This window comes from Odocoileus virginianus, chromosome 31 (genome assembly GCF_023699985.2).
Source record: "Odocoileus virginianus isolate 20LAN1187 ecotype Illinois chromosome 31, Ovbor_1.2, whole genome shotgun sequence".
Taxonomy (NCBI): Eukaryota; Metazoa; Chordata; class Mammalia; order Artiodactyla; family Cervidae; genus Odocoileus; species Odocoileus virginianus.
Window position 1 is genome coordinate 27,850,520 of NC_069704.1, and position 144,179 is coordinate 27,994,698.

Here is a 144,179-nt window from a genome sequence, read left to right on the forward strand (position 1 = left end):
CTTTAAATTCGCAGCCGCGCGGGAACTACAGCCCAACAGCCACAGGCGGGTGGGGTGGGCAGACGCTAGTCCCCGCCGGCCAACGACCGCCCCTAGCCCGCCCCCTCACCGATACCTCTCCAATCAGCAACCCTCTTGTCGCTTGCCCCTGCCCGTCACCCCCACTGGTCGCCGACCTCGAATACCCGCGCAGAGGGACAACAGGGGCGGGGCTCCCGGAGGGTGTGTCTGGGCGAGTGCCGACGTCGCGCGCTCCCCTGGAGTTTCGAACGCTGTTGGCTCCTTTGGAAGAAAAAAAATACAAGAGCGGCGGCCAATAGCATGGCAGAAAGGACCCGCGCGCAGGTCCGGCTCCGCCCCGGTCTGGCTAGAAAGGAGTCCAGGCCCGGCCATTGGCTCGCGCGTCCTGTCACTCGCCGCTGCGGCCAGCGGGCAGGGGCCTTGCGGTGATTGGTTCCGCCCAGGCGCGAAATGTAACGCGGGAAAAACAGGAGCAGGGACCCCGGCGGCAGGTTGTTATTTTCGGGGGCTCGGCGCCGCGCGTCTAGCTTCCCTGTCATCGCAAAGGCAAGCCGCCCGCTGCTTCCCGCAGCTGCAGCCTGCGTTGGAGAGTACAAACAGCGGAGAGCGGGTTTGACCCAAGGCTTGGGGGTCCAGCCCTGACCGTCTGGTCCGGCCGAGCCGTTCTGTTCCTTCGCTAGCCGCAGCGCAGAAGGGTTCCAGGAAACGTTCGCTTGCCATGAGCCGGCGGGACTGAGAGCCGGCAAGACTGAGAGCCAGCAACTCGGAGCAGCGCCGGCGAGCGGAGCAAGGACCAGACCCGGGCTCGGGGACTGCGGCCCACGGCCGCCGGAGCTGCGGATCCGGGCCAGGCAATGATCCGGGGTGTGGAGGCGCAGATGGCGGACAACGCCCCTCAGCCGCCGCCCGTCATCTTCTGCCAGGACTCCCCGAAGCGGGTGCTGGTGTCGGTCATCAGGACGACCCCGATCAAGCCCACATGCGGCGGCGGAGGGGAGCCAGAGCCGCCGCCTCCGCTCATCCCCACCAGCCCTGGCTTCAGCGACTTCATGGTGTACCCGTGGCGCTGGGGCGAGAACGCGCACAACGTGACGCTCAGCCCCGGAGCCTCCGGGGGCGCAGCCTCGGCTGCCTTGCCTGCCGCCGCCGCCGCCGCCGCCGAGCACCTGGGGCTTCGCGGACGGGGCGCGCCGCCGCCCACCGTCTCGGCCGCCGCCGCCTCGGGAGGTGAAGACGAGGAGGAGGCGAGCAGCCCGGACAGCGGCCACCTCAAGGTAAGTGGCGCGGGCGGGCGGGGCGCGGGGCAGTCGAGGCCCGTTAACGGCGCTGCCCGGCCGGCAGCGCCCGCGGACTCGGCGGGCGGGGCGGGGCCGAGTTAAAAACGCGAGGTCGCTTTGGCTGCGGCGGGGGCGGGCGGTGGCGGGTGACAGGACGCTGACGTCACTGCCGCGCGCCAAAAATCTGCCCCCCCCCCCACTCGGGGGCGGGACTGGACTTCAGTCATGTGACTTCGGCAGGGGATTGGGGAGGCCCAGCGGAACAGACGCCACTGGCCAGCAGGTGCAGTGGGCGGGAGCGCTGCCTGGGGGTCACGGACCGGAATGGTCAGCCGGCTTTGTCAGCCGTTCTGCCTGCCGCTGAGTCCTCTGGCGGGAGAGGGCGGGAAGGGGCCGCAGGCCTTCAACTGTTCCTCTGGGTGCAGGAAGGGAGGGGTTGCACCGTTTCTGCTTCATCACTGCAGACACCACGACCCTGCTAAAGATGCCTTGCAGAGACGGCCGAAGAACAAGAAGGGACTTAGGGGAATCTTACCCAGCGTGTACAACTGGGCTCCCAGTTGTACTAAGTAAGCGTACAACTTTGCTAGATTCTGAGAACAGAGTGGAATCGGACGCTGTTGTCAGCGGCTTCGAATTGCTTGGAGACTCAGTCTGTTTTAGAGCCGGGAAGGATTCAAACCTACAATTTACGGATCAGGCAATTGATACTTAGAGGTATTGATGAAGGGAGCTCCCCAACGTACACAACTAGGTAGCAGAAATGCTGATAGGATAGACGCGTTTTTGTGGCTCCAAGTTCTAAAGCGGGGCTTCCATGGTGGCTCAGTGGTGAAGAATCCGCCTGCTAACGCAGGAGACGCGGGTTCCATCCCTGATGAGGAAGATACCCTGGAGAAGGAAATGGCAATCCACTCCAGTATTGTTGCCTGGGAAATCCCATGAACAGCGGAGCCTGGAGGGTTCAGTCCATGGGGTCACAGTAGAGTCGGACACGAGTTAGATACTAAACAATAACAGAAAAGTATTTGTGTAATGAGTAGTGCTGATATAAGTTTAGCATTCAAGTTCTGTTAGTTAAGTGGCTATATAAGATAGGCAGTTTGTTAAAGATAAATCACCTTGTGGATAAGTACATTTATATTCGCAAATATTGTATCAATTGAAACAAGTTGGTCATCATTTACACACAGTAGCGAAGATATTGAAACTCCTTGTTGAGCCCTGAGGAAATTGGTACACTGTTACTAATTGCATTGTTATTAAAGTACCGTAATTATACAGCTATATGCCTTGACACACTTCAACTCTTAAAGCTACACTTAAGTAAAAATTTGAAAGAAGTAGTAGAAATATTTATATTAGTGCTGAATTTGTGAAGTGAGCAATCACAGTGTGCTGTCTCTAAATAGCCCTTAATAAGATGGCTGGATATTCTAGGTATTTTTCCATATTAACATATTTACATGTTTAGTACTTGAAAAAAATATATAGTAGGTTATATAGTTGAGCAACATAAACACATAAATGCATAATTTACTTGTAGAAGATCTTGCATCTATTATTTTATTCCTGATTATAACTGAATCTAATTTTGGATTATCCAAAGAGGTTAATGTTATCATAGATAAATGAAATTCTGTAGGTATGGGGTTTTTTGTTTGTTTGGTTTGGTTTTTTGGCCCCAAACAGTCTTATTGTCACATAAATCTTTTTTTAAAAGTTCTTAATAATGCATGAGTTTGAGTTTTATTTTTACTTTGTCTATTTATCAGAGGTAAAATATAGTACAAGTTAATGAAAAACACGTAAAAAGCTTTTATACATGTTACTTTTTTCCCTCCTCACAGTTGTGCATACTATAACTGTTTCATAAATTGTTGGCCAAGTTGATCCTTTTATCAATGAAGAATCCAAATACAGTTCCAAAAAATTCATTCATTTAGCGTCTCCATCCTGATGGGGGAAGGTCTGGAATATACTTTCTTTTAGGGAAGTTACCTAGTTTGATTTATGATCAGTACATTCTTTAGTTTTAGTCTAATTCTTCTGTTTTGCTTTTCTAAAGTACTTGTAGTTCTTTTGTTTCCACATGCATGAGTGAATCATAGTGGCTGAATCTGCTCACCTGGGAAGATGGAAGTCCGAGATATAGTTGGTGCCAATGGCATGCTTCCCTCTATCTCCCCACACCCCCCCACACACCCTTCTCTCAGTATTTGGGTAAGAGGCAATAACGGCTGTGGGTTTGAGAGCATTTGTGTTCATTCACTATTTGTTACCACTGCTCAGAAGGGAGGCTTCAGCATCTCAGTCCTTGCTTTTTTGTTGCTGCCCAACATTGTCTCCCCTGCCTGTGGGGAAAATATCCATCTTCTGCCAGCTTATTTTGGCCCCTCATCACAAGATTGTTTAGCACTATTGGGATACAGTTATATATTAACGTGGTCTCTCCCCAGGTTGTAGAATTCTGGCAGGGAAGGGGGCAGGTCTAATTTTCCTCTGCCTAAGGATATTCCAAGCCTCCATACTTGTGCCCTTTACTCAGATTGCATTCATGAAGTTATTTTTCCACTGTGGAACCTGTGTAGTTTGACTTCTCTGCACATCCTCAGATTTACCCTTCAAGACCTGCCAGCTGCCTATCCTGTTTCACCTTTCTATCACAGATCATTTTAAACATCTAGACTGTACTTAGCCTTGTAGTAGCCTGTAGTTTTGATCACCACCATATTTAAACATAACATCATATTAACATGTTTCATCAACACAGTAGCCACCATTTATTATTCATTGCCTTGCAGAGCAAACCACCAGACTTTGTGTTGATTGTTTTGAGTTTTTTAATCAATTTACCTTGTTTATCTGATGAAAAAGGAAGAATTAGAGAAGTCCTCAAAATTAAGTTCATCATATGATAAGTAGCAGCACTGATTGGAACCTTTTAGAGCTCTTACTCTTAATCCCTACATGATACTGCTTCTGTGAGTTGACTTTAGGGTTTTTTGGTTTTTTTCCTTTAATATTAAGATTCAAGTAGGAAATTTCCTGGTAGTCCAGTGGTTAGGACTGTGCTTCCACTGTAGGGGGCATGGGTTTGATCCCTGATCAACTCCTGGTGGGGGAACTAAGATCCTGTATGCTGGGTGGCTTGGCCAAAAAAGGAAAAGGAAAAATGGACTTTTTTGGTGGTCCAGTGGTTAAGAACCCCCCTGCCAATGCAGGAAACATGGGTTCAGTCCCTAGTCCAGGAAGATTCCACATGCAGCAGGGCAACTTAGCCTGGGCACCACAACCACTGAAGCCTGCATGCTCTAGAAGAGCCCGTGCTCTGCAACAAGAGAAACCGGTGTGATAAGAAGCCCACGCACCTTGACTAGAGAGTAGCCCCTTCTTATTGCAACTAGAGAAGCCTGCATGCAGCAACAAACATCCAGTGCACCCCTCCCAAAAAAGAAGATGCAAGTAGACTCATAAAATACACTATTCAAAATGATCTCAATTGAGGTGCTTTATGAGAGTACATGCAATAGATAGATACAAATTAAGACTTGTAAAGTTGTCAAGATAAGTCAAAGTAAGGGACAGTGTTAGGAAGCAGATATGTGAGCCACAGGAAATTTGGATCAAATCTGAATTGGAAAAGGGAAATAAGATCTATTTACATTTTCTCATAAAAATAAGGTATACACCTCTTCCACTGAAAACTATTTTTCTTTTCCTTCCAGATTGTTTGTATACTTTATTTGAATTTTGCTTTGTAAAAAATGTGTCAAGAACTTTTAGTTTTTTTAGTAATTAGGCAAACATCAAGTTTGAATATAACTTTCTAAAGCTTAGGTTAATGTGTACGTTATTCTAAGTGTCTTGAGAAATAACTCAAACTTTATTAAATAACTTTTTAAAGTTATTGATGTTTGAGAATAAAATATTTATCGTAAAGTATTTTAGAAAGTATTTTTAAATCACTACCTTCTGGTGGTATTGGGATTGTTTTAAAAATTAAAATTGCTGAGATATGCAAACATTTTTGACAATATATTTATTTTACTTCTTTCTAATAGCTTATTTTGCAGCAGTGGCCACATAATAGCAATAAGATATGTTAGAGTTTCTAATTCTTTATTTATTATTATTTTTTCAGATTATCAAGCAGTCTTGACAAGATTTGTCTCTTAAACTACAAGTATACTTAGTCATTGATGAGTTAACACTTGGTTATTGTCAAAATGTACATGGAAACATGCTTTTGTTTTAAATTGCTAAGGCTGACATGAAGTGTTTTCTTAGAGTGACATTTTTGTATATATGGTTAAAAGATGCTCTTTTTTCATTTATTTAGGGTATTAGATGATTATTTGCCTTGCTTAATTTTCTTAGCTAAAAAAACACACTTAGTGAAGCTTTACCTGCATGTCACTGAGATGTTGGATTATGATGCATTTTTCAGCCCTATTTCTATTTGGAAAATGAACATGTGGTTTGTAGCTGAGACGAGATCTTAGAGTTACTGGGAAGCAACCAAATAGTTAACTTAAACAAAAAATGTTCCCCCACTGTAAAACATGCTTGTTACTTTTTTTTTAACCAGAAACAGAAAATAATAATGGGTAATCTTAAAATTTTGATATTAAATAGTTTAGTTATTTGATACTAAATCAGTTATTTCAAATTGTAATACAGTGAATAGTATGTTTTATGTATTTAAAAAATAGTCGGGAAATGATCCTTTTTGCTGTGGCAGAGCTGAATCACTAAAGTTTTTAATTAACCTTATTTCATGTTTCATTTCTTTCTTAACAGAACCAATCACCTGTGATTTTTATGGATCATAGATGGTGTGTTTATTTTGCATTTAAAACAATTATTCATGATACCATGAAGTGAAGTGAAGTGAAGGTCCGACTCTTTGAGACCCCGTGGACTAGAGTCCATGGACTTCTCCAGGCCAGAATCATGGAGTGGGTAGCCATTCCCTTCTCCAAGGGATCTTCCCAACCCAGGGATTGAACCCAGGTCTCCCACATTGAAGGCAGATTCTTTACCAGCTGAGCTACCAGGGAAGCCCCATGATACCATAATCAGCAACAAGTTATACGGTTATTGTGGAGAATGGATGAGATCTTTATCCCATCAACAAATATATATTAACAATGTTCCTGAATCAGTTAGCTTAGGCTAAACCATGCTGCAGAATACAACCTCAAAATCTCAATCTCAATCTACGCAAAGCTTGTATGTATGCATACATCCTGTGAGGGTGCTCTTTATCCTGTTCATTCTGGGACCTAGCTGGGACATGTGAGTGTTAAGTTGGAGCAGAAAGAGAGATGGTAGAATCTTGTGATGGCTTGTAAACCTTTTGCTCAGAGGTCACACATGTAATTTCCATTCATGTTGTATCGGTCAAAGCAAAGCCATATGGCCAAGTTGGCCTCCATGGGGCTGACAGGAGGGAGGGGCGTTGAATATTTTAACAATGTTAGTAATTTGCCACAGTGCTTTCTTACATTCTTTTTTCACTTTTGTGGCAAAAAAACAAAAAATTTACCAACTTAACCATTTAAAAATATTAACTATATGAACATTGTCATAATAGAACTCCAGAACTTTTTTATCTTGCGAAACTGAAACTATGCCCATCTAGCTCCCGTTTTCTCCATCTCTGGATCCTGACAACCACCATTCTGCTTCTGTTTTAAGGCTTTTGAAACTCTTTAGATACTTCATATAAGTGGAATCATGTAGTATTTATCTTTTTGTGACTTATTTCACTTGGAATAATGTCCTTAATGTTTATCCATGTTGTAGCATATGACAGAATTGCCTTTTTTAAGGCTGAATAATAAGAAAATGTCACATTTCCTTTGTCCATTCATCTGTCAGTGGACATTTAGGTTGCTTCCATCTCTAAGCTGTTGGAAAAATAGGTTTTATTATCTATGAATATTTAGACATGGTTTATCTTATAAGATACTCATCCATATTGAGATTATGCTTTTCTTTAAAGGTGAACATTGACTGAAGGGAATCTTGCTTATTATCAAGGTTTCAGGTGATGTTTTTAAGCTTTGGGAAGACTTTAGGTTTTTATATGGAAAGCAATAAAAACATCTTCAGTTTGGATGTAGGTGTTATTTTTTATATATAACTTGTATGTGTAAAAATGTAACTTACCTGGGAAGAAAGCTTTTTTTTCTTTTTCCTTCTTCAAGTAAATGCTTATTGTAGATTAGTTTTAGATACCTAGAAATGTTAAGACAGTACAGGGAGTTCCCATCAAGCATGTACCCAGTCTCCTCTATTGCCAATATCTTACATCATTTTGATACATGTTGTGCTTAATACATTTTATTTATTTTGCTACACCAGGTCTCATTTGTGGCATGTGGCATCTAATTCCCCGACTAAGGATCAAATCTGGGCCCCCTGCATTGGGAGTGCAGAATCTCAGTCACTGGACCCCTAGGGAAGTCCCACATTCATTGTAATTAATGAACCAAGTTGATACATTATTAACTAAAGGCCATAGTATGTTCTGAGCTCTTTAGTGTTTTTTTTTTTTAATTGAGCAGACATTTACATAGCATAAAATTGACCATCTTAAATTGTAATCCACTGACATTTAATAATTCACAAGGTTGTGAAACTACCACCTATATCAAGCTTCAAAACATTTTCATCACCCCCAAAGTTGCTTATCAATTATTTAGCCACTCCTTTTTCCCCTTTATAGGCAGTCTCTGGAAAACACCAACTGTTTTCTGTCTGGACATCTTATAACACGGATCATACAATATGTGGCCTCTGTGTCTGACTTCTTTTATTTAGTATACTGTTTTCTGAGGGTCATCCACCTTGTAGCATGTATGACTGTTTCTATGACTGAATAACATTCCATTGTATGTGTATATGTACATATATATATGATATTGTATCACACTGTCAATCTCTTCCACAATGGCTGAACCACTTTACATTCCCACCAGCAGAAATTTCCAGTTTCTCCACATTCATGCCAAAAATCACCTTATTTCCTACTTATGTTCCTGGTTGGTTGGTTGGTTTGTTTGTTTTTAGTATAATCGAGTTGGTGTGAAATAGTATTTCACTATGATTTTTCTAATTAATTTTTTTCTCTTCAGGCTTTACTGAGGTATAATTAACCTCAACTGTGGTTCTGATTTGCATTTCCATGACCTTGCTGGCCATATGTATCAATATAACTGCTTTGGAGAAATGTCTATTCAAGTCCTTTGCCCGTTTTTTATTTGAGTTTTCTTTCTGTTGTGTTGCAAAAGTTCTTTATCTGTTCTAGATACTGAAACCTATCAGATAAATGATTTGCAACTTATTATATCCCATTCTCTAGGTTGTCCTTTCACTTTCTTGATTATATCCCATTCTCTAGGTTGTCCTTTCACTTTCTTGATAATGTCTTTTGACGTGCAAATGTTTTTAAGTCCAGTTTGTGTATTCTTTTGTTGCTTATGCTATTGGTGCCCCATCTAAGAATCCACTGCCAAATCTGAGGTCATGAATATTTATTCCACCCTCCCCCCCCTTTTTAAGAGTTTTAAAGTTTCAGCTGTCACATTTTGGTGTGATGTGTTTTGAGTTAATTTTTAATATATTGTGTGAGGTACAGCTTCATTCTTTTGCAGGAGGAAATCCAGTTATCTAAGAACTGTTTGTTGAAGAGCTGTTCTTTCCCCATTGAGTGTTCTTGGCACCCTTGTTGAAAATCAGTTGGCTATAGAATAAGGGTTTATTTCTTGACTCTCAATTTCATTTCATTGGCCTATGTCTAGACTTACACCAGTACCACACTGTCTTAATTTCCATTGCTTTGCAATAGGTTTTGTAAGTGTGAGTCCTCCTGCTTTGTTCTTCTAAAATATTGTTTCGCCTACTAGGAGCCTCTTGCAGTTCCATGAGTAGGGGATTGCTTTTTCCATTTCTGCAAAGACCTTTGGGATTTTAATACGGATTGCATTGAACTTGTGTATGTGATCTCTTCTTTGACCCATTGGCTATTTAAGAGTGTTTAATTACCACATATTTGTGTGTTGTCCAGTTTTCTTTCTGTTACCGGTTTATAATTTCATTCCATGTGTGTCAGAGAAGATGCTTTTGATGATTTCAGTCTTTTAAAATTTGTTGATACTTGCTTTGGGCCCAACATATGGTCAGTCTTGGGAAATGCTCCATGTGCACCTGAGAAAAACGGGTATTTTTCTGTTTCTGTGTGAAATGTTCTGCATATGTCTGTTAGGTGTGGTTGGTTTATAGTGTTGTTCAAGTCTTCTATATCTTTGTTGACCTGTCTCGTTGTCCTCTCCATTAATTGAAAGTGAAAATCTCCAGCTATTTTTGAACTATCTCATTCTATTTTCAGTTCTGCCAGTTTTTGCTTCATACATCTTTGGAGCTCTGTTGTTAGGTATGCATGTGTTTATAATTGTCCTCTTTTTCATCCTTTCACTTTTAACCTTTTTATGTTTTTGGCTCTAAGGTGAGTTTCTTGTCAATAGCATATAGTTGGTTCATTAAAAAAAAAAAATCCGTTCTGCCAATCTGTGCTTTTTACTTGTAGAATTTAATGTATTTACATTTAAAGTGATTACTTATAAGGAAGAACTACTCCCCTTTTGTTTTCTATATGTCTTATACCTATTGTGTTTATGAATTCCTCCATTGCTGCCTCCTTTTGTGTTTGAGTTTTTGGTAGTTTATCGTTTTCTTTTCTTTCTTGTTTCCTTTTCTGGTATTCTTTTCCTTCCTTTCTTCTTTTTAGTGATTACCCTGGGAATTTTGCTTAACTTCTTAAAAATGTGAAAAAAATCTATTTTGAATTAATATCACTTTAGTGCCAATAGTATACAAAAGTTCTGCTCCCATATATTTCTGTTTCTCTCGATTTTTGTTATTGTTGTCACAATTGCATCTTATATTGTGTTCCCACTAACAAAGATTTATTATTTTTTTAATACACTTGGCATTTGCCTTTTATATAGGACAGAAGAGAGACATTATAAGCCCAAAGTACAATACTTCTAGCTTACGTAGTTACCTGGTGTTGTTTATTTCTTTGTATGACTTTGAGTTATTGTCCAGTGTCCTTTCATTTTTGCCTGAAGAACTAACTCCCTTTAGATTTATTGTAGGGCAGATCTACTAGCAATGAACTCTCAGCGTTTATCTTAGAATGCTTAATGTCTTCATTTTTGAACAATAGTTTTATTGAATATAAGATTATTGTTTGATTTTTTTCCCTTCCAGCACTTTAAACATATCATTCCACTGATTTGTACAGTTTCTCCTGAGAAATCAGCTGTTAATCCTATTTAGAATTTGTAGGCATGATAAAAACTGACAAAAACTGCTTCCAGAGTCTTTGTCTTTTGATTGATTATGTCTCCCTGTGCATCTCTGTTTGTGTTTATTACAGAAGCTGATTGACCTTATTGGGGGTTTAGACTTGTGTCTTATTAACTTTGGGAAGTTTGTAGCCATTATTTCTTTAAATATTCTTTCTGTCCTGTTTTCTCTTGCCTCTGGATCTCTGATGGTGTGTGTGTTGATAAGCTTAATTCTGAGGTATCCCCCTAAATTTGTGTGTTGAGATCCTGACCCCTAAAATGATGGTGTTAGGAGATGGGGCCTTTGGCAGGTGGTTAGGTCATGGGGGTGGAGCCCTCATAAACGGAATTAAAGCTGTTATGAAAGGAGTCCTGGAAAGCTCTCTTGCCCACTTCTGCCATGTGAGGACACAGCAAGAAGTCACTGGCTGTGAACCAGGGAGGAGTCCCTCACCTGACCATGCCTGCACCTTAATCTTGGACTTTACAACCACCAGAACTGTGAGAAATAAATTTCTGTTGTTTATAAGTTACCCAGTGTGTAGTATTTTGTGCTAGCAGCCCAAATGGGCCCATAAGACATTTGATGTCCTACTGGGGCCTTAGTCCTGTTCCTTCTTTGTCTGTTCCTCAGACTGGATTAAAAATAGTTGGCCTATTTTTAAATTTGCCGGTTCTTTCCTCCTGCCAGTTCAAATCTGCCATTAAGACTCTGGAGTGAATTTTTTTTTTTTTTCCTTCATTTTGGTTATTGTGTTTTTTAGTTCTAGAATTTCTATATTTTAAACATAATTTGTTTCTTTATTGACATTCTCTGTTGAAAAAGAGTTCTCCTGGTTTTCTTTTGTTCTTTGTCCATGGTTTCTATTATCTCTTTCAACATATTTAAGACAGTTTATTTAACTTCTTTGTCTAGTAAGCTACGAGGTCCTACGAGGTTTTCCTTGTAGGAAAAATTAACTCTTATGCATGGGTCATACTTTTGTTTCTTTGCATGCTTTGTAATATATTGTTGAAAACTGGGTGTTTTGAATGTTATGAAGTAGTAGCTCTGGAAATCAAATTCTCTCTCCTCAGAGTTTGTTTTAGTTGTGTACTGTGGTTTGTAGTTGTTTGGTGACTTTTCTAAACTATTTTTGTAAACTCTTTGTTTCATTTGTTCTCTGAAGTCTGTTTCCTTAGCTTGAGATCAGCTCATATTTTGAGATTTTCTTGAGTGCTTGGAACCAAATGGGGCAGGGGTGGGGGGGTGAGAAATAAAAACAAAGAGTTAAAAAGTAAAACCCTTCTAACTTTGCAGAATGGTTCTGTGCTATAGCTCTCCTTATATACTTAGCCAGACTGTTTACAGTTCTGTTTTAGCCTTCATTTCTTGCTTGTGCTGAGCCTAAAAATCAGTCAGAGGTGAAAGCTTTGATTCTTTTCAGATCTTTTCTGAGTATGATTCCTGTGCTGGGCAAGTATGTGACTTCCTAAATTCCTTCCTTTAGGATATGTGGGCACTTTTCAATGCCCTAATTTCCCAAAGAAATTCTCTCCCCAGCTTTTCCTCCTAGGCTTTTGGTATGTCTGTGTGCCTTAGTTGAAATCTTTTTCCCCAGGTGGCAGTAAGTTGTTATTGGCCTTACAAGGTTTTTGAGAGATGCCCTCCATGTAGCCACTTTTCTGCCCAGAGAGAGTTCTAAGTTAGTCAGAGCTTCAGGTAGCCCCCAGGCTGGGGAAAACAGACAAACACAATTCTTTCAGAATATGAAGTCTTCTCTGTTCTCTCTTGAACCAGAGACTGGGATCCTACACTGAGAATGAAGACAACTGTCTTCAAAGACCACTGTGAGGAGAGGGTGGGGCACGGAGTTGTCAAATGTGCTATACAACTGTCCACACTTTTACGTTGCCAGTTTCTTGAGTTACTGTTGGCTGAGTTGCTGTAAATTTCTGATTGTTTTCTGGAGTTGTGACAAAGCTGATTTTGACAGTTTTTGCTTGATTTTTCAGTGATTTGTGGGGGTAGGGGGGTGGGACCTTGAAACTACCTACTCTGCCATTTCCCTGATGTCACTGAAGAAAGGGATTCAATGGTTATTCACAGGTACACCTTTGAGATACTGTGGGTTTAGTCCCAGACTCCTGCAGTAAAGCCAATACTGCAATAAAGCAAGTCACACAACTTTTTTGGTTTATTAGTGAATAAAAAGTTATGTTTATACTATAGTCTCTTTAGTGTGCAATAGCATTATGTCTAAAAAAAATGCTTGTTGTTCAGTCGCTAAGTCCTGTCTGACTCTTTGCAACCACATGGACTGCAGCACACCAGGCTTCCCTGTCCTTCAGTATCCCCCAGAGTTTGCTCAGACTCATGTCCATTGAGTCAATGAAAACAATGGCAATCCAACATCTCATCCTTTGTTCCCCACCTTCTCCTGCCTTCAGTCTTTCCCAGCATCAGGGTCTTTTCCAAGGAGTCTGCTCTTTGCAGCAAGGGGCCAAAGTACTGGAGCTTCAGCTCTAGTATCAGTCCTTCCATTGAATATTCAGGGTTGATTTCCTTTAGAATTGACTGGTTTGATTTCCTTGCTGTCCAAAAAACACTTTATGGGGCTTCCCTGGTGGTCCAGTGGTTAAGAATCCACCTGCCAATTCAGGGGACATGGGTTTGATTCGTGGTCCAGGAGGATACCACATGCCATGGGGCAACTAAGCCTGTGTGCCACAACTACTTGAGCCTGTGCTTTAGAGCCCAGGAACTGCGAAAAGAGAAGCTACCACAATGAGAAGCCCACACACTGCAACTAGACAGTAACCCCTGTTTGCCTCAAGTACAGAAAGTAATGAAGACCCAGAGCAGCCAAAAAAAATAAATAAATAATTTAAAAAACCCTTTATTTATAAAAAGTGCTAACTACCATCTGACTATACAGAGTTGCCGCAAATCCTTCAATTTTAAAAAAGGCAGTGTCTGCAAAGTGCTTTTCATTCCAATCCCAAAGAAAGGCAGTGCCAAAGAGTGCTCAAATTACCGCACAATTGCACTCATCTCACATGCTAGTAAAGTAATGCTCAAAATTCTCCAAGCCAGGCCTCAACAGTATGTGAACCGAGAACTTCCAGATGTTCAAGCTGGTTTAGAAAAGGCAGAGGAACCAGAGATCAAATTGCCAACATCCACTGGATCATCGAAAAAGCAAGAGAGTTCCAGAAAAACATCTGTTTCTGCTTTACTGACTATGCCAAAGCCTTTGACTGTGTGGATCACAATAAACTGTGGAAAATTCTGAAAGAGATGGGAGTACCAGACCACCTGACCTGCCTCCTGAAAAATCTGTATGCAGGTCAGGAAGCAACAGTTAGAACTGGACATGGAATAACAGACTGGTTCCAAATAGGAAAAGGAGTCTGTCAAGGCTATATGTTGTCACCATGCTTATTTAACTAATATGCAGAGTACATCATGAGAAATGCTGGGCTGGAAGAAGCACAAGCTGGAATAGAGATTGCTGGGAGAAATATCAATAACCTCAGATATGCCGATGACATCACCCTTATGGCAGAAAGTGAAGAAGAACTAAAGAACCTCTTGATGACAGTGAAAGAGGAGAGTGAAAAAGTTGGCTTAAAGCTCAACATTCAGAAAACTAAAATCATGGCATCTGGTCCCATCACTTCATGGCAAATAGATGGGGAAACAGTGGAAACAGTGGCTGACTTTATTTTTCTGGGCTTCAAAATCACTGCAGATGGTGATTGCAGCCATGAAATGAAAAGACGCTTACTCCTTGGAAGGAAAGTTATGATCAACCTAGACAGTGTATTGAAAAGCAGAGACATTACTTTGTCAACAAAGGTCTGTCTAGTCAAAGCTATCGTTTTTCCAGTAGTCATGTATGGATATGAGAGTTGGATTATAAAGAAAGCTAAGCGCCAAAGAATTGATTCTTTTGAACTGTGGTGTTGGAAAAGACTCTTGAGAGTCCCTTGGACTGCAAGGAGATCCAACCAGTCCATCCTAAAGGAGATCAGTCCTGGGTGTTCATTGGAGGGACTGATGTTGAAACTGAAACTCCAATACTTTGGCCACCTCATGCAAAGAAGTGACTCATTTGAAAAGACCCTGATGCTGGGAAGGACTGAGGGCAGGAGGCAAATGGGACGACAGAGGATGACATGGTTGGATGGCATCACAACACAATGGACATGGGTTTGGCTGGACTCCGGGAATTGGTGATGGACAGGGCGGCCTGGCATGCTGGGGTTCATGGGGTCGTAAAGAGTCGGACACGACTGAGCGACTGTACTGAACTGAATTGAAGCATGATAAACAAAAATATGCCTGAGTTATGATACTATTTTTTAATGAGTGGAGTCAAAGAAATTATATTAATGTTTTACAAATTGTTAACAGGATGGAATCCGACGTGGTAGACCTAGAGCAGATACTGTACGGGATTTAATAAATGAAGGAGAGCATTCGTCCAGCAGAATCCGTTGTAACATCTGTAATAGGGTGTTTCCACGGGAGAAATCACTCCAGGCTCACAAAAGGACTCATACAGGTAAGTTGAGCAAATTTTAGAGATACTTAACTGAAAGCTGATTTGATGTTTAGGCCTATAAATTAATTTTTTAGTTGCCTCACATTTCCTTATTGTAAAATTTTAAAAGCGGGCACTGTGTAGTCAGCTTCTCTTTTGGTGGGGAGGGATAGTTTTCTGAACATTGATACCATGTGATTTCTAAAGTTATCATGGTAATTAGTGTAGCTGTCACAGGAATATTATTACTAAATTTGGTTCTATCCTGTCTATCCAAATTTTACTTGATATGCCTTTTAAGTTGTCTGTTTGACTGTTAAAACTGATTTGTAAGTCAAATCCTAAATCACTAATAGTCAGATTTTTAATAGAATGTCTAGAGTCCTCTGTTTTAGATGTATTGAGTTAAATAAAGTATATAGTTAATTTTACTTGTTTTGTATTACTTTGTGAATGTGGTCATTAGAAGCGGTTCTTTCTCATTCTGTTTCTCTTGGTCAGTACTGATCTAGAATTTGTGTTTTTCACCTGTAGTCCCCTGTTTGTTCCGCTATGTGTATGGTTATCACCTGTTTCTTTTTTCTTTTAGTTTTTGAAAAGATATAGTTCAATGACATGCTCGAATATAGGTGTTCTTAGCTAAATCCCTGAAAACGGGTAAAGTTTTAATTTTGAATCATTATAAACTAAGGTGGCCAAGATGTTTTGAATTCAGGTACCACTCAGTAAAACTATTATTTTATGCATATCTGATTCTGAGAATTTTTTTCAATCAACTTAGCCTGAAATATGGAAAAGGAAATGGCAACCCACTCCAGTATTTTTGCCTGGAGAATCCCAGGGATGGAGGAGCCTGGTGGGCTGCCGTCCGTGGGGTCGCATGCATGTATTGGAGAAGGAAATGGCAACCCACTCCAGTATTCTTGCCTGGAGAATCCCAGGGAGGCGGAGCCTGGTGGGCCGCCATCTATGGCGTCGCACAGAGTCGGACACGACTGAAGCAACTTAGCAGCAGCAGCAACCTGAAAAGTGAAAGTGAAGTCGCTCAGCTGTGTCCGACTCTGCCACCCCATGGACTGTATATATAGCCCACCAGCAGCCTGAAATAACCCCAAATAAGTGGTTCATAGCTGTAGAGTACATGTTGCCAATGTGGAATCAGTTGCCAAGATTGAAGATCACGTGGCATAATAAAAAGGTGCTTGAGTCCAGTACTGATCTACCACTGATTCATTATGTGTCACACAATACTTCTACACCTATTACACTGTGTCCCGGGGACCTGAGCCCAAGATCCCCATGCTATAGTTAAGTTCTAATAGTATATGCTTTTAGAGGGTAGAAAAACTTTTCTCTTACTCTGGTCTGTGTTTATTAACTTCTGTCCAACTGTTAACATTCATTTAGTATATTTCTAAATAAAAAATTTAGGGAAGATTCATTACTGTTCTTTGAGTCATATTGGAAGAACCAATGTATAATTGTTGACCAAAGAATGTTTATTCAGGAAATAAGTTTAATTATGATTGAACAACAACCTTTTTGAGCACTTTCTTTAGCCTAACACTATGCTGTGTACAGAAATTTGAAATGGAGTGCAAGGTGCTGTTCATCTTTGTATAAGGAGAGTTCATGATGCATAAACAATCTAGGATACTAAGTTAGTGGAGGGATATGTCACTTAATTATTCGGAGGTGGGGGCAGTGGGGGTAGAAGAAGTTTCACTGGGAGCCTACAGGATTGGGAAGATCTGAATGGGCAGGAAAGATAGGGATTCCAAGAAGATAGGGAATTGCCTTGTGGCTGGAGTGAACCTCCAGGAGGAAGTCAAGATAAACCCTGCTCCTGAACCCAGTAGCTATAGTGCAGGTATTAGAGGGCCATTTAAAAGTCAGCAGATCGTTTTTACTTGTTCAAGGAGAAGAGTAGGGTTTGGGATGGTTTTAGAGGGTAGTTGGATGGAAAAAGCAAGTATTTTCTGCCATCTACTCCAAAAGTGCTATACGGAGTCAGAGACTAGAGACCTGCCAGGGTTTCTTCTAGGTGGAGGGGCTGCTGCCAGTCTGACCAGAGGAGGGTGACGGTGGAGACATTTTAAATAATCAGCAAGAGCCAGTGATTCAGACTGCGGGGGGGGGGGGGGGGGGGGCGGTTTGCGGAATATGGCATAAGCTGAAGATGATAACTGCAAAGATTGTGAACTGGGGTACCGAAAAGCTCAAGGGCTAAAGAAAACATTGTGCTTCCAAGTGATTCGCTGCTTCATATTATCGAAATGTGCCCTTAGCACTTCCATTTGCAGCTCTGTAGAGGCTATGGCATGTTTTATTGTTGTTTGCATTCATGACTTATGTAAAGGTTGATTCTCTCTCCCTGCCCCTTCCCCCTCCCCACCTTATTGTCTCATAAATATAATGACATCTGTTTACTTAGGTGAGAGACCTTATCTGTGTGACTACCCAGACTGTGGAAAAGCCTTTGTTCAAAGTGGACAGCTCAAAACCCATCAGCGTCTTCACACCGGAGAAAAACCTTTTGTTTGTTCAGAAAACGGTATGGTGTTAGAAGTTAAGTTTATGGAATAACCAGTTGTGAGTTAAAGGTTAAAATATCTTTTGCTTGAATTTTTAGGAAGTAAAGTTTTTGATAGAGATTTTATCAAACCTCTCAAGTTAAACTTATGTCCTTGCTAATATGTAATCCATGCTCAGTTGCTGGGAAATGATTGATTTTTAAGTAAAGTATTCTTTTTAGGTGAAAATCTTTATAAAGGGCAATTTAAAATGTATAACCAATTGTAGGCAGTAGAAAACTCTATTCAAGTAAATATAACCTTTAGCGTAGGCTTTTACTTTGGTGTTAAACTTTTTCACTGTTAAACTGAAAGAAGCACATTATTGTCTAAATTTTCAGGAGGGGCAGGGGTGGGGTAGATTTTACCAGCTCAACATTGCTACTGTTGGTAATTTCTTAACACTTTTCTTAAGTGTTTATTTATTGTTTTACCAGTTTCTTAATCTGTTTTTCTTATGTACATTTTTACACAGTTATATTTGAAATTCAGTACAGTTTTGTTCTGTTGCTCCGTGGTTTCCTTGATTAATATCAGTTGTTACAAATGTAGCACATATACTTAACGATTGCCTCAATGTTAGATATTGAATATTTAATTTGTTTTTAAAATTTGCTTGTTATCAACAAACATGAGAGGCCTGTTTTCCTATTCAAAGCTTTATTTACCTTTTGGGATTTTTTTTATGACAAATGCCAAGAACGAAATTCCTGGGTCAGAGATTTTGAATATTTTTATGACTTGTGCTAATAAATTACTTTCCATTGGGGTTTGATGCATTTACATTGCAATGACCAGGAGGTGAAAGAACCATCTTCACCTTCCTCTCAGTGGCATTGATAATACCAGTTTAAGGTTATTTTTTTTTTTTTCTCAAGTTATAGAATGATAAATCTCATCATCTTATTTTTTTTCGGATACCAGTGAAACTGAACGTTTTCCATGTCTGCTAGATATCCAGATTCTGATGAAGTGTTTCCTTCTGTGTTTTGAAGGCTGCCTAAGCAGATTCACCCATGCAAACCGCCACTGTCCGAAGCACCCTTACGCCAGGCTGAAGCGAGAGGAGCCCACAGATGCTCTCAGTAAGCCCCAGGCTGTGGACAACCAGGCTGCTGCTGAGTGGTTGGCAAAGTAAGGCTCTCCCTGGAGTCTAGAGCAGAATACTGCCCAGTGTGCGGGTTGAAGCTGGGGACTTACACAGTTCTGTCAGTTTAAGTTGCTTTTATACACGTTTTTTAAAAATAACTTGAAATGGCACTTTATTTCTTTAAAACACAGAATTGTTAGGAGTTTTATTTGGATCTGTGTGTGATGGAAGACTATTGTATGATATTAATCTGAGTGCTCAGACCACAATTTATTTAAAAGCAACGGTTTACCCCATTTGAAAAGAATGTTTTTTATGTATTGTATTTCATTTGTCATTAGTACAATCCATCTTCATTTTCTTTATATTGAATTTAGCAATGTGTTGATTATTAGAGAGACAGAGACTAGAGGTTCTTCTAAAGTAAAATTTCCAAAAGCATCCAGTTTAATTTTTTTAATGTCAACAAAGTGGCCAGTATAAAAACATTCCTGTAAGGATGTTTTGATTTAAGGAGTCGTCACACACCAGCAGCAGCTGATTGTGCCATTCCCTAGCTTCACTAGCCTCCTCTGCGCTGAGGATAAGCTCTAGAATCCCTAACCATGTTCTGTGGTTCTGCCTCCCTCTAGCAACACAACTATCTCCAGCCACCTGGGTTCCTTGTCTCTCTACAGCACTGTTACCGTAGTTTCTAGCCCTTTGTGCTCACTTCTCTCTTCACTCTGCTTATTCTTCATTTCTTACTCAGATTAAACATCACTTCAGGAAGTTCTTCCCTAACCTACGCAGTAACCCCCAAAACAAATAAGGTTAAATCCACTTAACAGATGATTTTATAACACGTTGTATTTTCTATCTCAAAACCTCCATCACACCTTTCTCTGTCCGATGACTGTCTTCCCTGCCGGATCATGAGCTCCACAACGGCAGGGTTGGGTCTGTCTCAGGTATTGCACCGTTTTCTTCCTCCCTCTTCCTCCTTGCTGGCTTCCACTGCCCCACTGAGTCTAATTTTGCCCAAGCCAGAAACTAACTAGTCATCTTTATCTTATTTTTCTCCCATCTACTCAGTGATCAACCTATGGATTCTACTTCCTTAACAATTCTCAGATTCAGCCACTTAAGTCTTCTCAATCGATATTTCATGCTGCTGCCAGAGGAGTGTTTCTAAAATGCTAATATGGTTCTCAGTATGAAGTCTAAACCCTTTACTATAGCATTCAAAGCCCTTACCTAGTCCTTGCTAACCTTGCTCACTTGTATTTTGCTGTTTTCCTTTTCTAGTTGTCCTTGAAGTCATACTGAACTGTTTGCATTTCTCTTTTTATATTTCTGAGTATTTCCACAAGTTTTCTAGTTTGAGTAGTCCAGGTTTCCTGAAATCTGGTAGTTGTAATTTTTTTTTTGTATGTAATTTTAGAAACAGCTTTATTGAGGCATAATTGTCATACAATAAATTGTACACATTTAAAGTACATAATTTGATGCATTTTGACGTATGTAGATACCTGTGAAACCATCACCAAAATCAAGATAGTGAGCATACCCATCACTTCCACAAGTCTCCTCATGTAAGCCTGCATCTCCCTGCCACTGCCAGCCCCCAAAAACATTTATCTGCTTTCTCTCTGTACAGTTCTCATTTTCTAGAGTTTTATACAAATGGAATTGCCCATTATGTACTTGGTTGGCTTCTTTCAACCATCATAATTATTTTGAGAGTCATGGTGTTGTTGAGTGTATCAGTTCATTCCTTTTTATAGCTGTCCAGTAATCTGTTGTATGGCCGTAACTCTAATTACTTATTCATTCACCTCTTGATAGGCCTTTATGTTGGTTTTGGCTATTACAAATAAAGCTGCTATGAACATGAATGGACATTTTTGTAGGTAATGGTACTGTCATTTCAATATGCCTTTCTTTGGTTTTCAGGAAAGGTGGAACATTTGCATTTTCTCTTGTGCATTATCAGTTGACCATGCAATAGAATAATGATGGTGCTCTTAAATTCTTGAATAAGCTCTATGTGTTACCCTTAATAATCCATTTGTGCTATTTTTTGGTGGGTTTAAACTTTCTCATAATTAGCTCTATCAGAAGCCGTCATCCCTCTGTGGATAAGATAAATAGGCTTCTAATGATTATTCTATTTCTATATTTTACTCTAGTCCATTTCACATGTGATCTTGAAATCAGTTTAATGATGAAAACACATGACTCCAGAGCTGAGTCTGAGCTGCTGTTTGTTGATTGTGGCATTCTAAGCAAGTCCTTCAGCTTCCTGAACTTGAGTTTTTCCACATGTTATGGAGACATGTGGAGAAGGAAATGGCAACCCACCAGTGTTCTTGCCTGAAGAATCCCAGGGACAGAGGAGCCTGGTGGGCTGCCGTCTGTGGGGTCGCACAGAGTCCGACACGACTGAAGCGACTTAGCAGCAGCAGCAGCATGGAAACATGTAACGTATTCACTTTGTAACTTTATAAACTGAAACACACAAAATAATAACTGTAGTAAAGACCCCCCACTCCCCCTTTTTTTTTTTTTTTAGAAAAGTGAACATTGGAGAATGTTACTATACGTGTAAGTAATGCGATGCATTTCATACAGGTACTGGGAAACACGGGAGCAGCGCACTCCCACCTTGAAAGGCAAGCTGGTTCAGAAGGCTGACCAGGAGCAGCAGGACCCGCTGGAGTACCTCCAGTCTGACGAGGAGGACGATGAGAAGAGCGGTGCGCAGCGGCGGCTCCAGGAGCAGCGGGAGCGCCTGCACGGAGCCCTCGCCCTCATCGAGCTCGCCAACCTGACGGGAGCCCCGCTCCGCCAGTAGCCGGACACTGACTCTTCCACTGTACAAAAGTACTGCCCAGCGTACTTAAAAAGTAGATCCTTGGGCATAAGCTAAGCACCTTATTTGCTTATCATAGGCTGCTATTCTGTAGAAATGTATGAAGAATGTCGTTGCCCCAGAATATGGGGTGAGAGAGAATTGCACTTTTTTTATATGGTCATAGATTTGTTGTAAAGTTTAAAATATTTTGTAAATATGGGACTTCTAGTACAGGGTAGAAAACTACGTATTGTGGGAGGCTAGATTTTGCAAGTTTAATGCATTCATTGGAAGCAGTTCTCACAGAAAGCACTTTCTGAATAAGACACTTGTATGGGGAAAAAAAAGCATGGTACATGTAGCCAAAGAAGGTTTAAATAGATTATTTATAAGATCATTTTTAACAATGTATATTAGTATGTTTAACAATACTGTAAACACTGAAGCAAGCAGAAAGCATAAGTTGTGAGTAAGGTATATATTTTAAAATTGCAAAACAGTGTGCCTAATAAGACTAGCGATGGAAAACTGACTTCCAGAAGACTTTCTAACTTTGGGACTTTGTAAGAAAACAGATATTTGAAAATCTTGGTAAGATGAACAGTAGTTAAGAATTTTCAAAACTGGAGTGAAATCAGTCTTATTCTATCTTTCTGAGGTTTTACAACTCACTATGATGTTTAGATTTGAAAGCACTTGTCACCCCTAGCTTGTTAACTTGGGAACTTTTGCACATTTCATGTTTCTCATTTGCTGAAATTGAATGATTAATCTTGCAAAGTCTAGGTAACTTGGTAATCGGTATTTTAAAAATATATTATGGGCCCTGTAATGAGATTTGGCACTTGGATTTTTATTAATAAAAGGGACATCTACAGGGTTGTTTTGTAGTGAACCGTTTTAGATCTTTTGTTAGCAAACACTAAATTTAAATGTACTGCTTGTTTAGAATTATTAGCAAATGGAAGCCTCCTATTTATATTTTCAGTGCATAAAGCCACCTTCTTGCTTTACTTCAGAATAACATGCCAAGCTATTTTGTGTTCACTAAATTTAGCTATCAGTTAAACACTGCAGAAAATATTAGCTACTCAAATAAGTAGGCTTCCGGAATAGTTTTAACTGCAAGTGTGTTAACTTGTGTGGTGGTTTTAAATAATTTTTTCCAAAATAGATGAAGTTTTTAAACACCACTTTATGTACTGAAGCATGAATAGAAAAATGAAGAGCTGAGTAGTTCACCTCCTTTATGTAGGCATAAACTTCCATCATTTTAGCTTGTTTTAAGCAGAAACTAAATAACATGCATAGCATGGTAATTTTATAGATTGCTTAATTGGAGTAAATGTCACAATAAGGGAAATAAGGGCTCGTCAGTGCCTTTCTTTCTTTTTTTTTGTATTGAATTAGTAGCCTACAGATGTAGTTTAAACATCTAAAATGTAGGCTTCTGTATCTCAAAATCCCAACATGTTGCAGTACACAGATAGTTTAAAATATGTAGCCATGGGGAAGGGGATGTATGTAAATGTCTTGAAATGAGGCAAAAGTATGAAAGATAATAGTAACAAATAATGTGTATGATGAGGACATACTTTAAAAATGTAATTCCTCTGTACAGTAAATTACAAATCTTGAGGGATTTTTTTTAATAAGAGAATTTATATTTGTAATGGTCTAAGAAATTTTTTTTGTAATCTGGTATATAGAATTTTAACTTGGAGCACTTATGAGCACAGTAAGAGAGACTATAGCATCTGAATTTTCTTGGTTTAGGTTTCAACATTTTTCTCTAGAATTTTTCCTCTCAAAGATGACTTAAATGAACTCTAAAAAGCTTCATCAGTCTTGGGAAATTTAATGAACTTACCTAAAGAAGGAAATGCAGTAGGAATTTAAGAAATACAAATTCACACATAATAAAATTTAAGGTCTTCAAAAGTAAAGAGTTTTTGTTTCTCCTGTCAGCTTTTGTCAACTATAATAGTTATATTCACAAACATTTTCTATTTGTATAATTGGAAGTTTTAAGAAATTATTACAATTATTTACTATAGAAATATTTAAAATGTTCTTTTCTTGATATAAGCTATATATTTGGACAAAATACATTGGCATCTAAAATTTGAGGTGTGTTAAAAATGTGGTTTACATTCAAATTTTTGAAGTGTTTTATGCTTCATATGGCTAAGTTGTAGTTTGGCAGAGTTAACAGCATAAGAATAAACAGCTCTAATTTTAAAAAGTTGCTTTGAATAAAAACTTTAATTTACAGTTTAAAGTACATGCTCATTCTTAAACCCTGTATAATTTGTTTTCTTTTTAAAAATACGATAACAAAAAAAATAAAAGTAAAAATATGATAACCAAAATATAAAAATTTAAAGATGGAAAGAAATATCATGTAGCCATACATTCTCATTATTATTATTCTCCTTATACATATCATTATTATTTTGGTGCATTTTATATTTCATTCCAGTCTCAGGCATCTTTTTAGCATAGCTGAAACCATTGTGTGAATTCCTTTTTCTTTAAAGTTTTGGCCTTTTAGACTATGGATATTCATTTAACTTCCTCATCTGTTTTCATTATTACAGTATAAAAATACTGATGTAAAAAAGCATCAAACTACTGCCAGCTCTATCCCAGGCTTTATATTAGGGTAATCAGGAACTGGAGTTTTATTTCACTTATATCCAGGATGTGTTGAATCTGAGGTCAACCCTGGAGAATCCAAAGTCTAGTTTACTTTTCTGAGTCAAGCAAATTGCTTTAATTTTTCAATTATTTTTTGGTAGATCTTTAGTTGGTTATTTGCAGTGGCAAGGTTTCAGCCTGTCCAGGCTTTGTGCAAAAGAATTTCACAAGCAACTCTTCAGTGTCAGTTGTGGTTTAAACACAGAAAGGATGAGATTTTTGACAGTGACTTAAGTTCTAGGAAGTATGTACACAGAAGCAAATTCAATGCAAATATGATTAAGACTGTCTTGAAAAGTGACTTTAAAATACTGTCTTGTACTTGTGGTCCAGTGGTTAAGACTCCAGGCTTCCAATGAAAGGGGGGGCAGGTGCTGACCCCTAGTTCAGGAACTAAGATTCCACATGCCTTGTGTGGCCAAAAAAACCCAAAACTGTCTTGTTGCCAAAAGTTAGTTGGAGACTCTTGGACACACTGGAAACTTAGTTGATCTTTTTGAGGAACTTAACCAAAATGACTTCCAATTTCAGATTTTGGATTCAACCTGAGTGAATTTATTTTCTATTTTAAAAGTCATGTGTATTCCTTTTCTGTTTTGGGTAATGTAGACTTCCTTTCTGGCTTTTTTAGTGCTAGTTATTTGTTAAAAGCTGGGGTCGCAAAGAGTTGGACACCACTGAGCAACTAATAACATCACATCATATCTTCAGTTCAGTTCAGTCGCTCAGTCGTGTCTGAATCTTTGCAACCCCATGAACCGCAGCATGCCAGGCCTCCCTGTCCATCACCAACTCCCGGAGTCCACCCAAACCCATGTCCATTGAGTTTGTGATGCCATCCAACCATCTCATCCTCTGTCGTCCCCTTCTCCTCCTGCCCTCAATCTTTCCCAGCATCAGGGTCTTTTCAAATGAGTCAGCTCTTCTCATCAGGTGGCCAAAGTATTGGAGTTTCAGCTTCAACAGCAGTCCTACCAATGAACACCCAGGACTGAAAATACTATTAAAAGAAAAAAAAAGGCAAAACAAACCCTAAGCCTTAACGTTTCTCCCTAAGGCGGCAGTTTAGAGGAAGACAGGGTTTTAAAAAACTCTCCCAAACCCAGGCAAGAGTCAGAGGGTGGTGCCTTTGACGACGAACTTGAGCCGAACCCGCTCTTACGTACGGGCAGCTTTGGGGCGGGGCGCGGGGCGTGTGGGGTTCCCTCCGCGGCCCTTCCTGTTTCGGCCGCGCCTCCTCCCGCGCTGGCTGGGGGCGGGGACTGAACTGGGGCGGCGCGGGCCCGAGGGTGGCCCAGACGGGCGGCCGCGGGACATGACGGCCGGCGGCCAGGCCGAGGGCGCGGGCGCGGACCCCGCTTCCGCGCGGCTGCCTTCCCGGGTGGCCAAGCTACTGTCGGCCCTCTTCTACGGGACCTGCTCCTTCCTCCTCGTGCTGGTCAACAAGGCACTGCTGACCACCTACGGGTGAGGCGGGAGCCTGGGGGCTGGGAGGAGTCCGCGGGGCGCCCGGCTGCTCCGCGGGACTCCGGGACCTTCCCGCTCCGGCGCCGCGCGGAGCGGGTGCTGGCCGGACTCCGGAGGTCCCGAAGCCGGGGAGAGCCGCGGGGCTGCCTGCCCTCGTGCACTTCGGTCGCACTCGGGTCAGCGGGTGGCGGGGAGCGGCGAGCGGGAAGTCTCGCTAACTCCGGAGCAATTTGGGCGGCCAGTGCACTGCGCACGGGCCACGTATTCAGGGTCCGGACTTTCGCACTGTTTGGAAACAAAACCACAGGCCAGCAAGTCAGCGCGGGCGCACCTTACCGCGGCTTACTGCTGCAGGACAGGAAGCGCACCTGTGCTTTCAGGAGCACCAGTGAGCTGAAACTAGCGATCCGAACAAATGTGTCCTTCAAATGCAAGCTATTTCTACAGGTCTAGCTATTCAACCATCAGAAGAGTCCTGAGTAGATGAGTTTATTCGCATTGTTTGATCATTCATTCTCAAATCACCAGCATGTTCATGGGAAAATGGAGAAAACAAAGTTTCATATTCTCTCTTTTTTTTTAATGAGTATGTAGTAAACCAGCAAATTTGTGTTTCCTTGAACCTATTTGTAAAGATAGAAAATCCTGTTTAATTCTGCCTTGGTTGTATAGGCATCGAAAGCGCTGTGAATTTAGACCCAGCTCCACCAGATAATTGCATCTCTGCAAATTATCTCCCAGACCTCGGCATGAGTTATCATAAGTGAGGCCTCCTTGTAAACTATACTGTGCTACAAGAATGTAAAATCAGGATTTTATAAAGAGTCCAAAGGACTACCCTGGTAGCTCAGTAGTAAAGAATCATCCTGCTTGGGCAGGAGACAGAGGTTCCCTCCCTGGGTGGGGAAGATACCCTGGAGAAGGAAATGGCAACCCACTCCAGTCTTGCCTGGGAAATCGGATGGACAGGGGAGCCGGACAGGTTACAGTCCGTGGGGTCATGAAAAGAGTGAACACTACTTAAACAACAACAAAGAAACCTCAGAGTGTCTTCAGCCTCCTTATTTTAAACTAGCAGAAGCTGAAACCTAGGTGAGCTTGGCTGGTTCCACCTCTAACAGATATTTATCAGGCAGCTACTAGGTGCCAATGCCTGGTACCAGGGAAGCAGCTGTGAAAAAAACACAAAGCAGCCTGCAGTGGAGCCCCCTATCATATCAGTGGTAGGGAGGACAGTGAACAGGTGGGCTCATGAATAAGCAAGGTGATTTCAGGTTTGCTGTGAGGGTTCCTGGGGTGGAGTAGTTGGTGAGAGCATTCCACACGGAAGAAAATGGGCTGAAGTGGGCATGAGCTTGGCCTACTGGAGGAATAGAGAGAAGGTGATCTGGCTAGAACTGAATGAGCAAGTGGTAGGAGAGACAGTGTTGGGATCGGTAGGATCGGATCCTTCATTCATTCAATAACATTCAATAAACACCTATCATAAAAAGAGAATGCTGTTAATAGGCGTTTGGGGAGTGGTTGACAGATACATCAGTTGAAGTTTGATGGTAAATCTCTGCTTTCTGCTCTTGACTGAGCAGTGTGCTCATTGACCAGAACAGTCAATGAGTCTAAAAACATGCGTCTTCTTGTTGGAGCAGGGACTGGTAAACACTGGTTAAGTGCTTGGAAGATGAAGGACAGTGTTTGACTGGAAAGAATTATATGAGGCATCTCCTGCTGTAACCTTTCCGTCTTTAAAATTTTGAGTTCCATGATTGAAGGAGGAAATTGTTTTTGTCTCAGCAAGGCAAAGCTCCTTATAACCTTATATGTTTCACATTTCCGTAATGTGATACACAGTTGGAGAGCCCTGTTCAAAAAACATTGTTTAGTCTCTCACCTCAGGATGCTTTCAGAGCATGTTTTGAGGCGAAGAGGGTTGGGGTTGTTAGGTTATAACAATAAGCCATAGAAATCTGATCCAGACATTAACTGTTTGAGGATAGAATGTTGTGTTATTGGGTAGAAGGAAGAACTTTTTGTAGTTACCTAGGTCACAGGATTATGGGGATGTAGCTCAGGGAATATTTTTTTGTCTTCCAATTTGAGTAGATTATGTCTGGTTGGAGTCCCAGACTGATGAGTGGTCTTAATTATATGTTAGTCTTAGGTCATTGACTTGCTAAATTTACCTGGTTGGACGGAGAGAGCTTTGGAAGGACTTGGAGTCAGACCCTGTTGGAGTGAGAAGGAAAAGAATCTGGGGGACAAGATGGGCTTTGATGGTTCAGCGCATGTAGCCCGAAGTCCTGAAGGGTGGAGAGAAAGACCAGGGCTCCTTTAAATGAGCCACAGAAGCTCAGGAGACGCTACAAAGAGGAACTCTAGCGCTGAACCTTCAAAGCCCATCTTGTCCCCTAGATTCTTCTCCCTCTCACTCCAACAGGAAGAAGAACAGTAGTGGTTCTTTGGAGTCACATTCATGAGGCTTGTGCAGGCAGTCTCAGTCGTTTTGTTTTTTTGTTACTATTTTAATACTGTTCTCTGCCATGCATGATTTTACGAATAATGCTTAATACAAAGTGTAAACTTAGTTGTATTTAGTTCAACAGGTATGTGCTTGGTACTTGCTGTTTGTTTATGCAATCCAGGGCTTTGAGATCACTTAACACAGTCATTTTCAAACTTGCTTGGTAATGTGAATCCCTAGGAGAGTTTGTTTTTGGAGCTATTGAATCAGAGGCTCCAGTGGTGGGAACTGGAAGTTTATACTAAAAATCAAAAACAACTCCTAATTTTCTCCTGGTGGCTCAGATGGTAAAGCGTCTGTCTACAATGTGAGAGATCCGGGTTTGATCCCTGGGTCGGGAAGATCCCCTGGAGAAGGAAATGGCAACCCACTCCAGTACTATTGCCTGGAAAGTCCCATGGATGGAGGAGCCTGGTAGGCTACAGTCCATGGGGTCGCAAAGAGTCGGATACGACTGAGTGACTGAACTGAACTGAATTTTCTCATACTCTGATGAAAACTGGCTCTCTCCTAAAGACACTGCTCCATTGGGCTCCTGGGAAGGAGCTGGATCCTGGTCGTGCCCCACCTGTTGCCAGGAGGTGGGGTTGAGGCCTCGTAGCTCCCACTGCTCTGCTCTGCGGAGAGTCCAGGCTTAGCACTCCTTCTATCCTCTCTATGTGCCTCCTAAGCGTCTGTGGCTCCTTTAGTGGAGTCCTGGTCTTTCTGTCCACCCAGACTCTTAAGCCCTCAAGACTTCGTGCTCCATGTGCTGAACCCTCAAAGCCCATCTTGTCCCACATCCGGTGTCACTCCTAGGGCCATGTGCTCAGTGTGACCCTGCCAGCCACTCCAGTCCTGGTACAGGATATTCATGTTTAGTGCTGCAGCCCAGGTATTTCTGCCACCTCCACCCTCCAGGCGTCCCTTCTCTCCTGGTCCAGCCGGTGGGCCCCTCCCTGGAAGCCCCTAAGACTCCTTCCCAGCTCTTGCCTTGGCTGGTACTTATCTCACACAGCCTACCTTTTGCAACTTTCCTTCAGCATTGAACAGCTCTGACTGTCCGGGGAGAAAAATCACTTTGGGTGTGGCTGGGTTGACTTTAATTTGATGATCACAAACCTCAAAACCAGCTCTTCTACCACCCTCTAGTTTCTTCTGGAGCCTTGCTTTCCTTGTCTCAGAAATGTCTCCTTCCTGCTTTCTCTTCTACCCTGAAACCTTCCACACCTCCATCCTCCACTCTCCTCTGGTACTTCATTGAGGGAAATAGAAACTGTCAGATGAGGTCCCCTTTCTGCTGTGATGGAGGGAGGGCTTTATTCCTGTGGAGGGCCCAGCTCCCCATTTCTGGATGTCCCTCCTTCCTGCTCCTTTCATTATCCTCCTCATTGCTGCATCAGCTGCCTCTCTCTGTCAGCTTAAAGCATGTTTAGGTTTCTCAAGCAAAAATAACCCTCCCTTGATCCACGTGGGTGCTCGTTTCTCTGATCCTTTCAGAGTTAGACTTTAAAAGGTTGTGTACACATACTATCTTCACTTCCTTGCATTCACTCCAAAAATAATTCAGTTAAAAAATTGGGTGTTGCTTAAACACACAAATGTACAAAGAAGATGATAATAATAATTGTTCATATTCCCACTATCTAGAATCAATATTTTGAATTTTTTAAAAGAAAAGTCATTCTGTGTGATCATTATAAAGAATTCAAACAAGAGAAAAATATTAGAGTAAAATTTAAAAAATTACTATAGTTGACATTAGGCAATAACTTCAGACATCTTTTAGATAAATGGATGGATTGGAGAAAGACAGGTTGAATTACTTTTTGTATAAAGTATGTTTATAGATATAGCTACTTATTTGCTCATTTCTTTACAAATTATTTTCTTTAATTCAAAAAGGAGTGGGAAATGAGTGAGCACTTTCATTTAATTATTCAATTGTTTGAGGATCACCAAGGTCCCTCTGAGCTTTCCTGGTGGTTCAAATGGTAGAGAATCTGCCTGCAGTGCAGGAGACTTAGGATTGATCCCTGGGTCAGGAAGATCCCCTGGAGAATGGAATAGTTACCCACTCCAGTATTCTTGCCTGGAGAATCCCATGGAGAGAGGAGTCTGGCAGACTATAGTCCATGGGGTCACAAAGAATTCGACATTACTGAGCAATTAACACTTAAGTCCCTCTACCACTTTTTATTATGTAAAGTTTCAAGCACACAGGAAAGTGGAAAGCAGAGTACACTGAACATCTGTACATATACCACTGAAATTAAGTAATTAACATTTTGTTATATTTGAGTGCTGAAGAATTGATGCTATTGAATTGTGGTGCTGGAGGAAACTCTTGAGAGTCCCTTGGACTGCAAGGACATCAAAACAGTCAATCTTAAAGAAAATCAACCCTGAATATTCCCTGGAAGGACTCTTGCTGAAGCTGAAGCTCCAATACTTTGGCCACATGATGCGAAGAGGTGACTCATTGGAAAAGACCCTGATGCTGGGAAGGATAGAAGGCAAAAGGAGAAGAGAGTGGCAGAGGATGAGATGGTTAGAGAGAATCACCGACTCAGTGGACATGAATTTGAACAAACTGTGATACATTTTGGAGGAAGAGAAGCCTGGTGTGCTCCAATCTATGGGGTCGCATGAACCACTGAATGCATCATTCATACATCATGACACTGCACTCTCAGATATTTCAACGTGCATGTGTGTGCATGTTCAGTCGTGTCTGACTCTTTGTGACCCCATGGACTGTAGCCTGCCAGGCTCCTCTGTCCATGGGATCTCACAGGCAAGAATACTGGAGTGGATTGCCATTTCCTCCTCTAGAGTATCTTCCTGACCCAGGGGTGGAAGCCGCATATCCTGTGTCTCCTGCTTTGGCAGGTGGATGTACCACTGCACCACCTGGGATGCCCTATTTCAACATACCTCTCCTGAAATATGGATATTCTCTGACATTAGTATCATTTTTGCTCTTAGCAAACTTAACAGTAATCTCCTAAAATAATCTAATACCAAATCTATAGTCATCCCAATTGTCTTCAAGATGTTTTTATGATTGTTTTAAACATTTGGATCAAGATCCAATTGAACTTCATGCAGTGTATACAGATACGTCTTTTTAGTTTATTTTAATCTAGAAAAGTTCCCCATGCACCTCTTCGCTCTGATTATTGTTGTTGTTTAGTTGCTAAGTGGTGTTCAACTCTTTGTGACCCCAGGGACTACGGCCCACCAGGCTCCTCTGTCCATGGATTTCCCAGGCAAGAGTACTGGACTGGGTTGCCATTTCCTTCTCCACTTCCCCTTGATATTGACTTTGAAATGCCTGACCCAGGTGTGTTGTAAAGTGTCCCCTATTATGGATTGTTTGATTTATTTTTTGAAGTCTCACTTAACTTACTTTCTATTTTTTTAACTGAAAGTTAGATCTAAAGGCTTGATTACATTCAGATTAAACATTTTTCTGGCTTTATACTGATAGTGGACCCTGTAAATTTCAGCTGGCATCATATGAGGGGTTGTAATACCATTAGTCATTCTGGCTGCATTTGAAGGCTTAAGGTGAGGGCTGCAAGTTGCGTGTATGTATGAAATTTCATTTTTACTGAATTGAATGGAGAGAAGAGAAATTAGAGTTGAATGAAAAGAGTGGTTGACTTTCAAATCTATTTCTTCTGTTTCTGACTGTGTGTATGGCTTCTCTGCTATGAAGCATGACATCTCTGTACTTCTTCGTATCTCCCCTCCCCTCCATGTCTTCTTTTACAGTGTAGCATCCTGTTGTGTAAGTATAATCCCACAGTTGTTTGAATCTGGTCTATGTTAAATGAATACAGTAGTCAGCAGCCTTTTATCGCGGTGTCTCCATTCCAGAGCTCAGTATTTTGATTTGACTCCTAAGTGGTGGATTCCATTGCAGGGTCGTGTTTTTATGGAGAGTTCATGACTGCTGTATTGATTGTGTTGAATATTCTTAACAACTTTTTCTGCAACAAATGTGCTTTTAGATCTGGAGAGGTTGCTTATTTTCCTCATGTCAAGGAAACAAATTTGCCTGTTTAATCTTTGAATTATTTTCTCTCTTTGTTGAGAGAAAACAGCACAGAGATGAGCCCCTTCTGGTGGTACCTATCTTCTAAACCTGTTTATCTTTGAGAATGTATCTTTTTCCTGTTCATTCACTGTGATCACCTCCTCTTGGTAGTCCATTTTTCAGCAGCAGTCATTTACTTCTGTATTGTTTCTAAATTACTCATACGGCAGTTATGGTGTCTTCCTCAGCTGGTTTCCTTAGACCCGTGGTTCCCTTTTCATCTCGCTAGTTTCCTTTGTTATCTCAATTTTGAGCTGTTGGTTTTGTTGATATCTTCTTATTAAGGTGTTCCGTAGCTGGACACAGTTAAAAGGGTGCCTTCTCTCCTTGTGTTACATTCTCTTCTAGGCTGAGCTCTTTGTCTTCCTTCCATAAGCCTTTTGTCATTGTTTTACTGTTTGTTTATGTTGTAGTCTTATTATTTTGCTTGATGTTGCAGGTTGTATTCCTAGGCAAGGAGACTCTCAGGTGTGAGGATACTGGGCAGTGCTCTTGGGACCCACTCCTGTGGGAGAGTGAGGAAGCAGGTTAGGAAGGTAGAGAGAGAAGCTAGGCTGTGCTTCGTCCCGACAGAGCCTTATCCCAGGGTCTCTGGAGCTGGAAGGGCTCAACAGAGTTGTCTTGAACTGGGTCGAGGGCCCTTGGCCTTTATACCTCTGCACAGACATGCAGGCTCGGAACACAGGCTGGGCTGTTGGCAAGGCAACTTTCTCCTGCTGAGGATGCTCTTGGGAAACTGGGGGATGAGGGCTTCAGTCCAGAAGCTGATGTCTGGGTGACACATCCGGCATCCATTAGAGTACATTTAATTTTCATGGTGGTGCTGTCCAGTCATTCTGTTTTCTCTGACAAGGTAGGTTTGTTCCTTATTCTCTTCTCACCCTATCTGAGATAGGTGTTTCCCGGTAATATGCAGCTTAGGGGATGAGGTGGTAGTGGTGGTGGTGGTGGTTTTTTGAGTGATAGTCCCTCTTTTTAGTAGCTGGACAGAATGACTGGGAGCCAGTGAAGGGCCGGAGAGTGAGTGAGCCTGGATGTGCTGTCTTGTTAAGTATGGTTTTAGGTAGGGAGTAAGATTCTGTATCCAGTTGCCTGCTGCCATTTGTTAAAAGACCGACTGTCTTTTCCCTACTGCTCTGTATGGTCATCTTTGTCAGGAATCAGGTTTCCATGTAGGTGTGTATCTGTCCTGATCTCTGTTCTCTTTCATTGTCTGGTTAGAATATCATTGTGCAAATACCACACTCTCTCATTTGTTGTGAATTTAAAATCAATCCTGGGAAATTCCCTGGTGGTCCAGTGGTTAGGGCTCCGTGATTCCACTGCAGAGAATGAGTTCAATCCCTGGTCTGGGAACTAGGATTCCAGCATGTTGCAGCCAAAAAAAACGAAAGAGAGAATACTGGCATCCAGCAGAATCAGTCCTCCAACATTTTTTTCTTCATGATTATCTTAGATCATGTTTGCTTTTGCCTTGAAATTCAGTTTTAGGGTCAATACAAAATACCTATTCTTGTTTGTAAAGAAAGATTTGATTTTGTAGATCAGTTTGTGGATAATTGTTCACTACAATGTGGATTCTAATCCATGAACTTTATTTAGGGCTTCTTTCATTTTTTAAATACAGATTTATAGTTTTCTATGTAGAGGTAGTTCTTGGAAATATTTTATTAGATTTGTACCTGGGTATATTATCTTGAAGAAAGGAAACCAGTGTAATGAATCTTTTTGTAGCCATCATCCAGTTTCAACAAGCTTGTGACATATCTCTCCTCTTCTTAATTCCAACATCTCCCCCCAGATTATTATGAATTTCTAAAGGGTAAGAAGGACTATTTTGTTAAAAAAAAAAACCACACAGCAATATCATTTCATGCTTAAAAAGGTAAAAATAATTTTTTATTACCATAAAATACCCAGTTAGTATTATTTGATGTCTTTGGGTGCTATTGCAAGTGAATACCTTTAAAATTATTATGTTCTTTGTGTCTTTATGATATATAGACCTAGAAGTGATTTTTTTCACATGTTCATCTTTTATACAGTAACTTTGCTAAAGTTATTTATTAATTCTAGTCATTTATCCCCCAATTACTTTGGCTTTCTACATATACAACTGTGTTGTTTGTTAATATGACAGTCTGCTTCAAGGAGCAATAGAAGTTTGCCTAGTTTAGCAATGATCAGTTTAAAAAATGGAAAAGAAATGAGCAATGAACAAATTTGATGTTTTCACTAAGACAGAAAAAATAGTCTAAGACCTTTTAATAACCTTTTAATAAGTTTAATAAGCTTTTAATAACATAACCTTTTAATAACCCCTGTCGTTCTGTTATATATTGTTTTCAAAATTTTTTCATCAGTTGCTAAAATTATTTGTTATTCTGTATTCTTTGTAGTTTCCCATCACCAATTGTTCTTGGAGTTGGACAGGTAAGTGAAAAAAGATAAATTAACCTCTTAATTATTTGTTAGTACATATGATGAAATTGTAAGTGCTTTTGTTTAAGACTGTGGTTTACGAATTTGTTCAGTTGGCAGAGGACTGTGGTACTTTGGATGAGACAAGGTGAAGTATTGATACATTTTATTTCATTTTACAATTTAGGAACAGTTGTATTTGTAGGGGAAACTTCCTTAATAGAATTTAATTACTCTAAAGTAAGGGGGCGGCAGACTGGAAGCCTCCAAGGTCTGCTGGGTTACAGATGAGTGTGCACAGTTGAAGTCACTGTGCTTATTTAAGAAAAGGATTGGGGAGATGAGGTGAGGCTCACTAGGAATCAGGGAAATTTTATTTTCACAGCAAACCTCCCAATTTGTAAATGGTGGCAACAGATTCATATTTTTTCATAAACTTGCCTATCGGCCAAACGAAACAGGTTTACAGTTTCCTTCCTAAACTTCGTGATGTTTGTTCTCAAGTGTAAGGGTAAGCTTGGATAAACTTTCAAACTTACCCACACTTGGCTGTTTCTGAAATTTTCCATTAATATTATTTTGTGACTTGCTTACATTTTTTTAATCATATGCTAGTGATTTTTAGTAGACAAATGTTAACAGGTACTGAAGGTTTTTTTTGTTTTTCTTTAGTTTACAAGGAGAAAAAATTATAAAAATTATATCTGTTAACTAAATTTTAAATTGTGAATCTGGAATTTATACAAATAAACATTATTCTAGTTAAATGTTTTGCTAATAAGATACTCTTTGCACATCATTTTAGGGTGAAAAAATAACAAGGAAACAGTGTTTCCTTAAGGTAATAAAAAATATCTCTTTATGGTTCAGTGTGAAAATATGTTTAAAGAAGTACTTTAAAAAATCAATAGTATGTGGTAATACTCCCTATGAAATGCCCAAGGCAAATACATCCAGTGTCTTGTACTCAATTAAGGAAAAAACCTTTCTGATTTGCAGTTTGTAAGGGAAGAAGTCAGTAGACCAAATTTTAAAAACTTGAATTGCAGAATAATTTACATAGTGTTGGTATATTTCTGTTAAGAATTATAAAGTAAGTCATAAATACAAACTACAATTATTATTCAGAGTGGGCTTGAGTTATGTTAATCTATCGTAAGTATCTGTACACTCGGGCTTGAGGTTTAGGACAATAATCATGTTGAAGGAGTCCTTGTGTTTTTGCATCCTAATATGGAGAAAAGTGAATAAGTTCTAAAATTTGCATAGAAAGATGATATTCAAACTTTTTATTTCAAAATAATAATCTGGAGTATTTCTGATATACCTGGTGTAAACCAGCTGAATAGCATTTGAATGAGATATTTTTTGTAATACTGGCTAGGTGGAGAGAAAATGTGTTCTGTGTTATAGAAATTGTGTACTTTACAAAACATGTTTATGTGTGGAGTTTGCCTCCTTTCCCCACCTTGTTTCACCCCAACACTTACTTTGTGGGGGAAGGTGACCATATGCTCAGAACATGGGAGGTACCGTCTAGGATCAATAGGCAGCCTCACTGACTGTGGTCACGCTGGTCTGTTTGGGGCACACCATTGATTCTTCCCTGTTCTTCTTCCTTAAGCCACTTGAGATCACGTGTATATGTGTGAGTCTATTTGATATTATACTTTTTGCCTATAGTTCTAATGCAATCTATGCAGTGACAAAAAAAGTTAATATTTTAAGGAATAATAATTTTTTTGGAACCTAGAAAATAGATTTTTCACATACATATGTTTTTGGTGAATCTTTTCTTCTGATGATGTATTTGTACCTCAAATAGTCTTTCTAGATATTTTGCTGAAGTTTTTCTCTTCCCTTTTCTTTAGATGGCAGTTACCATAATGATACTATACGTGTCCAAGCTAAATAAAATAATTCACTTTCCTGATTTTGACAAGAAAATTCCTACAAAGGTATGTGATGGAAAGTACATGTAATTATGTTGGAAGATGTGAAAATGCTATAAAATTACAAATTGATCTTAGAGTACAGATCCATTTCCATATACCCTGTGCTTCCTGCTGTTCAGAAACTTTTTAATAAAGATTTCATATCATTCAGTGGTCCACTAATGTAACATGATAGTAAAAGTGTGTGCTTAGCAATAGATATTAAATAAATACTATGTGTCTTCTGAAATAGCAAAACTCTCTAACAGAAATTGTCAAGGTTGTTTGGTAAAGGACCAGATGGCAAATAATTAGACTCTGTGGGCCAGACTATCTCTCTTACAGCTATTCAGCTCTGTACTTTGAAAGCAGCTGTAGATGATATGTGATATGTGTATAAATGAATTGATGTAGTTGTGTTCTAATAAAACTTTATTTGCATAAATAGAAGATGAATTAGATTTATCTCTCGGGCGCTCCCAGTTTGTTGATCCCTGCTTTAAATTTTCATTTTTAGTTTGGGTAGCTAAAACCTGTGAGTGGAATAAACAGTAAATACAATTTGATATACATAGCCCCCCCCCCCCACCTCCCCCCATGGTAGAACTACAAACATGAGACCTGCCATTTCTTCCTGGGTATGTGGAATGGAACTAATTTTATTGAACAGTTGCTAGGTGCCAGGCATGAGGCCAGACATTTAATTCCTAGAACAATCCCCTGCGACCGGTGGTATTAAATGGATCATGGTGACATTTTTGGATTTAGGGAGGTTAAATCAGATTGCAGTTCCTTGAAAGTAAAGAGCTCAGATGGTTTGTTCACTCCATGTCTCTAAGGCTTGGAAAAACATTGGCATCTAGCTCTGGATTATTCATCAGGATGACTAAACATGCTTACAGCATCAATAATTAGGGACATCCACACAGAGAAAAACAAACCACTGAAGTGTAGGAAAGGTATTAACCCAGTCATCATAAGAAAAATCAGAATATTGTTGGGCTTGCCTACACTTAGTTTATGATATAGTTTTAATTGCTTTAAACAATTGTGAAATGTCTAGACATAGGAAAAAAAGGCATCATCCATGAATGTGTAATTGAATGAATAATTACCCTTGTAGTCATTACGTAGGTCACGAGATGGGGTCACAGAATCCTTACCTACTATTCTGACTTTTGTCGTAATGATTTTCTTGAGTTCTTTGTAAGTTTTCTAAGTTTGTATGTATGCTTGAATTTAGTTTTGCCTGTTTTTGGAGGTTATATAAAGGGAATTAACCTATACATTTTTTTGTATCTTGCTTTCACTTTATTATGATGGTAAGATTCATCTACATTGTTGTGTGTAGCTGTATTCTTTTATTTTCATTATATAAATATAATTTATCTGTTTTACTGTTTATGGTAATTGGAGTTGTTTCTGGTTTGGGCACTAGAAAAATAAAAAGTACTGTTCTAAATGTACTGAGAGTTGGATCTTGATGCAGATGTATTAGCCAGATAAGGCTCCCATCACAAAATACCATAGACTAGGTGGCTTAAGAAAAAGGAATTTATTTTCTCACACTTCTGGAGGCAGGAAGTCCAAGATAAAAGTGCTGATAGGGTTGGTTTCTGGTAAGAGTTCTCTCCTTGGCATATAGACAGCTGCCTTCTCACTGTGACCTCATGTGGCCTTTATGCTGTGCCTATGCACTCTACTCATCTTATAAGGACACAGGTCCTATTGGATTAGGACCCCACACTTATTAGCTCACTTAACCTTAATTACCTCCTTCCAGGCCCTATCTCTATCTGCAGTCACCTGGGGTCTAGGGCTTCAAGATGTGAGTTTAGAGCAGACACAGTTCAGTCCAAAACAGCACATGTGCATGTAGTTTCTTTGGGAGGCTTGTCATGAAGTGAAATTGCTGACTCCTAGAGTGATGCTTTTGAACTGTGGCGTCGGAGAAGACTCTTGAGAGTCCCTTGGACTGCAAGGAGATCCAACCAGTCCATCTTCAAGATCAGTCCTGGGTGTTCATTGGAAGGACTGATGCTGAAGCTGAAACTCCAATGCTTTGGCCACCTCATGCGAAGAGTTGACTCATTGGAAAAGACCCTGATGCTGGGAGGGATTGGGGGCAGGAGGAGAAGGGGACGACAGAGGATGAGATGGCTGGATGGCATCACCGACTCGATGGGCATGAGTCTGAGTAAACTCCGGGAGTTAGTGATGGACAGGGAGGCCTGGCGTGCTGCGATTCATGGGGTCGCAAAGAGTCGGACACGACTGAGCGACTGAACTGAACTGAACTGAGAGTGAGCATATTGTCACCTTGAAAAGATAATGGCAAACTGTTCTCCCAAGTGGTTGTACCAATTCACACTCCTGACAAAAGTGTATGGAAGTCCCTATTGCTCCTGATTCTTGCCAATGCTGGGTGTGTAATGACATCTTCTTGGCTTTTATTTGCATTTCCCTGGTTATTAAATGAGGTTGAGTGCCTTTTCATTTTTTAGTGCCCATATGAATATTCTCTTCTGTGAAGTACTTGTTAAGACTTGTGCCCATTTTTCTGTTGGGTTTATGTCTTTTTCTTACTGAAATGTGTAGGAGTTAAAAAAAAGTATTAAAAATATATTGATGATAGTCCTCTTGTTAGTTATTGTAACATTACAAATATATTTTCCCCTTCTGTGGCATGTCTTTTTATTTTCTTTATTATGTATTTATCTTGTATCTCTTTATCATGTATTCATTATCATGAAAAAGAATCTTAATTTTATTATTATTATTTTTTCCATTTATTTTTATTAGTTGGAGGCTAATTACTTTACAACATTGCAGTGGTTTTTGTCATACATTGAAATGAATTAGCCATGGATTTACATGTATTCCCCGTCCCGGTCCCCCCTCCCACCTTCCTCTCCACCCGATCCCTCTGGGTCTTCCCAGTGCACCAGGCCCGAGCACTTGTCTCATGCATCCAACCTGGGCTGGTGATCTGTTTCACCCTAGATAATATACATGTTTCAATGCTGTTCTCTTGAAACATCCCACCCTCGCCTTCTCCCACAGAGTCCACAAGTCTGTTCTATACATCTGAGTCTCTTTTTCTGTTTTGCATATAGGGTTATCATTACTATCTTTCTAAATTCCATATATATGTGTTAGTATACTGTAATGGTCTTTATCTTTCTGGCTTACTTTGCTCTGTATAATGGGCTCCAGTTTCATCCATCTCATTAGAACTGAAAGAATCTTAATTTTAAAACAGTTATATTTCATCAGTCTTCCTTAATAATTAATCACTATTTTTCTTACTAAGGAAATTCTTCCCCATCCTGAGATTATAAAGATATTTTTCCAGATAAAAAGTATATTGTTTTTCAGAATTAGGTTTTTAATCTGTTTGGAGTTGATTTTTGTGAATGGTACGAGGTACTGGTCCAATTTCATTTATTTTTTTCCAATTAGGTAGTCAGTTGTCACAGAATCAGCTGAAAAGTTTATCCTTAATGTTGTGCCACTTATATCATGATACTGTTGTTTCTGGGCTCCTGTGCTTTTTCAATTGTCTGTGTTTCTGCACTGTTACCTCACAGTCAAAATTACTATTGCTTTATGCAAAGTCCCTTGAGGCTCAGCTGGTAAAGAATCCACCTGTAATGCGGGAGACCTAGGTTTGATCCCTGGGTTGGGAAGATCCCCTGGAGAAGGGAAAGGCTGCCCATTCCAGTATTCTGGCCTGGAGAATTCCAGGGACTATACAGTCCATGGGGTCACAAAGAGTCGGACACAACTGAGAGACTTTCACTTTCATTATGCAAAGTCTTGCTGTCTGATAGAGCAAGTCTTTATCTCCTGAATTCTTCATTCTTCACATTTGTGGATGAATATTAGAAGCACATTGTCAAGTTTCAGGAAAAATAACCTGTTTGGATTTTAATTGGGATTGCATTGAAGCTCTAAAGCAATTTGGAGTGAATTGACATCTTTAAAGTGTTGAATCTTACAATCTATGTACATGGTGTACATAAAAGTGAAAGTATTGGTCACTCAGTTGTGTCCATCTCTTTGTGACCACACAGATTGAAGCCCGCCAGGCTCCTCTGTCCATGGAATTCTCTAGGCAAGAATACTGAACTGGGTTGCCATTCCGTTCTTTAGGGGATCTTCCTGATCCAGGGATCAAACCTAAGCTTCCTGCATTGCAGGCAGATTCTTTACCATCTGAGCCACCACGAAAGCACATACTCCCCTTTAAATTGCCCTCGGTAAAGTTTTATAATTCTCTCTATATATGTGCGTGTGTTAGTTGCTCAGTCATGTCTGACTCTGCAACCCCATGAACTATAGCCCTCCAGGCTCGTCTGTCCATGGAATTCTCCAGGCAAGAATACTGGAGTAGGCTGCCATAGAGTTCTAATATTTTTTGTTGGAAGTAGATTTTGTTGTTGTTGTTGTTGCATATATCATGTAAACAGGGAAATTTCCTGATGTCCTGTGTTAGGATTCTGCAGTTCCATTGCAGATGGCATAGGTTTGATCCCTGGTCAGGGAACTAAGATCCCACATGCTGCAAGGCATGGGCAACAAAAGATTATTTGGAAAGTTAGAGGTATGTTGACTTAAAATTGTTCACAAACCTTAAATTTCTGAATTGTAGTTTATTCGGCCGAAATTTTTAGGACTTCAAGCCTGAGAGGCAGCATCTCAAGTAATCTTGAGAGAACCACTCTGAGGAATTGAGTCAGGGAGTTAGGACATATAGGAGTTCTGCAACAAATTGAAGATAGTCTGAACTTCAAACAAGTCCTGTTAATTAAAGAAAATCAAATATGTTAACTTAAGGTATATAGCACTTTTCTGTGTACAAGAAGATGCAAAATCTGGGCTTGGAAGTCATTCCTTTGATGTGCATCTCAGCTATCTGGGCCAGTATCCTCTTTTCATATCCTAAATTTCCTTAAGTCTCATGTGGGAGCAACTGCAGTCTGATGGCTCCCATATGTCAGGTTTTCTTTCCTTCCTGAATTCCCTCAGGTCTCACCAGCTCACCATAGACTGTGGCTGATAGGTGGTGGCTACAATAGCTGATGACCTTTGTTTAGTGATCTAGCACGAAATAGTCCATTTCTCAGGTACACATGTTCATCTTTCTTTTGTATATTGTTTTTGTATCTGCAACATTCTTTCATTTCTTTTACTTGCTTTCCTGTACAGCATATGACCTACAATTCAGTGTTAGAAATGTAAATACTGGGAATTTTTGTCTGATCTCAAAGGGAAAGCTTTTAATATTTCACCATTAAGTATGTTGTTTGCTGGAGGTTTATTTGAGATGCCTTTTATCTATGTTCTAGTTACCTTTTGCTGTTAGGACGTAGACCCTACTTCTGGATGGAAAGAGAAAGTGGCTCAGTTGTGTTTGACTCTTCGAGGCTTCATGGACTATACAATCCATGGAATTCTCCAGGCCAGAATACTGGAATGAGTAGCCTTTCAGTTCTCCAGAGGATCTTTCCCACCCAGGGATCGAACCCAAGTCTCCCGCATTGCAGGCGGTTTCTTTAGCAGCTGAGCCACAAGGGAAGCCCACCTCTGGGTGGAAAGGAGTATCAAAGTCACATTTTAAGAGTGTGTGAGAATGGAGATACTGTTACAGCCATTATCTCTGATTATGGATTTGTCTGTTTCTCTTGGGATTTGTTAGGTTTTTTTTGTTTTGTTTCCTGTATTTTGAGACTGTATGATTAGGTGCCTAGGTGTTTGTTTGTTTGTTTGTTTTTTGTCCCGCTGCACAGCATGTGGGAATCTTAGTTCCCTGACCAGGGATCGAACCCGTGCACCCTGCAATGGAAGCACAGAGCTCTAACCAGTGGACTGCCAAGGAATTCCCATAGGTGCCTAACATTTTAAGTTAGTTAAAACTTCCTGGTGCATTAAAGTGTTTACTTGCACTAGGTGGAACTCTTGTTTCACTTCTCTTAGTGTTTTCCTGGAATTCAAAACGGGCATGCCTGACTTACCAGATTATAATGGTGAATGTATTCTCCCTGTCAACAATGTAAGGACTTTCACTCCATTTACCTTTCCTCCCAACTTATATGCTCTTGCCACTAAGTGCTTTAACACTCTAGATCTCATCATACATTTTAATTTTCTTTTGAGAAAATGTCCATTTATATTTATGGCTTCCTTTGTTTTTCTTTCCTTTGTGGATCTCACACTTGCCATTTTCCTCCTGACTGAAACCAGCTCTTTAGAATTTACTGATGGTCTGCTTAAATTCTCTTCATTTTTGTCTGAAAAAGGAAAAAAAAATTCCTTTGTTTTTGAAATATATTCTTGTTTGAATTCTGCTTTGGCAGAGCTTCAAAGATGTAATTCTGCTATCTCTGGCTTCCATTGTTTCTCTCTGGGTTTCTCTTTTCCCTTTGTTTTTGACCTAGGAGTTCCTCACTATCTTCCTAGTCCTTTCATGCCTTTATGAAGGTTTTAAATTATTTTGCCTAGCATTTTTAATTGTTTTCAGCAGCGGTATTAGCACAAATGATTTTGCCCAAGGTTACCAGAAACTAGAAGTCAGTACTGCCTTTATTTTGAATTCTATATGATAGTAGGGGCAACTGATTCTCTTTAATACCTAAGAACCCCTGAAATTGTAATATCACCAGCTGTATGATTGAGTCACTTGAACACTGTTAACCAGAATATTGTTGACCAGAAAAAAACACACAACCTGAAAGTTGAGAATTATGTTTTATTTTGAAGACGAAATGAGGACTTAAGCCCAAGAGGCAGTCTCTCAGCTGAGATCGCTCTGAGAGAGTGCTCCAAAGAGGTAAGGGAGGAGCCAGCATATGTAAAATTTTTTGCAACAAAGATGAGATAGTTGGAACTTCAGAAGATTACTGTTAATTAAAACTGTGTACTCAAGACTATGGATTTTCCAGTTGTCATGTATGATGTGAGACTTGGACGATAAAGAAGGCTGAGTGCCAGAGAATAAATGCTTTCTAATTGTGGTTGTATTAAGGAGTCCAAGCTGACTTTACTTGCTACACGGTAGACCAATAAATCCAAGAGATGAAGCATTGAGACAAAGAAGGGACTTTATTTGGGGAGCCAGCTGACTAAGAAGACAGGCTAGGCCTCAAAATAACCGTCTTTTTGAGGCCTGAATGCCAGGTTCTTTTATGGATCAGAGATGGTGGGGAGGTAAGGAAACAAAGTAAAAAGACCATTTAATTCTTGCAATTATCTCCTAGAGTGGCAAGCCTCAGGCAGGGGGATGTGTTAGTTTCACTTCTTACAACACTTCACAAATCAAATCCCTTATACAGTGGAAGGGACAAATTATACAGTGGAAGTGACAAATAGATTCAAGGGATTAGATCTGATAGACACAGTGCCTGAAGAACTATGGGCAGAGGTTCATGACATTGTACAGGAGGCAGTGATCAAGACCATCCCCAAGAAAAAGAAAAGCAAAAAGGCAAAATGGTTGTCTGAGGAGGCCTTACAAATAGCTGAGAAAAGAAAAGTGAAAGGCAAAGGAAAAAAGGAAAGATATACCCATTTGAATGCAGGGTTCCAAAAAATAGCAAGCAGAGATAAGAAAGCCTGCAAAGATATAGAGGAAAACAATAGAATGGGAAAGACTAGAGATCTCTTCAAGACAATTAGAGATACCAAGGGAACATTTCATGCAAAGATGGACACAATAAAGGACAGAAATGGTAGGGACCTAACAGAAGCAGAAGATATTAAGAAGAGGTGGTAACAGTACACGGAAGAACTGTACAAAAAAGATCTTCATGACCCAGATAACCATGATGGTGTGATCACTCAGCTAGAGACAGACATCCTGGAATGGGAAGTCAAGTGGGCCTTACAAAGCGTCACTGCAAACAAAGATAATGGAGGTGATGGAATTTCAGTTGAGCTATTTCAAATTCTAAAACTTGATGCTGTGAAAGTGCTGCACTCAGTATGTCAGCAAATTTGGAAAACTCAGCAGTGGCCACAGAGACTGGAAAATGTCGGTTTTCATTCCAATCCCAAAGAAAGGCAATGCCAAAGAATGCTCAAACTTCCACACAATTGCACTCATCTCACATGCTAGCAAAGTAATGCTCAAAATTCTCTAAGCCAGGCTTCATCAGTACGTGAACTGTGAACTTCCAGATATTCAAGCTGGATTTAGAAAAGGCAGAGGAACCAGAGATCAAATTGCCAACATCCGTTGGATCATCGAAAAAGCAAGAGAGTTCCAGAGAAACATCTACTTCTGCTTTATTGACTGTGCCAAAGCCTTTGACTGTGTGGATCACAATAAACTGTGGAAAATTCTTAAAGAGGTGGGAATAACAGACCATCTTACCTGCCTCCTGAGAAATCTGTATGCAGGTCAAGAAGCAACAGTTAGAACTGGACATGGTTAGACTGGTTGCAGATCCAGAAACGAGTACGTCAAGACTGTATATTGTCACCGTGCTTATTTAACTAATATGCAGAGTACATCATGTGAAATGCTGGTCTGGATGAAGCACAAGCTGGAATCAAGATTGCTGGGAGAAATATCAACAGCCTAAGATATGCAGATGACACCATCCTTATTGCAGAAAGTGAAGAAGAACTAAAGAGCCTCTTGATGAAAGTGAAACAGGAGAGTGAAAAAGTTGGCTTGAAACTCAACATTCAAAAATTAATGTAACGGCATCCAGTCCTATCACTTCATGGCAAATAGATTGGGAAACAGTGGAAACAGTGACAGACTTAATTTTGGGGGGCTCCAAAAATCACTGCAGATGGTGACTGCAAGCATGAAATTAGAAGATGCTTCCTTCTTGGAAGAACAGGCTACATTGTTTAACCTTGGTAGATATTTGGTTATTCCAGGCCTTTAAGACAAAGTAATGTGGCCAGCATACACAACTTTTTGAAAGCGTCACTAACTATTTGACACGTCAGTGAGATATGAATCTTTGTCTTCGTCCAGAAAAATGCTTATATGCCTAGATAACAGAAGTTTGCACACTTTTCAACGGCTTTCTGAACCTCATTCATGAGCTATATTTATAGAGTTTATAAACTATAAGCACCCATCCTCAACTCACCAACCTGGCTGGGGTCTCCACCAAGAGGGGTGCTTGTTCAGAGCTATGTTTTAGGGAAACAGTCTGCTAATATGGGCAAGGTCAATATTTCTGTTCCTGTCCACCTTCCCCACCACCACCAGCATTATCGATATCACTGCAGACCTATTTTTTGATCACATAGAGAAACTTATATGTGTTCTGGATTCTGGAAAATTCAGTCATTGCAAGGAAAGGAACTCTGAATGATTTGCTTTCTGATGGGGAGTGAATGTCACCATCTTTATTGATGAGGGAAAATGTTTTTGGAGTTCTAACCAAATATTCTTTCTTTTTTTTATTGAAGCTCTTTCCTCTGCCTCTCCTCTACGTTGGAAACCACATAAGTGGATTATCAAGCACAAGTAAATTAAGGTAGAGTGCAAAATAATGGTTGCTTGGCGATTTTTCACTAGTTTGCTTTTAGTGTCACAGAGATAAACTGATTTTTCAAGATATTGCTTGGGCTATATATAGAAGATAATAATATTTCATAATTTAAGGAAGTAAGGTAGTTTTGAGTTTGATAATGCTTTAGAAATGTTAAAAAGCTGATATAGTTTTCTTTATGTCCAAGTCTGAAGATAGAATGTGAGATCTGTAGAAATCAAGATAGAGAATGTGTGAGATTTTCCAGGAAGATTCATTTATACGAATGTGGTTCTGTGTAACTTTTGATTCCATCACAGTTTTATAAAAGCAGGAATACTCAGTCAGTTTTCGTATAGTTCAAGTTTGGTAGAAGGAAAAATTAATGACATTATTTTCAAGTATGTGATACATATTTCTGAAATTTGCATTTGCATTTATTCTATGGTCCTTTGACTACTTTGTTAATAGTCACTATAAAAATGAAAATGGAAGTGTACACTGAACAAGTCATCCTATAAATTGGAAAATGTGGTGTGACATATGTAGCCTAATGAATACACATTCGGGACACGAAACTTATGAAAAAGATGTGAGTAATGAGAAAATCAAGTTTATGAAAGGGTGACAGAAGCGGAATAAAGTCTGTTAGTATAGGAAGAGTAGAAAAGAGGCAGGTAGGAAGTAGACCAGAAGGAGAAAGTACATAGAACACTGAGAAGTGTGAAATGGGGCCTGTTGCCTTTCACTCTTGATTGGAGAGGGCAGGTTGTGGCGGTTGTGAAAAACGAAATGTGCAATCCTGTTTCTGATTATGCCTTTGAGTTGTTTCTTTCTGGGATTAGGTCAGCCAATTTTCCTTAATTATCTCAAATTTGTATTAAAGCTTCCTGTGCTGGTGCTGTCTTGCCATGTAACCTCTTGGCCCGTCTCTGAGCCCACTTGCAGTGTGGGAGTGCCTTCACTTACCCTGATAGCTGCCCCGCTCTTGCACTGGGGGTCTGGGTAGATGAGGGTTTCTTGTTTTTAGTGATCTTAGAAACATCTTTATTAGAAGTGTTCTTCAGTACTTTTCTGCATGCATAGCAGAAAAGGAAGATGAAGGCTTTCCGCAAGTAAGACTGAAGAGAAAGGAAGGAAATTGCTTCTACATAGTGTCATGTGGTATTTCTGTCTCCCGTTTTCAGTAAACTGGTAGTTGATTCTAGAGGCTTAATCAAATTCAGATTCAGTTTTTCAGGCAAGATCAGTTTATTAGTGATGTTGGATTCTTTCTTCTGCATCACTTCATAGGGCACATAATGTTTTATCCCACTTCTAATGATATTTAATTGATCAAAAATTCTGTCTAATGATTTTAAGGGGTCAGTCTGGTTCCTTTATTAGAACGTTCCCCATCCATTTTTTACCTAATGAGTTTAGCACACATTGATGATCATTGTATAGATACATTATTTCATTACAAATTGAAAAATGATGATTTTCTAAAATATATCTCCTCTTCTGCAATTATTATCTAAACTTCCTCAGTGAATACAAATTTTCATTCACCATTTCATACAGGAAAGGCAGGATAAAAGCTTTATTTATAAGCATTCAGAGTAATAAGCCAGTGTTGTGTCACCTTCAGTAGTGAACTGCTGTTTTTTTGTTTTGTTTTTTACCAGCATTATTAACTCACGAATTGTTATTTACAAGTCCCATATGACATACACACTTTGCAAATATTTTCTCTCAGTCTATAGCTTGCCTTTTCATTCTCTTAACACCGGTTCTCAGAGCAGAAGTTTACATTTTAATGACGTTCCACTATCATTTTTTTCTTTCATGGATTATGCCTTTGATATTTTATCTAAAAATTCATTGCCAAACCAAGGTCATCTAGATTTTCTCCTACATTATCTTCCAGAAGTTTTATGTTTTACATTTAGGTATATGGTCCATTTTGAAGTTAAGTTTTGTGATAGATATAAAGCCTGTGTCTAGATTCAGGTTTTTTTTTTTTTTACATGGAGATGTCTGGTTGTTTGAAAGGCTAGTCTTTCTCCCTTGAACTGTGTTTACTGCTTTGTCAGAGATCAGTTGATTCTATTTGTGTGGGTTTATTTCTGGGCTGTCTATTCTGTTCCATTGAGCTGTTTGTTTCATTTACCTAATGTTTTAGTTCATTATACGCATCTTCTTTTGATGCTTAAATTGTATTATCTGAGGTCAGTGGGAGCTCTTTGAGTTGGCTCCTGTGTTCTAGGGCTCCAATAGGCTTTGATTACTTCCTTGCTTCCTGGCACATGATGTCTAGGTTTATCAGACTTTTTCTGCCATTTCTCCAAGGGTCCCCTGGTTATTTTTGTTTTGAGAGTGAGGCCATAGTATGGATGCTGGATATATATCCTGATGAATAACATACAGGGTATGAGAAAAAGAAAGACCAAGATGCCTTCCATGGTTTTGGGCTCGATTAAGTGCTATCAACTGGGTCCATCCCTGGGAGTGGGATTGCTGAGTCATATGTGTTTAACATTTTCAGGAACTGCCAAACTGTTTTCCAAAGTGGCTGTACCATTTTACTTTCCCACCAGCAATGTATGCGGGTTACAGTTTCTCTACATTCTTTGCCAAATTTGTTATTGTCTGTCTTTTTGATTATAGCTGTTGCAGTGGTTGTGAAGTGGTATCTCACTGTGGTTTTGATATTCGTTTCCCTGTTGATTAATGATACTGACCATCTTTTCATGTGCTTATCAGCCATTTATATGGCTTCTTTGGAGGAATGTCTATTCAAGTCCTTTGCCTATTTTTAATAGGGTTATTTATCTTTTTATTATTGAGTTTTAAGTCTTTATATATTCTAGATACAGGTGCTTTATTATATACGTGATTACAAAATTTTCTCATATTCTGTGGGTTGTCTTTTTACTGTCTTGATGGTGTACTTCGAAGCACAGAAGTTTTAAGTTTTTAAAAATTTAGTTAATAATTAAAGTTAAATATACCTAATATAAACATTTTAGCCATTTTTAAGTGGACAGTTTAGTACATATATTCACAATCTTGAGCAACCATCACCACTACCTATTTCCAGAAAGTTTTCATCATCCCCAACAGAAATTCTATACCATTAAACAATAATGCCCCATCCCCCCTCCCCCCCAGTCCTGGTAAACTCTGTTTTACTTACTGTCTCTATGAATTTGCTTGTTGTAGATATTTCATACAAATGGAATCATACAATATTTGTCCTTTTATTATGTCCAGTTTATTTCAGTTAGTGTAATGTTTTTAACTTTCATCCATGTTGTAGCATGTATCAAAATTTCATTCCTTAGTAAGGTTGTCTAAGATTCTACTTAGACAACCTTTGGATCTATCATATGTTATCTATTTATAAACATTTACATTTTGGTAAAGTCTGATATATCTATTTTTTGTTATTGTTGCTATGCTTTTGGCATTGTGTCTAAGAAAACTTTGACTGATCTGGGGTCATAAAGATATAATCCTATTCTTTCATCTAAGAGTTTTATAGTTTTCCTATATTTAGGTCTTTGATATATTTTGAGATAATTTTTTATATATAGAATGAGGTAGGGGTCCGAAATCATTCTTTTGCATATGAATGTTGAGTTGTTCAGCGTTATTTATTGAAAGACCGTTATTTCCCCATTGTATGGTCTTAATACTCTTATTAAAAATTAATTTAACATTTCTAATGAATTAGAAAGATTTATTTCTTGATTCTCAATCTTAATGCTTTGATTAAATGTTTATCTTTAAACCAGTACTAGATAATACTGAAAATTGTAGCTTTGTAGTAGGTTTTGAAATTAGGCCCACCAACTTTGTTCTTCTTTTTCAAGATTGTTTTGGTTTGTTGGTTTTCTTGCATTTCCACACTGATTTTAGAATTAGTCCATTGCTGGAGGAAACGGTGGTTGAAATTTTGATAGGGATTTTGCTGAGTCTATAGATTTATTTGAGAAGTATTTCCATTTTAACAACATTAAGTCTCTGATCCATAGCATGGAGTGTCTTTCCCTTTAATCTTCTTTCATCTTTTAACAATATTTTGTAGTTTGTAGTGTGTTCCAGTTCTTACACTGCTTTTGTTAATTTACTTCTAAGAATTTTGTTCTTTTTGATGCTATCATAAATGGAATTGCTAATTTCCTTTTTGGATTGCTTGTTTCCTTTTTGGGTTGCTCATTGCTAGTGTATAGAAGTGCAGTTGATTTTTGTATATTCTTTTTGTTTCATGCATACTTATTTCATTTGTTCTAATAATTTTATGGTGGACTTCTTAGGATTTTCTAGATATATATCATCTGAAAATAGAGACAACTTTCTTTTTTTCTGAACTATATGCTTTTTTTTTTTTTTTTTTTTACTATTTGCCCTATCTAGAAATTCAAGCGCAATATGAAATAGATGTAGCGATGAGAGCAAACATCCTAGTCTTATCCCTGATCTTAGGGGAAGAACATTCAGCTTTTTACTATTAAGTATCCATATCTGCTTTTATTTTATTATTATTATTTTTTCTTTTTTGGCCACAAGGTACAGCTTATGGGATAGTTCCCCTACTAGGGCTCGAACCCATGTCTTTGGCACTGAGAGTGCAGAGTCCTAACCACTGGACCACCAGGGAATTTCCCTTGCTGCTTTTTAAAAGGCATCATCTAAAAATATATTTTTTGAATTTAATTGAAAATAATGACTTTTTTTAAATCTTGCTTTGAAAAAGGCCATTCAAACCAGTCTCATAAAACATCTTTAAGTGTGGATATAAAGTTCCTGAAAATTCTTTCTGCACTGCTCTCTGGTTGTCGTGGGAAACCCCTCCACAGGGCTGGTCAGGAGGAGCTGCCCCCTCTCCCTTAAGGTTCTGACTTTCCTTCTTTAGGTCCCATCTTCTGAGAGTCACACTAGAAACTGATGGAGGTGGGTTTTTCCAGCCCTGGCATTCTGTGGCTGTGCATTGAGCTATGTCCTGGAATCTCTGGGTTTTGAGTGAAAGGTTCATAAGTATTTTTAAAGGCAGTGAATGTGGCCTTTTACATAAAGTTTTTAGGGAAAATTACCTGTGATTTTATCCTCTTGCATACTATTTTAAATAATAACTTTTAGTCTCTTTCTGTACATAGGATGTATCTTATTACAGTTGTAGACTCTACATAGTTTCGTTACCTCCTTGATTTATTTAACGTTTGTTTTCTAAGAATGGTAAAGTTTTATATTATAGAATTAGTGCATAATGTTCCCTCAAGTGGATTTAACCAGAATTTATTTGATCATTGCCTTGTCTGATATTTAGATTGTTTCTGATATTGTCTTCAAAGACACGACTGCAGTGAACATCTTTGTGCACATGAATTTTTCCTTTTCTTTGAGTTATTATCTTAGGGTAAATTTCCTAACAAGAAGTAATTAGATCTGAGGTTAGGACCAATTAATGACTGTCCATACCTAGTCCTAACTTGTTTTGTCAAAGGGTATATTGGCTCACATTGTATAATCTTTTAACACAATCTTTGTAATTTCAACACTTTGTAATAGTTGGATAGTATGATGTTTTGAATTGCTAATAAGTAAAAGTGGCATGAAATTATTAAATTTCCATTTCTTTTTATTATTTTATATGACTTAGTAACATATGTGATAATTAAAGTTAACTCCTTTAATTTAGAAAATTAATGGGCTTAATTAAAAATGTGAAACATTAAAAAAATACTTGTTGTCTGATGTTATTATACTTGATTCTTTTCTGACAGCTTGCCGATGTTCACTGTGCTCAGGAAATTTACCATTCCACTTACTTTACTGCTGGAAACCATCATACTCGGGTGATTTTTGTTTTTCCTCTCTTCCTTTGGTGTCCTCTCCCCACACGCCCACATTATTTTTACCTAGCAAATTCTCAACATCTAGTCATCTTTACAAATAGTTGGTTTGAAGTACTTGTTGTAATAACTTAAGGGTCAATGGTTTATTCATTTAAAAGCAGACTCCTATTTCCATGGTTTCTTAACATGTTATGAGTGGTTTTTTTTTAAGTTATAATTTTACAATTAGGCAAGTAGTATGCGTGTGTAGTAGAAAATTCTAAAAAAACAATCACTGCCAAACAGACGTAAATCTGTTTTCTGAGCTGAATGGAATATACACTGATTTTGGAATGGCAAGGAATAGTTGTCCACATGTATAGTGCGTGTACTATACTATATAGTATGTGTCCACATGTATAGTATGTGTGCAGGGGATCAGGGAAATTCATTCTGATGCAGTAATTATGATGTAACATCAGAATAAATTAATTCTTATAATGTTGATTTAAAAATTTCATGTAAAGATGTTCAGGTTGACTCTGAAATGGTGATTCTTGATTTTGCTGTGGAGATTACTTAACAATGAAATTAGGATGTTGGTCCAGTGTTCTAAGTTTTACTATTGAATTTTATCTTAATCTTTGGATGCATGATAAAAGTACAAACCAGCTAGACCTACCAGCAGGAGCTCTTCTGCTTTTTTTTTAATTGAAGGATAATTGCTTTATAGAATTTTGCTGTTTTCTGTCAAACCTCAACATGCATCAGCCATAGGTATACATATATCCCCTCCCGTTTGAACCTCCCTTCCATCTCCCTCCCCATCCCACCCTCTAGATTGATACAGAGCCCCTGTTTGAGTTTCCTGAGCCAGACAGTACATTCCTGTTGGCTATCTATTTTACATATGGTAATGTAAGTCTCCATGTTACTCTTTCCATACATCTCATCCTCTCCTCCCCTCTCCCCATGTCCTTAAATCTGTTCTGTATGTTTCTCCACTGCTGCCCTGTGAATAAATTCTTCAGTACCATTTTTCTAGATTCCGTATATATGCATTAGAATACAATATTTTCTTTCTCTTTCTGACTTACTTCACCTCTTATACATTTTTGTCCCTCCATCTCTCTAGTGAGAACAGAGAAATACATTTGTAATTAGATTAAGACAAATACTTAAGAAATAGAGTAAATTTGGTTTGATTTGCTAATCCATTTAATGTGCTTTTAGTGCTCTTTTGACATAAAACATTGTTCATTAGATTTTATGATAGCTATAAAACTGTTAACAATGTCTATTCTCAGTTTATTTAAAAGTATAATTTATATTTTTCCTCTCCTCCTCCTTTTCTTTATCTATCTACCTATCTATCCATCCACTATTTATTTATTACAGGAAACAATATTCCTTGAACATCATTGTCAGTGTCTTTGCCATCATTCTTGGTGCTTTCATAGCAGCTGGGTAAGACTTTGGACTATTTCTGCTCAATAACTCCTTTGTGTCTTTGACAACAGGCCTGGCCCTGTCCTCATTTTTCATTTTCCATCTGGTTGCAGTTGAATTGAACAGCTAAGAGACAAATCTGTTGATGTTAGTGAAACCTCCATATATTACTGTGAAAGTCAAACTGAGTTCCAAGTTGGCCAGAACATTTCCGAGAAATATGTATAGAGAGCATTACAAGATATTAATACAGCTTTTCTTCATAAAAGGAATGAACTGTGTACTTTTATTACTGAATGTTTGTCTTCAATATAAAAATTTTACCAAGAGTTTTGAGAAGTTCTTAGGCTAAGAATATAACAGATTTATAAAGCCCTTATATGCTGATTTGTTTTATCATCTGGTAATGCCTTAGCGGTCAATATTTCCAAGGGTGGAATACTCTCATTAAATGTATTTGTATGTTTGGGACATGAGCCAATACCAGTGTATGACTGCTATCTTATTCATTAATAAGCCTGACCAGGAATAAGGACTTCAAGTTTGCATCTGAAAGCAGGCACTCAGACTCCTTTTATAGCACAGTGTTTAAAGTGTGTGTGCAGTTACTTTTCTTGGGTTGGAAACTTAACCCTGCTGTCTGTCAGCTCTTTCTTAACCTCTCTGTGCCTGTTTCCTCATTTATGATACATTTAGCCATTTGTATCTGAGGCTTTTGCATCGGTGGATTTAACCAGGTGTGGATCAAAAATATATTTTTTTAATTCCAGAAAATCCCCAAAAGCAAAACTTGAATTTGCTGTGTACTGGCAACTATTTACATGGTATTTACATTGTCTAAGTATTATAAGTAATCTAGAGGTGATTTAAAGTATATGGGAAGGTGTACATAGATTAGGGCTTCCCCAGTGGCTCAAATCGTAAAAGAATTCACCTGCAATGCAGGGGACCCAGGTTTGATCCCTGGGTCAGGAAGATCCCCTGGAGAAGGGAATGGCTACCCACTCTAGTATTCTTGCCTGGAGAATTCCATGGACGGAGGAGCCTGGTGGGCTACATCCATGGGGTCAAGAGTCAGACACGACTGAGTGACTAACAACAACAACAACAACAACAACAACATAGGTTACATACAAACTTTGCACATCGATTTATATAAGGGACCTGAGCATGCACAGATTTGGGTATCTGCATATGGAGGGGGTAGAGGTGTGGGGTCCTGGAACCAATCCCCTGTGGATATGGAGGTACAACAGTAATAGAAGAGAAAAACCTACATGAAGTGAAGGGAAGAAAGAAAAGGTTGGAGGAATTTCAGCTAAACTAGTTTCATTAACTCATTTAGAAACAAGAGTTCTAGATCATCAATTGCAAATTAATGGTGTGGGCTACAGAGCCAGGATGTCTGGAACCTTATTCTAGTCTCCTCACTTACCAGCTGGATAACTAAGAACAAGCTAGTCAGCCTCCCTGTGTCTCAGTTATTTTGACTGTTAAGTGCAGATTAGAATAGCATCCACCTACCTATACGGTCACTTGTGAGAATTAAATGAGATAATAGTGAGCCAGGATTCACTCTAATTTATGGCTGAGTTCAACAGAAACATTTGAAGCATTTACTGTATGCCAAGCATCATTCTATGTGCTAGAGAATCCAGCAGTTAATAAAACAGACAAGAATTCTTGCCTTCGTGGAGTTTCCATCCTAGTAGATGGTGACAGATATTAGCAATAATAATGATGCTTATTATTGTTATATTGCAAATAGAAGGGGAAAAAGTGGAAACAGTGGCATACTTTCTTTTCTTGGGCTCCAAAATCACTGTGGTTGGTTACTGCAGCAATGAAATTAAAAGACACTTTCTCCTTGGAAGAAAAGCTATGACAAACCTAATGGTGTATTAAAAAGCAGAGACATCATGTTGCCAGCAAAGGTCCATATAGTCAAAGCTGATTTTTCTAGTAGTCATGTAGCGATGTGAGAGTTGGACCATAAAGAAAGCTGAGTGCTAAAGAATTGATGCTTTCGAACTGTGGTCCTGGGGAACACTCTTGCGAGTCCCTTAGACTGCATGGACATCAAACCAGTCAATCCTAAAAGAAATCAACCCTGAATATTTATTGGAAAGACTAATGCTGAAGCTGAAGCTCCAATACTTTGGCCACATGATGCAAAGAGATGACTCATTGGAAAATACCCTGATGCTAGGAAAAATTGAAGGCAAAAGGAGAAAGGGATGGCAGAGGATGAGATAGTTAGATAGCATCACCAACTCAATGGACATGAATTTGAACAAATGCCAGGAGATAGTGAAGGACAAGGAAGCCTTGTGTGCTGTAGCCCATGCAGTTGCAAAGAGTCAGACATGACTTAGCAACTGAACAACAAATTATTGCTATAAATGTGTTTAGTCCCTTACCTAGGCCAGGGTTTATTATTTGAATTTTTATCTGTAATTCCCTCTTCTCCAATTCTAGCTATGTCTGAGCTCAGTTCCCTTGAAAGCTGGCCTATTTGGTTTCAGTGCTGGTACAGATCTTAAGCAGCCACACTTAGAGCCCAAGTTTTGGTCATGAAGACTTTTGTTCAAACTATTTTGTTACATAAAATAGATACATAAAGTAGCTAAAAAGGGGATTGTTCTATTGAAAGTGCCTTCCTCCTACAGGGCTCTGAGGTCTCCACTGGCCTCCTCTCTTTTCTAGGTTTCGAGAAGACCACTGACTTAAAAGTCATTGAAGACTTTTACAAAAATTAGTTTATAAAAATGTAAGTCTTTGATGAGGGATATCAGTTCAGGTACTCTATGTGTGAAGGCACATTTCCAGAAGCAGTTGGTATGAATTCAGCTCATATTTAACATATGTGATAACTCTAATGAGCTGAAGGGGTAAATAGTGCTTCCTGAAACATCGGGCTTCTACCCAAGAGCCAGCTTGGAGTAGTAATTCTCCACTTTTTCTTCCTCAGCACCCACAGAATGGATAAACTTCCTATGGGTGATGAGTGCAGTCTTAGCTGCAGGCCAGCTGTAACCCCACCATTCTTTGCTGTCACTCAAGTTAATTCATCAAATGCAAGTACAGATGAGCCAGTTTGGGCTGCTATAACAAATAGTCCCCACATCTTGATTGTTTAACATACCAAATATACTCCCCCCCACTCCACGTACATACCAACATCAGTTAATGCCATGGGGGTGCTCTGCCCATTATAGCTATTCAGGGATCCAGGCTGATGGAGCCTCTGCCTCAAAGCGGGTTTCCTTTCTCATTAAGAAAGGAAGAAGGCATGTGGGGAATTGTACACTGGATCTCCAAAGTTTTCCCCAGAAGTGACATGTATTACCAAAGCAAGTCACGTGGCCAACAACAGTTGAAACAGAATGTCTGTGAACAGCCCTAAATGACATCCCAAGGGTTAACCATGAATCCGCCCCCATTTATAACACAAGTAAATTCTTCTCAAACTTCTGTGCTTTCACAACTGGTCTAAACAGATGCTGTTGGGAATTCTTGGTCCCCCACAAGTAGGAGATGTGAAAACTCTCAAGAATTCCCCTAAGGCTCTCTGAGGAAGTGAGTAAAAGACTTCCTTTCCATTCCTCTGGAATCCCATTTTTTGCCCATTCAACTCTTTGCCATCCTAAGGATAGCAGATTCTTTTTTTTTTTTTTTTGTTATACAAAATCCTTATTTTATTTACACTGTTTTACATTTTCCAGACAATTCTAGTTTAGACTCTCAGGAGCTTCGATAGAATCTTGTAACATATACCAGTCCCCTGTAGTAATAAGCCCCTCTTCTGTTCAGGTTCTTCTTTACACTGAGCTGAATGGGGTAGGCAGATTTGGAAAACTCTCCTTTGAGAGATTCTATTTTTGTGATTGAACCACAGAATTCCGATTTACAATGATTTAAAATTATAATGTCACAAATATGTTTGTAGGTAAGTAATACCAGTGGAAGCTTCAGGCAAAGTCTGGTTCAATTTGCATTCCAATCTTGATGCAGTTTTCGCATATTTCCCTCTTTTTGGTTAGAAATATTCTGATACTGAAGGGGATGAGGATATGCCGCTCCAAAATGTGCCACTTTGACGTAAATGTTATTTTGAGTTGAAGGCAATTGAGAATCAACAAGTGTGGGAAGAGTTCTCCACCCTCCCCTTTAAGTCTGCCTAAAAGAAGACCATAAATTTCCCTTTGTGAAGGTGTCCCTGGTCCTCGGTCGGAAGAGGAAAGCAGTTCTTATCACCAGACACAGAGAGTCAGCACCAAGATGAGTCAGCATAAGCAGACTTTATTAAAATAACCCTTATCTTCCATAAGTTTCCTTTGTATATTTCCCAGTGCCTTTTCCACAATTGATTTATTCCTTGAGGCCCACACCCTCTGCTATGTTTATGTGGTATATAAGCTCCATAGTCTAACCACCTCTTTGAGTTTCATTTCTTTTCTGTGAACTCCCGTGCATGTAAAATATTTAATACAATTTGTATTTTTTTCTCCTGTTATGCTGTCTATTGTCAGTTAAGTTTGCAGGCCCCCAGATACTGACCCAAAGATGGTAGAGGAAACCTCCTTGACAATATATAATTCATAAGTATATTATTCATACTTATGAATTATGACGTGGGTGTGGTACTGTTTGCAAGGTCAGGTGCAGGTGATGAATCATCTCTGGGCTTAGCTGTTGTTTATTCTCCTGCCTTTGCCCTATTCCCCTCAAACATGTTTATACTAGTGTTGTTTATTTACAATGGAAATTGAAGAGATGGCTTCAAAGAATGGGGAGAAAGAGGCCTTAGAGGAGTAGCAGAGAAGGAAATGGACCCTGCCTTGCCTTTTTGATAGACAGGATAGGGAGGGTACTGGTGGTAAAGTGACTGGGGGCCAGATGGACGTGTCAGTCCCTCATTTGACCTCTTTGGCCTGTCCCTGCCCGGCTGTCCCCAGAGGGCTGTACTCTGGGGATGGCCCTGCGTACTACAATAAGAAAAGCCACAGGTGGGTTGAACAAATCACTCCCCTTAGAAAAACAAGGCTCATGCTGATTTATTAGCAAAACAAGGGCTTCCTAGTCAAAGAAAGATGGTTAATGTCCGTCTGGTTTTAAGCTGTTCTGATTAAGTTGAAGCCTCCTGGTGGCCTGATTTTGTTCTTGTCTGGAGGCAGGGGAGAAGAATTAGCCATTCACCGCCACACAGGGGGGAAGTATGTCAGAGAAAAGGCAGTCTTACTAGCACTACAAATGGATTTGATCAGGGAAAGACAAAACGGAAGGCCTCTGAGGTCAAGCTGTGAGTTTCTGATAACCATATTCCTTTGTATTCTCCCTCCCAGTTCTGACCTTGCTTTTAACTTGGAAGGCTATATTTTTGTTTTCCTGAATGATATCTTCACAGCAGCGAATGGCGTTTATACCAAACAGAAAATGGACCCAAAGGTACCAGATTTTCACTCCTTTGGCTTTTTGGCTTTGTCATCTGACCCCTGAAATAACATGAAAAAATAAACTTGTAAAGCGAGCATGTAATTTAATTTACATGTTATGATCTACAGATTACTGATTTCTTTTTAATTATACTGTGCATAGGTTCTTGTTATTCCTTGTCATGCAAAATTTTGGGTGAAAATTAGGTAGGAATGGAAAAACAGGCACTATTTTGGGTGCAAAGAAAGAATGCTACATAGAAAGGGGATCTTTTTGAAAGGCAAAGTAAAACTAGAAGTTTTTTACCATCACCATTAGTGATCAAGTAAAGTCAGGAATATTCTGAAAGCAGCTCTAATTTGAGAGTCTGGAGATGTGGGTTACAGATACAAGTATTGCTGGGAAAAGTGAAAATGAAGGTCACTCAGTGGTGTCCGACTCTTTATGACCCTATGGACTATAGTCCACTGGGCTCTTCTGCTCATGGAGTTCTCCAGTCAAGAATACTGGAGTGGGCTGCCCTTCCCTTCTCCAGGGGCTCTTCCTGGCCCAGGAATCGAACCCGTGTCGCCTGCATTGTAGGCAGATTCTTTACCATCTGAGCCACCAGGCTGATGGGTTAATGTGACTGCACTTCTCCAAACCTCAGTTTCCTCTTCTGTGGAGCTAGATGACTGGAATGGATAAATGATCAGGCCCTTCCATGAGGGGCGGGCGGGCAGATGGGCTTTCCTCCCGTGTGGCTGCCCCTGGGTTGGAGCTCCAAACCCTTACCCCCATCCCAGCTGTGCCGGAAGCTCTGGAGGATGGGCCAGGCATATGTTCCTTTGTTCCAAGTTCTTTGTGTTGAGTGAGGATGTTTGCTGTGATGGACAGGCTTATTCCTATGAGCTGTTTTTTATCTGCACTGTATTTTTCTGTATTCTCATTTGTTTTTTAATGGCGGTTTTACAAAACTGGGTTTGTTGCCTTTTGAGAATCACAGTATGTCACCCTGTATGGAAAGTGGTGGATGTAGTCTCTTTAATGAAAATTTAATTTATGCACAATTGGAAACAAGATACCTGGTGTTTTAACCCTGCTGTTCCTTAATAGAAGGAGCAGATGTTTTTAAGAAGTTTTGTTTATATTAACATTTTTAATGCTATTGACTTTGTTCCAGACTTCCTGTTTTGAATAGCATGCTTTAAAAAAAAAAAAAACAATTAGCATGTTAAAGATTAGTGGAACCTCGGAGTCCATCCAGCTCCATCCATTTTATATCTCATTTTTTGGGTAAAACAAAAATTAAAAAAAAAATAATCACAGTATTCTTGAAATGAAGCATTTTATTTTACACCAGAAATTTGCTGAAAATATTCAAATACAGAACTGGTCAGAATGTGTATTCTAACTCTGCATAAGTACATGGTTGTATAAATAGCTCCAGGCAAATAAATGGCTCCAGGAAATCTGATGCTTTATATTTCTAAAATTGAGTGGAGTTTTCTTGGCTTTTGCAGGAGTTAGGGAAATATGGAGTGCTTTTCTACAATGCCTGCTTCATGATTATCCCAACTCTTATCATTAGTGTCTCCACTGGAGACCTTCGACAGGTAAGCTGATGACAGTCATTCATTTTTACTTAGCAGTCGTCACAATTTTAATATTTAACCTGTAGTACTCATTAAAATAAAAAGTATATAAAGGAAAGAAGTGTCTGAAGGTAACTAGGATTTCCAAAAGCAAGATGTTTGATATCCTCAGTAATACCTTTGGCACTTTGCTTTCTTTTGCATTTGTCTTTATTTATTTTTTTTTCCATTTATTTTTATTAGTTGGAGGCTAATTACTTTACAACATTGCAGTGGTTTTTGTCATACATTGAAATGAATTAGCCATGGATTTACATGTATTCCCCATCCCGGTCCCCCCTCCCACCTCCCTCTCCACCCCATCCCTCTGGGTCTTCCCAGTGCACCAGGCCCGAGCACTTGTCTCATGCATCCAACCTGGGCTTGTGATCTGTTTCACCCTAGATATACATGTTTCGATGCTGTTCTCTTGAAACATCCCACCCTCGCCTTCTCTCACAGAGTCCACAAGTCTGTTCCCCGGGTCAGTATCAGGATGTAGTCAAAAAAGCTCTGGCCTTGAAGCTTTTAGCAAGACAACAATAACTAAAATCTGGAGTTTGAATCTCCCTTTCCCCTTTGTTGGTATGAGGACCCTGGGAAAGTTAATTAACATTGAAGGGGATTTTGATAGTTTAAAAAATGGATTTACTTATTTATTACCTTTATTATGGACATTTGGAAACATACACACAAAGTAAAGAATGATTTGATGAGCTCGCATGTATCCATCACACAACTTCAGCATATTTTGGCATTTCACCATTCTTATTTCATCTGTTCTCATCTGCTCTCACTCCCCCTTCTTCCCCTGGAGTATTTTAAAGCTAATCCCAGACTTCATGGCATCTGCCTCTAAATATTCCAGGATCTGGAATTTTGAGAAGGTCTTGTTCTTTTGGTATTTGCCCTGTTCACTTATCTGCTGCATACCTGTCAGAGACAGGTAAATTAGCAGAAGGATATGAGGTTCAGCTGGGGCATGGGGGTATCTCTTAGGAAGGGTGAATGTTCACCCCATAACGTCTTCAATGGCCACCTTGAAATGTGCTGGCTCAGAAAGCTGCCAGACAGACCACTTGAAGTTCACGTGAGCAACAAGGTGTGTTGGGCAAAACCCTTGTCCCGTGTGGCCTTCTGGCCTCTCCCACAGGTGCCCACCCCACCCCCCGCAGCAGTAGCCAGGCATTAACCCTCATTAATCCTGTTGTTGCTAGGCTGGGGTGGTATTGACAGCCCCCCACCCCTGCCACCACAGCAGACGCTGACCTGCCATATGATAGCATTTCTGTATTTAGCAGCGTGGTTATCTGGTGCACACTGGTTGAGCATCAGTGCCCCTTGTTGCCCGCTGGGGGTTTGAATGACTTCAGAAGTCACTCCTGGGGACTCTGGGGTGAATATCAGGGCTTCTTGTTCCTTCTCAGAACTATACTTTCTCCCTTTTCTAATTCCTCTCTCAGAACAAGGGAATAGTGGACTGGCTTAGTAGCAATGTCCCCAGGGGTAAACATCCATTTCCATGTGTTTATATTGAAAACTACCAAGAAACACCAGTTTTAATATAGAAGTCTCAGTTTGTGAACCTGGGCCTCACTGTTAATTCAGAATATTGGAAGTTAAAACAAGCACCCCAAGTGTCTTTATTAATAATGAACAAGGGCAGAGTATGTAAAAACACAGTACTTTCAATTAAACCAATTTTGTGTCAGCAGCCTTACATAAACAAGGTGAAATTATGAGCCCTCTATGAAGTAGTCCTATTGGCTTGCCTCATTTCATTATTATAAAAATGAGTTTTTCTTTTGAGTCTCTGGAATTTCTCTCTTCTGAGATTCTGATGCTTTATAGCTTTTCAGATATATATTTATTTCTAGAATTTAAATCTAGAAACTTTTAGAACACTTGATTGAAACTAAAAGCTTATTTCGCCATAGAAACAATGTTATGAATGGTATAGTGACCAGAAACTGAATTTTAGGTACCTTTTGAAAATAGACTACATGTATTATGTTAATAATTTATAACAGTATTTCCATAGGAATATGTATTTCTACATTCAATTTATTGACTTACAAACTTATAGCATGGTGCTTTCAGAAGTTGCCACCTGCTGTAATTATTATTATGCAGAATTATTATACTTTCTCATGTAATAATAAAAATAGCTAATAACTACCGAGGAATCATTCTATCAGACATTGTTTGAAACAGTGTACATGAACTATCTCATTACATTCCCACAGTAGCCTGAGGAGAAGGTATTATTAATTATCCCCATTTTATATACAAGGAATCTAGGGCACACTATTTAAATAACTTTCCAAGGAAAGTAGGTGATAGATCCAAGAGGCTCTCTTGCTCTAGAAACACACCCTCTGCTGTAATCTCCATTTTTAAATTTGTATATTGAAAGTGTTTGTTTCTTTCCTTCATATATGAAAAAGCATGACCTATCACTGTAGCTTAGAAAGCATAAGAGACCTTAGATTTTCTTCAGCTTACTGAGTTCTAGTGTTCTAGGAGAAGATTGTTTTCCTATTCTGACTTCCCATGCTGGAGTATCTCGGTATTTACCCTATCTAGCCTCTTCCATTTGATCAGTCTCTTAAGATTTCAAACAGAAGTTTCTATAGCTACCTTAGAGCCCAAGCAATGATAATTATTCTCTGAAATTCCAGATGGATCAGAGCTAAATATATAGATTTATTTAAACATCTAAGAAAAATTATTATCAGAAAAAAATTTTTTTTCTGTAAGAGAAGGCCTCTATAAGATGACAAAAATACAAAATTCATTAAGTTAAAAATTTGACTCACTTAAACTTGTTACATGGTAAGAGATGCCAAAAGAGATGAGATACTGTAATCAGTAATTTTAAAAAACTCTGTAGGAAAACTAGTAAGATTTTCATTTCTTTCACTTGATTGTTCTGCCCTGTGTTCACTGAATCATCATGAATTTCTTCTAGTTGGTCACTTTTAACCATAGCTGAACCCATTTTAGACTGTGAACAAAATATAACAAAGTAGTGAACTTATGTAATTAGGTGTGTTAGTCTGCAATATAAAATTGCATTTTATTACCAAGTTTGGTTTGATTGTATTGAAAGTTGATCAATAAATTTGAGTGAAAGGTTAACTTCTCTTGTTAATGGAGTACTTTGATGAGTCATTTTTCCCAGTTGACTGGAAGGGTCAGAGATTCTGTTGAGACTCATGTGTGTGACTCACTGTATTCCTGGACCTTGGACTTCCACAGTCAGCAGATCTGGTAATAGCACCTTGATTCTGTTTGTGATTAACAAAGTCAGTAATGCCAGCTCCTCTTGTTAACAAATTAGGCACCTGGAAAATAATGTGCAAACTTTCTTTAGTTAATCAAATCACTGCAATAAGTTCAAAGTACATTTAATGTATTGCAGTTGATGAATAGAAATAAATAATAGAACTTTTTTCTGATTTAAGAAAATAATGAAAAATGAAAAAGATTCATACTCCAGCATACTTTCATAGAAATAGTAAGTTTAAAGCAGGAAGTACTTTATTGTTACTCATTTTAAATTATTTTCTGTTTTTAAATAAGTGTCATTCTATTTGATTTTTTAAAATGCCACCAGCATAGCTTCATCATTATTAAAGGAACAGAATAAAACTAAAATCTATCAGAATTGAAGTTGGCAATGAATCCAAATATTTTTTATGAAAATTACCATATAGCACTCAATGGCTTATGTGGTATCAAGAACATACAGTTTTTATTTACTGTTTTCATAAATACTCCCAGTTCTTTGAGTAGATAAGCATTTCCTATCTTTGGTTTGAAGTTTGGGGCATATGGTTTTCTCTTATTCCCAATTTTATTTAACTTTTCAGACACAGTGTTTTCCATAAGTTTCTGTTTTGTTTTGATCTTTTGACAATCTTGACATAACATGTCCTGGATGTTTTCTGATCCTTTGATTGGCTTGGGTCTTGCCAGTAAGACAGATTTATATTTATTATATTTTTTATTTCAAAAGTAAGTGTTAAAAAGAAGTTTTATTATGAAAACTGTCAAACCTATTCAGAAGGAAAGAGAATAGTATGCAGATCCCATGTACCCATCAACCAGGTTTGGTGGTTATCAACATTTAATGTGTATTTTTTTCATAAGGAAGGTGGGCAAAGTATTACTCATGAAACAGTGACAGTAAAGTGTGACGAGGTTGTACTAGTCAGAGAAGAGAATTCCACTTTAATTGGTTTAAAAATTTGAACTGCAAGCTTAAAGAGGATTTAGTGTTAAATCTATAAAGTTACTAAAACTTGGCTTGTAATAAAGTATTGCTAAATAGAAAGTGAATAGAAGTCATATTTAATCTTGTTATTCAGCACATTCTTACATATAGTGTTGAGTCACTGTAAAATCATTTTTGGATTCAGCCAAGGGAAAAATCATGAATACAATACTTCTTTTTATGGTTACCTATCTTTTCAAAAGGGTTAATTTTATTTTCTCACCTAGGGACTAAGAGAAGAAGCTGAGCATTAAACTTCTCTACCAGCTCCTTTACCCCAGTTACTTGATTGGTTTGTAAATAGGAAACAATAGTTTATTTGTTCTTGATACTTTTAAGCATTTATAAATTCTTTTTTTTTTTTCTTTGCTGCTTTTAGTTTCCTTACCAGGGATGGAACTTGGGCCCCGGCAGTGAGAGTGTTGAGTCCTGGCTACTGGGCCATCAGGGAATTTCCCTTCCACCCTTTCCCTTTTGTGCAAATTCTTGAAAATAGTTTGTGAACTTAAAAGTTTTCTTAGTCTTGCCAACATTATTAATTTTATAATAAACTTTCTTTTAAGATTATTAAAAAGTGAACACAACCTTGATTTTATGACTAGAAATTAGTAAAAATTTAAAAGTAACCACAGCAATAATAGCTGTAATTTTGTTCTTGCCACCTGCCAGGTTCTAAACTGTTTCATTAAATCCTCACATTGACCTTTGAGGCAGTTTTTAAAATAATAATTCCCATTTTGTGAAATGAGCCTCAGGTTCAGAGAAGAAAAGTAATTTGCCCCATGTCTCACAGCTGATATTACCCAGGAGTTTTGAAACTGTATTTTTCTGTTTGTGAAAGTGGAATTTGTACTAGAGTGTGCAAATTGATAAAACCAGTATTATTACTCTAACCATTAGTTTTCTTTGCTTTTTTTTTTTAACAATAGGCTACTGAGTTCAATCAATGGAAGAATGTTCTGTTTATCATACAGTTTCTTCTTTCCTGTTTTTTGGGGTAAGAAGCCATAGATAAGAAGAAGCTTTGGTCTGTGGTATCTCTTGATAAGTCAAATCAAAATATATATTCTCTCTGCTTTGTCAAAATCCCTTAGCCTGTGCTTCTCCAGCTTTTTCTGAGACATAGCCCTTTAGCTGCCCTGGAGAAGGAAATGGCAACCCACTCCAGTACTCCTGCCTGGAAAATCCCATGGATTAGGGAGCCTGGCAGACTACAGTCCATGGGATCACAAAGAGTTGGACATGATGGAGCAATTTCACAAAGCCCTGTAGCAGATGAGTGGATCGGGACCTATGACCTCCAAAATATGATGTTGCCTATTGATTTCTGAAAGTTAGTTTGAAATAAAGTCAGTTCCCCTATCACGTTCAAATGTGTTTTTTGCCTTTGTCCCAATATCCCGAGTTTCCCAAGATTCTCACCTCACATAATATATGTGGAAATAACCGTTTTCTGTAGTGCTGTACCTGTTATATTCAGGGTGTTTTCTGAGGAGATTTGCTAAAGCCACTGTCCAATAATTTTAGGCTTTTGTTCTTAAAATTTTCCTCAGGTGTATCATTCTGTTGAGGGGCCTTGCAGTTTGTGTCTTTTTATATGTTCCCCAAACTTGAAAATTCCCTTTCATTAATAGATAATACATAATTTAAAAGCTGCAAAAGGATGCACAGGGGAACATAAGCTACCCTCCATTCTTCCCTGCCTTGTGGCGCTCACTGAAGTTTTCCTCTTTAGAAGTTTTGAAGAGACTTCCTCTCCACTGCTTGAAGTCTTTTAAGTATCCTTCCTGGGCTGGGCTCCATGTACACGCAAGCACCTGTGTCTTACCCCATGAGAAAGGGTCTTTGAATGACTGTCTTGGAATTACTTGTCCAAAGATTATTCCTGTGAAGAAAGATGAATTTCCCCTTATTATTATTTTTTTTTGATTACTAGTACTACAATTTTCATTGTTGTGTAGATGGACTGAGACAACTCATGATCTCTTTGATTAACACTCTTCAATTCTTAAACTTGATCTTACTTGCAATAATGTAGTCTCTTACAGTAAAAGTGTTTATGTATATTTTCCAGCTCAGTAATTCCTTCTTTAGCTGTGTCTGATTTAAAGTTTAACCTATTTCTTGGAGTTTTAAAAAAATTTATAGTTTATTGAGGTATAGTTGATGTGCAATAATATATAATGGCAACCCACTCCTGTGTTCTTGCCAAGAGAATCCCATGGACAGAGGAGCCTGGTGGGCTATATAGTTCATGAGGTCGCAAAAAGTCAGACATGACTTAGTGACTAAACAACAGCAATTATATATGTTTCAGGTATACAGCATAGTGATTCACAGTTTTTAAAGGTTATAGTCCTCCATTTATAGATATTATGAAGTATTGGATATATTCCCTGTGTTGTACTATATATCCTTATAGATTATTTTATACATAGCAGCTTATACGTCTTAATCCCCTATTCCTTTCTCGCTCCTCCCCACTGGAGTTTTTGATTTTAACAATTTTATTTGTAAAAGTTCCACAGTTTTTAAAAAATTTAATCTGTTCATTCATGACATTCTTTTGCTGGTTATCTTTGTGGCTGTATCTTTTATTTCTTTAAATATTACACACATAGCTATTCTGTATGATTCCAATATCTGCAGTTATTGAGAATCTAAATATATAGGTTGTTGACTCAATATGTGTTTGTGAATGTAATTATGATTTGTTTTCTTGGGTATTTGGTGACCTGTGATTTGTAAGCATATGATTCAATCTTAATCGTTAAGATTCATCTTAATTAATCACAGTTTTGTGGACCAAAATTAGGAATTTGAGAAACTTTCCTGAATGGACAGATTGTTTTTAGTCTTGTTGGTAGCCAGGGGTGCTCCTGACTTGGACCACCCAGGCCTTTTTGAGGGTCTGGGCTAGTGGGCTAGTGTCTCTTCTCATCTGAGGTTTGGCCCAGGGCTCAGGCCCAGATGTTGGCCTCTGCCCTGATGTACTCTGATCCTGTACCCAGCTTCTCCTGTTTTCAAAGGAGGGATTTTGGGCAACCTCTTGTGCCTCTTTCAAAACCAGTATTCTCTCAAATAATGTGTTCTTTCCAGGCATTGGTTGTTTGGCAGTGGTGAGTACTGAATGCTCTCAGTACTTAGGCAGCCATTGTTGAATGCCTAACCATAGTAAGATATTTATATCCTAGTTGCTGACTGAGAACAAATAATTTTGGAAGAAAATCTACTAGCCTGTGTTTGTGAGTTACTCTTTGTCAATTACCTTCCCCCCATTCCAAATAGTAAAAAATTGAGCTCATATCACATAGACTCTGACTGGTACCTTTCCTTCCCTAAGCCTATGTTCACCTATATGTAAACAGTAGAGTCAAGTTTTCGTTTTGTCTTATGTCATTAGAAACTTGAGATACGGCTTTTTTTTTTTTCTCTTGCGCTTTACTGTGTAGCCATTACATTCAGAAAATCAAGAAACAAACCCTTTGATGTCAGCTATCTGCAGTGAGTGGTGGGGTAGGCAGTGCCTGGATGTGAGTTGGCAACTTCTGGGCTTCTTTGTCAGAATCTTGACCCCATCTGTCTACAGCTCTATACATTTTTTTCCAGTTAATAGTGTGCTTCCTAAAAAACAAAGACTCTCTTGATAAATATTCTTAATTATTATTTTATCAGTAGTCATTTTGCAAGTAAAATCTCATAAAGCCATAGTAATTAAAAATAATCAGTAAGTGATAAAAACAATATTTCAGATTCTACAACTTTAAAGATGAAAATTAGGTAAGTCTCAGTTTTTTGGAGAAGGAAATGGTGACCCACTGCAATATTCTTGCCTGGGAAATCCAATGGACAGGGGAGCCTGGCAGGCTACAGTCCATGGGTTGAAAAAGAGTCAGACATGATTTGGTGACTAAGCAACAGTTTTTAAAGGGGGTCTTTTGAGGACATCAATCTAACAGTTTGATCCCTCTCCTCTGGAATCAGATGGCCTGGATTTGAATCCTGGCTTTGCCGCTTTTTAGTTCTGAGTCCGTGGACTAGTTATTTACTCTCTTTGAACCTCAATTTCCTTATCTTTAAAACAGGAACAATGAGGTTACATAGCTGATTTATAAAGTTCTGTGAATTGTGGATTGTTCAAACTCATGTCCATTGACTTGGTGCTGCCATCCATCCATCTCATCCTCTGTTGGCTCCTTCTCTTCCTGCCCTCATCTTTCCCAGCACCAGGTTCTTTTCCAGTGAGTCAGCTCTTCACATCAGGTGGTCAAAGTATTGGAGCTTCAGCTTCAGCATTAGTCCATCCAGTGAATATTCAAGATTGATTTCCTTTAGGATTGACTGGTTTGATCTCCTTGTAGTCCAGGGGACTCTCAAGAGTCTTCTCCAGCACCACAATTTGAAAGCATCAATTCTTTGGTGCTCAGCCTTCTTTATGGTCCAACTGTCATATCCATACATGACTACTTGAAAAACCATAGCTTTGACTATACGGATCTTTGTTGGCAAAATAATGTCTCTGCCTTTTAATATGCTGTCTAAGTTTGTCATAGCTTTTCTTCCAAGGAGCAAGCATCTTTTAATTTCATGGCTGCAGTCACCTGCAGTGATTTTGGAGCCCAAGAAAATAAAGGGCTGTTTATTTATCTGTCACTGTTTTCAATGTTTCCCCATCTATTTGCCATGAAGTGATGGGACCAGATGCCATGACCTTAGTTTTTTGAATGTTGAGTTTTACGCCAGCTTTTCCACCCTTCTCTTTCACTTTCATCAGGAGTCTCCTTAGTTCCTCTTTGCTTTCTGCCCTAAAGGTGGTGTCATCTGTATATCTGAGGTTATTGATGTTTCTACCAGCAATTCTGATTCTAGCTTGTGCTTCATCCAGCCTGGCATTTCATAGAAGTTTAATAAGCAGGATCACAATATACAGCTTTGATGTACTCCTTTCCCAATTTGGAAACAATCTATTATTCCATGTCTGGTTCTAACTGTTGCTTCTTGACCTGCCTACAGGTTTCTCAGGAGCCAGGTAAGGTGATCTGGTATTCTCATCTCTTTAAGAATTTTCCACGGTTTGTTGTAATTCACATAATCAAAGGCTTTAGCATAGAAAATGAAGCAGAAGTAGATGTTTTTCTGGAATTCTCTTTCTTTTTCTATGATCCAGTGGATGTTGGCAATTTGATCTCTGGTTCCTCTGCCTTTTCTAAATCCAGCTTGAGCATTTAATAGTTCTTGGTTCACATACTGTTGAAGCCTACCTTGAAGGATTTTTAACATTACTTTGCTAGCATGTGAGATTAGTGCAGTTGTGTGGTAGTTTGAACATTCTTTGGCAGTACCTTTCTTTGGGATTGGAGTGAAAACTGATGTTTTCCAGTTGTATGACTACTACCGAGTTTTCCAATTTGCTGGCATATTGACTGCAGCATTTTAACAGCATCATCTTTTAGAATTGTAAATAACTCAGCTGGAATTCCATAACCTTCATTGGCTTTGTTCATAGTAATGCTTCCTAAGGCCCAGTTGACTTCACACTCCAGGATGTTGGATCTAGGTGAGTAACCACACCATCATGGTTATGCAGGTGATTAGGACCTTTTTGTATAGTTCTTCTGTGTATTCTTGCCACCTCTTCTTAATCTCTTCTGCTTCTCTTAGGTCCATACCAGTTCTGTCCTGTATTTTGCACATCTTTGCATCAATCCCTATTTTCTTGAGAAGATCTCTAGTCTTTTCCATTCTATTTTTTCCCTCTATTTCTTTGCATTGTTCACTTATGAAGGCTTTCTCCTTGCTATTCTTTAGAATTCTGTATTCAGCTGGTTATATCTCTCTGTTTCTCCTTTCCCTTTCACTTTTCTTCTTTTCCTGGCTATTTGTAAGATCTCTTCAGACAGCCAATTTGCTTTATTGCATTTCTTTTTCTTGGGGATGGTTTTGGTCACTGCCTCCTATACAATATTATGAACCTCTGTCCATAGTTCTTCAGGTACTCCATCAGATCTAATCAAACCACTAGGCAGTTCAGGTATGACCTAAATCAAATCACTTATGATTCAGTTCAGTTCAGTTGCTCAGTCGTGTCCGACTCTTTGCAACCCATGAACCGCAGCACACCAGGCCTCCCTGTCCATCATCAACTCCCGGAGTCCACCCAAACCCATGTCCATTGAGTTGATGATACCATCCAACCATCTCATCCTCTGTTGTCCCCTTCTCCTCCTGCCCTCAATCTTTCCTAGTATCAGGGTCTTTTCAAATGAGTCAGTTGCTCACATCAGGTGGCCAAAGTGTTGAAGTTTCAGCTTCAGCATCAGTCCTTCCAATGAACACCCAGGACTGATCTCCTTTAGGATGGACTGGTTGGATCTCCTTGCAGTCCAAGGGACTCTCAAGAGTCTTCTCCAACACCACACTTCAAAAGCATCAATACTTCAGTGCTCAGCCTTCTTTATAGTCCAACTGTCACATCCATACATGACCACTGGAAAAACCATAGCCTTGACTAGATGGACCTTTGTTGACAAAATAATGTCTGCTTTTTAATATGTTGTCTAGGTTGGTCATAACTTTCCTTCCAAGGAGTAAGTGTCTTTTAATTTCATGGCTGCAATCGCCATCTACAGTGATTTTGGAGCCCAAAAAAATAAAATCTGACACTTCTTCCACTGTTTCCCCATCTACTTCCCATGAAGTGATGGAACCGGATGCCATGATCTTAGTTTTCTGAATGTTGAGCTTTAAGCCAACTTTTTCACTCTACTCTTTCACTTTCATCAAGAGACTCTTTAGTTCTTCACTTTCTACCATAAGGGTGGTGTCATCTGCATATCTGAGGTTATTGATATTTCTCCTGGCAATCTTGATTCCAGCTTGTGCTTCCTCCAGCCCAGCGTTTCTCATGATGTACTCTTCATATAAGTTAAATAAGCAGGGTGACAATATACAGCCTTGATGTACTCCTGTACCTATTTGGAACCAGTCTAGTGTTCCATGTCCAGTTCTAACTGTTGCTTCCTGACCTGCATACGGATTTCTCAAGAGGCAGGTCAGGTGGTCTGGTATTCCCATATCTTTCAGAATTTTCCACAGTTTATTGTGATCCACACAGTCAAAGGCTTTGGCATAGTCAATAAAGCAGAAATAGATGTTTTTCTAGAACTCTCTTTTTTGATGATCCAGCTGATGTTGGCAATTTGATCTCTGGTTCCTCTGCCTTTTTATTAGTTCTTCTATTATGTCTACTTCATCTTCAATCATCAAGTTTTAAGTCTGAAACTGCTTTAAAAGAAAACTTCTTTTTTGTCATGGTGCATTTTTCAGAATGCTGCTTTCTTATAGTTTCTCACTCTCATCAGGACACTATGATCAGATCATTTGCTTCTTGGCAGTAATACAAACCATTGTAAGCATCTGAGCACATCCTTGGTTTTCAGAGCAGCTGGGACTGGGCTCAGACTGTCCCTTTGCTTTGGTTCAAGCTCAAGGAGCCACAGGATTAATGTGTGTGCGTTCCAACCCTTGACTCCAGAGAACTCTGTCAGTTTCTTTCTTATTTTCACTGCTTTCAAGTTTGTGTTTCCAACTTGCTTTTTCTGACCACCAAACCTCTATCCAGAGTTGAAAATGTAATTTAAAAACTCTAACACTTTGAAAATGTACATTAAGAAGCCAACAGAATGGTGAAAGGGGCAGATTTTTCTTTTGAGCTATGGTTAAGGATTCAGTTTTAAGGAATGCTATTTGTAATCAAGAATTTGTAAATAAAGCTTATGATGAAGTGAAATTGCATCAGGCAGGTAAACCGGATTGTGGCAGCCATGATAATTTAACACAGGCAAAGGTAAAATAAGACTGAAATTTAAGTAGACAAACTAGATTTTAAAAAGCTAGCTCTGCTGGTCTTTTTAATCTTGCCCAGAAGTGACAGGTTCTGGTTCGTTCACACCAGCAGCTGGCACCAGCCCCGAGGCCCTGGAGGCAATTATTTTACTCTGTTTCTGCCCCAGTAGCAGCCTCTTTGATGGGCTTCCCTGGTGACTGAGTCAGTAAAGGCCTAAATGTCCCTGTATCCGCCTGCAACACAGGAGACACAGGTTTGATCCCTGGATTGGGAAGATCCCCTGGAGGAGGGCATGGCAACCCACTCCAGTATTCTTGCCTGGAGAATCCCATGGACAGAAGAGCCTGGCAGGCTACAGTCTACAGGCTTGCAAAGAGCCGGAAACCACTGAAGCGACCGAGCATGCACACAGCAGCCTCTTTGATCTCACTGAAGCAGTAATATGTTCCTTAATAGAAATACAAGTGTATCTGTTTTCCCTGCTCACAGTATAAAAAATGTTCTATTCTTTGAAACTTCACCAATACTGCCAAGATATAGGGTCCAAGACAAGACGATTCTACTGATTGCTTGGGCACTGGAATGACAGAACCTTCAAAGAGTTTAGATACCCCATCATTGCCCAATAAACCACATCCTAGTGTGAACTCAATGCTCCAGGAAAATGGACCATATTTATCCCATGACTTTGGCTTCCCTGGCATACCACTGAGGTCTGGGGTAAGAGTGAGTTCTTACTAGAGTTGGGCAAGATGAGAGTACTTGAAGTTCTTTGAAATCTGGAATGAGAGAGTGATGTGCTTTGGTATCATTGTGATTGGTGGAAGGAGTGTGGAAGCGGCCTTTTATTACTTGAACATTCGTGTTGGATTTCTATATATGCTTGTACATGGAATAGTAATCAACAACAAGATGTAAACAAGGCCATTTAGGTTCTGCTTGTGACTTCCAGGAGTGTGCCATCCAACTTTGGGTTAATCAGTTATTTTTTGTGTTATTTTTTCAGAAACAGGAAGAAACCTTTGAGCAGGGGTTCTGGTCCAGGGGTTTCCACATGAGTACCTCCATCCCTCGGGGCCCTATAAACACCAGCTGGTATCTGTTGTCTGAATAAATGTATCTTGTATATGTGCCATCATTTTTCAGATGTACACAGATGATCAGTCTTATTTTAAAAGTATGGAATGGCAGAAAGCTACTGAGAATTCAGCAGTGCTTTTAAATATCTTTTAATTTTATTAATTCATAGATGCTAAAATCAAAACTATCATGTGAAAATTGATATTTTTGATGTTAAAAGTGGTTTCCTTTGCACTTAGTTAATGGAGGGTCTTTTAGTTCAGAATCTTGGTCTTGGCCAAAGGACTGTATAGGTCCTTTGCATATAGAAAACTACTATATTTCTTAGAAAATTTTAATATACTCCTTTGGGCCTAGTCATTTTATATAATAGTTACTCTCTCTGCCAACATCTGTTGATCATAGAAAAAGCAAGAGAATTCTAGAAAAACATCTGCTTCATTGACTATCCTAAAGCCTTTCACTATGTTGATCACAACAAACTGGAAAACTCTTAAAGAGATGGGAATACCAGACCACCTTATCTGTCTCCTGAGAAACCTGTATGCAGGTCAAGAAGGAACAGTTATAATTGGACATGGAACAACAGAATGGTTCCAAATTGGGAAAGGGGTACATCAAGGTTGAAAATTGTACTTCTATGCAGAGTACATCATGTGAAATGCTGGGCTGCATGAATCAGAAGTGGGAATCAAGATTGCCAGGAGAAAGATCAAAAACCTCAGATATGTAGATGATACTACTCCAATGGCAGAAAGCGAAGAACTAAAGAGCCTCTTGATGAAGGTGAAAGAGGAGAGTGAAAAGCTGGCTTAAAACTCAACATTCAAAAAACTAAGATCATGGTATCTGGTCCCATCACTTCATGGCAAATAGATGGGGGAAACAATGGAAACAGAGACAGACTTTCTTTCCTTGGGCTCCAAAATCACTGTGGATGGTGACTGCAGGCATGAAAGAAAAGCTATGCTCCTTGGAGGAAAAGCTATGACAAACCTAGACAGTGTATTAGAAAGCAGAGACATCAGTTTGGTGACAAAGGTCTGCCTAGTCAAAGCTATGGTTTTTCCAGTAGTCACATATGGACGTGAGAGTTGGACCATAAAGAAGGCTGAGCGCCGAAGAACTGATGCTTTTGAACTGTGATGCTGGAGAACTCTTCAGAGTCCCTTGAAATGCAAGGAGATCAAACTAGTCAATCCTAGAGGAAATAAACCCTGAATGTTCACTGGAAGGATTGATGCTGAAGCTGAAGCCCCATTACTTTGGCCACCAGATATGAAGCTAGAAAAAGACCCTGACGCTGGGAAAGATTGAGGGCAGGAGGAGAAGGGGGCGACAGAGGATGAGATGGTTGGATGGCATCACCAACTCAATGGACATGAGTTTGAGTAAACTTCGGGAGATAGTGAAAGACAGGGAAGCCTGGTGTGCTGCAGTCCTTGGGATCACAAGGAGTCGGGCAGGACTTAGCGACTGAACAACAACAACAAAAGAAATGCAGCCTGTCTGTCTGCAGAAAGTGGCTGTTCCTGTGTCAGACGCCATCTGGCACTTAGGAGAACTGCTGCGAATTCGGATTCCCCCAGGAGGCTGGAGACAGGGACTCCTCCCCTTACCCAGCCCAGCTGGTGGGTGAGTGTCCCAGTGGCCCACATTCACGGTAGATGGATATTGGCCAAGGTGGTTTCACTGAAATTTGGAATGAAGAAAACACTGCACGTTTGGAATCCTGGATTAGAAAATTTTAAGCAAACCTGGAACATAAAGAACATCCATGATTGTCTTGGGTATAACGCTGCGCTCCAGTTTAGGAAGCCTTCAGGAAGCTTTTCTGTGTCCTGGAAACTGGGTTGGGCCCCTCCCAGGAGTTGCGATTTCTGTTATTTTATTAGACTCTTAGCTCCTCCAGGGCAGATGCTGTGGCTTATATGCTCTTACTACCCAGGCCCAGAAAAGCAGGCACAAACAACATCAGGTTGATTTTTTAAATCTTTTTATTATGCATGCTTTGGATTATTTATAGCTGCCTGGGACTATAAATTAATGTTGAATTTATTAAAACTAAAAAAACCTTGGATTTTCTTAAGCCAATTTATAAATACTCTTGCTTTATTTATAAAATTAGTAATTTTTTTATTAATATAAGAATACTTAAAAAAAAGAATACTTTATTATTTGGTTAATGGTTTAAGTCAAGTTTAAGTGATTGAAATCTCCTAAACAACTTACTGTAAATCAGTCTCATAACTTAGTGAATTAAAAAAAAATTAAACATCTTTTTTTTTAATTAAACATCTTAAATGTGATTTACAAATGTAATTTACCTGATTTTTTTCTAGCAATTCCAAGGTGTTATGAGACCCTAGAGAAGCTGATGGGCCAGGTTGTTTTATAAACCTAGAAACTCTTTGAAATCTAGTAAACCAAACTTGGCAATGTGGTAAATCACCTTCTCTTAAACATCAGAATACTGTATATAGACTTAGATTTTCGTATTCTTTTCAAGTGAAAATTGACAATTTAACATAGATTTCAGATTTCAGATACAGACAACAAAAGTCAAGATGTTAGATTCTCTCACTTGTCAAATTGTTGTAATTACCTTAATAACAAAGACATACATTATTCTGAAGATTACAAACTTTATTTGTAATTGAGTTTATTCCTTAACAGTATAAAAACTTGATGTATATTATCTCTAATATTTTTTCTCTGTCATCCTTGGTAATGAACATATTCAGGCTAAAAACAGTTATTGTGTTGCATATTAGTGATCTAGATTCTGTTGTTAACAATCAGAAATTTGGACCTGGACCTGAAACATTGCCCCAGAGGGAGTCTCCCTGATGCCTGGGGCCTGAGCCCTTTCTTAGAGTACAGTTCCCAAGCTAGGATTTAGCTTTAAAATCCAACACATCTTATGTCCTCTGTATCTTTCCAGTTTCATTCTCAACCAGTTTTGATGGTAACCTCTTTCAACATTTAATCGTCTGATTCCAGTGGATGAAATTTTGCACCCTACTTAGGTTATACCTAATTTTCTTTACTACTTGAATGAAATGAATGTATTTCTTTACTTTTGATTGGATTCTTCTTTCTTTTCTGTGTATATGTATATATATTTCTTTCTCTGATGCCTGGTCATGATTCCATAGTCATTTTGTTGACCAGTGTTGGACATACTGGTCAATGCTGAATACCTGTTGAATTAGCTTTGGTAGTAGGGTAGAGGAGTACTATAGGCATATGGAACCCATTATTTAAATCTTCTTAGTCCAAAGCTAGCAATTGTTCAGCAGCTTTCTCTGCTAAAACCAGGGTTTCTCAGAACTAGCTGCACGTTAGAATCATCCGCAGACCTTTTATACAGCACGTGTCTGGGGCCCCACCTCGAACCAGATGAAGGAGACTGTCAGGCATCATGGTGTTACCAGTGCATCAGGTGATTCTGATCCGCAGAGAGGATTGCAAGCTGTTAAGTGAAAGAGTTCAGATCATTTAAAAAATCTTATTGTCTTTACACCCTTTTTGTGGAAACACCGACGGGAAATGCACAGATAAAACGAAAAGGACATGGAAGGTAGAAAGTTTGGCTAATGCACGACTAGACCATTTTCCTGTAAAAAGTTGAAGTTAGTAAGGAGATGTTTTAAGGTGTAGGTTTTAAAATCTTCATGGTGCTTTTCTTTTTTATTTGTTTGAAACAGCGGTGTTTAAACGCTTGCTGACTCTTCACTCGGTGTCTGCTTCCTTGCCCCAGGTTTCTGTTGATGTACTCCACGGTTTTGTGTAGCTATTACAACTCAGCCCTGACGACGGCGGTGGTTGGCGCCATCAAGGTAAGTGGCTGAAGCCTTGAAATACACACCCAAATTGGGGCATCGACTGTTTAATTTTACTGTTGTCATTATCCGTGGTATAGTAAGAATGGAGGCTTGTGATATTTTCGGCTACGCCTGGGTAATCCCTTCTTACATCTTCTAATCTTTTCATCCACAAGACAGAGGGAAGACCTGCTAATTTATAGGTTGTTGTTCTGTTACTCTGTTGTGTCCGACTCTTCGCAGCACCATGGACTACACGCCAGGCTGCCCTGTCCTTCACTATCTCCTGGAGTTTGCTCAAACTCATGTCCGTTGAGTTGATGATGCTATCCAACCATCTCATCCTCTGTAACTTTTAAATTGGGGATGGAAGGAAGGGATGGTCTGGGAAAACCAAGTGAAATAGCTGAAAAAATTACAAATTTCTGCGACAAGATACAGTGTGATCTACATTTTGATTTTCTGGGAAAATATTGCTGACTAAGGGAGTCCTTATAAAGAACTGTTTTCAGTCTAGATCTGTGTAAGTTGATTAGCTCTGGGATTGGTGTATATGCCATGTGTGTGTATACAGCATTTGAGTACACACACTAATGAATTGGAGGCATTCTAGATTCTGTTCTGCAGTTGCTTTGTGTTTCTGTTCATATGAGCTTCTATGACGAATGAGTGCATCATCTGTAGGCTGATCTTTTGGCTACCCAAAGACCATTGACAATATACTGGACAGAGTACTGCTTAGAATTTGTCAGCTGTCTTAATCAGTTTAAGTTTAGGACTAATATGATTAAAATTCCCCACCCAGTGATGATAAAGAGATTAGATCTGAAAAGCTGATTACAACCCAACTCTTACATCTTTTTTCTGGTATAGTATGTGGAAGAAGGTATGGATGATGCAATTCTGTGATTATAGTGCTATAGTTTACTTCATTTTCTTTATAAAGCCATATGTTATAGTTTTTATTCACATATTCAATGTTCCATGAATCCCTACTATATGCAAATCCTTTTGAAAAGTAACTAAAATATTTTGTCTCAGATTTCACCATATGTATGTATTTTCCCCCCAAATCCTTTACTTCTAAGATCACTAATGCTCTCTTTTTGCAGAATGTATCTGTGGCCTACATTGGAATGTTAGTAGGTGGAGACTACATTTTCTCTGTGTTAAACTTTGTAGGGTTAAATATTTGGTAAGTGGAATTTTTAAATGAATTCATCTTAGTAACATGAATTTTAAAAGCCTGATTAATATGTTATAAGTGAAAGAGCAGGAGGTATTTTGATGTTACAATTCCTAGGATAAATTTTACTTGAAATATTCAGTTCACCTTTTTTTATGACATACTTGCTCATGGTTAATGGGGATGTGTGTAATGAAAATTCAGAGTCGAGATCTGAATTTAATTCATGTGTCCTCCTCACAGAAAAGACCCTACATTGTGGTCTTCCTTTTGTGAATGGGCCTCACTAAATCTGTGCTCCATCAAAGCCCATGTATTAAAGATATTGGGAGGAGTGACTAAGATACTTTCGAAAGGCGTTTTGGGGTCTCAGAGGTAGGACACCATTTTAGGATAATAGGATATCATTTATTCCAATAATAAGTGAAAGTGAAGTCGCTCAGTTGTGTCCGACTCTTTGCGACCCTATGGACTGTAGCCCACCAGGCTCCTCCATCCATGGAATTTTCTAGGCAAGAGTACTGGAGTGGGTTGTCATTTCCTTCTCCAGGGGATCTTCCCAACCCAGGACTCGAACCTGGGTCTCCCGCATTGTGGGTAGGCGCTTTACCCTCTGAGCCAACAGGGAATCCCCATTCCAAGAATAACCAGGTGCTTATTTCTCTCCAAGTTTATGTATTAGATTTGACCTGCTCTTTTTCTGCTACCAAAGATTTGTAAATAAGAGGGCTAATTCTCATCAATTAATCTACATATTTGAGGAAGTAAAACAGAGGGTTCAATAATTTCCTTCACATTAGGCTGACTGCATTGTAAATCAAGTATACTTCAACAAAGTTTGAAAAAAGAAATAAGTAGCCAAAGTATCAAAAAAATTAGGCTGATTATATTTATCGAGAGTATAACTGTTGATGGTACCACCTATGGAATTTATTTTTACTGTTTTTTTTTTTCTTTCAGCATGGCAGGAGGCTTGAGATATTCCTTTTTAACTCTAGGCAGCCAATTAAAACCTAAACAACCTGTGGATGAAGAAAACATTTCTCAAGATTTGAAGGTCTAGAACCTGGGGCACAATTGCAGACTGGCTTGCAGACTGTGGGGAGGGGGGGATATTCCCAGCTGTTTTGGCTGTGGCACTCGCCCCTCTGGTTAAGGCACAACAGGAATGTCTGCAAAATGCAAGGCGAATCTACCTCATGTGCTGCACAAGGAGCCGTCATCAACCCTGAGAAACGTACCCGGGCAAAGCCTTACCAGCTGAAAGTGAATCTTTTCAAACAATTGGTGAAAGGGATCATTTCCAAGGCACTTGCGGGGCCCACACACCTATGTGCTCTTCCAGGTATCCAGAGTGCTTCAGAGGCGGTAAAAGGCCGATGCTGTTGAGGGTGCTTATCAGCACCTTGGCCTTCATTTCAAAGGTCCCAGCCAAAGCAAAGTGCCAGTGAGAACATATTTTTGGTTTAAGCAGACATGTCTTCATTTTAGTAAAGTCAACCACTTAACTGCCAGTAAAGTTGTTAGCTTTGATTTGATCTTATATGTTGGTATCTTCACAATCATCAAAGTAAAATAAAAAATAATTTATATGCATGCCTCATACTGGTATGTTATTGTAGGCAGGCAGTAAACGGTAAGTCATTTTATTGCGGCTGCCTTGAAGGGTAATGAATGACTCATGTTGGAAAAAATTACAAAATAACTCAATGGAAAAAACAATACTCAGTATGCTCTGTCAACATTTAAGTAGGTTATATTTCTCTCCTCTTCTCCTTCCAGGTTTGTTCAGGGGACTCTGAAATTCAGATCACGTCAATTTTAACCAAGTTATATTTTTTTTCCTGGGCTTGCCTGACTTCCCAGACCAATGGGGTGTGGGAAGGAACCTCTGATTGGATGACAGTTCTTATCATCTCCTCCCTGGTGTCTCAGTGGTAAAGAATTCACCTGCCAATGCAGGAGGCACAGGAGATGTGGGTTTGATCCCTGGGTTAGAAGGATCCTCTGAGGAGGAAATGGCAACCCACTCCAGTGTTCCTGCCTGTGAAATCCCATGGACAGAGGAGCCTGGTGGGCTGCAGTCACACTGGGTTGCAGAGTCTGACATGAGTGAGCATGCATGCACAGCACGGCACCATTTAGCAATGGACTGGCCTCACAGGGGCTGTGGTGCAAGATAAGACCCCACTCTGGAAATCAGGGGCCTTTCTCTGCACTGGGTCTTGTCTTCATTTCAGGGGTCTTGTCTTCACTGCTAACTCACTGAAAGCTCCACAAGTCACCTTGCCATGGTCACCTCCATTTTTTAATCTGTAAAATGGAACTATATTCCCAAGTCCCTGCCAGCTCTGACTTTCTAAGCTTATTTATAGAAGCTGAACCAGGTGGACAGGACAGCAAACCAGAGGGACAGGACAGCAAATGAAGGAATGATTGTGTTTCAATTCACTTAAAAAAATTAATTGTAAAATACACATAACATACAATTATCAGCTTAACCATTTCTAAGTGTACAGTTTAGTTGTGTTAAGTATATTCACAGTGTTGTGTAGCCCATCTCCAGAACCTTCTCATCTTGCACAACCAAAATTCTATACCGATTAGACAATAACTCCCCATTCCTCCCTTTCCCCAGTCCTTGGCAACCACCATTCTCTTTTCTGTCTCTGTGAATTTGACTACTCTAGATACCTCATAACTGAGAAGGCACTGGCAGCCCACTCCAGTACTCTTGCCTGGAAAATCCCATGGATGGAGGAGCCTGGTAGGCTGCAGTCCATGGGGTCGTGAAGAGTCGGATACGAATGAGCAACTTCACTTTCACTTTTCACTTTCACGCATTGGAGAAGGAAATGGCAACCCACTCCAGTGTTCTTGCCTGGAGGATCCTGCGGTGGCAGAGCCTGGTGGGCTGCCGTCTATGGGGTCACACAGAGTCGGACACGACTGAAGCGACTTAGCAGCAGCAGCAGGTAACTCATAAAAGTAGAATCACACAGTATTTATCTCTCAGCTGGCTTATTTCACTTAGGATAATGTCCTCAAGGTTCATCCATGTTGCAGCATATGTCAGAAGTTTCATTCTTCTTAAGACTGAATAATGTTCCATCACATGGATATACCATGTTTTGTATATTCATTTGTATCACATTATGTATATTCATTTATATCACATTTGTATCTATTCATCTGTCAGTGGACTCTTGGGCTGCTCCTACCTCTTGGCTGTTTTGTATAATGCTGCTAACGTGGGTGTACAAATATTTCTTTGAGACCCTGCATTCAGTTCTTTTGGATGGTAGAAGGAAACCTGTTTCCTCTACACATAAAACACTTCTGACACCAAATGTGTGGGGACTTTCCCTCACATGAAGCAATTCTTCAACTCTCTGGATGCCAACTAGGGGTCCTACAGTTAAATTCTGACTCCACCCAGAGTTAGCACAGACCCCACAGGTTAAGGGCCCAGTCCCCCAAGATTTCCCCCTACTTCAGATGCCAGTGCCAAGTCCCAGGTTGTGACTAGTGCTTCTGACCAATTGACCTGAAAGCTGGGGTCTTCATACCCGCTTCCTTGGGTTCAGTAATTTGCTGGAATGGCTCACAGATCTCAGGGAAGTGCTTTATTCTCTATTACCAGTTTATTATAAAGCATTTGACCCAAGAATAGCCAAAGGGAAGAAGTACTTAGGACAAGGTATATTGGAAATGGTTTGGAGCTTTCATAACCCGTCCTGGCACATCAATGTGTTCATCAGCTGGAAGCTCTCCAAACCTCATCATTTTCAACAGTAACACATGGACAACAGATACCATTTTGTATTCCCACCAACAGTGGGGGGGGGGGGTCCCTATTTATCCACATGCTCACTTGTTATTTCCTTTTTTTGGTAGCAGTAGTAGGAGGTGGTGGTGGTTTAGTCACTAAGTTGTGTCTGACTCTTGTGAACCGTGGACTATATATAGCCTGCCAGGCTCCTCTGTTCAATGGGTGTGAAGTGATATCTCATTGTAGTTTCGATTTGCATTTCACTGGTGATTAGTGATGTTGAGTGTCTTCTCGTGTGCTTGTTGGCCATTTGTATATATTCTTTGGAGAAATGTCTGTTCAAATCCTTTGCCCATTTTGAATTGGGTTGTTTGGGTTTTGTTTTTGTTTTTGAATTATAGCAGTTCCTTTCTGTTTCAGTTTACTTTTAAAAGGCTTCTAGAATATTACCTTGGGGCTCCCAAACTGTGTAATCACCCTTTCTTGCATCATCATCAAATGAAATCCAGGGACCAAAAGTGCTAAGACTTGAAAAATGTAAACTTCAACTATTTTTTTTTTAATCAATGTCAAGCTAAAACAAGATTTGTTTTCTTCCAAAATTGTTTTTCTAATTTTCATTTTTAGAATTCTTAAAGGAAGATGCTTTTGTGTTTTTCTAAAGTTTTACTATGGTTGGTCTTTTGTTTCAAATGCCAGGATGCCTCGGGATGGGCTCCTTTTATTTATTTATTTAATTGAAGGATAATTGCTTTACAGAATTTTGTTTCTTCTGTCAAACATCAAAATGAATCAGCCATAGGTATACATATTCTCCTTCCTCTTGAACATCCCTCCTGGAATGGGGTTCTTATTTAAATGTTTTTCTTTTGCAATCACCTCGAATACTTGGTCTTACATGACCCCCCCCCCCCCCCCCCTTTTTTTTTAACCAGTGCGGGCAGATTTCTTCCCCTTGTTTCCATATGTGGCCAGCAGAGGGCACCCTAAGAGCAGTCCCGCGGTCCCGTGGGATGTGTTACTAGCTTCCTCCCGTCCTAGTCTGTGTGATCGCACGGACTGTGGCCCGCCAGGCTCCTCTGTCCATGGAATTCTCCAGGCAAGAATACTGCAGTGGGTTGCCATTTCCTTCTCCAGGAGATATTCCTCACCCAGGGACTGAACCCGGGTCTTCGGCAATGCAGGCAGATTTTTGTAGCTGGGTTGAAACTTTGCACTCTACAGAACTAGAGTGGGGTTGATGGGAATGCCAGTCTGGGTTTTGAATTAAGTTTAGCTGAGAATGCTGGATGCAGAGAGGTGGTGCAAAAGGAACCCATGAACTTCAATGTGGCTGAAGAAGAAATGTAGCCCAGTGCCCCAGGTTTCCAGATTTCTTTTTTCTTAAAAAAAAAAAAAAATAATAATAATAAAAACCATTCTGATGGAACAAGGAAAATTAGTTTAATATACTCGATACTTTGCTTACTTCTGGCTATTTTACTGCTAATAGCAGTGACATTTGTTAACTTGTACTTTTTCCTGTTGTTTTAGTATTTTTAAAATATATTCCATATATAAGTAAAAGTACAGAGGCACTAGAAGTTAGTGAAAACTGAGTTTGCCTAAAGAATAAAACCTAGTTTAGAGAAGAGTATATATATGTGTGTAATTATTATTATATGTTCATATATTTTACATGTTATTTTGATTTATATATATTTTCTGTACTCTCAGGAAAATGGCAAAGGTGCATATGTCAATATTTTCAGAGACTTTAGTGAGTTTTTTCCTTTTGCATGATCACTTCAACTTTTCAGTCTTGCTGAGTCATGTTTATGACTTGTGAGTAATTTCTGTTTTCTGGGAATGGGTATGTGTACTTGTGCGTATATTTTGAGGACTGGGACTTGTCAAGGGTCAGTGTCTTAGCTGATCAGTAGTTGCCACTCTGTGCTTTGGGAAACTGAGGGCGCCCAGCAACTCAGGATCTCTAAGTTCCCTTTCTGTCACTAGATACTGAAGCACGTGGAAAAACAAAACATGTCTCTTTAGGATGAAGCCATTCCTGAGGACTCCCAGGGTCAGGGAATACCATCTGTGTGTTTCTGATTCTCACCTCCATTCCAGGCTGAGGTCTCCCATGATAAGCCTCAGAACCTTTTTTATGCAATGTGTGGTTCCTGGAACAGAATATCAGCATTACCTGGGGCTTGTTAGAAATGCAGACTATCAGGTGCACACATACACTGAATAGGAATCTGCATTTTAACCCTGGTAATCTGAGGAGCACTACCCCAGACTTTTGGTCCAGATCATATTTTCAGTACCAAGGGTTCATAACCTGAGGTTCACAGAATTTAGAGGTTTGGTGGACTTGAATGGAGAAAGAAAACATCTTCATTTTCTCTAATGAAAATGTAGCATTTCTTTTCATTTGAATGTAGATCACAGTTAATACTGGCTGTACTTGTGACTTAGTTATCAGTAGAAGTTGAAATATTTTTGTATCACCTTAGAGTTTTTGTAGAAAATCATTGGTGCATTGCTCAGTATTCTTATAGTTATTAGTGCCTCCACTAGTTCTTATTGTTTAATATGTTCATAAAGAAGAATATATCAGATTTAGATGTATTTTTATATGTATTCATATGTATTTAATGTGATAGTACATCATATTTAGAAAATATTGCTGTAACTTTATGACAGTTGGTTTTCATTATAATTTTATGTGTTTTATTTCATGCATTTAAAAACATTATTTGAAGAAGGAGGCTGTAGCCATTCATAGACTGCCATTGTAGTTCATGGCACTGAAAAAAAGTAAGGATCCCTGCTTTAGAGGAAAAGAAAAAATTCAAGATTAATATGTTTCCTCAAGAAGTTGTCCCATTTTTGGCCTCAGGAGGCTTGCTCCTGGATGAGCCCAGGGGTTATTTTTATATCTGCTCCCTGGTGGGAAGGCATCTTCCTCCAGCCAGTGTGGTCAGTGGGCTGCAGCCAGGGGGAGAGAGAGGGCCAAAGGGAAAGGAAGGGGAGGAAAAGGGGGCAAAAGGTAGGGAAGGGAGAGACCAGGACACAGGACAGCTCGGCTTCGCTGCCACATCCTTCTCATTCACAGCTCAGATCAGAGATCTGCCTCGTAATTCTGTCACAGTTCTTGAACCTTGTTCTTCAAACTCTGCTTACCTGAAGTGTGACATTCCGTCTAGGGAAGGTGGGACAGCAGTGTGAGGATGCTCTGTGGGCCCACTCTCCACTGATACAAGGGGAAGTAGAGAAGACTGTAAAACCATTTAAGGTCCCTGGAAATTGTCCTAAGGGAGATTAGAGATTGCATTATTTAGTCTCGGTTCAATTCAGTTCAGTCGCTCAGTCGTGTCTGACTCTTCGAGACCCAATAGACTGCAGCACGCCAGGCTTCCCTGTCCATCACCAATTGCCAGAGCTTGCTCAAACTCATGTCCATCGAGTCGGTGATGTGATCCAACCATCTCATCCTCTGTCATCCCCTTCTCCTCTGACCTTCGATCTTTTGTGGCATCAGGGTCTTTTCCAATGAGTCAGCTCTTTGCATCAGGTGGCCACAGTATTGGAGTTTCAGCTTTAGCATCAGTCCTTCCAATGACTATTTAGGACTGATTTCCTTTAGGATTATTTAGTCTATGCTTCGTTAAAATGCTTTTTGAGTTGGTGGCTTTATTTTCTAGCTCTGTCATTCAAATAACATTTTTTTTAATAAAAATTGAGAAATTTCACATTAGAAACTGGATTTCTTGCAATAGTTGAAAAAATATCACAACTTGCCAGGTGGGCCAGAATCTCCACAGGGTAACAGTCAGCTGGAGCTGAGGTCGGGGGGTAGTTGTTATTTTGTCATGTTCTCCACCATTTTCTGTGTCTCCAATCATGTGACTGAGTGTTTGCCTTTCATTAATGTGCTTGTAGTATTGTTTTCCTTAAAACAAAGTCGAGGGACTTTTATGGTGGTCCAGTGGCTAAGACTCTGAGCTCCCAATGCAGGGGGCCCAGGTTCAATTCCTGATTAGGGAACTATTGATAGATCTCGTATGTCACACCTAAAGATCCGGCACAGCCAAATAAATAAAAGTAAATTTAAAAAAAACCTCAAACAACAGAGTTGAGAGGATAGGAGGGAAATAAAAGCTGAATCAAGAGAGCCAAAGGTTAAATAGAAAGTTACAGCTACTATGTGCTTGTTTTGAAACAATACAGATTAAGATGCCTGGCCTACTTCATTAATTTATATTACTTGTCTGCCTTGGGGCTCCCCAGGTGGTGCTAGTGGTAAAGAACCTACCTGCCAATATAGACGATATGAGACATGGGTTTGATCCCTGGATTGGGAAGATCCCCTGGAGGAGGGCATGGCAACCCACTCCAGTATTCTTGCCTGGAGAATCCCATGGACAGAGGAGCCTGGTGGGCTGTAGTCCAGAGTGCTGTAGAGTTGGACATGACCAAAGGGACTTAACATGTACACTAATCTGCCTTGATTGTGGGCATTTCAGTTTTTGATTCCAGTTTCAAAGGCCATTTCTCAAACTATTCTGTCTCCATCCTATGTAGAGTTACTAGACATTTATCATAAGGACACGTTTTTGTTATCATTTATTGAATTTGGGCTTCCCTGGTGGCAGTAGTAAAGAATCTGCCTGCAAAAATGGAGACCTGGGTTCAATCCCTGGGTTGGGAAGAGCAGGGAGCCTTGGTGGGTTGCAGTTCATGGGGTTGCAAAGAGTTGGAAATGACTAAGCATGCAATGTATTTACAGACAAACAATATATTGGTGGTACAGACAAACAATATATTGGTGGTTGCCAAAGGGGTGAGGCAGCAGTGGGTGAACTGGATGTAGGGTGATCAGGTCAAAAGGTGAAAACATCTAGCTATAGATAAGTTATGGGAATATAATACACAGCCTGGTGACTATTATTAGTAATACTGTATTGCATATTTGAAAGTTGCTAAGAGAGTAGATCTCACCATAAATATTTAAAAAAAATTTTGTAACATGTATGCTGATGGATATTAACTAGACTTACAGTGGTGATTATTTTGCAGCATATACAAATATTAAACCATTATGTTGTATACCTGAAACTAATATAATGTCATATGGCAATTATACCTCAATAAAAAACTCAAACATTTAAAAAATTTGCTGATATAAGTATACTTAGCAATGACTTTCTGGCTTATACAGTTGTTTTTAAAATAAAAAATGTATAATAAAAAATTTTATAAGACAGAAAAGTATTTAAAAGATTTATATTGGAGTTAATATTTATTGCTATAATAATATAATTAATTCAGTTGCATTTCTTCAGTGGGAAGAAAACAGTAGCTAACAGACTGGAAAAAAGAACATGTCTCCACATAGAAGAATTTTCAAATGCATTGAGATACTCTTGTGAATAGTACAGTGCAAATTTATTTTAAATCTTTTCTGGATTCATATTCAGATATTGACAGATAATTTCTCAGTCTATTAAACAGCACTGAATATATCTTTTGATGTTGAAAAGTAAAGGAAGAAGAATTCCCTGGTTGTTCAGTGGTTAGGATTCCATGCTTTCACTGCAAGGGGCTCAGGATCAATCCCTGGTCAGGGAACTAAGGTCCTATATGCCACGTGGTCATACAAAATAAAAAAAGTAAAGGTTGGATCTTTGGTTTAAAAGCAAGCACACAAGTGAATTACTACATACTTCCATTTCTGGGACTTCCCAGGTGGCTCAGAGGGTGAAGCGTCTCTCTGCAATGTGGGAGACTAGGGTTCGATCCCTGGGTCCGGAAGATCCCCTGGAGAAGGAAATGGCAACCCACTCCAGTATTCTTGCCTGGAGAATCTCATGAACAGTGGGCTACAGTCCACAGAGTCACAAAGAATTGGGCGCGACTGGGAGACTTCACTTTCACTTTGCATTTCTGGTAATATGGAATGCTATGTTATCCACTCTTTAGAAAATAAGATAAAATTTGTTTAAAATTAAGGTATAAGGACGTCCCTGGCAGAGACTCCATGCTACCAAAGTGGGTGCCAGGGTTTGATCCTGCTGGATCACAGAGAAAGCAAGGGAATTAAAAAGATCTGCTTCACTGACTATGCTAAAGCCTTTGACTGTATGGATCACAACAAACTGTGGAATATTCTTAAGAGATAGAAATACCAGACCACATTACCTGCCTCCTGAGAAACCTGTATGCAGGACAAGAGGCAACAGTTAGAACTGTACATGGAACAACCAACTGGTTAAAAATTGGGAAGGAGTACGTCAAGAATGTATATTGTCATCCTACTTGTTTAACTTCTATGCAGAGTGCATCATGCAAAATGCCAGGCTGGGTGAATCACAAGCTGGAATCAAGATTGCTGGGAGAAATATCAACAACTTCAGATATGCAGATCACCTCAGTTCAGTCAGTTCAGTCGCTCAGTCATGTCCGACTTTTTGCGACCCCATGAATCGCAGCACACCAGGCCTCCCTGTCCATCACCAACTCCCAGAGTCCACCCAAACCCGTGTTCATTGAGTCAGCGATGCCATCCAACCATCTCATCCTCTGTCGTCCCCTTCTCCTTCTGCCCCCAATCCTTCCCATCATTAGAGTATTTTCCAATGAGTCAATTCTTCTCATGAGGTGGCCAAAGAAATGGAGTTTCAGCTTCAACATCAGTCCTTCCAATGAACACCCAGGACTGATCTCCTTTAGGATGGACTGGTTGGATCTTCTTGCAGTCCAAGAGACTCTCAAGAGTCTGCTCCAACACCACACTTCAAAAGCATCAATTCTTTGGTGCTCAGCTTTCTTTATAGTCCAACTCTCACATCCATACATGACTACTGGAAAAACCATAGCCTTGACTTGACGGACCTTTGTTGACAAAGTAATATCTCTGCTTTTAAATATGCTATCCAGGTTGGTCATAATGTTCCTTCCAAGAAGTAAGCGTCTTTTAAATTCATGGCTGCAGTCACCATCTGCAGTGATTTTGGAGCCCAAGAAAATAAAGTCTGACACTGTTTCCACTGTTTCCCCATCTATTTGCCATGAAGTGATGGGACTGGATGCCATGATCTTAGTTTTCTGAATGTTGAGCTTTAATGGCAGAAAGTGAAGATGAACTAAAGAGCCTCTTGAAGAAGGTGAAAGAAGAGAGTGGGAAAAGCTGGCTTAAAACTCAACATTCAAAAATGAAGATCATGGCATCCAGCCCTATCACTTCATGGCAGATACATGGGGAAAATGTGGAAACAGTGTCAGATTTCATTTTCTTGGACTCTAAAATCACTGTGGATGGTCATTGCACATGAAATTAAAAGGCGCTTGCTCCTTGGAAGAACAGCTATGATAGACTTAGTGTATAAAAAAGCAGAGACATCACTTTGCTAAGTTCTGTATAGTCAAAGCTATGGTTTTTCCAGTAGTCATGTACAGGTATGAGAGTTGGGCCATAAAGAAGACTGAGTAGTACTAAAGAATTGATGCTTTTGAACTGTGATGCTGGAGAAGACTCTTGAGAGTCCCTTGGACTGCAAGGAGATCAAATCAGTCAATCCTAAAGGAAATCAACCCTGAATATTCATAGGAAGGACTGATGCTGAAGCTGAAGCCCAATACTTTGGCCACTTGATGAGAAGAACCAACTCACAGGAAAAGACCCTGATACTGGGAAAGATTGAGGGCAAGAGGAGAAGGGGGCAACAGAGGATGAGATGGTTGGATGGCATCACAGATTCAATGGACATGAGTTTGAGCAAACTCAGGGAGACAGTGAAGGACAGGGAAGCCTGGCATGCTGCAGTTCATGGGGTCGCAAAGAGCCGGACACGACTTAGCAACTGAACAACAATGAACAACAGGGAAATGGATCCCACATACCCTACCTAAAGATCCTGCATGTCACAACCGAGACCCTGCACAGCCAAACAAAAATTTTTAAAAATCTGAAGTATAATTTACTTTCATAAATTACACAGACCTTAAATGTATAACACATGAGTTTTGATAAAGGCATACTTTGATAAACAGACATACTTATCAAAATATAGAACATCCTCATCACCATAGAAAGGTTCATTATTACCCTACCCAGTCAATCACTGCATGTCTACCAAGAAATCAATGTTCTGATTTATTTTACTGAAGATTAGGCTTGCCCTAAATGGCAAATAGATGGGGAAACAGTGGCTGATTTTATTTTGGGGGGCTCCAAAATCACTGCAGATGGTGATTGCAGCCATGAAATGAAAAGACACTTACTCCTTGAAAGTTATGACCAACCTAGACAGCATATTAAAAATCAGAGACATTGCTATGCCAACAAAGGTCCATCTAGTCAAGGCCATGGTTTTTCCAGTTGTCATGTATGGATGTGAGAGTTGGACTATAAAGAAAGCTGAGCACCGAAGAATTGATGCTTTTGAACTGTGGTGTTGGAGAAGACTCTTGAGAGTCCTTTGGACTGCAAGGAGGTCCAACCAGTCCATCCTAAAGGTGATCAGTCCTGAGTGTTCATTGGAAGGACTGATGTTGAAGCTGAAACTCCAATACTTTGGCCACCTGATGCAAAGAGCTAGCTCATTTGAAAAGACCCTGGTGCTGGGAAAGATTGAGAGCAGGAGGAGAAGGGGATGACAGAGGATGAGATGGTTGGATGGCATCACCGGCTCAATGGCCCTGGGTTTGGGTGGACTCTGGGAGTTGGTGATGGACAGGGAAGCCTGGAGTGCTGTGGTCCACGGGGTCACAAAGATTCAGACATGACTGAGTGACTGAACAGAACTGAACTGAAATGGCATCATATAGTATGTATATGTTGTGGGTAGCTTCTGACATGGATCACAATACCTGCCTCCTCATATTCACTTCCTTGTATAATCTCCTCCCTTTGAATATGGGTTGGACCTAGAATGTGAACTAATTTCTCATTATAGAATACAGAAAAAGTAATGGTTCCTTCCAAGATTACATTGAAAAGAGTGTGGCTTCTCTCTTTCATCTGACTCCACATTTGCTTGATCTGATGAAGCAAGGTACCATTTTGCAAGTTGCTTTCCAAGGAGACTTGCATGTCAAGGAACATCTAGCTGTATGTGTGTGTGTGGGGGGGGAGTAGGGTTGAAAGTGAAAGTCGCTCAATTGTGTCCAGCGTTTTGTGACCCCGTGGAGTATAGAGTCCATGGAATTCTCCAGACCAGAATACTGGAGTGGGTAGCCTTTCTCTTCTCCAGGGGTCTTCCCAACCCAGGGATCGAAACTAGGTCTCCCGCACTGCAGTTAGATTTTTTACCAGCTGAGCCAGCAGGGAAGCCCAAGAATACTGGAATGGGAAGCCTGTCCCTTCTCCAGCGGATCTTCCCGACCCTGGAATTGAACTGGGGTGTCCTGCATTGCAGGCAGATTCTTTACCAACTGAGCTATCAGGGAAACCTTTGTGAAAGCTGCTCTCCATTTCTGGATGACATTTGATGACACACATCAGTAAAAAAAATTAGTTTCGTCCTCTTTTACTGAAAACTTGGTGACAAAGTCAGATTCTCTTCAGGTATCTCTGGTGTGAAACTTCTTATAATTCTTTCCCCTAACATATACCACAACTTACTTACACAGATGCTTCAGGGGGAAGGTCACGCCCTTACAAATATCTTACAGCCTTCTTCAGGCCTCTTTCTTTCTCTGAATTTCTCCAGTTGCCCACCCCCTTGGCTCTCCCCTCTGCATTTTATCACCTTGAGTCCAAACATTGTGTCCTCTGGGACAGATTTTATCTGATTTATATTGATAAATGGATCAGTTGCTCATTCTGCATTTCCTCGTCACTTAACTCCACAAGCTCCTAGCCGAGATCCAGCCCTCCTCCGTGAGGCTCTGCAGCTTGCCCCCAACCTGTACCAGTGTCTGTCACCTGTCTCCCAAAGACTTCTTTAACAGGACAAACTTCATCACACCCACACAAAATAAAGGCTCATTTTCCCCTTTTCCTTAAAGAGTGAATATTTATTGAGTGGGCTTCCCTGGTGGCTCAGATGGTGAAGAATCTGCCTGCAATGCAGGAGACCCAGGTTTGATCCCTGAGTTGGGAAGATCCCCTGGAGAATGAAACGGCAACCCACTCCAGTATTCTTGCCTGGAGAATCCCATGGACAGAGGAGTCTTGCAAACTATAGTCCTTGGGGTCAAAAGGAGTCAGACACAAATGGGTGACTGACAACAGCAACATTTATTGAGTCAGTTCAGTTCAGTCACTCAGTCGTGTCTGACTCTTTGTGACCCATGAACTGCAGCATGCCAGGCCTCCCTGTCCATCACCAACTCCCGGAGTCCACTCAAACTCATGTCCATTGAGTTGGTAATGCCATCCAACCATCTTATCCTCTGTCGTCCCCTTCTCCTCCTGCTCTCAATCTTTCCCAGCATCAGGGTCTTTTCAAATGAGTCAGCTCTTTGCATCAGGTGGCCAAAGTATTAGAGTTTCAGCGTCAACATCAGTCCTCCCAATGAATACCCAGGACTGATCTCCTTTAGGATGGACTGGTTTGATCTCCTTGCAGTCCAAAGGACTCTCAAGAGTCTTCTCCAACACCACAGTTCAAAAGCATCAATTCTTCGGTGCTCAGCTTTCTTTATAGTCCAACTCTCACATCCATACATGACCAATGGAAAAATCATAGCCTTGACTAGATGGACCTTTGTTGACAAAGAAATGTCTCTGCTTTTTAATATGCTATCTAAGTTGGTCATAACTTTCCTTCCAAGGAGTAAGCGTCTTTTCATTTCATGGCTGCAGTCACCATTTGCAGTGATTTTGGAGCCCCCAAAATGAAGTCAGCCACTGTTTCCACTGTTTCCCCATCTATTTGCCATGAAGTGACAGGACCGGATGCCATGATCTTAGTTTTCTGAATGTTGAGCTTTAAGCCAATCTTTTCACTCTCCTCTTTCACTTTCATCAAGAGGCTCTTTAGTTCTTCACTTTATGCCATATGGGTGGTGTCATCTGCATATCTGAGGTTATTGATATTTCTCCCAGCAATCTTGGTTCCTGCTTGTGCTTCCTCCAGCCCAGCATTTCTCATGATGTACTCTGCATATAAGTTAAATAAGCAGGGTGAAAATATACAGTCTTGACTGCTTATTTTTTTTAACCATATAATTATATTTTATTTAATTTTCAAGTTGTAAATCATCGTGAATATTCAGGTTTTTCACTCTACATTTTAGTATAGTGTAATTATTGTGGCAAAAGATTATGTGTGAAATGCATATAGGTTATAAAACACTGTATTATATTTTGTGAACACTCATTACATGCTACTCAGTTCAAGAATCACATGATACCAGTAGCTTATACCTGCCTATAGCAATTCTCCATCATATCATTTCTCCCCAGATGAAACCACTTTCTTGAATTTTGTGTTTATCATTCCATTGTTTGTAACAACAATTTTGTCTATTGTTTTTTTGAGTTATAAAATATCACACTTGATATTCTGGCATTTGCTTTTTTTCACTCAACATTATGTTTCTGAGTGTCACATGTTGTTCTGTTTGTCTGTAATTCATTCATTTGCGATACTGTATAATATTCTGCTGTCAGAATAAACTCATTGGGATAGTTCCCAGTTTTGGGGAACAATGCTCTTTTTTTGGGGGGGGAACAATGCTCTTTTGAATATTCTTCTACTTGTCTCCAGTTGTTATGTTAAGGAGCTGTGGGTCACAGTACTTTTGCTCTACAAAGCCAAGTCCAAAGGAATTTACTTGTGGCAGGAGACCCAGCCACAAGCAATAAATAAGATAAGCCAATAAAAAATATGCTCAGAAGAAAACTAATCCAGAGTCACAGGACAGCCTGTTGGGCATTGGCCAGGCCTTTCCCAGATCTTAGTAAAAACAATAATTGTTGTCTTCATGTTTATCAAACACCTCAACCTCTCACTCCTTTGGGAACATTTGTGGATGAGCTGAGATGGTTGATCTATACTATCTGCTTCTGCCAACTAACCATCAGTGAAAAGAGTAATAATTAACCAAGATAGGTAATCCTTGTAATGTGCATAGTGCAGAGTTGGGTACATAAGACATAGTAAATAAGGGGCAGTCGGAAAAAATGGGAAGGAGTGGGGAGTTGCCACTGGCAAAGGCCATCTCGTTTGCTCTAATTTTAGTTTAATCTCCATGTTACTTGTACTTTCTTCAGGTAGCCCATAGCTTTATGAACAAGCGACAATTGGAACTGAGAAGCTGCTCCAGATAAGCACCTTAGTTGAAAGTGCTAGGGTAAAATACATGGCATGGTTTAGAGAGAAATGCAGGCTGAACTTGACAGTAACTTGTACCTCTCACTTTCCTTCCTGGGTCTCCTTCTCACTGAAGGATCTTGCTCATCACCTGACATACAAGCAAACCTGTATCCAAGGTTTTTAATCTGAACAGCTGGAACATAAGAGTTGCCATGTGCTGGTATAGGGAAATCTGCAAAGGAAGTAAGTTTTGACATTCAAAGGTAATATCAGAAGCCATTATTAGACTTAAACTTGAGATGACTATTAAGCATTCAAATGGAGGTGTTATGTGTACCCCAGTGTTCATCGCAGCACTGTTTATCATAGCCAGGACATGGAAGCAACCTGGATGCCCATCAGCAGACAAATGGATAAGGAAGCTGTGGTACATATACACTATGGAATATTACTCAGCCATTAAAAAGAATTCATTTGAATCAGTTCTAATGAGATGGATGAAACTGGAGCCCATTATACAGAGTGAAGTAAGCCAGGAAGATAAAGAACATTACAGTATACTAATGCATGTATATGGAATTTAAAAAGATGGTAATGATAACCCTATATGCAAAACAGAAAAAGAGACACAGATATACAGAACAGACTTTTAAACTCTGTGGGAGAAGGCGAGGGTGGGATGTTCTGGGAGAATAGCATTGAAACAAGTATACTGTCAAGGGTGAAACAAACCACTAGCCCAGGTTGGATGCATGAGACAAGTGCTCAGGGCTGGTGCACTGGGAAGACCCAGAGGGATGGGATGGACAGAGAGGCGGGAGGGGGGGTCGGGATAGGGAATACATGTAACTCCATGACTGATTCATGTCAATGTATGGCAAAAACCACTACAATATTGTAAAGTAATTAGCCTCCAACTAATAAAAATAAATGGAAAAAAAATGGAGGTGTTAATGTTGCTGCTGCTAAGTCACTTCAGTCGTGTCCAACTCTGTACAACCCCATAGATGGCAGCCCACCAGGCTCCCCTATCTCTGGGATTCTCCAGGCGACAGTGCTGGAGTGGATTGCCATTTCCTTCTCCAATGAATGAGAGTGAAAAGTGAAAGTGAAGTCGCTCAGTCGTGTCCGACTCTTCAAGACCCCATGGACTGCAGCCTACGAGGCTCCTCCATCCATGGGATTTTCCATTCAAGAGTACTAGAGTGGGGTGCCATTGCCTTCTCCAGGTGTTAATGTTACTTGCATTCAAATGGAAATGCAAGTATGGGTGAGCAGTCTGGTTACCACTGAAGTTATACATTTAGGGGTTCTCAGTGCACAAAGTCCTTAAAGTCAAGAGATTAGGTAATGTCATCAAATGAGTAAGTGTGGACACCAAAGAGAAGAGGGCCAAGAGCTGAATATGTGGACACTCTTCTTGGATGATGTCAGAGTCTCTTCACTCCCCTGTTTCAGTGTGTGACCACTCTCCATCCCTACTTCTAAAAGGTCACCTTTTCTCAGCATCGAGTGACTCAGATTATGTAATGTTATTGTCTTGGAAGAAAAGCTATGGCAAACCTAGATAGCATATTAAAAGGCAGAGACATCACTTTGCCAACAAAGGTCCATATTGTCAAAGCTATGGTTTTTTCAGTAGTCATGTATGGATGTGAGATTTGGACCATAAAGAAGGCTGAGAGGCGAAGAACTGATGCTTTTGAATGGTGGAGTAGGAGAAGACTCTTGAGAATCTCTTGGACTGCAAGGAGATCAAACCAGTCAATTCTAAAGGAAATCAACCCTGAATATTCACTGAAAGAACTGATGCTGAAGCTGAGGCTCCATTATTTTGGTCACCTGATGAGAAGAGCTGATTCCCTGGAAAAGACCCTAATGCTGGGAAAGACTGAGGGCAGGAGGAGAAGGGGATGACAGAGAATGAGACGGTTGGATGGCATCATCAACTCAATGGACATGAGTCTGAGCAAACTCCAGGAGACAGTGAGGGACAGGGAAGCCTGGCGTGCTGCAGTCCATGGGGTCACAAAGAGTCGGACACAACTGAATGACTGAACAACAACGACAATTATCTGAGTGCCTTTGGTGGCTTCCTCTCACTTGAGTAAAGTCCAAACTCCTCACCAGGAGTATCTGGCTCCTCCACATGCCTCCATCTTACTTTATTCTTTCCTTTTGTTCTGTACACAACAGAGCCGCTATGTAGTGCTATTTATTCCTCAAATACATGCATCTTTCTCATTTCAGGTCACTTGTACTAGCTGTTCTCTCAGCCTGAAGGGGGAAACCTATGTAGGGCTTTCTCCTTTCCACTCAAATTTCAGCTCAAAATACCACCTCTTCACAGAATTTTTTTCTGTCACTCCACAGCACTTTTTTATGGCACTGATATATGACATTATCTTACTTATTTGCATATTGACTCTGAATCTCAGCTCCCCCAGCAGTGACTGGCCGTGTTTACTATTCTCTATTCCCAAGGCCTCAAACAGCGATTCCCACCTGGTAGGCAGTCAATAGATAGTTGTTAATTAAGTGAATGAATGACTTTTAGAATTTTGCATAGTTTTTAGTATCTATTTTAGCTTCCAGATTTAGGGAGGAAATGCTGGGCTGCCATTTTTCTTTGTCCAGGCTTTATCTTTATGTTCACCTTTGACTTCTTCAACACTCCCCTGCCTCACAAAAGCCCAACAGTGCTATAAGGATATTAGAAAGAATATCTTATTCCAAAGCCTATGAATCAGAGGATTGTGTGAAGAAGTTACTCTAATCTGAACGCCTCGACACAGTGGCTCATTGGAATGTTCCCAGTGACTCCAGAAGGGGACTGACGCTCCTGCAGAACAGCCACGCTCACCTCGAAGGCTGTGAGGGACTGGACCAGGTCTGAAACAGCATCGGCCGTGCTGCCATCATGGGGGAGTTTCTGGAGCAGTTCTTCATCTTCGTAGGGCTGCTGGTTTGCCTGTTCTACCTGATGAAATGCGTGAGATTCTCTAAATGTATTTTTCTGCACTTCTGGAAAGTTTTGCCAAGATCTTTCTTAAAGTCAATGGGAGAGTGGGCAGGTAAAGAAAGCTTTCCATCTTTTGTTTTTTTGTTGTTGTTCTTGTTATCACTTAGGTCTCAATGATAAACTGCATCTTTTCCTTTTGAGAGCAAAGATGTAATTCTTTTGGGTTAATTTGCGGGGTTGGAAAGGACAAATGCAATTGACTGCAAGACGTGATGTGCGGCATCAGGAGAGTCATTCAAGAAGGATGTGACTCAGTTCTTGCCTGCATGCTTTTCCTCTCATCCTCACTGGCTGGGCTTTCTTATTTTTGGGGTTTCTGATGATGCAAATCATGGATGAGGCAGAAAATTATGTATCCTCCTCCCCAGATTTTAAAAAACCCAGAGTGCTTTCATTTTCTTAAACGGAACTTCAAAATTCTGAAATCCAATAATAATTTAAATCCATTTTATTATAATAATTTCTCAGAGACCTTTCACAAAGTGAGGGTAATGCAAAATCAAGGCAATAAAGATCTCTGTGGAGACATGTTTTTAAATGGTTATACTCAGAATCTGGATCTGGTTTATGTCCCAAGTAGATTGATTAATCACTGCCTCTCAATAGGATTTAGCTCCTGAAACTGCCATGCAGAATTTCAGCTCTATACTGAGTTTAAGGTTCAGAACATGAGGCTATGGTTTCAGCATCTCCTTGAATGAAGTGCTAGGTTTGCATTTCAAAGTTGGTATTATGTGCTGGTGTCAGTCTATGAATAACCAATGCTGTGACCTGGCTGGCCCTTGTGGGTCTTACTATGATTGCAAAATGCCTTTCGGCACCATCAGGAAACTTAAGGAAAAATAAAGGTTTATTACTTACAGGGCCTGTAAATTATATAGCACACCTGGTTTCACAACAAGGTCGTGTGTATAAAGAGAGGGAGAGAGTGAATGGGTCTGGGGTTCTGCTTTTATTTTATTCTGGTGTGGGGGCCTAGGGTTTCAAGAACTTTTTCTTTAATGGTGAATTTAAAACATAAGAGAGGGAATTTAAAGTGCAGGAAGAGAAAAAACAAGTGGTCAAAATGGTCAGTTATTGAAACGAACCAAGGTTTTTAAAAGATAGATGCTTGTTCCTTGGAAAAAAAGCTATGACAAACCTAGACAGTGTATTAAAAAGCAGAGACATCACTTTTTTTTTTTTTTTTTTTACAAAGGTCCATATAGTCAAAGCTATGGTTTTTCTAGTAGTCATGTACAGATGTGAGAGTTGGACCATAAAGAAGGCTGAGTGCTGAAGAATTGATACTTTTGAATTGTGGTGCTAGAGAAGACTCTTGAGAGTCCCTTGGACAACAAGGAGATCAAATTAGTCAATCCTAAAGAATCAACCCTGAATTTTCATTGGAAGGACTGATACTGAAGCTCCAATACTTAGGGTACCTGATGCGAAAAGCTGACTCATTGGAAAAGACCCTGATGCTGGGAAAGACTGAGGGCAAGAGGAGAAGAGGGTGGCAGAGGGTGAGATAGCATCACCGACTCAATGGACATGAGTTTGAGCAAACTCTGGGAGATGGTGAAGAACAGGGAAGCCTGATGTGCTGCAGTTTTGTGGGGTCGCAAGGAATAGGACACAACTTAGCAACTGAAGAACAAAATTTTTTTAAAAAGAGACCTCATCTGGGGGAGGTTGCCTGGCCCTTTACGTTATCCTATGGCCAACATAACTTTTATTAGCAATCCCCATCTTTAAAGTAGATGCCTCTTTGAAATTGATGCCTAACTGGCAATCAAAGCGTAAGCTAAGCACTTGCATTACGAAAAGGAAAAAAACAGAACCAAAACCCAACTGTCAGGTTTTAGGCTACAATGGGGTAGTAAGAAATCCAGTGACCTTAAAAAAAAAGAATTTAAGAGGCTTTAGGAATACAATCCCATGCTAAATAGGAGAGATTGTAAACAACCTTATAGGAATGCCAGATAAAATACAGGATACTCAAGTTATATTTGAATTTCTTATTTAGTGATAAATAAAAAATTTTTAATATATGACACTCCAGTTATTACGTGGGATATTCTTATACTAAAAAAAATTTGTTGTTTATCTGAAATTCAAATTTAACTGGGCATCCTGTGTCCTTATTTGCAAAAGCGGGCAACCTTATACCCTCAGCATTGGAAATGAAAAAATTATCATATGAAAATTGTTTGGCATGAAAAAATGTGTTTTTAACTGTTGCATGTTATATCTGGAGAGAGAGAGAGAGAGAATATGTATGTGAGAACTCCTTCCTCTCAGGTCAGTAGGAAGTTCCCAATGTACTTGCTGAGCAGTCTGAACTTGAGTGCTCTGGATCCAAAAGTTTGGCTCCACACAGATTTAAATGCCATTCTCTGAGGGGTTAGAACTCGGACCTTCTAGGAACAAGCATTCCAAAAGAAGTTCATATGCAGCCATATGTGGCTGATTTCCTAATTTTGTCACTGGTATCCTCTGTAGAGGTGTGGGGCCAAGATCAGAGCCTGGGTTCAGATCCTGCTGCCATCATCTTTAGCACTGCGGCCTTGATTGGGTTAAGAACTTTCCCTTAGCTTCCTCATTTATAAGGGAAAAGATGGTCCCCACATTACAGGCTTGTTTTGAATGCTAGATGAGATGGTGGCTGTGGGGCTGCCCAGCCACGTGCGCTTTCTGTGTTTCTGTGAGCCTGACAAGGAAGAGCTTTATTCGACCTACGATGCCTGTTCCACCTTCTCCCTAAATTCAAACAGCCTCATCTGTCACCCTCACCCTCAACTTCCGTGAAGAAGCTGCTAGTGGGAGCCCAGGTAGCTGTGTAGTGTCAGAGCCCGGACCTAATTTAACCTGTGTCCCAGGGCCAATCTGGGACTGCTACGCACAGGAGCGGGAGGGGAGGCAGCCAGGAACCTCAGAAGCCAGCCGCCTCCTCGCTTCTGCCTCCTGTCCGTCTCATGGTGTGTAAAGCTGCTGTGTAATTTAGCTGGTAAATAATTAGGCCTAAGTGAATAACAAGCAAACCCCCCAAATAAAGTGCATGGCAGAAAGTAAGCACTCGGAAGATGCCAGCCACTTAGTGACCGTATCTTGACTATATAGTTCAGGCCTGGTACTCGGTGATTTGGAGGATGCCTATAAAGAAGGGGAAGATGAAGCAGAAGACCACGCAACCCTGAGCATAGTACCTCTACCAAGCAAAACAGGTCATATGCATGGAGTCACTTAAAAGTATCCAAATAAACACGTAAAATAATTGGTAATGATTAAAATGAGGGTGCTTCTGCCAGCGTGCTGCTTGAAGTTTGTTTAGCTTGGTCCGCTCTCCCTCTCAAGTAAACTAAATGCACACACAGCTTTCATACACAATTTTGGAAAGCATATCCTTCAATTGTTGCTGCAAAGGTAAATTGCAGATAGGTATATACTGAATTGTAGTTTATTTTGAAACTATGACATTCACACAATTGAGTTTTACCCTAGAGCTCAGTCATTAAATATGTATCTGCTCTTATACGGTGGAAAATTACTCAGTTATAAAAGGAAAAAATCTGAGTCAGTTGCAGTGAGGTAGATGAACCCAGAGCATGTTAACACAGAGTGAAGTAAGTCAGAAAGAGAAAAATACCGTATATTAACACATATATATGGCATCTAGGAAAATGGTATGATGAAGCTATTTGCAGGGCTTGAATTGAGATGCTGATGTGGAGAATGGACTTGTGGACACAGTGAGGGAAGGAGAGGGTGGCAAGAATTGCAAAAAGTAGAATTCACATATATACACTATTATGTGTAAAATGGATAGCTAGTGGGGAGCTGCTATATAACACAGGGTGCCGAGCCTGGTGCTCTGTGATGACCTAGAGGGGTGGGATGGGGGCAGGGAATATATAATTATGACCAATTTCCATTGTTATATAGCAGAAACCAACACAACACTGTAAAGCAATATTCTTCCAATTAAAAAATTTTTTTAAATCTATGTGCTATGGACTATAAAAGGACTAGATGGCACATCTCACAATCATCTATTAATCAGTTGATCTAGTGAGCACAAATTCTTTAGGTTCCTTCATGTCACTCCATCCTCTTTTTGGATTTCTGTATTTTCCTCCTTGTTAAAAGTTCTCTATCTTCCATGGGTTTTGATTTCTGCTGTCCTATGAGGGTGAGGATAGGAAATGGGGAGAATTTGACTTTCACTAGGAACCTTGAAACATCGTTACAGTGACAACTGGGTGTGTGGGTAGAGAGATAACAGAGTACACTGCTTGTCCTTGATGAATTAAGGCTTAGAACTGTAAACCCTTATGGGGTCTGAATAAAATGTTCTCTGGCTGAAGCACTTTGTTTCATTTTGGGCCATGTTTTCCGTAGCCTCACCAACTCTTCCCCCCAACCCCATCCAAAAAAAAAGCTTCATTTTGAAGTTTAGTGAAGGAAGTCAAGGCTGGAACATTCACAGGTGAGCAAAGTTGGTCACAGTTGAGCAGAGTTGGGTTAGAAAGTAGGAGGGCATTGATTTGGAATATTATATTGTATCTTAGAGAGTAGGCCTGCAGTCAAATGTAGCCAGCAAGAAAGAAAATCTTAAAGATTAATTAATTCTATCCTTTAAAACCATTTCTGCTTTTTTTCAGTGATCACTGGAGCAGGAGATGGGATTGGGAAAGCTTACTCATTCGAGGTAGGTTGTTTTCTTGAAGACTTCCTCCTTGCCTCGTATTAAATACACCATGGTCGTGTGGCACCACAAACACTACTGTTCTGATTATAAAAGCAATAGACATTCCTTTACAAAGAAAACTATTTTCTATTGAAAAGGAAATTTAAAAATCATAATCTCACCCCCTGGCTACCTTAAAAAAATACAATGATATTCAAAGGTGGCAGTACCTCTCCTTAGGAGTTGTTTTAGGAATTTATGGGGGCACTGTTATTTTCTAGGGTAATTGTACCATAAGCATTTATTATACTTAAAACAATAAAAAATGATAAACTACTTTCCTTGTGTTTATCCTTTACATCATAGCCAGGGCACATGTTAATTTAAAAATCATTTGTGTAGATAGCATAGATATATAAAACTTTCATTTCAAGAAGATTAATGAGCATTAAAAAATAATATAAAGAGAGAAGCTGATAGGGTTGAGGGTCACTGGTGTGTGATGTCTTTGAGTGTTTCCTTCTAGGCTTTTTGTTTCTCTGTAGATAGATAGCAGGTAGTTAAGCTTTTCTAAAAATTCCTTTACAGGATAGGTAGTTTGGTAAGCTATTATTGGGTTTCCCGTGTGGTGCAGTGGTAAAGAATCTGCCTGCCAATTCAGGAGACACAGCAGACGTGGGTTTGATCCCAGGGACAATACTCTGGAGTAGGAAATAGCAACCCACTCTAGTATTCTTGCCTGGAAAATTCCTTGGACAGAGGAGTCTGACAGCTACAGTCAATGTGGATCACAAAAAGTCGGACACGACTTAGCGACTAGGCAGTGGTCTAGGGGTCAGGAGCTATGTATTCTAGTCCTCACTCAGTCTGCAGATTTTGGACAAATTATATATCCTTTCTGGGCTTCCAGGTCTTTACTAGCCCAAAAGATACCAGCTAAGAACTTTCAAATTCTGTTTCTGTTCTAGACGAATTCTGGCTTTGCTCTTGTAGAATCTTATTCTTTGTATCCTTTCATTCTTTTCTAAGGCTGTGCTAAACAATTTTCTGGGATCTTTCTTTCATGCAAGATTTTCTCTCTTCCAGAGAAACTGTTCTTGTCTCCCTGCTAACTGCTGCTTCAAGGCAAGCAGTTGAGTCTGGAATACTATGGGCTGTAATAGTTAAGAATTTGAGGTTGAAAATTAATTAGATCCCTGTCTGTTCAAACTCTGCCTTCAATATGCTTACTGCAGAATTTCCACATCAATAAACTGGAGGAGATGATAATTCCATCTAGGCTTTTGTAAAAGTTAAATGGATGAAGTGGGCAAAATGCTTCGCATAGAATAAGCTCTCCAAGTTTAGCCGCTATTATTATTGGATGTATAAGCTGCCTTTTCTGTCCCATATTTTGCTTTTTTGGGGGGAAAGAATATGTGTGGTACTTACCCATATTTTTACTCTTTTTATTGTTCTTTCTTCTTCTCTTTTTTGTTCTTTCTTCTCCCCTGATGTTCCAAGATTTTTTCTTTTCCAATTTCCTATCTGTTTAGAGAAGTTCCTGTAGCTGTTCTTTTATAGTAGTTCTGCTGGTGGCACATTCTCATTGTTTTTCTTCATCAGAGAATGTCTCAATTTCCCCTTCATTCCAGAAGGATAATTTTACTGAATATAGGATTTATATTTGACAATCCTTTCCTTTCAGCACTTGGGAAATGTTGTGCCACTTTCTTCTGGCCTCTATGGTTTCTGGTGAGCCTCATGTCATTCAAATAATTTTTCTCATTGGTAAAGTGTTGTTTCTCTTTCATTGCCTTCATTTTTTTGTGTGTTCAATTTTCAGGAGTTTAGTTATGTTTCTTGGTGTGGATTTATTTGAGTTTATCTTCTTCGAGATTCACTTAGCCTCTTGAATCTGTAAGTTTATACATTTTCACAGATTTTAGAATTTTTCATTCATACTTTCTGCAAGTATTCCTTCTGCCTTCTTCTCTTCTGGGACTCTGGTGATACAAATGTGAGACTTTTCTTGTAGTACTTCCTTGTAGGTCTCTGAGATGCTGTGCGTTTTTTTCAGCGTATTTTTTCTCTGTTTAGATTGCAGTTTAGTTGCTCAGTCATGTCTGAGTCTTGTGACCCCACATACTATAGCCTGTCAGTCTTCTCTATCCATGGGATTCTCCAGGCAAGAATACTGGAGTGGGTTGCCATTTCCTTCTCCACTGTTTAGATTGGATAATCCCTATTGTTTTATCTTTAAGTTCATGGATTCTTTCCTTGGTCTCTCCATTCTGCTATTGAGCCCATCATTTGAGTTTTTAATTTCACATTCTGTACTTTTCAATTCTAAAATTTCCATTTGATTTTTTTTTATATCTCCTATTTATTTGCTAAACCATTCTATTTTTCTTTTGTTTTACTTGGGTTTGTGATTGCTCTCTGAAGTGTTGTTATGGTAGCTTTTTAAAAATTCTAATCAGATAATTCTAATATCTATGTCATCTCAATGTTGGTATTTGTTGATTGCTTTTATCTTACTCAAACCGAGATCTTCTTGGTTCTTGGCGGGTTGAGTTTTGTTTTGTTTTTTTTTTTAATTGAATCTTGGATATTTTTGGTTTTAAGTTGTGAGACTCTGGATCATATTTAAATTTTCCTATTTAGGTGTATATGGACATTGCTTCAGCAGGGGGAGGGGAGGGTGCTGACATTTTTCTATAAGGTGAGATAGGAGCCCAGGTTTTCCACTTGGCCTCCACTGGGGGTTGCTGGATATGGGTAGGAGTTCTGGCTCCTCACAGGCCACTCTGGATTTTGGAGGGAAAGAGTGCATCCTTACTGCTCTCCACAAGTGGTACTTGGAGGCAGTGGTCTCACTGTTACTGTAGTGATGGTATAAGTCCTGAATCTCTACTAGGCTTCCTCGGTCATCATCAAGGAAGAGGGGAGAGAGCTGAGGGGTACTCTGGCACTGTCAGATAGAAGTGGAAGCTCAAGTCTCAGATGACATGAGGGGTGGGATGGCTGGGATGAAAGTCCTGGTATCCTGCTCAGCCTTATCTGATGCCAACCTGGCAGGGGTTGGAATCCTTGTTAGAGCGGTCTCCCCAGGGTGGAAGTGTCAGCTGCCCCCTCAACCTTTGGAGGCGAGGGTAGCAGTAAAAGCTTATATGTATATATGTGTGTATATATATATATATGTGTGTGTGTGTGTGTATATATATATATTTGAGTCGTTTGCCTGCAGTAAAGCAGTTATTTTCTAAACCGAGCCTTGCTAGGGTACCCCTTTTCTAGTCCTTTTGTTAGAGACAGCAGACTCTTGTTGGGACTTCTTATGTCTGTATCTGTTGGTGTTTCTGAATATCCAGCTTCTCCAGCAATAAGTCTGGGATATATGAGACAAAAATAAAACCCAGGAAACCATGGCTTGTTTCTATCAGGTCTCAAGGCCCATAGCTACTCTTACTCTCTTTTGGAGTCTTCTTATATTTAGTTTATGTATTATGTCCACGTTGCCTGTTTTAGTTGCATTTCCTGGTAGAAATAGGGAAAAGTATTTTCACTCCATCTTTCTGGAAGCCTATTCTATATTGCATTTTAACCTAGTCTGTATTTATAATTAGAGATGCAAGAGAGACTTTGTCTCCTTTTAAAGGAGTGTCAACCATTACTGGAAGCAGGTGAAAAAAGTGTTTGAGAGGGATGGCATGGAGGAAGGAGGACAAGAAGGAGCCTGCTCTTCACACTTCTGAAGCCTCTCCTTCACTCTATATTTCACACCATTTCTGTTCCTTTGGCGCCTGAATTCAAGCTTTTCTATTTACTGCCTCCCAGAAGAAGCGCTGTCTTCCCTGGCGTTCCCGCCACCTTTTATAGATTAGCGGTGACTGGCACCTTCCTTGACCCAGGCCCTAACACACAGCAGAAGGAAAACGGCCTATTCATCATAGCAGCAGCCATTCTTCTTTAGCACAGTGCCCCGCAGGGAATTCTGGGAGAGTGAGTGCTTCTGGGGCTTAACTCCCTGAAGCAGGGAAGTGGTAAAACCCATGTATGGAGCCTGTCAGCCTGGACATTCTAGAAATAAGATTGAGCCCTGCTCAAATGGACAAAGGGAACAATGCTGGTCCAGACAATCAAGTGTTCACCATGCCCTCCTCCTGGCTCAGATCACTTCACATGGAACCTTTAAAAAATCTATGGCTCTTAAAACAAATGGCATGATTCAGGAGAGGCTGAAAGCTCACAGGCAGAGAGTCCTTTGTACTGAAAATGCAAATTGTTTTCCATTTAATGGACAGTTTCCTTTTCAGGAGGCTGATGAAGTGAATTGTGAGACCAAGGTGCTTAATTTTTAGCTATACTTTGCTAGATGCCCAGACTGAAAATGAGGGCTGGTGGGGGTGGGAGGTGGGGGATTTTCCAAGAGAGAAAGAGAAGACTTCATGATATCACTAGCCTTAAAATTGGACAGTTCTTATTTTTAATTTTTTTTTATCTTTTAATTTTCTATTTATTTTGAAAGTTTTAAAATAGACTTAAGTTTTTCAAGCAGTTCTAGACTGACCATAGAATCTTGCAGAGGGTGCAGCTAGTTCACATATTCCCCCTGTCCCCATAGACACTCCAGAGTGGCAAGTTTGCTATGATCGGTGAACATACACTGACACATCATTATCACCCAGAGTCCATAGTTTACCTTGGGGTTCACTCTTCTTGGTTTAGTTTTTCCATGGTGGTTGTTTTTTCAGAGGGAAGTGTGGTATGGGCACCGCTGAAAATGTGTTTCTCTTAGGGACCCTCTGCCTACCCTCTCCTTTGTTCAGTCTGGTCTGAATGAAGCTTTCTCTCTCTCAGGTCAGCCAAAATTGACACAAAAGTCTTTGAGAGATTTTCCATGGCTTATTTCCTTTCCTTAGCTATGTTGCAGCCAAACTGTCTGTGAGTAAATTTCTTTGCATGTCATTTAAAAATATACTAGGAAATCAACTATTTAAAGAAACAACAAATGCAGAGTGAAAAAAAAGGGAAGGTGTTAGTCACTCAGTGGTGTCTGACTCTTTTCGACCCCATGGACTGTAGCCTGCCAGTCTCCTCTGTCCATGGAATTATCCTGGCAAGAATACTGGAGTGATAGCCTTTCCCTTCTCCAGGGATTCTTCTGGCCCAGGGATCGAACCCAGAATATCACTCCTAATTATATTATATTATACATATATATATATATATAGATGTCTTTTTACAAAGTGAAACCTTTGCAGATTCCAGGTCAGGGGTGGGACTTGTAATAATACTTTATGACTGAAGATCAGCTGTTAGACTGAGTATAATTTGCTTTAAAATACTTCAGCATGCATAATATGATATATATGTGAGTCAGTTATTTTGAACAGTTTCTTGAGGTATAATTCACATACCATAAAATTCACCTAAGTGTACAGTACAATGATTTTTAGTAAATTGACCAAAGATTTCACCATCATCACTCTCCAGTTCTAGCACATTTCCATCATCCTAATGACCCTAATGAAGCTGAAACTCCAATACTTTAGCCACCTCATGCGAAGAGTTGACTCATTGGAAAAGACCCTGATGTTGGGAGGAATTGGGGGCAGGAGGAGAAGGGGGCAACAGAGGATGAGATGGCTGGATGGCATCACCGATTCGATGGGCATGAGTTTGAGTGAACTCCAAGAGTTGGTGATGGACAGGGAGGCCTTGCATGCTGCAATTCATGGGGTCGCAAAGAGTCGGACACAACTGAGCAACTGAACTGCACTGAACTGAATGACCCTAATGAGATCACTGACAACTGGTCATGGTTAATCCCCCATTCCTACCCCTAGTCCTAGGCTGCCACTCATCTTTTCTGAACATTTCATACAAATACCACCACACAATATGCAGTCTTTTGTGCCTCATTTCCTTCAGAGTATTTTTGAGGTTCATCCATGTTGTAGCATGTGTCAGTGGTTCTTTAGTTTTTATTGCAGAATAATATTCTATCATATGGATATACCTCAGATTGTTTATTCATTTATTAGCTGATGAATATGTGGGTTGTTCCCACTTGGGAGCTATATAATATGCTGCTGTAAATATTCTTATGTGCTGTTTTGCATGGATGTAAATTTCCACTTCTCTTGGGTAGATTACCTAGGAATGGAATCACTGGGTTGTATGGTAAATTTGTCTTTAAGATTAGTGAGTCCACATTTCTGCCGTGGGTTAACAGTTGAAGATAATGTCCAGAGGTGGTGTGTGTTGAGTTTCCAATACTTGCCCTCTCAGGATTCACTCTCTGCTCTTCTTCACCCTCCTCCGTGCCCCAGGAGGCTGTCCTGCACCAGGGACCTCAGCTGGCCTCTGGTTTCAGCAGGGTTTGTGGGGGTTGGGAGACAGTGGCAACAGGTAAGAGGGGTCAGGAATGTGAAGCTGGCTTTCTCTCTGGTCTTTCTGTGGGTCAGGGAGGGCTGTGTCCCTCTGCTAAAGGCCGGAGCTATGTTGAGCAGCCCTCTCCACCTTCTGGTTCTGGTACCTGTTCATCTCCCAACCCTTTCAGGTTCACAACTGCTGTTGTTAATAGCTCCAGAATATCATGGGTTTTCCACACACTACTCATGCTTTGTAGATCAGCCTTTTATTAAATTTGCTGCAAGTTACCCAGAGAGTGTGCTGTTTTTGCCAAGACTTTGGCTAAATCCAGGTTTCAGCTAATTTTTAAAGATGCTAAATCAGAGTTCATCAACATCTGTGCTTCGGCTAACTTGATTTGCATTAGAGAGTTTGCCCCTTAGCCTAAGAAATGTTATAAAGAATTTTCCTGAGGAAGTATCTTCCAAGATGTGTGGATTTGCTAGAAGTATTGTACAGACTCTTTTGCCCTCCTGTGAACAAGGATGTGGTATCTGTGAGCACAGCGGAGTGGTGTTCTTGACCTTGAATGGATTTGGCCCTGTGTCCTGCCGAGAGTGGAGGATTCTGTCACCTAACCCTGCCAGAAGTTTGACCGCACCCTGCCCCCAGAACATGATCATATGTACCTGGGATGAGCCTTCACAGAGTGCCTAAGGGACAGATGGCTGGGATTCCACTAAGCTATGAGAACAGGTTCATAATTGCTTTGATGCCTGCTCACTGACAGATGTTTTTGTTGGTAGGATTTGGTCTGAGACTTGTTTGCATTTTGCAACACACCATCTGCTGGCTAGTTGTTGGGGGAGGGGAGATCCATAGCCAAAATCTACCTCTAATCACTGGAGACCACAAGAAAACTCAGTGAATGTGAACTATCAAATAGGTTAGGCTCATGAGCATATTTAATGCCTCCCAGGGTTCCAGTCATTCAGAGTTATAGTCAGCTCTGCCCAGCCCTTAGGGAGCATATACACTGTTACCTAATTTTCCTGTATTTATTTAGTTCTCCTTTAACTTTTTTTTTTTAAACTAACCTTTTAATTTTGAGATAATTATAGATTCATAAGTAGCTGTAGGAACAATACAAAGAGATCCTATGTACCCTTTACCCAATCTTGCAAAGTTATCATATAACTCAGGGTATCAACATCCATACAGTCAAGATACAGAACATTTCCATCACCATAAGGAATCCTTGTGTGGCTGTTTTATAAATACCTCCACCTCCACTTGTATCCCCCCTCCCTTCTTTCTTTCTTTCTTTCTTTCTCCTTCCTTCTTTCTTTCTTTCATTATTTATTTCTTGAAGTAGAGTTGATTTATAATGTGTTAATTTCTTCTGCACAGCAAAATGATCAGTTATATATATATTCTTTTTCATATTCTTTTCATTATGGCTTATTACAGGATATTGAATACAGTTCCCTGTGCTACAATAGGACCTTGTTGTTTATCCACCCTATACAAAATAGTTTGTATCTGCTAACCCCAACTCCAAATTCTTTCCTCCCCCCGCCTCTCCACCCACCCTGGTAATCACGAATATCTTCTCTATGTCTCTTACTTCCTTCTTAACCTGTGGCAAATGCTTATCTGGTCTCCAATTCTATAACATGGTCATTTTAAGAATGCTATATAAATGGAATCATATACTTCGTAGCCTTTTTGAATTGGTTTTTTTCTACTCAGCATAATTCTCTGCAGATTCATCCAGGGTGTCCCAATATTTTATTCCTTTTCAGTACTAGACAGAATTCCATGATATGGAGGTTCCACAGTCTGTTTAACCATTCATCCATTGAAGGACATTTAAGTTGTTTCTGTATTTTGGCAACACAAATAAAGCTTCTATAAATATTTATATATAAGTTTGTGTGAATTTTTTTTCTGAAATAAATGCTCAGGAGTGCAGTTTCCAGCTGGTGTGGTAGATTCCCCGTGGACAGAGGAGCCTGGCAGGCTACAGTCTGTGGGGTCACAAAGAGTGCTACACTACTGAGTGATTAAGGACAGCACAGAGTGGTAGCTACATGTTTAGTTTTTCAAGAAATTGCCAAAATATTTTTCAGATTTGATTGTACCATTCCCAACACTGTGTGAGTGGTCCATTTTCTCCACATTCTCACCAGCATTTGGTGTTGCTACTGTTTTTTTTTTCTTAGCCATTCTGAGAGCTGTGCAGTAACATATCATTGTGGTTTAGATTTGCACTTCCCTGATGGCCGGTCATGTTTATATCAGCTCAGTTCAGTTGCTCAGTCATGTCCGACTCTTTGAGACCCCATCGACTGCAGCACACTAGGCTTCCCTGTCTATAGCCAACTCCCAGAGTTTACTCAAATTCATGGCCATTGAGTCATTGATGCCATCCAGCCATCTCATCCTCTGTCATCCTCTTCTCCTCCTGCCTTCAATCTTTCCCAGCATCAGGGTCTTTTCAAATGAGTCAGTTCTTCGCATCAGGTGGCCAAAGTATTGGAGTTTCAGCTTCAGCATCAGTCCTTCCAATGAACATTCAGGATTGATTTCCTTTAGGATGGACTGGTTGGATCTCCTTGCAGTCCAAGGGACTCTCAAGAGTCTTCTCCAACAGCACAGTTCGAAAGCATCAATTCTTCTGCACTCAGCTTTCTTTATGGTCCAACTCTCACATCCATACATGACTCCTGGAAAAACCATAGCTTTGACTAGATGGACCTTTGTTGGCAAAATAATGTCTCTGCTTTTTAATATGCTGTCTAGGTTGGTCATAGCTTTTCTTCCAAGGAGAAAGCGTCTTTTAATTTCATGGCTGCAGTCACCACTTGCAGTGATTTTGGAGCTCAAGAAAATAAAGTCTGTCACTGTTTCCACAGTTTCCCCATGTATTTTCTATGAAGTGATGGGACCAGATGCCATGATCTTAGTTTTCTGAATGTTGACTTTTAAGCCAACTTTTTCACTCTCTTCTTTCACTTTCATCAAGAGGCTTTTTAGTTTTTCTTTGTTTTCTGCCATAAGGATGGTGTCATCTGCATATCTGAGGTTATTGGTATTTCTCCCAGCAATCTTATTGATATCTCTCCCAGCAATCTTGATTCCAGCTTGTGCTTCCTCCAGCCCAGTGTTTCTCATGATATACTCTGCACACAAGTTAAATAATCAGGGTGACAATATGCAGCCTTGACATACTCCTTTTCCTATTTGGAACCAGTCTGTTGTTCCATGTCCATTTCTCACTCTTGCTTCCTGACCTGTATACAGATTTCTCAAGAGGCAGATCAGGCAGTCTGGTATTGCCATCTCTTGAAGAATTTTCCACAGTTTGTTGTTGTCCACACAGTCATAGGCTTTCGCACAGTCAATAAGTAGAAGTAGATGTTTTTCTGGATCTGTCTTGCTTTTTTTGATGATCCAACAGATGTTGGCAATTTGATCTCTGGTTCCTCTGGCTTTTCTAAATCTAGCTTGAACATCTGGAAGTTCATGGTTCATGTACTGTTGAAGCCTGGCTTGGAGAATTTTGAGCATTACTTTACTAGCGTTTGAGATGAGTACATTTGTGTGGTAGTTTGGGCATTCTTTGGCATTATCTTTCTTTGGGATTAGAATGAAAACTGACCTTCTCCAGTTTTTTTCTGTGGCCACTGCAGTTTTCCAAATTTGCTGGCATATTGAGTGCAGCACTTTCACAGCATCATCTTTTAGGATTTGAAATAGCTCAACTGGAATTCCATCTCCTCCACTAGCTTTGTTTGTAGTGACGCTTCCTAAGGTCCACTTGACTTCACACTCCAGGATGTCTGGCTCTAGGTTGGTGATCACACCATCGTGATTATCTGGGTCATGAAGATCATTTTTTGTGTGTGTAGTTCTTCTGTGTATTCTTGCCACCTCTTCTAAATATCTTCTGCTTCTGTTAGGTCATATCATTTCTGTCCTTTATTGTGCCCATCTTTGCATGAAATGTTCCCTTGGCATCTCTTATTTTCTTGAAGAGATCTCTAGTCTTTCCCATTCTATTGTTTTTCTCTATTTCTTTGCACTGATAAGGAAGGCTTCCTTATCTCTCCTTGCTGTTCTTTGGAACTCTGCATTCAAATGGGTATATCTTTCCTTTTCTCCTTTGCCTTTTGCTTCTCTTCTATTCACAGCTATTTGTAAGTCCTCCTCAGACAACCATTTTGCCTTTTTGCATTTCTTTTCCTTGGGGATGGTTTTGATCCCTGCCTCCTGTACAATGTCACAAGTCTCCATCCATAGTTCTTCAGGCACTCTTTCTATCAGATCTAATTCCTCCAATCTATTTCTCACTTCTACTGTATAATCGTAAGGGATTTGATTTAGGTCATACCTGAATGGTCTAGTGGTTTTCCCTACTTTCTTCAGTTTAAGCCTGAATTTGGCAATAAGGAGTTCATGATCTGTGCCACAGACAGCTCCCAGTCTTGCTTTTGCTGACTGTATGGAGCCTCTCCATCTTTGCTGCAAGGAATATAATCAATCTGATTTTGGTATTGACCATCTGGTGATGTTCATGTGTAGAGTCTTCTCTTGTGTTGTTGGAAGAGGGTGTTTTCTATAACCAGTCTGTTCTCTTGGCAAAACTCTATTAGCCTTTTCCCTGCTTCATTCTGTACTCCAAGGCCAAATTTGTCTGTTACTCTAGGTATTTATTGACTTCCTATTTTTGCATTCCAGTCCCCTATGATGAAAAGGACATTTTTTTTGGGTGTTAGTTCTAGAAGTTCTTATAGGTCTTCATAGAATGTATATGTTTTTAATTCAAAGAAGTGTAAGGAAGAAAAGAGGAAAAAAGATTGTTATCTCTTTGCCCATATAATTCCTATTAAAGATAAAATAATACAGGTATAAAATTAGAAAACTCAAGCAGCACAGAAAGGCATAGAAAGAGAAATAAAGGACTCTCCTCACTCCTGCCCTTACCTGGCCCTTCTCTGTAAAGGTCACCAGCGTTCACAATGTCTTGAGATTCCTTTCAGAAAAGGTAAAGGAAAACCATGGCTATATCCATACTTACATGTTGATATGGAGATTGATAGTACAGAGTAATTTCAGCATAACAATCCAGAGACTTTCCTGACTGGTGAGTGGCTCTGTCTAGTTCCTTCTGGCTTGCTTCTTCATCTATCCTGTAAGACTTTGTGCTACTCTTTGAGATTGGACCTGGGTCATAAGCATGTCTGCGTCCTGCAGCCCATTGACAGTACTCAGTCCTGCAACCAGGAGAAAGACCAGGAGTGTCATCTGGTCACATGCCTGGGAAGAAGAAGGGGACAAGTTTTACTAGCTTGTTATCAGTCTCTGAGCAGAAATTTCCTTCTGTTTACCTTTTACCCACATGAGCACAAATGAGATCCTGAGTCCCACAACCATAAACCCTTGTTTAAACTTTGCTTGTTCATTTAATAATGTAACAGGGAGATCTTGCCATAGCAAAGGCAAACAGATAGCCCTCATTCTTTTTAATGATTTCAGGTTATCCTATCCCAGCGATGTACTATGTTTCTTTTATTGGGACGGGCTTGCCTTTTATTTTTGTATTTACAATAATGTTTCAAGACACATCTTTGAAGATAAACCTACAAATATCCAAGAATACATCCCTATCAGAAAGACTGTTGGATCAATGGGTGTGTGCACTCAAGTACTGGATACCATTGCCAGATTTTCCTCTATACTATTGAACCAATTTTAACTGACCCCCTACTACTATAGATGTTAATATTTATATAGATATAATATGTTTAATATATATTTAAACTTTATAAGATTTACTTTTCATCACTCTAATATATGTAAACATGCATTCTTGGCTATTAATGTGCCCAGAGTGCTAGAAGCAAAATATCCGACTAAAGATTGTCTGGTTTAATTTCTTCATACCTGGGCAGTTCTAGTGCCATCCCCCAACATCTGGGATGGTAAAAACGCTACAAGCTCCAGTGTGTCAGACAAGCTGTTAGAATTCTTCTCAAGACAGATCTGTATCTGTATCTGATCCTGGCAGATACAGGTAATGGCACAGAGTTGCCTCTTCAATTAAAATCCCTTGGCTCAGCCCAACCCAAGAAAAACAACTGCTTTTCTCTAGTCTTGAATATTATCCTACATGTACTGGCAATATATGATGGTGTCTTATGCTGTTTCAGCAAGGAATTTCTTCTTCCTAATGTCTAAATTATTCCAGTCTAAATTACTCCAGCTGCAGTGTAAGCTTATTTCCTTTCATCTTGCCTTAAATGAAAGCAGCAGCTTTTAATTATATTTTCTTGGATTCATTGCTTTGTTCCTGTGTGGCTGGACTTCAACCCTATAATTTCTGATTCAGGCTTTGAATATCCTAAATTCACTGTGGTATGTTGTGGCTGTGTGTGGAGGGAGGGAGATGTACCAGACAAGAATGTATATAATGTCTAAGTGAAAGTCGCTCAGTTGTGTCTGACTTTTTGCGACCCCATGGACTGTAGCTTGCCAGGCTCCTCAATCCATGGAATTTTCCAGGCAAGAATACTGGAGTGGGTTGCCATATCCTTCTTCATATAATGTCTGAATGTGGTTACAAAAATAAAAGTTAAAATGAGTGCAGTATCCCTTATCACCAAGCTTAAGAAATACAGCCTCACCAGTTCCCTTGAAGCTTGCCATACAGTCACATGTGTCTTGCCTTTGTCTTTCCCCTCCCTCACCCCCATAGATGTAAACACTATCATAAACATTGTGTTAATAATTTCCTTACTTTAGAAGAGTTCTGTAGCATGTGTGTGTCTCCCAATACATTTGGTTGCATTACTTGATTTGAACTTAATATAAATTGATTCATATGTCTTTTGGAATCTGTTTCTGCTTCTGATCAATACTGTGCTTTTTGGAATTCATTCATGCTGGTGTGTGTAGAACTTGGTTCATTCATTTTCAGTATTGTATGGTATTCCATTATATAAATTGGCCTGATTTAGTTATTCATAATAATTTAATTCACAATGGCCACAGATAAACCTAAGATATTGGTGGCTGTAACAGCTAAGTATCCCCCAAATCTCTATTCTTCCATTGTATAAAGTTGTAGCTGGTAGGCAGCTATCCAGCCAGGGAATTTCCCAGACTCCCTTACATCTAGCTGGAATTTTGTGACATTTGCCCAGTGAAATCAAGTGGAAATGATGTGTGTCATTTGGTCTAGGTGGTTAAGGAAGGGTTTTATCTTCTCCACCCTCTTTCAATCCTCTTACTGGCTGGATGTCAACAGCCAGGGCAACCTTAGAAACCTAAAGTTGAAGGTGGCAATGTCTTTCTCAGTTGTGGGTCCTAAAGAATTATGAGTAATACAATCTGTTTTATAAGATAAAAACCAACTTCATTGTGTGAAGCCACTGAAATTTTGGAGTTATTTGTTATAGAAGCTTAAGTTATCCTAACTAATGCAAACTAACAAGAAATTTCCAAGATTTTTATGAAGAAACTTCTAAAAGTTTTAGAAGAATGCAGAAGGTCTGAATAAATAACATGTTATGGATGAGATAACTGATTGCTACAAAGATATAAATTTCTCCTTAAATATCTCTAATTTCAATATAATACATTAAAAATACAATTTTACCATTTACTTGGGAAATTAAACAAAGAAGAAAACACAAAAACATTTTGAAAGAAAATAACAAATAGTACAGACTTCCTAAGATACCAGATATCAGGGCCTATTATAAGATGATCAGAAGTGGCACTGACACAGAAATTAACAAACAGTCCAGTGCAACAGAACAAATAGGTCAAGGACAGACCCACATACATATGAGAACTGGGCATACGACTAGTATTTCAAATCAGGAAGAAAATGGATAAATAGAAAAATGTTGCCAAGACAATTAGCCACCCATTTTGAAAAAAAAATAATACTGGATGATTTCAACTTCATACTATTCTCAAAAAATAAACAACAGCAACAAAAATCAACAAACTACAAAGGGTTATAAGAAAATGTATTTATATCCTTGAGGTTAGGGAAAATCATAAAGGAAATTCCAAAAAATAAGGAAAATATTAACAAACTTGATAACATTAAATTAATATTATATTAATATAATGTATGGAAATGGCACCATAAGCAAAGGAGAAGATAGTTACATATATATATATAGTAGGCAAATAATTAATACCAAGAATATATAAAAGTCAAACTCCTACAAATTGATGAGAAAATGAAAACCCAAAGAGTAGAATGGGCAAAGGGTATATTCTGGTTATATCTAGACAAACCTGTAATTCAAAAAGATAAATGTACGCCTATGTTCATAGCAGTGCTAATTACAATAGCCAAGGCATGGAAACAACCTAAATGTCCATTGACAGATGAATGGATAAAGATGTGGTACACACATACAGTGGAATACTACTCAGCCATAAAAAGGACTAAATAATGCCATTTGCCACAACATGGATGAAACTAGAGATGATCATACTAACTGAAGTAAGTCAGAAAAACACAAATATCATACAATCTAAAATATGACATAAATGAAACTATCTATGAAACACAACAGGCTGGAAGTTGCCAGGGGGGAGAGGATTAGGAAAGGGATGTATTAGGAGGTTGGGGTTATCAGATATTAGCTTTTATACAGAGAATGGATAAACAACAAGGTCCTACTGTATAGTACAGAGAACTACATTCAATATTCTATGATATGTACCACATCTTCTTTATCCATTCCTCTGTTGATTATACACAACAAAATATTACTCAACCATAAAAAAGAATGAAATAATGCCATTTGCAGCAACATGGATGGACCTAGAAATTGTCGTACTGAGTGAAGTCAGACAGAAAGACAAATATCATATGATATCACTTATATGTGGAATCTAAAAGAAATGGTACAAATTTACAAAACAGAAAGCGTGTCACAGCTGTAGAAAATAAACTTATGGTTACCAGGGGAGATTGGGATTGACACATACACATCATATGTATAAAATATATAATTAATAAGAACTGCTATATTGCACAGGGAACTCTACTCAATACTCTGTCGTGACCTCTATGGGAAAAGAATCTGAAAAAGGAATGGATAACTCATTCACTCTGCTGTACATTAGAAACTATCACAACATTGTAAATCAACTATACCCCAATAAAAATTAAAAATGTAGGCACAGTGGGAAAATTTTTCAAAAAACGTGCACTTAAAGGTTCACTGATGATGGGTGAATAAACAAAATGTGATACAGACATATAGCACAGTATTTTTCAACCTTGAAAAGGAAGGAAATTCTGACATATCCTACAATGTGGATGAATCTTGATGACATGCTTAGTAAAATAAACCAGTCACAAAAAGAGAAAAACAAATAAAATATTCTATGATAAACCATAATGGAAAATAATATTAAAAAAGGAATGTATATATATATATGTATAACTGAATAACTTCATTGTACAGGAGAAATTCCCTGGAGAAGGACATGGCAACCCACTCCAGTATTCTGGCCTGGGAAATCCCATGGACACAGGAACCTGGTGGGCTACAGTCCATGGGGTCACAAAAGAGTCGGACACAACTTAGCAACTGAACTACGACAAACAACAGCAGAAATTAACAGTACATTTTAAATCAATTATACTTCAATGCAAAATGATAAAAAGGGTATATGCTGGTACTTGTGTGTGGGTGTTCAATTGCTCAGTCACATGTTTGACTCTTTGTGACCCTAGGGACTGTAGGAGCCCCCCCCCCCCCCCCACAGGCTCCTCTGTTCGTGGGATTTCCCAGACAAGAATACTGGAGTGGGTTGCCATTTTCTCCTCCAGGGGATCTTCCTAATCCAGGTTCAAAACTCACATCTCCTGCATTGGCAGGTGAGCTACCTGGGAAGCCCTACATGCTGGTAATTCACATATAAACATACAAAAATATTCAGTCCCACTGATAGTTGGAGAAGTGCAAAGCAAAACAGTAAAGGGATATGATTTTTTGACTTTTAGGTTGAAAAAGATAGAAAAAATTTCTAATGTAGGATATAGGCCAGAGTGTGGAGAAGTATCTACAATTGTTTTTGACGGTATAGTTTTAAAGTAGGGCATTTTAGCAATATTGTGAAAATTTAGAAGTGATGTACCTTTTAACCCAGCAATTTCACTTCTTCTCTTGGCTATCCACTCTAGGAATTAATTCACTTGTATGTACAAAGAAGAATATTGAAGGGTTTTCACTGTAGTGACATTGATAACAGGAAAACTTCAAAGCAGCTTGAATGCTCACCCAAAAGTGAACTAAAGAGCACTATGAAGTAATAAAAAGAGTCAAGTGGCTCAGCATGGAGTATAGTAGAAATAGATGCATTACTTAGAGGTAAGACAAATCATTAAGCTAAAAAAGACAAGCTTAGAATGCCACTTGGGGCTTCCCAGATAGTACTAGTGGTAAAGATCTGCCTGCCAATGCAGGACATGTAAGAGATGTGGGTTCAATCCCTGAGTCAGGAAGATCCCCTGGAGGAGGGCATGGCAACCTACTCCATTATTCTTGCCTGGAAAATCCCATGGACAGAGAAACCTGGTGGGTAACAGTCCATAAGGTTGCAAAGAGTCAGACACGACTGAAGTGACTTAGCACACACACACAGAATGCCACTTATAAAGCGTGAAAAAAAGAAACACCACAAAACAAACTTCTATTTCTGTATGTACTTATGGAAGCATGTAGATGGAGAAAGTTAGAAAGGAGAATCAACACCAAACTAAAGATAGCAGGAGCCTAGCAGTGATGGGGAAATGGGACTGTGAGGGCAGTGGGGACAACTTTTACAATGAGAATATACTTGTGTGTTTAATACTGTAATTTAATAAATCAAAATAGAAAAAGACATAAATGCTGAGGTTTTGAGTCCAGAGATTCCTTTTTTTTTTTTTTTGCAAAACCAAATTTTACTTAAAACACAAATATGTTACTTTTTGCAAACAAATCCATGACGCATATCTAGATAGTGAGGTTAAATAGCCGCTTAGCACTCATTTAAGTCTACAGCACCTCTCAGGTGCTAAAAGAGTGGCCCCATGCCCTTGGACACAGGTGTCTGGGCTGGTTCTAGGCAGCGACAGTTCAGGTTAAAATTTATATTGGCTTCACGTGAGTACAACACAGTGGCAGCTCTTGATATTATTAAAAAGCGAGCAGCGCACTAAAGGGAAGGTTACAGAGAGGTTTGGTAAATGACTAATTCTCACCACATTAACACGCAAACTTCAGTTACTGTATCAGCCATTCTGAAATCTATATAGAAATACCCAGGAAGATGGTAGCCTCCTTCAAGGCTAGTTGTAGACCAGGACATACATTTCGGAAGTTGGTCCCTTGCAGTGTCTGTAACAGGAGCGTCCTTGAGATGCTGTGGTGGCAGGACAGGTCACTTTCTAGAAGAGTTGCCTGGGGCCCAGCAGCTTCATTCTTCATGCCTTCCTTGGTGCACATCTAGTTTGGGGGACATACTCTTGCCTGGAAAATCCCATGGACGGAGGAGTCTGATAGGCTACAGTCCATGGGGTTGTGAAGAGTTGGATACAACTGAGCGACTTCACTTCTTGGGGTGTACAGGGAAAAGGTACTCAGTAAATTAGGTGAGAATACAGACTTGGGCTTCACACTCCACCTTGAAGTCCCCCTTAGCCCGTGTAAGCAACTTAGGAAGAAGGAATAGCAGCCAGCAGGGTCTGAGCGCTCGTCTGCACTCCTGCTGGGGTCTCGGTTTAGTGGCTGGTGGCTGAGTGTTCTGATGAGGGCTGGTATCTCCTTTCTGCAAAAGCACCAGTCCACATAGGTAGGATGCAAGTGGGACTGTCCTAGAGCCCCTCCAGTGACAGGTCCATGAGACAGCAGTAGGGAAGCAGCTTAATGGTCTGGCTAACACCGTTCTTTCCGAGAGCTGCTGACCTGTGAAGGAGAAGCTCTAGTCCTTGGTCTTTGGTGTTTCTGGTGGAGCAGCAAGTGGAAAACCTGGGCTACATGTAGTGTGGACAAGCTGGCGTGCTGGGCCCAGAACTGCCTATGAGGGCAACGACCAGTGCTTGGGGTCTGCTTGGTAGGTGTCTGCTCCAGACAAGGTGACTTCCACTTCCCTCAAGGGAAGAAGAAGGCCTGGGCCCCCACCCATGTGGGGAGGCAGGGCTTGAAGTGGTTTCTTTCCTCCTTGCTGGAGAGTCAAATGTGGTTGAAATCACAACTTTGACAGACCTCGTTTAGCCAGCTTTTGTTTCCTTGCAAAAAAAAAAAAAAAAAGCAAAGAACCAAATTCTAAATGACAATAAATACCTTTTTTCTCCACAATATTGCTTAGGAAAATCAAGAGCCAGCAATCCAGTCATCCTGAAGGTCCTAAGAGTCACAGGCAAATGGGGTTTTCCTGGTGAGGCAGATCCCTGCCTGGGGTGGGCTGGTTCTGTGCTGAGAGGCCTGTTGGGTTACATGACACCTAGGGGATGCGATCCTTGGAAGAACAGAGATCCCAGAGTGAAAGAATGAGACCCAAACCAATTAGGGGCCTGCTCTTATTGGCTTTAGGCTAATGCCAGAGCTCTGCTAATGGATACGGGGAGGTGGGCAGACACCCCCAAGGGGCTGTCCTTGGCTGGGAGGGAAACTGGCAGAGGGGAGGAGGGTTCCATAGTGTGATTTCCATGTCAGAAAACCCCAAGTAGCCTAGATTAATGCTCTAACAGGTCAACTCCAGAAATCCATGATTTGCAGCGAGATCTGGATACCAAGGTCTCTACCAGATGCTAGCGCAGTGGCAATGATGGTAGCAGAAGGCTGGGTGATGCAGGGATGAGAGATGCTGTCAGGATTCACCACTTCACATTGTAAATCAAAGTCCTGATGCCAGACCAGTCCCAGGCACAGGATAAAAAGAAACCATAACAAAATTCCACATTTTGTTCACAGAAGAAAATAGGAGGGGGGTCCTAGAAATACTGTGGCAGTGTGCTGTGCTTTGGAATGGAAGCAATGTCTCTCCAAGGAAGCAAGGGTGTGGCAAAGCAGCGGTACCAGCCAGGGAAGGCCGCCATCCACGCTCCAGCGCCGGAAGCCCACCTTCGGACTCATGAAGTGCCAGGAGCGCAACGGAGGCCGGCAGGGCTAGAACTGCTGCATGAAAAAAAGTGAAAGTCATTCAGTCGTGTCTGACTCTTTGTGACCTCATGGAGTATACAGTGCATGGGATTCTCCAGGCCAGAATACTGGAGTGGGTAGCTGTTCCATTCTCCCTGGGGATCTTCCCAACCCAGGGATCGAACCCAGGGCTCCCACATTGCAGGCAGATTCTTTACCAACTAAGCCACCAGGGAAGCCCAAGAATACTGGAGTGGGTAGCCTATCCCTTCTCCAGTGGATCTTCCTGACCCAGTACTCAAACCAGGGTCTCCTGCATTGCAGGTGAATTCTTTACCAGCTGAGCTACCAGGGAAGCTCCAGTGAAGCATTGTAATGAGGGAACACTTGGTTCTTGGGAAGGTGGAGAACAGCTTGCAAGACCACGAGCACCATGAACTCAAACCCAGTTAGATAGCATCTGTTGAATTGAAACCTTTCTTTTAACTTATCGATGAGCTGCTCCATGTCACACTTGTGGAGGTCGCTGCTGGTCTTGGGGCAGAACCTGCGTTCTGCTTGTTGAGCTCACCCTGCAAGACCAACCTCTCCAAGTACGGGTAGACATGGACACCGTCATGGCTCCAAACCACACTTCCTGGACAGGTTCGGCATTTCTGGTTTTAAAGTTCTAATTTTGCTTAGCATTAGCTCGATATGCAGGGACTTTTCTGGGAAGGTTTTGTTCATGTCCTTCTTGAGGTTGGAGGGCTTCATGTACCCTACGGCCGTGGAGATGTAGCAGATGAACATGAGGGCGGCGCTTGTGCTTGCCACAGGGCCCCTAAGAGTCATCCAGGAAGTCGGGGTTGTACTCCAGGGCATCCCCACGTTGTCCCCTAGTTCTGAGCCGGCAGAGTGTGGGGCCGCTGGACCGGGGCTGTCTGTCTTGAGTGTGACCAGGGTGTTGGTGGAGCACAGGAACTTGACGTAAGACACAACCTTTCCACTTGCCCCCAGCTGGAAGACTGTCTCAGAAGAGCCGCTGGAGGGATGCGCCTGCTTCTGGCGGTCCACCCTCAGGTCACTGACCCGCAGCCTCCTCTGTAGGGTGGGCCTGAGAAGGCTGCACGCAGGGACCCCTAGGCGCAGATCAGCGCAGTCCTGCGGCTCCTGGAGTCATACTGCCTTGTGTCCTTGATGAAGTGAGTCTCCTCCATGCCTTTGGGTCTGGGAATCCAGATATGTTTGGTTCTTTGAATGAGGCACATCCCTCTGCGTCTTTCGAGGGCAGGCCACAAGCCTTCTCTGGCACTGCCTGTCCAGGCTCTGGCCCAGTCTGAGGGCTGAGCAGGCCCTGGGCATCACGGCCCTGCCCTTGGTTCCAGCAACAGATGGCTGCAGCAGGCCCGCAGGTGCTTCTTAGCGCGCAGGCCCAGACTCTGGGGCTGCCCGTCGAGGGAGAGGATTGCAGCCAGGTTGCACCTCGAGTCCCCTTGTCTCTGCAGCACCTGCTGGGTCGGGTGGCCCTGGCAGCCTGGCCGGGGACGGGCCTGGGAACGATCGGGGTGCTGCACATGCTTTGGCCACCGCCCTCAGAGATTGTTAACTGGATGGTTTTGGTGGGAATTGTTTTGTTTGTTTGTTTGATGTCTTCTTGGGTGATTCTGAGACCACAGGCTTGAATATTGGCTATTGGAGACTATATGGTAAAGTCCTCAATTCAGCTGAAGTGTTTTTATAATATAACTTGTGAAAATTTGGCATAGTGTTTGCTTTGGCAGCACACAGGCTAACACTGAAGCGATGCAGAGATTAGCGTGGGCCCTGTGCAAGGATGACATGCAAATTTGTGAAACATTCCATATAGTTGTTAGGATGGCAAATTTTATGTCATGTGTATTTTACCATAGTTTAAAATTGTAACAGTTTCATTTAATTAAAAACATTAAGAAGGATTTCAGTTAATTGAGCCATGTCTCCATAGTCTGAGCTTGGGTTGGAAAAGAATTTCCAGGCAGAGTATTTCAGAAAGGAGTGACTTTATTAAGAACGAAAAGCAGAGATAATGAAGGTGCTGCAAGCACAGTGGGCTGACCTCCTGACAGACCAGGGGAGAGTCCCCAGGAAGCTATTAGAACGTGGACTGGCTCAAGGGAGAGCCCAGGGAAGTAATAGATACTTCTGAACAGATAGTTCTGAAAGAATTGATACTTCTGAATAGGTAGTGAGGGACGCTGCAAATATAACAAGCCGACTTCCTGATAGACCAGGGAAAGATGACTCTTCCTGGGTTAGTAGCCAATTTTTGGAGCCTCAAGACAAAGAAAATTCTTGCTGGAAGGGTAGCCTTAAGTGATTGGTTAGGGCACTGTAGGGTGGGGAGCGGGGTGGGCATTTTTGCCTAATATGGGGTCAGGAACTGGCTGATAAAGACTGAGGGCTTTTGGCAGCGGTTACAAAGGGGCTCAGTCATTTCTGGAGATGACCTTGGCTCTGGGCTCCGCCTCTGTGGCCTTGGCGCGCGGCCTTGCACCTGTGGGCTTGGGATAGGACTCCATGAGTCCTTTGTCACTAATTCAAATATTGTCTGTTTCTCTCCAGATGAACGTTGGTTTTCCTGTTTTTCTTCAGGCAAAGCTCTGTCTTTTCTTACCTGTAGCATTTTTAGGTGTGAGGAGTCTGGGCCAGTCTGTGACCACCCAACACATGTGTCCTCTGGGCCATATTAACGCATGCCATTTCTGCACATTGTTGTTCTGCCCCTGTGAGTCGAGGCATTGTCCATTCTGAAGAGAGTTCCTTCTGATCTCAGGAAAACATCCATTTGCTCTCCAGCTCCCTATTTCATTTTCTATCCTGTTGGGAGCCAGAGAACAGAAAGAGAGGGCTCGGGTCCATGACTGCCTGAGTGAAGAGAACCACAAGAAGAACATCCTTGTGAAGAGGAGGCAGCTCAAAAGTTGCTGCAGAATTTTTTTTTTTTTTATTATAGGTTGCGGCCCTAGAACTTGTTACATAGATTATAGTATAAAATCCCCCAAATTCTGAATTCCAACACACATCTGACCTTTAATGCTTCAGGTAGAAGGCATTCAGATTGTGGATCTGTACAAAAAAGCACTTAGAATAATAGTTCCTGGCATGTAATATGTGCTCAGTTGTTTCTGTCCCGTCCGACTCTTTGAGACCCTGTGGTCTCTAGCCCTCCAGGCCCCTCTGTCCATGGGATTCTCCAGGCAGGAATACTCGAGTAGGTTGTCATGCCCTGCTCCAGGGCATCCTCCCACCTCAGGGACTGAACCTGCTTCTCCTGCATTGTAGGTGGATTCTTACTGCTGACCACGAGGGAAGCCCTGGCATATAATAAACATACACAAATAAACTACTGGTATTATGTCACCTTTAGCCTGGCCCAGTGTGGCTGTTTTACTTAACCTAGAAACCGTTGTCACATTGTGCACATTTACACTTAGGAAGATCAAGCATATCACCCTATGACCAGATGGGTGATGCCCAAACTCACTTTAATATAACAAGCCTTCCTTTCTTCTTATCATCTCTTTTTCGATTTTCCCATCCCTACCTTCAGTTAGCAAGACAGGGATTCAATGTCGTGCTTATCAGCCGGACACTGGAAAAACTACAGGCCATTGCTGCGGAGATTGGTGAGTGACTCCAAGAAATAAGGGAGATGTTTGTGGAGCCCACTTGCCAGGTTTGCTCACATTCTGCCTGTGGAGGCATCTGTCAGCCTCCCTACATTTGCTCTCTGGTGCCTGGGGTACCAGCCTCCTTCGGGGAGCCCAGTTTACAAAGTTAAGGGCAGGACATAAGTGGCTTTAGCTCTCTTTAGTTCATCAGTGATTCTTTGGGCTTCATGAAGCAGAAACACATTCACCCTACAAATAGGTCCATTCCTTTCTTGGGTCTAGTGTCTCTGTCTCTAGAATCAGATCCCCTCCCCAGAGGCCTCAGCTGTCTGATTGCTTCAGTTACTTCCTTCAAAAGCAGGGACTTCCCTTCCCTATGTCTGTGCTTTGCTCCTTGCAGAGGGTTGAGAGACAATGCTCACTGCTTGTTGTTAGATTTAAAAAAACAAAAAAAGATTTGATTCAGGGCTGCCATGTATGGTGTGAGGGTTGTACACTATACAACCTTAAGAGATAGGATTTATATTATAATGTTTTATTTTGATGATCCACTCTTAAGTGTTTTTAGTTACTAATAATGATCATCATATCCCCTTCTGAGCATTTGAATTTTAATAATTAATTATTAACTTAGTGATTAATAAACTCAATGCAAAGGAATGAGTTTTCAACTATGAAGACTCAAGAAGACCATAGCAGGCTGTCTGGGAACAGTCTTATTTCCCTGGAAGAAATTTGGGATAAGAGAAGACCATGGGGGAGTGTGGCTGAACAATCACAATGAGGAGGCTCAATGCCCTTGAAGCAGTGAATTCTTCTTTTGTTTTCTGACTGGATCTGAAATAACTTTGAGCAGGACTATGATGTTCTTCAGTATTTCCCTTACTGTGCACTTTTTATTGTCTTTTTGAAAAGCAAGTAGTGTCTTTGAAGTGTCCCCAGACTATGCCTAAAGATCACTTGCCCCAGAAATATTGGATCTAACTCCAGAGCTGAGTGGGCAGCAGCTAGTGAAATCTGCCTGCAGTTTTTATATCCAAGAGAAAGCTCCCACAGAAGGAAAGTTCACATAGACTAGTGACATAGTTCACACAGACTAGTTCACATAGACTCTTTCCACATAGACTAGTGGAAAGAGGATTGAACTTGCAGGGAGCAGGGGGTGGTTGCCCTTGGTCAAGCTAGTAAGCTTCTTAGAGCCTTAATTTTCTCCTCCAGAAAGTGGAGACAATACCTACTTCGTTCTTGAGAATGTTAAAAAATATACTCTGCGTGTAACTGTTTTTATAAATGCCAAAGTGCTGGACAAATGCAAAGGGTTTCTGAGTGTACATGGAGAGGACCTGATACTCACCGAGCACAGGGATCACACTTCGCTCTAACAGCCCTTAGTCCGCAGGTCTGCAACTTGAGCATGCACCACAGTCACCCCCAGTGCTGTGAAAACAGATCACCAGGCCCACTCCCAGGGTTTCCTGGTTCAGTAGGTCTGGGTGGAGCCTGAGATTTTATTTCTAACAAGTTACCAGTGGTGCTGATGCTGTGGTCTGTGGACCTTGCTTTGAGAACTATTGTATTAAATTTGTTATAATGCCTTTACTTGTCACTGCAGTGAATCTTAGAATCACACAGAAACCATCATTCACAAATCTTTTAGCACATTCCAGCATTTATCTGAAGCCATTTCTTGTTTCTAATTAAGATGATGGGCTTGTGCTCTTAAGTTTCTGTTCTGTTCAGGTAATACTCAGGGAGTATTAGGGGAATAGAGATAAGAGGGGGATTTGGACACTTGTTCATTGAAAAATAACTGTTGTCTCTAATGCAGAGTGGACGATAGGAAGTACCGTGAAGATAATACAAGCAGATTTTGCCAAAGATGACATCTATGAGTATATTAAAGAAAAACTTAAAGACTTAGAAATTGGAATTTTAGGTAAGTAAATTGCAATAATGCAAAGCTTGTCGAAATAAGTCAGTGAAATAATTATCTTAGTGAGAGTTGATTATTCAGTAGTTGCTTAAATTTAACCCATGACTGTAAGCTGTAGCATTAAACCAAATATTAAAGTTCAGTTCTGCAAAAGGCATTATTGGATCAACAAATTTGTATATGGTTTTGAAATGTAGCAAACCTACATAATTTCAATCTTCCCAACCATATTTCCTAGTATTAAAATGCTTTTCTTTCACTGAATGTTGACATTTGACAGGAATAGCGAAACTTTGGTCTAATGGAATTAGTTCAATAAACAAATATTGCTGTGATTGATTCATGAAGTAGTGAGTCAGTATGATTATTTGAGGATAGAGTTTCTCATTTGGGAAATAAGATACAATTTTTTTCTGTGATAATTTTTAGATGATCTGTTTTGTGATCACATACACAGTACAGTGTATTGTAGAGAGAAGGAGGATTTTAATTTTCAAAATAATTGCATGTTTACTAATAATAACGTAAAATGTACTCTAGAAAAACTAGAAAGAGCAGATGAACACATAAAAGAATTATGAGTTCCTTAAAATCTTTAACAGCCTGAGATAGCACCTTGGTACATATCTTTCCAGATACATACATGCGTATTTTCAAAATAAGGATTAAACTTACATACTGTTTTGCAACACTTAAAAAAATTATACATCAAAAATGTTCTCCCAGGTTTTTAAAACTCTGAGCAGTCATAGTTTTGAATAACCGCATAGCATCCCACTATATGGCTGCATCATGATACATTTTATCTGCATTGTATTATTGCACCACAGTTTTTTCCCTTCCAATTTCCTCACTGTTATTGAATTATATTGCAGTGAACAGCCTTTTATATACATTGTTTTGTACATGCTTTCTTGGAAAACCTCCCAAGAGAAGAATTTCTGGGTTGAATATGACAATTTTTAAGGCTTTCAATAGACATTTGCCATGGAGTCTTCTGATATCTTTTTGTTTTGCTTTTCTTGGTCAGTCAACAATGTTGGAATGCTTCCAAACCTTCTCCCAAGCCATTTCCTTAACACGCCAGATGACATCCAGGTAGGCTTGTATGTTCTGTGGATGTTTTCCTCTCCCCGAGTCCTGAGCCCCCAACTGGGTAATACCAGGGCTGGGAAGGGGTGATGGGAGTGTGGCCAAAATTCTGCAATCCAGGTGGATGACTGGAGGTGTCGCCTTTAAGTACTCACCTGAGTACTTGATACATAGTGAAGGGTATCACTGTTCTGGACTATCTCTAGGAAAAAAACATCTTCCTTTTTCTCCACACATCAAAATTCACTTGTCCCCAGTCTTTTGGGGGCTCCACACTGTGCTTTATAAGGGAGGTAATGCTCCTAACAAATTCATAGCTCTGGATTCAGTGGGAGAAAGCCAGCTCTTTGGCTTTCTTTACCTTTCAAGGTCATAAGATTCATTCAACTTTCAGTGTGAGGGAAGTCCATAATACAGACTTTGTGGCTGAGGGTGTTGTAAGTTCAACAAGCTTAACTCAGACCCATGACTGTCATTGTTTGTCTTGAGTAAATTTATTATGCATTAACAGTCTTTGAAGGCACTGTATTTTGACTCTTCTCTAGGCTTTGACCTTTGAAATCAAAGGGTTATACTAATTTCGAACAGGCTATGATGCTTCTATTCCCCAATCCTGCAAGTAGTCCTAAGGTTCTATGTAAGCCCCAAGTGTACTGCATGGACGAATAATGCCAGATTGCTTGGACACTGCTGAACCTCTCACCAAACCTCTTCTGGCCACATATCTAACTCCATGTTCCCTGTTTCTGGCATAAATCTGTGTCTTTTCATTAAGCTCATCCCATTCCTGCTTCTCTTTATTTATGTCTGCATTTGTACTTGTCTATGTGTCTGTCCCTCTTTCCCTCTTTGTGTGTCTTGGGTAATTCTAGTAGTTTCTTTTTCTGGCTTCTGTAGCCCAGAACCTCTACTTTGTATTATACAACCATTCATCTTTATAATCTTTATGTTAGTGTCTTCTAGACCCACATATACTAACCTCCCTTCCTTCAGCTGGAAATTAACCATCTCCCTTTGAGAAACAGTGTCCATATTCCTCCCTAAATTTTCAAGGAAACTCTTAATTGAGGCACACACTTTTGCCCACTTTGTGGTTCTTTAGCACAATATTTCTCAAGAGAATTTCTCAAATGATCCAGCTAAATCATGATTGTGATTATTTATTACAGAGCCTCATCCACTGTAACATCACCTCAGTTGTGAAGGTATGTAATCAATGTATATGCTCAATGCATTAAAATGTAGTAACTGTTGGAATTTGGCCACTCAGGAGAACTGGCCCCTTCCCCGTAAATGTAGAATTCTTTAAAATTGAACTGTACTTGATTGAAAGACTATGTAGTAGCCTTTTAATTGTCTTTTTTTTTTATCAAGGAAATACAGTGGATTCACTCTCCCTAGCATCTGAATCTTATTTCTGCATTCAGTTTTGTCCTATGTCAGAACATATGAGGCCTGATGATGATGAATTCAGGATTCCAAAGAAACTTATAAAAATTAGTACCTTCCTCTGAATTTAGTCTTTGTAAATAGAGGAAAGCTCACTCTGTTTGGAAAAAGGACAGAGACTGTGGTTTGAATTTTATAGACTCTTGTTGTTAAAAAAAATATTTGTTGAATTGAAGTTCAAGGGCATATGTATTCTGATTCCAGATCAGTTGCTAGTTAAGTAGACAGCACTGGGCATGCTATTTAGCTCCCTTGAACTTCATATTCTTCATCTGCTATTAATGTATTGAGGATTGAACTAAATGGTATGTCAAGTACCATTCAGCACTCAGGTCCTTTTATTAGAATTTACTGCATAAGCATTTATAGCCATGACTACCACAAAGCTATCTTATGCTGTACCTTTGTGTGAATAAAAAAAAAGGTAGACAAATTGTCTGGGCAGACAGTTTGGAGAAAGATGCTGCCTGAGAGTGGACATAGCCCTATGCTTGATGAGTAGATGATGCTTTTGTGTGAAAACAATGTTTCCTTTACCTCTGAATGATGAAAGCCATCTAAATGGCTTGAGTGAACCCTGGACTTTTAGCCCGCACTCACTCCCACAGCTAGGCATCTTGTTTGGTACACAAAATTCCCAACTGTGCTTGGAAGAACTGCTCTGGATGGTTCAGTGGAACGTCAGCAATGAATCAGGCATGACTGATTTCATGAAACTGGAACCTTTGTTGGAAAGCAGTGGGAAGCACAGTCTCGTCTTCATTACACACACTGGCAGCAGAAGACTGCTTTCCAGAGGAAAGGGGGGTAGATGCTGAGCAGACCAAAACAAAAAAATATATATATTTTTGGTTGAGCTGACAAAAATTATTTTCACCATTGGTTTGTTTCTTTGTTTGTTTTGGTAAATATACATTCTTTTTATGCTGAGCAGTCAATGGCTTTTTAAAATCCTCAGCCCATATAACTGAAAGTTTTATATGTTCCCGCTGTTGTCTGCAGCCTTACCACTAAAACCTTTCCATTAATGTATACATCGATCTTTTAGTCTTGGTCCATTTGATCACAGGGTTTCCCAAATGTATTTGACAACTTTCTGACTCTTTTAGCAGAAAAATGCTTAAAAAAATATATTTTATACATTGGTAGATGCTAACTTCCTTAAGTGAAAAAGAAAATAAATTGAAGGTTAGCTTCTAAGTATGTCATGCCCAAGATGGCCATGTTAGTTGAAAACATGACTCAGTTCAGTTCAGTTCAGTTCAGTTGCTCAGTTGTGTCCAACTCTTCGTGACCCCATGGACTGCAGCATGCCAGGCCTCCCTGTCTGTCACCAACTCCTGGAGCTTGCTCAAACTCATGTCCATCAAGTTGGTGATGCCATCCAACCATCTCATCCTCTGTTGTCCCCTTCTCCTCCCACCTTCAGTCTTTCCCAGCATCAGGATCTTTTCCAATGAGTCAGTTCTTCACATCAGATGGCCCAAGTATTGGAGTTTCAGCTTCAGCATCAGTCCTCCCAATGAATATTCAGGACTGATCTCCTTTAGGATGGACTGGTTGGATCTCCTTGCAGTCCAAGGTACTCTCAAGAGTCTTATTCAACACCACAGTTCAAAAGCATCAATTCTTCAGTGCTCAGCTTTCTTTATGGTCCAACTCACACATCCATTCATGACTACTGGAAAAACCATAGCTTTGACTAGACAGACCTTTGTTGGCAAGTAATATCTCTGCTTTTTAATATTCTGTCTAGGTTGGTTATAACTTTCCTTTCAAGGAGCAAGCATCTTTTAATTTCATGGCTGCAGTCACCATCTGCAGTGATTTTGGAGCCCAAAAAGATAAAGCCTGTCACTGTTTCCATTGTTTCCCCATCTATTTGCCATGGAATGATGAGACCAGATCCATGATCTTAGTTTTCTGAATGTTGACTAGTATCATTTAATTATTCCAAAGGAACCATCTGGAAACACTAGAGTTCTCTATCAAGGGCAAAACTGGAGAATGAGTTTGAGGGCAAAGGGAAGGTAGGATAAGAGACTAAATACTGGGACCTTTGAGACAGGGAACCCACAAAGTCCAGTGTTGTCTCTCTAATTGGGATCATTCACCCAATCAGGCTTTTGGGAGACTGAGAAATGCTGTCCGATAGTCCTCCACCTTAATGAAGTTAGGAGAATCAAGGCAAGGGTGTTGCTCCAGAACTGGCAGGGAAGACCTCTTCCAGGGGCAGTATTTTGGAGTGGGGAAGGGATTTTTCAATCCTGTTGTAACTCCAGCAGACCAGCAGACATGTATCTAGGGGGCTGTTTCATAGACCACATGCAGGCTAACAACGCTGCTGTTGAATTGAAGAGATGTTCTTCTTTGTCTCGTACCTTGTATGTGAGATGGACATGTGTTAGGTTTCCTGACGGTCCCCTAATTCTAACTCCTGTGTGAGTTTTACAATGGCCAGCCTACTTTTACCTCTCTGCCAGAATGAAGGGTATCTGGGAGCCTCAGTGTTGGTCCCATAGCCATAAGTCAATTCCATAGCTTTTCACTCCATTTTCCACAAAGACTTGTTTTATGAAGAAGAAACTAGAGGCTTGTGACCTGTTGGCCATTTGTTTACGATGCCTACTGTAGGTTCCCCAGACTCTAATGTTGCCAAAATTACCTCCAGTGAGTGTCTGCAGATTTTCAAGGCCATTTGAAAAGCTGAAGTTCTTTCTCCAGTTTCTTCCCTCGCTTATTTCCCAAATTCCCACTGCCCATTGCTACTTTGTTTCTTTAAAGGTCAGGGCTTAACTTTGGCCTTCTTTTATAGATGACACAGCTGATTCTGAAACACATGAAATCAAGGTAAGTTCTTTCCTTGAAAAAACTTGGAGCAGCCTGTGTTGCCTGGCTTGGCAGTTTTAGGATGAGGGATCAGGGGGACAGGGTTCATCTGCTGCTGCTTTAACAAATGATAAAACTGTGGTGAAAGGACATGGAGATTACGGGTTGTAAGCCTAACATTCTGGACCAGGCCAGCTTTGCCAACAGATAAGCATATTTGAAGGTCAAATGTAGCATATACTGGAGGGAGGAAGAAAATAGCAATTCCAGCCGTCCTTGTATTAAAAAAAAAAAAAAAAAAAACTAACTCACAATGAGCTTAAAAGAAACTTCAGAACTTGGCCTGAGACCATTTCTTTGTTATTATGCATTTCAACTCTTGTCAGAATGAACGTTCCAATTTAGGGGTAAAAATCACTATCCCATCAGTGTCTATTTATTCCACATTTTATTTTATTTTTATTCATTTATTTTTATTCCACATTTTAAATCACCCTAGTACAATGCCCATTTGGGAACTGGTTTTTCTCAGGTGGTATTCATTAAAGCAAATGGTTGATAGTTCTATCTTCCTTAGAGAAAGAAGGGGCTTGGCCCTGGTATTCAAATTTGAAGTTTCTTGGTTTTTTCTGGATAGAATCCATCTACTAGGGAAGGGTTAAGAATACTGAATTTCCAAAGGGTAAGAACCTCAGAGACTTGTGTAGGAGTGCCTGTGTAAGCTGATGATGGGCTGTCAAATTCCACCCAGGACAGGATTCTACATATGACATCTGTCCTGTTGTGGGTCATTTTTATGAGTCAGAAGGGACTTTGAGCTCATGTGGTCATGCTTGAGAGAAAAGGCTCCCTTCCCCCTGAGTCTTGTCTGAGCTGAGTTGGTTCTCTGCATTTTTGTGGGGGATCTTTGCTGTAGCTGAGCCCCTGTTTCCTGTCACCAGCCCTTGAAGTCAACTGGCTACCAACTGACATCACTGTATGGTAGTATTGTTCATGATAGAGGTGAAGTTGGACTCACAGTTCTTGGAAGCCAAATGCTTAGCACACACACAGAAACCTAGAGAGGATGGAAGTTTCCTAATGGTCACATTAGTCCCTTTATTTTCTTCCTTCTCAAGGTGTAATCAAGTATCAAAGTAACTGAAACTTTGTTTCATTGCCTGTTAGGCAGAAAGGTCTCATCTTGAACATATCTTCTGGGGTGGCCCTCTTTCCCTGGCCTCTGTATTCCACATATTCAGCTTCCAAGGTGAGTGACAGATGTAGTCCAAATCTCCTTCTCCTTCTTCCCCTTGGCTTTCCCTTTTAGTACTTTTCCTTCAGATCATCTGGCAAGCTGATAGGCAGATTTGCCTAGAGGCACTCTTCTAGGTACAGGGAGCTAGTCCACCAGTATCTGGGTGCAAATCTGAAAAAGATGTGCCCCTGGGCTGATGAAGCCTTGCAGTAGCCCAGCCAGGCAGTGCAGCCGGGATGGAATTCCAGCCCCCTTTCACTTCCTTGCCTGGGAGCCGGTACACTCTTCATGCCAGCAAGTAGCATTGTATTGATAGTTTCTTTCCATCCCAGAGACCTCTCTGGGTATAACCTGGAGAGGCGGTGGCCCTAAGCAGGTATTTATTACAAAATATGTGTTCCTGCTCTTTGAGGAAGCTCTTTCCAGACCAGGAAATGAAGTTCTAACTGACTCCCATCAAGGCGAGCTCCCTTGGTGTCCTTTGAAATCTGAGCAAGTTGGCTCTGAGAGAGAATCAAGTCCTTAGGTGTTTCTCCTTCTTGTTCCAGGCTTTTGTGTGCACATTTTCCAAGGCACTGCAAGCAGAGTATAAGGAGAAGGGAATCATCATCCAGGTGAGGTCAACCGTTCTGAGTCCTTGGGAATGGGAACTCTGGACCCCATGGAGCCAGGGCCACTCCTTCTGGCAGGACGGGCTGAGCATGTGTGACTGGGAGAGAGGGTCTGTATGACACCACACGGGTTCCTGTGATCCTTGGGGTGGTAGCGGGGCCACCATGGTTCTGCCTGTTGCTGCCCTCATCTGTGCCCTGAGTGCCGGGGAAGGAAATGGGGTGGGGTGAGTGAGTGCTCAGAAACGCTTGCCGCCTGATGCTGCCATCCGGACAGAAATTAGGATCTTGTCTAACCATCCTTTACTCTCTGACCTAGATCCGGAAGATAGGCTCATGTGGGAGTAACTACGTGTGGGGAACAAACAAAAGAAAACCGGATATTGGTCTATGTTGGAAGGGGGAGAGAGTGCTGTGTTTGGTTGCTGTTCATCTGTGATGGGCCCCAGAGATTCCCACACTTTGGATCTTGAGCAGCTGGGGAAGAGGTTCTCTGCTTTCTCTTTCTCCCACACTGACAGCACAGTCATGGAGTTGGCCTTGTTTGAAATGTAAACAGAGTTGGATCATCACTGCTGTCTTTAGCCTGAACAATATGCCATGTGCTTTCTCTGGCAACACAGTTAACTCTTAAGTGGTTCTGGAACCTTGAATAAACAGTTCAGAGAGGTTTTTGGTTAATTGTTTGCAGAGAAGTTTGATGACATACTATTATATATGAATAGGGCTTCCCATGTAGCTCAGTTGGTAAAGAATCTGCCTGCAGTGCAGGAGACTTGAGTTCAATTCCTGGGTCGGGAAGATCCCCTAGAGAAGGAAATGGCAACCCACTCCAGTATTCTTGCCTGGAGAATCCCATGGACAGAGGAGCCCGGCAGGCTATAGTCCATGGGGTCACAAGAGTTGGACACCACTTAGCAACTAAACCACCACCATTATATATGAAAAAGGCACACTCATAGTTATATTTTTAAAATTAGTGCTGTACATACCTATTTTCAACTAAAACACTCAGGCAGCCATTCCTATGAATTAACCAGCTATAGGATAAAGCTTATTCAATAGGCAGGTGTGAGTTAATAGGAGGAACTGTGTAAATAAAAGCATCTTCCCAGTTATAGTGAGTACAATCCCATTCTCAGCCTTGCTGAACTGAAGTCTTACTTATCAAATATTTTTCCCTTCTATCCATTCTGCAGCTTCTAGCCGAGGACAGATTCCTTTTGCAGCATAAGCTAATTTTGCTGCAGTAAAAAATAATTCCTAAAATGTCATTAATTTAAAAGCACAAAGATTTATTTCTCTTTCGTGCTACCTATTCACTGTGAACTGTCAGAGGGGATTAGTTCACTGTGGTGACACAGGTACCCAGGCTGATGGAGCAGCCTCCATCTTGAATATTGTCAGTTGACTTGTCAGAGAAAAAGTGGTACAAGTTCATGAGAACTTCCTTTGATAATTAAAGGCTCTGGGTCAGACAGGTCACCTGTCACTTTTACTCATAATCATTGGTTAGATCTGATTACATGGTCCCCGCCCCCAACTATAGGAACCTAGGAAGTGCAATTCTATCATGTGTTTGGAAGAAAGAAGAACTAGAAATATTTGGTGAACAGTGCTAATGATTACCAGAGCCATTGCTTCTTGGCCATGTGACAGTCTCAGCATCATCTTGAGCTTGATAGCTGTGGGCCAGAGATACTGTAGCTGCTAAGTCAGTGGGTTCTGTGGAGCAGAAGATGTGGGGAAGGTGGGGTAGAAGAAGGGAGCTCCTTCTCTCATGCAGAAGCTTTGGAGCTGCTACAAGTCCTGGAAAAGACCCTATGATGTTTTGAAAACTAACTGGTCTCTCCAAACATGCATGTAATTGGTACTCAATGAATATTTGTAAAATTCCTGAGGGAGTGTGCACTGTACACTTGGGTTTGATTTTCAAATCCCAGTGCTGCCATTTATCCTCGGAGTGATTTTGAACAGCCTGTTTGAACTCTCTGAGCTTGTCTCCCCATCTGTAAAAAGGGGTTTAAAATAGCTGCTTACTTCTCTGGGTTACTGTGAAGATCTAGTGAATAAGTAATTATGCAAATTTTTACCAATATTTATTGAGCCCTTGTTTGGTACAGAAAGGTGTTTTGTCAACCAAAACTCACTGTGGGAATGGAAACACTTTTATTATTTCCCTATCTGAAAACTGGGTTTGAAAATGCATGCTTCTTATATTTCTCTAACGGTACACTTAGAGATCTTTGGAATTATTTGGAGTATTATACAAATTAATAACTGTGTCAATGTCCATGAGAACAAATTGAATTGAATTGACTGACACACATTGGATTCAACTGTGAAACAATGTAATTTCAAGTGTGATTAGAAAAAAAAGTGATGTGACCGAAATTTCAAAAGTAATGTGAAGAGAAAGAAAACAAACATGGTTTTTTTTTCCCCCTAAAGATGCCAAGGTCTCTATGTCAGGGAATAAAGTAAGAAAACCCATCATGAAACCTCATGCCAGGCCACATGTGGTGAGACCACCGGTGGAAACATGGTGGGGTTTTCAGAGGCCAGTGTGCTGAGTTTTTTCTTATCAGAATAGGAAAGATTATGAGGTATGTGCCATTCCTGGTTCCTAACTGAAGTGTGAAAGTGGGAATCTAAAGTACTTGAAAGTGCTCCAACTTTGGTCACATGTGTTAGAAATAAACTTCTGTGATATCTCTGCCAGATAAAACATAGGCCATCCAGTTAAATTTGAATTTCAGATAACAGATGATATTTTGAGAGTAAGCATATCCCATCAATACTTGCTATATAATTAAACTAAAAAAATTTTCCATTGTTTGTCTGAACTTCAAGTATAACTGGATGTCCTGCATTTTCACTTTCCAAGTGGGGGACCTGGGTTCTAAGAGCTCATGTTCTCACTCACACTGTGTGTATTTGAACCACCTGATGTAGTGTGACCAAGCATCATCCAGAGTTGGTTGCTAAATTAAGCCGGAAACCAACCTTTCTGATCCCAGCTTTGTGCTGGTTCTACACCTTTCACTATTCTATTATCACATATTGTCCTGAGACTTTTTAAGGGAAGAACAGAATTTGAACATGAAGGGATGGTAACATGGGTGTTAATTTCTCAGGGCTGAGCAGATTGTTCCTGTGTCATGGTTTCCATTTCCCGTTGCAGGTGTTGACGCCTTATGCTATTTCCACTCCGATGACAAAGTATCTAAAAACCAACATGATAACCAAGACTGCTGATGAGTTTGTTAAAGAATCTCTGAATTATGTCACGATTGGAGATGAGACCTGTGGCTGCCTCACCCATGAAATCTTGGTAATTGATAACTTCTCCTTTCTCGAAGCAAGGAAGGACAGACATGCAGGTGGCCCCAGCAGGGATTAGTCAGCTTTTCCTTGCTGTCGGAGCTGTCAGTAGGGTAGTGATGCCAGAGGTATGCTGCTGAGGGTAATCCAGCCCATGAAAGGTATATTTAGCAAGGGCAAGGAGGATCTGGAGGGCTGGATGTCCAGCTCTAGATGACTCTGAAGTTGGCATATCTCATCCTTGGCTGCCTCACCTCTCCCCTCAGAAAGTAAAGTGATTCCCAGAGCTTTGTGAAGGTCAGGCCAAAACACAAGGTGCTTCCCTGGAGGGACTGTCTATGTTTTTGGCCTTCTGTGCCAGTAAATGTTTAACTTTCCAGGAAAAAAACACAAAAAAACAAAACACCTTGACTTGTAGCATTTACTGATTACCATGATTGATGTGAAGCTAGCAGTGTGTTGTCACTGCACATGAATTCGGGAGGAAGCTCACAATTGGCTCTCATGAGCAGTACAAGACGGTTTCTGTATACTGTGGACTCCATCAAATATGGAAATAGTCTGAAGTACGTGGCATGAGGAGTTCTGGCCATCCCTGGGCTGTTTTTAGGGGGGAAAAAAACATGAAACAAAGGTAGAGGAGGTACACACTAATACTGAAAACAAACAGTGCCAGGATAGTTCTGTTTCCAGCATCACCAAAGAATTTTAGCCAGATATTTACTTTTCCTTCGTATATCAACTCTCTCCTCTACCTCATATGCTTTTCTACTGTGGGAATCAGTTCAGTCGCTCAGTTGTGTCCGACTTTTTGAGACTCCATGGACTGCAGCACACCAGGCCTCCCTGTCCATCACCAACTCCCAGAGCTTGCTCAAACTCGTGTCCATCGAGTCGGTGATGCCATCCAACCATGTTATCTTCTGTCATTCCCTTATCCTCCTCCTGTGGGAATTATCTCTTTCTTTCTCTCTCTGATGCTAGAGGGATTCATAGGGCAGTGCACTGAATCCTCCCAAAGCATTCGGCTATCTCCTGGGCCTCAGTACTGAGGCTGTGGCAAGAGATACTGAATGTCTTAGCTGATTACTTGCTACTTTTACTGTAGAATGTCAACAAGGTGTAGAATCACCGTTTGAACTCATATTGCAAAGTAGACAACCAGAAAGAATATAAGATCTTTGTTGCCAATTGCTGATCTGGTTTTTCTTCAGACCACTGCTTTCTGCATGGCATGAAAACAAATTAGTGGAATGTCTAGTGAATTTTAATTTAGTTTGATCTGATAATCTAAACTGTGCATTTAGGAAATATGCTGCCCATTATTTAGAGAAAAATGTTCAATCTCATTGGAGTGTCCCTTCTTCCTGCCTCTCTAACATGACACTGGGGAAAGAGTACCTATGATCTCCTACTGGTCCTTAAGTGTGTGTGGCTGGTGTCCCCTCATCTACCTGATGATCGCTCACCTTGCTGGTTTATGTCTGTGGGAGTGAGGGGGTGACTCTTTCTGTCCTTTGGGTTAGCTACTGATGGCTTCAGATCCCTGAATCTCTGCTACCTCCGTCCTCCCGCCAGAGGCCAGCTGTCCATTTGCAGCTTTGGTTAACAGAGGATCTCTGGCTCTCTAGTCTGCATCAGCACCAGTGTGAAGTGAGAGGTGCTGGAAAATCAAATCTCAGCACCTACCTTGCTAAGCTGAGATAATGTTCTGCAGCTGCACTCCAAAAGAGTGGAGACAATAAACCCTCCTTGGCCATCCTTACTTATTTATCACACTTCCCTATCATTCACCCCAGGCCCCCAGCCCTCCAGCCTAAGCCCAGAGGACAAACATATCAGAGAACACACATCTGGCTATGTCTCACTCTTTCTCTCTTCTACTTCCCACCATCCCCAGGGCTTTTTGAATGCTTTCCCACTGTCACATCCTGTCCATCTCAGAGGGATTTAGCTAGCTCCAGTGGGTAAGACATCCTCTCCATCCCTTAGGAGAACTCTGTACTTTCAGTCATCCAGGATATTGATGTTTTAAATGGAATTCATCAGCATTTAGAAAATGTTTTCTTGAGACAATAGCATGGCTTGCAAGACTATTGTCTTGCTACATACCGTGATACAATTCTAGATGTCAAAAGTTGAATTAAAAAAAATTTCTCTTTGATTTCTGATGTAACAAATTCAAATCTCTACTGGCAAACAGATGAAAAAAAAAAAAAAAAACAGAAGAAAAAAGTCTGTGCCTGGTGAAGCAAAAGAGAAAACAAGGAGAACATGTAAATCATTAAAACCATTGAAACCAATTTTGAATATGCCAGGGTGTAGAAAGATCATTGAATCTAAAGTTATGGGTAATCAAATGGAATCAACCAGCAGACAAGCTAGTCTTCCACTTCAAAGAGTTGAGGTCAACACAGGATGCTGTCTACCCCCAAGGAATTTTGGGGGCAACAACTGAGGTGGGACTAGAGCCTCTACCTAAGAATCCTTGCGGAACTTGGGTCTTCATAGTTATCTCATTTAATCCTCCTAAACATCTTGTGAGACAAGACATTGGCTCTCTTTTACTGCTGAGGAAACTGAAGCTCAGAGCTGGATCAGATCAAATGAAGCTCAGATGGATCCGGTGGCCTAAGAGCACTGGGCTTGTAATGGTGAAACAAGGGTTTAAGCCCACTTTTGCCTGATGCCAAACTTTTCCTGGTCCCTTCTACATGGTGCTTCCAGGTTGGAAGAAGGTAGATAAAGATGGGGATGGGAGAGGGGGCTTTTAGAACATTTTCTTGGAGCCAGAGATTTCCATTTATTTTATCTATGGCTGACTTCAGTAATCCAGAACATTTAGTTTAAGACAAGGCTAACAATGTATATCTATGGATGATTCATGTATGACAGCAACCAACACAATATTGTAAATCAGTTGTCTCTGGTTAAATTAATTAATTAAAACCCCAAAGTTAATGGCTTTGTTGTGAAATAAAAAAGTTCTGGCTGGGAGAAAAATGAAGTTTTTGAAGAAGTTGTGTTGATTCATAGAACTGGCCAGTAGAAGAAGAGCTCTTCTTCTGGTTCAACAACAGAAGTTCAACTAGAGGAAAACTTGAACCTTGTAGGGAGTATCCCTATTTCTTCAAGCAGCTTGAGCCTTCTGAGTTTTGCACTCCTTTGGGGTATCCCAAAGCAGGAAACTAAAAATGTTTCTGGGATGTTTTGTAGGTCGATTGAGGAATGTTGGATTAACAGGATGACACTATGGATGAAATAATTGCTTTTACCTAGACCTGTCTTATAGGACACAAATGTAATTTGAGGTCAAGAACCTTCCAAGACCTGTGCCTCTTGCCTCATATGTATGTAAATAGGCATCTGTGCCTCAACTTGCGGCTTCCCCTCTTTTTCAAAGTAAATACTCCACGATAATAATTTATGCCTTACAGAGGAGCCTGGTGGGCTGCCGTCTATGGGGGTTGCACAGAGTCAGACACGACTGAAGTGCCTTAGCAGCATGACTGATTCATTAACTCTTTAAATGAATTTTTTTCTTCCATTTTTATTGGGATTTAATTGATATACAGCATTCTATAGATTTACAGTGTACATCATAATGATTTGATTTACATGAAATGATTAGCACAATAAGTTTAGTGACCATTCATCATCTCATACAGATACAAAATTAAAGAAATAAATTTTTTTGTTTAATGAGAACTCTTAGAATTTACTCTCTTAACAACTTTCATGTATATAATACAACATTTCTCATGTTGTACATTATATCCCTGGTATTTTCTTATCTTTTATTTATTTATTTTTTTGTTGGAAGAGACAAAATTAACTTTTTTATTAGTAGATGGTAATATTGAATACTTAGAAAACCCAACATAGACTTATAATGTAACTATTCAATTTCTTTCTTTCTTTTTTCATTTATTTTTATTAGTTGGAGGCTAATTGCTTTACAGTATTGTAGTGGTTTTTGCCATACATTGACATGAATCAGCCATGGATTTACATGAGTTTCCCATCCTGAACCCCCTCCCACCTCTCTCCCTATCCCATCCCTCTGGGTCTTCCCAGTGCACCAGCCCTGAACACTTGTCTCATGCATCCAACCTGGACTGGCGATCTGTTTCACACTTGATAATATACATGTTTCAATGCTATTCTCTCAGAACATCCCACCCTCGACTTCTCCCATAGAGTCCAAAAGTCTGTTCTATACATCTGTGTCTCTTTTGCTGTCTCGCATATAGGGTTATCGTTACCATCTTTCTAAATTCCATATATATGCGTTAGTATACTGTATTGGTCTTTATCTTTCTGGCTTACTTCACTCTGTATAATGGGCTCCAGTTTCATCCATCTCATTAGAACTGATTCAAATGTATTCTTTTTAATGGCTGAGTAATATTCCATGGTGTATATGTACCACAGCTTCCTTATCCATTCGTCTGCTGATGGGCATCTAGGTTGCTTCCATGTCCTGGCTATTATAAACAGTGCTGTGATGAACATTGGGGTGCACGTGTCTCTTTCAGTTCTGGTTTTCTCAGTGTGTATGCCCAGGAGTGGGATTGCTGGGTCATATGGCAGTTCTATTTCCAGTTTTTTAAGAAATCTCCACACTGTTCTCCATAGTGGCTGTACTAGTTTGCATTCGCACCAACAATGGGTTCCCTTTTTTCCACACCCTCTATTTCTTATCTTTTAAGTGGAAGTAAAAGATATGAAGATACCATATCCTCATCTCTGGTAACTGCAAATCTGATCTCTTTTTCTGTGCTTGTTTGTTTTTAAAGAATAACTGACTTACAATTTTATGTTAGTTCTTGTTGCACAACATAGTGATTAGATACTTCTATAAATTTTAAAGTTATCACCATGAAGTCTCTCACTACAGAAAGATATTATATAATTATTGACCATAGTTCCCACACTGTCCATTTTGTGCCTGTGACACATTTGTTTTGCATCTATAAGTCTGTGCCTCTTAATCTCCCTCATCTATTTTTCTCCTCCCACCAACCTCCCTTCTGGCAACCACTTGTTTGTTCTTTGGATCTATGTTTCTGTTTTGTTATGTTTGTTTATTTGTTTCATTTTTTAGATTCCACATGTAAAAGAATTCATAGAGTGTTTGTCTTCCTGTCTGACTTATTTTACTTAGCGTAATACCCTTTAGATGCACCTATGTTGTCACAAATGGTAAAATGTTATTACTTTTATGGCTGAGTAAATTATATATAATATATAAATTATTAAATACACTAATTATTAATATATAAATATTACATCATATATATTATATATATATCACATCTTTATCCATATATCTACTAATGGGCACTTAGGTTGCTACCATATTTTGGCTACTGTAAATGATATTGCAATGAACATAAAGGTGTATATATTTTTCAAATTAGTGTTTTCATTTTCCTCAGATAAATATCCAAGAATGAAATGGCTGGATGCTCTCATAGTCTATTGTTTATATTTTAAGAACTCTTCATACTGTTTTCCATACTAGCTGAGGATTCCCTTTTCTCATATCCTCATCATTACTTGTTATTTGTTGTCTTTTTGACAATAGCTGTTCTGACAGGTGTGAAGTTCTGTCTTATTCTGACTTTGATTTGCATTTCTCTGATGATTGGTGATGCTGAGCATCTATTCATGTGCTTGTTGGATATCTATATGTCTTCTTTGGGAAAATGTCTATTCAAATCCTCTGCCCATTTTTTCTTTTTTAATTAATTTTTAAATTGGAGTATAGTTGATTTACAGTGTGTTAGTTTCTCCTGTACAACAAAGTAAATCAGTTATACATGCATATTTCCACTCTTTTTTCGATTCTTTTCCCATATAGGTTGTTACAGAGTACTGAATAGAACTCCCCGTGCTATTCAGCAGGTGCTTATTACATATTCTGTACATAGGAGTGTATATATGTCAATCCCAGTCTCCTAGTTTATCCTTACCCCTGCCCCTGCTCTCCCCCCGGTAACCACA

The 144,179-nt window shown here is 40.1% G+C and overlaps 3 protein-coding genes, 1 non-coding gene and 1 pseudogene across 6 annotated transcripts in view; 4 read left to right on the forward strand and 1 right to left on the reverse strand.

The window, feature by feature from the left end:
* Positions 1 to 405: 405 nt before the first annotated feature.
* ZNF367 (zinc finger protein 367) lies at positions 406 to 23,969 on the forward strand. The gene is made up of 5 exons (XM_020888978.2): positions 406 to 1,295; positions 15,060 to 15,210; positions 17,624 to 17,743; positions 18,758 to 18,896; positions 21,466 to 23,969. Exons 1-5 carry the CDS (start codon positions 876 to 878, stop codon positions 21,686 to 21,688), a joined length of 1,053 nt encoding a protein of 350 aa, XP_020744637.2. The 5' UTR covers positions 406 to 875; the 3' UTR covers positions 21,689 to 23,969.
* A 1,707-nt stretch (positions 23,970 to 25,676) lies between these two features.
* SLC35D2 (solute carrier family 35 member D2) lies at positions 25,677 to 80,440 on the forward strand. Of its 3 annotated transcripts, none has more exons than XM_020888980.2 (12): positions 25,677 to 25,855; positions 34,857 to 34,890; positions 36,750 to 36,836; positions 46,248 to 46,315; positions 52,078 to 52,149; positions 53,527 to 53,595; positions 58,923 to 59,025; positions 60,516 to 60,608; positions 65,835 to 65,902; positions 77,595 to 77,673; positions 78,771 to 78,853; positions 79,805 to 80,440. In XM_020888980.2, the coding sequence occupies exons 1-12, from the start codon at positions 25,704 to 25,706 to the stop codon at positions 79,905 to 79,907; spliced, it is 1,011 nt and encodes a 336-aa protein (XP_020744639.2). In that variant the 5' UTR covers positions 25,677 to 25,703; the 3' UTR covers positions 79,908 to 80,440. The 3 variants fall into 3 exon arrangements, with proteins under 3 accessions (XP_020744639.2, XP_070315599.1, XP_070315600.1); XM_070459499.1 differs by lacking the exon at positions 25,677 to 25,855 and adding an exon at positions 34,297 to 34,342; XM_070459498.1 differs by lacking the exon at positions 53,527 to 53,595.
* Positions 80,441 to 97,527: 17,087 nt separating this feature from the next.
* The window catches only part of HSD17B3 (hydroxysteroid 17-beta dehydrogenase 3), a 57,174-nt gene continuing 10,522 nt past the window's right edge, over positions 97,528 to 144,179 (forward strand). Inside the window, exons 1-10 of the mRNA XM_020888976.2 lie at positions 97,528 to 97,941; positions 102,533 to 102,579; positions 125,635 to 125,710; positions 127,524 to 127,631; positions 128,659 to 128,726; positions 129,890 to 129,925; positions 132,985 to 133,019; positions 134,166 to 134,247; positions 134,784 to 134,849; positions 138,031 to 138,180. Of these exons, the coding sequence (XP_020744635.1) occupies positions 97,788 to 97,941; positions 102,533 to 102,579; positions 125,635 to 125,710; positions 127,524 to 127,631; positions 128,659 to 128,726; positions 129,890 to 129,925; positions 132,985 to 133,019; positions 134,166 to 134,247; positions 134,784 to 134,849; positions 138,031 to 138,180 (822 nt within the window). The 5' untranslated portion in view covers positions 97,528 to 97,787. The remainder of the gene's footprint in view (positions 97,942 to 102,532; positions 102,580 to 125,634; positions 125,711 to 127,523; positions 127,632 to 128,658; positions 128,727 to 129,889; positions 129,926 to 132,984; positions 133,020 to 134,165; positions 134,248 to 134,783; positions 134,850 to 138,030; positions 138,181 to 144,179) is intronic.
* Positions 122,409 to 123,621, reverse strand: LOC139032338 (CDK5 and ABL1 enzyme substrate 2-like; annotated as a pseudogene).
* Positions 123,811 to 123,914, forward strand: LOC139032520 (U6 spliceosomal RNA). Its single transcript, XR_011485061.1, has one exon. It is a non-coding gene; the product is annotated as a U6 spliceosomal RNA (small nuclear RNA).

Bases quoted from the DNA above. Each gene is read 5' to 3' on its own strand.
- ZNF367 (XM_020888978.2), top strand. From the start codon at position 876: ATGATCCGGGGTGTGGAGGCGCAGATGGCGGACAACGCCCCTCAGCCG. The intron at 1,296-15,059 runs GTAAGTGGCGCG...AATTGTTAACAG, and splicing joins CGGACAGCGGCCACCTCAAG to GATGGAATCCGACGTGGTAG. The intron at 15,211-17,623 runs GTAAGTTGAGCA...CTGTTTACTTAG, and splicing joins TCACAAAAGGACTCATACAG to GTGAGAGACCTTATCTGTGT.
- SLC35D2 (XM_020888980.2), top strand. From the start codon at position 25,704: ATGACGGCCGGCGGCCAGGCCGAGGGCGCGGGCGCGGACCCCGCTTCC. The intron at 59,026-60,515 runs GTACCAGATTTT...TGGCTTTTGCAG, and splicing joins AACAGAAAATGGACCCAAAG to GAGTTAGGGAAATATGGAGT. The intron at 60,609-65,834 runs GTAAGCTGATGA...TTTTAACAATAG, and splicing joins CCACTGGAGACCTTCGACAG to GCTACTGAGTTCAATCAATG.